The sequence below is a fragment of the Salmo salar genome, chromosome 14 (genome assembly GCF_965601325.2).
Source record: "Salmo salar chromosome 14, fSalSal1, whole genome shotgun sequence".
In the NCBI taxonomy this organism is placed as follows: domain Eukaryota; kingdom Metazoa; phylum Chordata; class Actinopteri; order Salmoniformes; family Salmonidae; genus Salmo; species Salmo salar.
In genome coordinates this window covers 37806911-37951089 of record NC_138304.1, presented here as the reverse complement: position 1 = coordinate 37951089, position 144179 = coordinate 37806911, and the positions used below count along the sequence as shown (strand labels likewise).

The 144179-nt window shown below is 43.6% G+C and overlaps 2 protein-coding genes across 2 annotated transcripts in view; both read right to left on the bottom strand.

The window, feature by feature from the left end:
• Positions 1–37938: 37938 nt before the first annotated feature.
• Positions 37939–92339, bottom strand: LOC106569477 (capping protein, Arp2/3 and myosin-I linker protein 3). The gene is made up of 40 exons (XM_014140859.3): positions 92108–92339; positions 90384–90478; positions 73047–73097; positions 72834–72893; positions 72468–72589; positions 69133–69227; positions 68725–68795; positions 68046–68119; positions 65615–65690; positions 65382–65470; positions 65085–65179; positions 62137–62223; positions 56215–56324; positions 56049–56126; positions 55298–55374; positions 52281–52385; positions 51790–51859; positions 51615–51696; positions 51415–51511; positions 51268–51322; positions 48605–48777; positions 48216–48284; positions 47684–47777; positions 47397–47495; positions 47183–47302; positions 46970–47083; positions 46575–46750; positions 46389–46476; positions 46102–46215; positions 45950–46016; positions 43627–43814; positions 42778–42857; positions 42578–42697; positions 42242–42419; positions 41255–41645; positions 41029–41138; positions 40705–40942; positions 40481–40549; positions 40022–40132; positions 37939–39300 (listed from the first exon to the last, which is right to left on the bottom strand). The coding sequence occupies exons 1-40, from the start codon at positions 92163–92165 to the stop codon at positions 39260–39262; spliced, it is 4287 nt and encodes a 1428-aa protein (XP_013996334.3). The 5' UTR covers positions 92166–92339; the 3' UTR covers positions 37939–39259.
• Positions 92340–122354: 30015 nt separating this feature from the next.
• The window catches only part of LOC106569478 (uncharacterized), a 202386-nt gene continuing 180561 nt past the window's right edge, over positions 122355–144179 (bottom strand). Inside the window, exons 7-14 of the mRNA XM_014140868.3 lie at positions 135708–135964; positions 135024–135160; positions 132207–132328; positions 131079–131196; positions 129993–130316; positions 129420–129624; positions 128588–129056; positions 122355–127614 (exon numbers count right to left, since the gene is read on the bottom strand). Coding sequence (XP_013996343.3) covers positions 126652–127614; positions 128588–129056; positions 129420–129624; positions 129993–130316; positions 131079–131196; positions 132207–132328; positions 135024–135160; positions 135708–135964 — 2595 coding nt within the window. The 3' untranslated portion in view covers positions 122355–126651. The remainder of the gene's footprint in view (positions 127615–128587; positions 129057–129419; positions 129625–129992; positions 130317–131078; positions 131197–132206; positions 132329–135023; positions 135161–135707; positions 135965–144179) is intronic.

Here is a 144179-nt window from a genome sequence, read left to right as displayed (position 1 = left end):
GAGCAGAAATGAGTGTACAAGGTATTTATTTCCACGACAGCACCAGTATACAGACAATACTCAAAGTGTGGAGAAATACCGGTCACCCAAAAATAACGGGTGTAAATACATAAGCCAGCAAACATAACCAGCCGACAAGTACCGCCATGAACAATCAATAAACACGCACACTAACATGTGGGAAACAGAGGGTTAAATAATTAACATGTAATTAGGGAATAGAAACCAGGTGTGTAGAAAACAAAGACAAAACAAATGGAAAATGAAAAGTGATCGGCGATGGCTACAAGACCGGTGACGTCGACCGCCGAACGCCACCTGAACAAGGAGAGGGCCCAACTTCTGCGGAAGTCGTGACACAGAGCTTGAGAGGATCTGCAGAGAAGAATGGGAGAAACTCCACAAATACAGGTGTGCCAAGCTTGTAGCGTCATACCCAAGAAGACTCGAGGCTGTAATCAATGACAAAGGTGCTTCAACAAAGTACTGAGTAAAGGGTCTGTATACTTATGTAAATGAGATATTTCAGTTTTTATTTAATCTTTTATAAATTTGCAGTATATATATTCTATTTTTTTTTTATTATACAAACAGCTGACTGAAGATGGGACGGCCGGGAATTTCTGTGTGTATATATACTGTATGTGTGTCCATTTATATCACCACCTTCCGGAGACACCTGAAACCCCACCTCTTTAAGGAATACCTAGGATAGGATAAAGTAATCCTTCTAACCCCCCCCCCCCCCTTAAAAATATTTAGATGCACTATTGTAAAGTGGTTGTTCCACTGGATATCATAAGGTGAATGCACCAATTTGTAAGTTGCTCTGGATAAGAGCGTCTGCTAAATGACTTAAATGTAAATGTAATGTAATGTATATTTTTACGGTTATGATGGTTATTATACTTTTATGTCAGTCTTCATCCATAACCATGGGTTACACGGTGATACAGGTGTGCCAAGAGTGTCATACCCAAGAAGACGCGAGGCTGTAATCGCTGCCAAGGGTGCTTCAACAAATTACTGAGTAAAGGGTCTGAATACTTATCTAAATGTGATTTTTCAAACATTTCTAAAAACCTGTTTTTGCTTTGTCATTATGGGGTATTGTGTGCAAATTGATAAGTAGGAAAAAAACGATTTAATCAATTTTAGAATAAGGCTGTAACGTAACAAAATGTGGAAAAAGTCAACAGGTCTGAATACTTTCTGAATGCACTGTCTGTATTGTGATATGGCTATTGGAAAGAGAAGGACAGATGTGAGAGGAAGAGTGAAGACCACATTATTACAGAAGGTTTTGAGTTAGTCTACTGTAACTGCCCCACGACTAAGCAGTATTACACAAATAGAATAAATGTTGCTGCTACATAAGTGTGACATACTGTTCCGGCGTAGGTCCAAGAGTCAATAGACTTGAAGCAAGTACTGGTATGGAAGGCATGAAACAAAAGATGTACCAATAATATAAGTTGCACTTAGTGCTCAAAATAAAATTCCAAAGGACAAAACCAGTTTGTAGTTACCGGCAGATATTTGTTAATTTTACATAGAAGCGTCGACAGTCTGTAAATCAAATGATATTTGGTATTTTATTAGGATCCCATTAGCTGTTGCAAAAGCAGCAGCTACTCTTCCTGGGGTCCACACAAAACATGAAACATGACATAATACAGAACATTAATAGACAAGAACAGCTCGAGGACAGAACTACATACATTTTTAAAAAGGCACATGTAGCCTACATATTAATGCATACACACAAATTATTGAGGTCAAATAGAGTGTGCTGCGAGGTGTTGCTTAATCTGTTTTTGAAAACAGGTTTGCTGTTTATTTGAGCAATATGAGATGCAATAATGGCTCTATATAATACTGTACGCTTTCTTGAATTTGTTCTGGATTTGGGGACTGTGAAAAGACACCTGTGGCATGTCTGGTGGGATCAGTGTGTGTGTGTCAGAGCTGTGTGTATCCACAACATTCATCAGCTTATCTCTGACCCAGTCAGGCAGGTTCCTGCAGAGTCTATCATAGAACAGGTTCTCAGTAGTATAAGTGGAATCAAACCTCTCAGTGGTTTCCCCTTGCCATTCTGTCTTCATCTTATCCATCCAGTTGACAATATCATCATCTTCAGTGAAGAGAAGTTCACCCAGTCTTGCAATGTCTCTGTTGGTGGGAAACATTTCTCTCAACTGTCAGTAGATTATTTGTCTGAAATGGGTAAACGGCAGTTCCACTTGGCCTTGAGTGAGCTGTAGTACGTTCCAAATGGTGTCACACTGTCCAGGGGTCAACACCTTAGCCATGAGAGCTTTGACGTCACCCAGGCTTAGCTGATGGTGAGAGACTATAACAGTCTCAAAGGTGTGAATCCACCTGTCTGCTCCTTTAGATAGGCGAGGCAATTGTTTCGCTGCGGTATCCAAGTCCCCAAAGCTCCATGGTTTGTAGTCCTAGTATGGTTGTCCAGTGCCTGAGGTCTTTATCACCAGGGGGTATGTTCCCAAGGGAGGGTCCTCCATACCTGGCTGTGTCCTCATCCATTCATCAATCTATTTTGTCTCCAGTCTCTGTGATGTTTGGGGCTGTATGTTTTTAAATTTGCCCTGTAAATCTCCTCTTCCATTCCTTTGATAAGTTGCTTCCACTTATCCTTTTGTCTCTGTCTTCATCATCGCAATGTCGTCTGATTTTGTCAACAGCTTTATCCATTTCTCTCTGCACCTTATTTTCTTGAGCTGCCATGAGGTCCTTTGCCGTGGTAACTCTAGGGTAGAGAGGTGTTGATTGTGTCCTGTCATCATTCCATATATCTCCTAGTTCATGATACACCTTACCCGGTGGGGGGGGACAAGTTGCCATCGTGGTCTGGCAGGGGACCAGATCCCTGTGTCTTGGTACTCAGAAGAGTCAAGTCTCCAGTAAAGACAACCTTCCTGGTAACATCCGATTCCCCTCCTTGGCTCGGGGCTCTTCCTCCCTCCGATCCTGGAGACCAAGCGCCTGGAGCTACTAGTTCGTTTGGGAGTAGTGGATAAATTCCGCAGTAGGGAGGGGCCGGTGGAGCATATGGTGGAGTGCTGCATTCTAGAAGGAACTTCTCCACGTTGAGAGAGCCAGGGTCTTTTAATCTTTGCCAATTCTATTTTCAAACAGGTAGCTTTCTGTTGAGTCCAGAATAGGTTTCCCTCAGTTTTTAACATCGACAAAGCAGTCACAGAAAACAGGGCGGATTTTTTTATTTTCCTGGGCTTATTTTCCGGTCTTCTTTTCACGATATTCTGTACATGTTGATATTTGGTTTTATTAAACAACCCATCCGTAGGCCATCTATATTCAGAGACCTCTTTGGTCCAATCATGCCATTTCTTGAAAACCCAGGTTATGTAATTTTCCATTGTGGGGTATTTTCCTACTAAAAACTGTAGAGGGGTGGCGGGTTTCATAGCGACTGGTCCCTCAGGCAACTCAGAACTCCTGTCTGCCATATCTCAAAAAAACATATATATATATATATATATATATATATATATATATATAATTTTTTTATTATTAGGCTCTACGTGTAATGTGAATACAGATAAATGAATGCAAAGTAACCCTATATGTGTATAGTCTATCCCTTAACTCGCATACGTTTATTTAAAGCAGGGTAATAAGTAAATGATAACTGAATACCATGTAATGTATGGGTGGTGTAAAATAAACATCCTCTATGGAGCAACCACGAAATTGTAAAGGGTTCAAGATGATTTATAACTGGTATAAACTTTGGTGTAACCTCCACAACAATCCTGGTATCTCTGAGATAATCTTCTCCTTCCAAGTGAGAAACTATAACTTGAAAACAATTTATTTTTAAAATAGCGTGGGTCAGTAACACACGGGCAGGTGTATTCCCTAATACAGCAATGGTGTATGTTTTAAGGTTTATCCCTCCACAGGCAACCCTTTGAGCGTCTGATCCAAAAGTCCACTCCGCTAATTCAAATACACAGGCCTTATATTGTCTATAACTAACTCCTGATTTAACATCTCACCATCCAGTCATACCACACAGAAGACATGAACAATTACAAAATACATAGAACAATTACAGAACACCTTACCAGAAAAATATTCAAACCCTTAACTCTATCACAACAATCAGCGTTTTATGCTTGGAATTTATGCCCTAAGACCTATCACCAAGTCTCATCAAACACAAAAAAGAATTGGCAGTTTATACTTGGAATATATGCCCTAAATCCAATCACCAAGTCTCATAATCATAAACATTTAACCCAGGAATTTATAACCTATTTCCACCTTTCTCTGTTCTTCCTCCCATGGGTTGTGTAACAATAATTTCACACTTTCAATTATTCCACTATTACAGAGAAATGTAGGTTCGTATAAATTTAACAGCGAGGCGCCACTTACTTGCCTCATTAACCACAACGTGCTATAGCAAATTACAGACTTTAGACATAACAGGCGTCTGCTTACCGTGTAATTTTGTAGCGCTTGCACGTGGATCGACGGTCAGTCCAGCGAAGTGGTCACTCACTCCTGGCAAGCTCGCCAAAGTGTTGGTCTATATAATTGTCAAACTTATATATTGGTAGTAGAAAGGAAACGCAGACCTTTTGTTTAAGTATTAAAAGTATCCTTTAGTAATACAGTTGTAGGCAGAAGTTAGTACAGAGTACAGTATATGATAGCTCTCCCCAGGTTCTGCAAGGTGTCTAAGACATCCTGTAACTTATATAGCCTCCCCATTGACATTTCACAACAGATAAGTCTAAGCATCTTCGGCCAGGTGGCGGTTTCCATCAGGCCTGTAGTGGCCTTGTGTTCTCAGAAAAACAGTCGTATTCTCAGAACCTCAGACAGTCACGGTGGGACCCAGACAGGAGGAGTATGAGCGTAGGTGGTTTCTGCCTTCTGATGGTGTCTGCAGGGCATATCACTCAAAACAGGTTTTAACACACACACACAACAGTTTTCAACAACAGGTTATGGTTAATAATATCAAAGGCTGCACTGAAATCTAACAGTACAGCTCCCACAATCTTCTTATTATCAATTTATTTCAACCAATCATCAGTCATTTGTGTCAGTGCAGTACATGTTGAGTGCCCTTCTCTATAAGCATGCTGAAAGTCTTTTGTTAATTTGTTTACAGAGAAATAGCATTGTATTTGGTCAAACACAATTTTTTCCAACAGTTTGCTAAGAGCTGGCAACAAGCTTATAGGTCTGCTGTTAGAACCAGTAAAGGCCGCTTTACCACTCTTTGGTAGTGGAATTACTTTGGCTTCCCTCCAGGCCTGAGGACAAAGACTTTTCTCTAGGCTCAGATTAAAGATATGACCGATAGGAGGGGCTATAGTCAGCTACCATCCTCAGTAGCTTTCCGTCTAACTTGTCAATGCCAGGAGGTTTGCCATTATTGATCGATAACAATAATTTTTAAACCTCTCCCACACTAACTTTACATAATTCAAACTTGCAAAGTTTTTCTTTCATTATTAGTTTTTTTATGCATGAATACAATGGCTCACTGTTTGTTGTTGGCATTTCCTGTCTAAGTTTGCCCACTTTGCCAATGAAGTAATCATTAACATAATTGGCAACATCAAATGGTTTTGTGATGAATATGCCATTTGATTTGAGGAAAGATGGAGTTTAATTTGTCTTTCTGCCCATAATTTCATTTAAAGAAGTCCAAAGTTTTTTTTCCATCATTCTTTATATCATTGATCTTGGCTTCATAATACAGTTTCTTCTTATTTTTGTTGAGTTTAGTTACATAATTAAAAAATTTGCAGTAAGTCAGATGTGCAGCCAGACTTATTCGCTACTCCTTTCACCCCATCTCTTTCAACCATACAGTTCTCAATTCCTCGTCAATCCATGGAGACTTAACAGTTCTAACAGTCAGTTTCTTAACAGGTGCATGTTTATCAATCATTTGAAGAAGCAATTTCATAAATTCATCAAGTGCAGCATCTGGATGCTCCTCATAAATCACATTAGACCAACAAATATTTTTTAACATCATCCACATAAGAGTCACAGCAAAATATTTTGTATGATCTCTTATACACTATTTTAGGCCCAGCTGTTGGAACTTTGGCTTTCCTGGATATAGCCACTATATTGTGTTCACTGCATCCAATGGGTGCGGATACAGCTTTAGAACAAAGTTCTACAGTATTAGTAAAAATGTGATCGATACATGTGGATGATCTTGTTCCTGTAGTGTTGTAAACACCCCGGTAGGTTGATTTAATAACCTGAACCAGATTACAGGCGCTGGTTACAGTAAGAAGCTTCCTCTTGAGAGGACAGCTTGATGAAAACCAGTCAATATTCAGGTCCCCAAGAAAGTAGATCTCTCTGTTTACATCACATACACTATCAAGCATTTCACACATATTATTTACATACTGACTGTTCACACTTGGTGGCCTATAGCAACACCCCAAAAGCAAAGGCTTTAGAAATGCCAAGGGAATCTGCAACCACAACACTTCATAACACTTGACAAGATCTTCTCTAAGTATTACATGGATATGGCTCTGATCCCAATCGTATATATATACAGCAATACCTCCCCCATAAGCATTTCTGTTATATCCTTGTATTGCTACTGCTGTATCATCAAATGAATTATCCAAGTGTACGGAAAACGTTGCCCCTATATAAGATCTCTGTTTTTTCATTATCAGTTAAGCTCTCGGCAACACAACTTAGAGTGTGCGGTCAACGGTTTCATTATTGCAATAATGAATCGATGTTGAATAATGATGATTGTTTGAATAAATGTCCAAGTCTCCCTCAGTACTGAAATGTACACTACAACACACAGAAGCTTCAGGGGAGTCATGTGAGGGTAAGCCAGTACCAGGTTGTAAAATTGGCAAAAAGTGCATAGGTGGTAAAAATTTGCCATGAATAACGTGACCAAACGGATAAAAAAATACAATTTTTTTTTGCCCTGAGTTTTTAAATCTCTCAGATATAAAACAGACACTTTAAAACCTTATTCATTATGATAATTTTTTTTACTGTTTTACCATGTACAAATGTGTTATTCAATGTGTTTCTGTGGGCTATGTTTATTCTAATAATATTTTCATATTTTTATACCTACAGGGGCCCTAAAATTCCAAATCAAATGGCAAAATGAACAAGTTCTCAACTGCGAGCTGGCCAAGATAAAGCAAAGCAGTGTGACAAAAACAACAACACAGAGTTACACATGGGATAAACAAATGTACAGTCAAGAACACAATAGAAAAATATGTATACAGTGTGTGCAAATGAAGTACGGAGGTAAGGCAATAAATAGGCCGATAGTGGCGAAGTAATTACAATTTAGCAATTTACACTGGAGTGATGTATGTGCAGATGAGGATGTACAAGTAGAAATATTGGTGTGCAAAAGAGCAGAAAAACAAAAACAAATATGGGGATGGGGTAGGTAGTTGGTTGGATGGATGGGCGATTTACAGATGGGCTGTGTACAGCTGCAGCGATCGGTGAGCTGCTCAGATAGCTGATGCTTAAAGTTAGTGAGGGAGATATGTCTCCAACTAAAGTGATTTTTGCAATTCGTTCCAGTCATTGGCAGCAGAGAACTGGAAGGAAAGGCGGCCAAAGGAGGTGTTGGCTTGGGGGTTGCCAAGTGAGATATACCTGCTGGAGGGCGTGCTACGGGTGGATGTTGTTATGGTGACCAGTGAGCTGAGATAAGGCGGAGCTTTACCTAGCAAAGACTTATAGATGACCTGGAGCCAGTGGGTCTGGCGACGAATATGTAGCGAGGGCCAAATAATGATTTAACCCATCCAACCGGATCCCAATCGTTGTCTGGTTGGTGTTCTTTTGCGATATCGCTGCTGAGCTCATTTAGATGTTCCACTACAATAGTAAAGTTACCCTCACCCTGGGGTATGAATGTACAGCAATGTTCACCTATCATTTGGCACACTCCCCCTTCCCGTGCTAGTAACATGTCAAGTACTACTCTATTCTGTATAGCCGTGTGGCGAGCAGCTTGCAATTCTGGTCTCATTATTGAAAATCCTGAAGTAGTTATATTTACCAAAGATTCTAAATGATATCCCAATCAGTCTAACTCATGGGCATTTTTCGATGCCCCATACCAAGTAATTAACCCACGCAAAACTTCTCAAGTTTCGAGGATCATTGTGACTCAATTGGAACGTCATTCAATTGTGAAATGCTCTTTCTAATCCGTCCTAATCTGCTTGGAATGGAGGAGTTTGTTTTATGCATTACAACAATGATTCAGTTCACCAAAAACACAGCACCCTGTCCAATTTGTTGGTAAATAAAGGTATACCTTATCACCACAGATCCAATAATGATCAGTAAATGTGGCTGAGCCATATTGATGTGGAGAGCGCTCGTCTGTTTCTGCCTGAATAGTGGTGTGCCCCACATTCATTTTAACGGGCCAGTCAGAATCAGATGTTCCACTTATCCAGCTACATCCTAGTGAGAAGACTCTATAATTAACACATGTTGACATTCCCAAATAGGATTCATTAGATCGTGGTATGGAGATATTATTTGGGTTGTGACAACGGCAGGTTCGGAATGGGGTTCACCGGGGTTGGATTAGAATAGGTTCTGGCACACGGTGTCTAGGTTCTAAAATAATTTTTGTACACCAATATATACAATCAAATCCGCCTCTTATGTCTTTTGTCGCTGACAAATCACCATTAATGCATTTTTCCTTTGTAGTTTAACCCTGTGTAGCCTAGTGGTTAGAGCGTTGGACTAGTAACCGAAAGGTTGCAAGATCAAATCCCTGAGCTGACAAGGTAGAAATCTATCATTCTGCCCCTGAACAAGACTGTTCCTAGGCTGTCATTGAAAATAAGAAATTGTTCTTAAATAAAGGTAAAATAAAAAAATAATGCTGGCCTCTACTGAATACTGTAAGAATGGTGAGATCGCTGAGTGTGGAAAAAGACTACATACATAACAGGAGGTATTTTCCAACATCAGTTCAGTTTTTACTGTACAATTAAGCAGTAACCACCAAGTGTTTCCCTTGTGATTCCGGCTGTGATGCTCATGCTCAGGCCCATCTCCTGGCCTGCTCAGTGGACCCTATGATCACTCGCCTAGACAGCTGATGCCTCCCGGACTCTTCACAAACACGACTAGAATCCACTACACCACCAGATTCTTGCCGTAGGCTCTGGACCTTTGCATCGGATCATCGCTGCTAGCTAGCTGCTACCGAGTGGCTATAGTGGCTAATTCCCTTGTCCCAAAGCTAGCACCAGTTAGCAAGCTAGCAAACGAAATTAATCCAGCTACAACACCTCTTTGCCAACTGGCCTGGACCCTTTGTCGACACGGAGCCCCGCCGTTCCATCACGACTGGTCTGCCGACGTAATTCATCCGTTGTGCCCTCAACAGGCCATTGCTAGACGTCAGAGAAGACGCTTCTACTAGCCCCGGCCTGCTAACTTTTTTTGAATGCCGTGTCTCCCGCTTGCTAGAGTAGTAACGACTACCTAGCAGCCTACCGGTTTCATCGATTGCTGTTCACTGGACCCTATGATCACTTGGCTACATAGCTGATGCCTGCTGGACTGTTCATTAGTCATGGTACTCCATTTTGTTTATTTTGTTCCTGTCGGCACCAGCCTCGAACTCAGGCCCTGTGTGTAGGTAACTGACGCTTTCTGCCCATTCATCGCCATTTTACCTGTTGTTGTTGTCTTAGCTGATTAGCTGTTGTCTTACCCGTTGTTGTCTTAGCTAGCTCTCCCAATCAACACCTGTGATTGCGTTATTCCTCACTTTATGTATCTCTCTGTCAATATGCCTTGTATACTGTTGTTTAGGATAGTTATCATTGTTTTAGTTCACTGCGGAGCCCGTAGTCCCACTCAAAATGCCTCAGATACCTCTTTTGTCCCACCTCCCACACATGCAGTGACCTCACCCAGCATAACTAGTGCGTCCAGAGATGCAACCTCTCTTATCGTCACTCAATGCCTAGGTTTAACTCCACTGTACCCGCACCCTACCATACCCCTGTCTGTACATTATGCTCTGAATCTATCCTACCACGCCCAGAAATCTGCTGCTTTTATTCTCTGTCCCCAACACACTAGACGACCAGTTTGAAAACCCTTAGCCATACCCTCATCCTACTCCTCCTCTGCTCCTCAGGTGATGTGGAGGTTAACCCAGGCCCTGCATGTCCCCAGGTGCTCTCATTTGTTGACTTCTGTTAGCGTAAAAGCCTTGGTTTCATGCATGTTAACATCAGAAGTCTCCTCCCATGTTTTGTTATACTCAAATGCTTTAGCACACTCCACCAACCCTGATGTCCCTGCCATGTCTGAATCCTGGCTTAGGAAGGCCACCACAAATTCTGAGATTTCCATCCCCAACTACAACATTTTCCGTCAAGATAGAACTGCCAAAGGGGGAGGAGTTGCAATCTACTGCAGAGATAGCCTGCAAAGTTCTGTTATACTTTCCAGGTCTATGCCCAAACAGTTCTAATTTTAAAAATGAATCTCTCCAGAAATAAGTCTCTCACTGTTTCCGCCTGTTATAGACCCCCCTCAGCTCCCAGCTGTGCCCTGGACACCATATGTAAATTGATTGCCCCCCAACTATCTTGAGAGTTCGTTCTGTTAGGTGACCTAAACTGGGATATACTTAACCTGTTGGGTCTAGGGGGCAGCATTTGCACGTCTGGATAAAAAAAATGTACCCGATTTAATCTGGTTACTAATCCTACCCAGTAACTAGAATATGCATATACTTATTATATATGGATAGAAAACACTCTAAAGTTTCCAAAACTGTTTGAATGGTGTCTGTGAGTATAACAGAACTCATTTGGCAGGCAAAACCCTGAGACATTTTCTGACAGGAAGTGGATACCTGATGTGTTGTATTGACTTTAAACCTATCCCATTGAAAAACACAGGGGTTTAGGAATATTTTGGCACTTCCTATTGCTTCCACTAGATGTCACCAGCCTTTACAAAGTGTTTTGAGTCTTCTGGAGGGAGATCTGACCGAACAAGAGCCATGGAACGGTGATGTCCCATTAGACACCTGGCGCGCTACTTCATGTTGGGTACCCTCGTTCCAATACGTTATAAAAGAGTATGCATTCGTCCACCTTGAATATTATTCATGTTCTGGTTAAAAAAGGCCCTAATGATTTATGCTATACAACGTTTGACATGTTTGAACGAACGGAAATATATTTTTTCCCCTCGTTCATGACGAGAAGTCCGGCTGGCTTACATCATGTGCTAACGAGACGGAGATTTTTGGACATAAATGATGAGCTTTTTTGAACAAAACTACATTCGTTATGGACCTGTGATACCTGGAAGTGACATCTGATGAAGAGAATCAAAGGTAATGGATTATTTACATAGTATTTTCGATTTTAGATCTCCCCAACATGACGTCTAGTCTGTATCGCAACGCGTATTTTTCTGGGCACAGTGCTCAGATTATTGCAAAGTGTGATTTCCCAGTAAGGTTATTTTTAAATCTGGCAAGTTGATTGCGTTCAAAAGATGTAAATCTATAATTCTTTAAATGACAATATAATATTTTACCAATGTTTTCTAATTTTAATTATTTAATTTGTGACGCTGACTTGACTGCCGGTTATTGGAGGGAAACGATTTCCTCAACATCAATGCCATAGTAAAACGCTGTTTTTGGATATAAATATCAACTTGATAGAACTAAAAATGCATGCATTGTCTAACATAATGTCCTAGGAGTGTCATCTGATGGAGATTGTAAAAGGTTAGTGTATCATTTTAGCTGGTTTTATGGTTTTGGTGACCCTGTCTTTGACTTGACAAAACATTACACACAACTCTTGTAAATGTACTGTCCTAACATACTCTAAATTTATGCTTTCGCCGTAAAACCTTTTTGAAATCGTAAAACGTGGTTAGATTAAGGAGATGTTTATCTTTCAAATGGTGTAACATAGTTGTATTTTTGAAAAATTTGAATTTTGACATTTATTTGGATTCAAATTTGCCGCTCTTGAAATGCACCTGCTGTTGATGGAGTGCACCACGGGTGGCACGCTAGCGTCCCACCTAGCCCCAAGAGGTTAACACCCAGGCAGTCCTACAATCTAAGATAGATGCCCTCAATCTCACACAAATTATCAAGGAACCCACCAGGTACAACCCTAAATCCGTAAACATGGGCACCCTCATAGATATTATCCTGACCAACTTGAAATCCAAATACACCTCTGCTGTTTTAAATCAGGATCTCAGCGATCACTGCCCCATTGCCTTCATCCGCTATGGGTCCACGGTCAAACGACCACCCCTCATCCCTGTCAAACGCTCCCTAAAACACTTCTGCGAGCAGGCCTTTCTAATCTACCTGGCCCGGGCATCCTGGAAGGATATTGACCTCATCCCGTCAGTAGAGGATGCCTATTCGTTCTTTAAAAGTAATTTCCTCACCATCTTAAATAAGCATGCCCCTTTCGAAAAATGTAGAACTAAGAATAGATATAGCCCTTGGGTCACTCCAGACCTGACCGCCCTCGATCAGCAAAAAACGTCCTGTGGCGGACTGCAATAGTCCCTGCGATATGCAACTTTTCAGGGAAGTCAGGAACCAATACATGCAGTCAGTTAGTAAAGCAAAGGCTAGCTTTTTCAAACAGAAATTTGCATCCTGTAGCTCTAACTCCAAAAAGTTTTGGGACACTGTAAAGTCAATGGAGAACAAGAGCACCTCCTCCCTGCTGCCCACTGCACTGAGACTAGGAAACACTGTCACCACCGATAAATCCACGATAATCAAGAATTTCAATAAACATTTCTATACGGATGGCCATGCTTTCCTCCTGGCTATCCCAACCCTGGCCAACAGCTCCGCACCCCTCGCAGTTACTTGCCCAAGCCTCCCCAGCTTCGCCTTCACCCAAATCCAGATAGCAGATGTTCAGAAAGAGCTGCAAAACCTGGACCCGTACAAATCAGCTGGACTAGAGAATCTGGACCCTCTCTTTCTAAAATGATCCACCGCCATTTTTGCCATCCCTATTACCAGTCTGTTCAACCTCTCTTTCGTATCGTACGAGATCCCTAAAGATTGGAAAGCTGCCGCGGTCATCCCCCACTTCAAAGGGGGTGACACTCTAGACCCAAACTGTTACAGACCTATATCCATCCTGCCCTGCCTTTCTAAAGTCTTCGAAAGCCAAGTTAACAAACAGATCACTGACCGTTTCGAATCCCACCGTACCTTCTCCGCTGTGCAATCCCGTTTCCGAGCTGGTCACGGGTGAACCTCAGCCACGCTCAAGGTACTAAAAGATATCATAACCGCCATCGATAAAAGACAGTACTGTGCAGCCGTCTTCATCGACCTGGCCAAGGCTTTCGACTCTGTCAATCACCATATTCTTATCGGCAGACTAAAAAGCCTTGGTTTCTCAAATGACTGCCTCGCCTGGTTCACCAACTACTTCTCAGATAGAGTTCAGTGTGTCAAATCAGAGGGGGTACCACAGAGTTCAATTCTCGGGACGACTCTCTTCTCTGCATATATCAATGATTTCGCTCTTGCTGCGGGTAATTCCCTGATCCACCTCTACGCAGACGACACCATTCTGTGTACATCTGGCCCTTCCTTGCACACTGTGTTAACAAACCTCCAAACGAGCTTCAATGCCATAGAACACTCCTTCCGTGGCCTCCAACTGCTCTTAAATGCTAGTAAAACCAAATGCATGCTTTTCAACCGATCGCTGCTCGCACCCGCCCACCATCACTATTCTGGACGGTTCTGACTTAGAATATGTGGACAACTACAACTACCTAGGTGTCTGGCTAGACTCTAAACTCTCCTTCCAGACTCATATTAAACATCTCCAATCCAAAATTAAATCTGGAATCGGCTTCCAATTTCACAACAAAGCCTCCTTCACTCACGCTGCCAAACGTACCCTTGTAAAACTGACTATCTCAGCTCACAGGTCACCATAACAACACCCACCTGTAGCACGCGCTCCAGCAGGTATATCTCAGTGGTCATCCCCAATGCCAATACCTCTTTGGCCGCCTTTCCTTCAAGTTCTCTGCTGCCAATGACTAGAACGAACTGCAATATCACTGAAGTTGGAGACTTATATCTCCCTCACTAACTTTAAGCATCAGCTATCTGAGCAACTTACCGATCGCTGCAGCTGTACACAGCCCATCTGTAAATAGCCTGTCCAATCTACCTACCTCATCCCCATATTGTTTTTATTTACTTTTTTTGCTCTTTTGCACACAAGTATTTCTACTCGCACATCACCATCTGCACATCAATCACTCCAGTGTTAATTTTCTAAATTGTAATTACTTCGCTACTATGGCCTATTTATTGCCTTATGTCCTCATGCCATTTGCACACACTGTACAGTCGTGGCCAACAGTTTGAGAATGACACAAATATACATTTTCACAAAGTCTGCAGCCTCAGTTTGTATGATGGCAATTTACATATACTCCAGAATGTTATGAAGTGTGATCAGATGAATTGAAATTCATTGCAAGTGCCTCTGCCATGCAAATGAATTGAATCGCCAAAAAAACATTTCCTCTGCATTTCAGCCCTGCCACAAAAGGACCAGCTGACATCATGTCAGTGATTCTCTTGATAACACAGGTGTGAGTGTTGACGAGGACAAGGTTGGAGATCACTCTGTCATGCTGATTGAGTTCGAATAACAGACTGGAAGCTTCAAAAGGAGGGTGGTGCTTGGAATCATTGTTCTTCCTCTGTCAACCATGGTTGCAAGGAAACATGTGCCGTCATCATTGCTTTGCACAAAAAGGGCTTCACAGGCAAGAATATTGCTGCCGGTAAGATTGCATCTAAATCAACGATTTATCGGGTCATCAAGAACTTCAAGGAGAGCGGTTCAATTGTTGTGAAGAAGGCTTCAGGGCGCCCAAGAAAGTCCAGCAAGCGTCAGGACCGTCTCCTAAAGTTGATTCAGCTGCGGGATCGGGGCACCACCAGTACAGAGTGCATCTGCACGCATAGGGAGGCGAAGACTTTTGGAAGATGGCTTGGTGTCAAGAAGGGCAGTAAAGAAGCCACTTCTCTCCAGGAAAAACATCAGGGACAGACTGATATTCTGTAAAAGGGACAGGGATTCGACTGCTGATCACGGAGATAAAGTCATTTTCTCTGATGAATCCCCTTTCCGATTGTTTGGGGCATCCGGAAAAACGCTTGTCCGGAGAAGACAAGGTGAGCGCTACCATCAGTCCTGTGTCATGCCAACAGTAAAGCATCCGGAGACCATTCATGTGTGTGGTTGCTTCTCAGCCAAGGGAGTGGGCTCACTCACAATTTTGCCTAAGAACACACCATGAATAAAGAATGGTACCAACACATCCTCCAAGAGCAACTTCTCCCAACCATCCAGGAACAGTTTGATGATGAACAATGCCTTTTCCAGCATGATGGAACACCTTGCCCTAAGGCAAAAGTGATAACTAAGTGGCTCGGGGAACAAAACATCGATATTTTGGGTCTATGGCCAGGAAACTCCCCAGACCTTAATCCCATTGAGAACTTGTGGTCAATCCTCAAGAGGCGGGTGGACAAACAAAAACCCACAAATTCTGACAAACTTATTGATTATGCAAGAATGGGCTGCCATCAGTCAGGATGTGGCAAGTTAATTGACAGCATGCCAGGGCGGATTGCAGAGGTCTTGAAAAAGAAGGGTCACCACTGCAAATATTGACTCTTTGCATCAACTTCATGTAATTGTCAATAAAAGCTTTTGACACTAACGAAATGCTTGTAATTATACTTCAGTATTCCATAGTAACATCTGACAAAAATATCTAAAGACACTGAAGCAGCAAACTTTGTGGAAATTAATATTTGTGTCATTCTCAAAACTTTTGGCCACGACTGTACTTTGAGATGAGGAAGGGGGTTTTGGTTGTGCAGGGTTGTGCTTAGACAGTAAATGTATTGTTGTGTATGATAGTGATTGAGGTGCCATTTCTCTTCAATCTCCCATACACAACAATTTGTATTGTGTAAGAACTGCATTCCTAAGACTCTCCACACCTTATTTAGCCTGACCAGCCTGTTCACTTTGTTCACCGATCTTTCCTCTCAAAAGCAGCTCCCAATGCCCTCTCATTGTCCCTAAACAATACGCTATAGCCAGTCCCATTCAGTTGATACCTTTACCAACAAAGGTGTGTTGCCCTATGTCCCTTACAAAAAAAGTGTATAATGCTACCACCACAACCATGTAATTCCAGGAGACGTGCACTACCAGCAAATCTTCTGCAAGATGATCAAATAGTTGGTGGTTAAGGATAGGGGGCAGTATTTTCACGTTCTGATGAAAAACGTGCCCAAATTAAACTGCCTGCTTCTCAGACTCAGAAGGTAGGATATGCATATTATTATATATTATTAGATTTGGATAAAACTGTTTGAATGGTGTCTGAGTATAACATAACTCATATGGCAGGCAAAAACCTGAGAAGATTCCAAGCAGGTAGTGGCCTGTCTGACAATTTGTAGTCCTTTTGTTGCATCTCTATCAAAATTACAGTATCTGAGCTGTTACGTGACACTTTCTAAGGCTTCCATTGGCTCTCTAAAGCCTTCAGAAACCGGATTGAGGCGTCTCCTGTCTCTGGGCAGATAACAGCAGCACAGTTTGTCAGTGGACTGCCTGGTGACAGAGAGACTGGAGATGCGCGTTCACGAGACCTCACAATTTTTTCTTTTCATCTTTGAATGAATACAACATTGTCCGGTTGGAATATTATCGCTATTTTCCGAGAAAAAATAGCATAAAAATTGATTTTAAACAGCGTTTGACATGCTTCTAAGTACGGTAATGGAACATTTAGAATTTTTTTGTCACGAAATGCGCTCGCGCATTACCCTTTGGATAGTGACCTGAACGCACGAACAAAACGGAGGTATTTGGATATAACTATGGATTATTTGGAACCAAAACAACATTTGTTGTTGAAGTAGAAGTCCTGGGAGTGCATTCTGATGAAGAACAGCAAAGGTAATCCAATTTTTCTAATAGTAATTCTGAGTTTAGTGAGCCCCGAAGTTGGTGGGTGTCTGAATAGCTAGCCGTGATGGCTGAGCTATGTACTCAGAATATTGCAAAATGTGCTTTCGCCTAAAAGCTATTTTAAAATCTGACATAACGATTGCATAAAGGAGTTCTGTATCTATAATTCTTAAAATAATTGTTATGTTTTTTGTGAACGTTTATCGTGAGTAATTTAGTAAATTCACCGGAAGTTTTCGGTGGGTATGCTAGTTCTGAACATCACATGCTAATACAAAAAGCTGGTTTTTGATATAAATATGAATTTGATTGAACAAAACATGCATGTATTGTATAACATAATGTCCTAGGAGTGTCATCTGATGAAGATCATCAAAGGTTAGTGCTGCATTTAGCTGTGGTTTGGGTTTTTGTGACATATATGCTTGCTTTGAAAATGGCTATGTGATTTTTTTTGGCTGGGTACTCTCCTGACATAATCTAATGTTTTTCTTTCGCTGTAAAGCCTTTTTGAAATCGGACAATGTGGTTGGATTAACGAGAGTCTTATCTTTCAAATGGTGTAAAATAGTCATATGTTAGAGAAATTGAAGTTATAGCATTTTTAAGGTTTTTGTATTTCGCGCCATGCTCTACCATTGGATATTTGGCGATGCGTTCCGCTAGCGGAACGTCTGTCCTCAACAGGTTTTAAGCCCCGCACTGTGTCACTCCATCCTAGCTGTGTTTGTGTGTGTGAGTTTTTTCTTGGACATCTGTTGGGAGAAATGACTGATTTGCAGTTCATGAGGGTTGCCTAATCACACATAGGAAGTTTTGGAAAGATGTGACCTTTTTAACCCTTCAAAACAGCCCTATGACCCCAATTTAAGGCACTTCCAGTTGACACAGGAAGCTGAAAGTTAAGACAAATCCACCTTTGGGTAGGTTCTAACAGAATTTTGAGTTTTAAGTCTTTACTTTAAGAACTGACTCATTTACAGAGGGTTGAATGAGTGTGTGTGATTTAACCTCTATGGGACCGGCGGGACGAATTCGTCCCACCTACGTAACAGCCACTGCCATCCTGTGGCGCGATTTTCAAAATCTTCAAAATCATATTACTTCAATTTCTCAAACATATGACTATTTTACAGCCATTTAAAGATAAGACTCTCGTTAATCTAACCACACTGTCCGATTTCAAAAAGGCTTTACAACGAAAGCAAAACATTAGATTATGTCAGCAGAGTACCAAGCCAGAAATAATCAGACACCCATTTTTCAAGCCAGCATATAATGTCACCAAAACCCAGAAGACAGCTAAATGCAGCACTCACCTTTGATGATCTTCATCAGATGACAACCCTAGGACATTATGTTATACAATACATGCATGTTTTGTTCAATCAAGTTCATATTTATATCAAAAACCAGCTTTTTACATTAGCATGTGACGTTCAGAACTAGCATACCCCCCGCAAACTTACGGGGAATTCGCTAACATTTTACTAAATTACTCACGATAAACGTTCACAAAAAGCATAACAATTATTTTAAGAATTATAGATACAGACCTCCTCTATGCACTCGATATGTCCGATTTTAAAATAGCTTTTTGGTGAAAGCACATTTTGCAATATTCTCAGTAGATAGCCCAGGCATCACAGGCTCGCTATTTAGACACCCGGCAAGTTTAGCACTCACCATAATCATATTTACTATTATAAAAATGTCATTACCTTTTGTTGTCTTCGTCAGAATGCACACCCAGGACGTCTACTTCAATAACAAATGTTGGTTTGGTCCAAAATAATCCATCGTTATATCCGAATAGCGGCGTTTTGTTCGTGCGTTCCAGACACTATCCGAAATAGTAAAGAAGTGTCGCGCGCTTGGCGCAATTCCTGACAATAAAATTCAAAGTATTCCATTGCCGTACGTGGAAGCATGTCAACCGCTGTTTAAAATCAATTTTTACGTCATTTTTCTCGTAGAAAAGCGATAAAATTCCGACAGGGAATCTCCTTTTCGGCAAACAGAGGAAAAAATCCCAAAGGCGGGGGCGGTCGGGGTCACGCGCATAAGCTAGTGTCTCTTGATGGGCCACTTGAGAAAGGCGATAATGTGTTTCAGCCTGAGGCTGGAATGACGACATTCTCTTTTTTCCCGGGCTATGAGAGCCTATGGACGACGTGGGAAGTGTCACGTTAGAGCAGAGATCCTTAGTAAATGATAGAGATGGCAAAGAAGTTCCAGAAATGGTCAGACAGGCCACTTCCTGTAAAGGAATCTCTCAGGTTTTGACCTGCCATTTGAGTTCTGTTATACTCACAGACACCATTCAAACAGTTTTAGAAAATTTAGGGTGTTTTCTATCCATATGTAATAAGTATATGCATATTCTAGTTACTGAGTAGGAGTGGTAACCAGATTAAATCGGGTATGTTTTTTATCCAGCCGTGTCAATGCTGCCCCCTAGCCCTAACAGGTTAAGAAAATCACAGAAATCTCTAATAGCTCCGAAACCCTCCTTAACGGATTAATCTGAACATGCCGCAACTGGATCTGTAACTTTTTTGGAGAAAAAAAAACAGTTCTTTAACCATCACCAATTGTACATAGTACGATTTCTTGTAAATTACGATAGATAAATGGCTGGTTCTTTTTTTCTGACACCGTAGGATCATGTACTTTGACTTGAAGCAGTCAAATTAGCGCTCTATTTTCATTTGACCTTTAATCCCAGAAAAATGGCCTGAACTCAAAAAGCATTGAGGCCTCGACGCCATCTTATTTCTGGGCTAACCGCCCACTAGGCCAAACCCGTGCCCACCGAGTTTCGTCTTCGAAGTCTTTTCCGTTTAGGAGAAATGGCCAAGTCATTTTGGTGATGTTTTGTACATTTGCGATAAGCAGCCATTCGCCATCTGGTGGATTTTTATAAAACGGAAACCAAATGTCCGAGAGACTTTATTTGATGACTTCCCAGAAGATCTGGCCCTGGGGCACGGCTTGAGGCCGTCGGCGTATTTTAAAAACATTTGCGGACGTCTAGTAAGGGACCGTACATTTGCAATATGGACTTTCTCATCAACCATACAGCAAATGCCGAAATGTTCCCTTCATGTATGTAAACAATAAGGTACATTTTCATGTAAATAGTTAATGGGTAGTTAATTGTTAATTGATCCTCGACTCCTAAGATTCAGTATTTTTGATATGGAGGAAAGTATTTTCTGTAGTCTACTTCAAGAACACAAACTCTTGCATATTTCACAGCAAAGAAAGAGCGAGCTAGCAAAGGAGAAAGAGAGATGGGAAGGGCACAGCCAAGCATAGGTAGGCATGTCGGCCACCAGGCAGACAGTCAGAACTGTGCATCGGTAATCAAAAGATGTAGGCTATAGGCTATCGCAATACTGTATTTCGCAATTTCATGGCTTGCAATGTCTTGCACAAGTTCACTAAAGTAGGGGCTATCATTGATTAGGCTGAGCTATTCTACACGCAACAGACCAAAGACCAAACACACACTAGCGTTTTTCATAGGGAAGAGAAAGAGAAGCAGACGAGGGAGAGAGAGGATCGGGGCAGGCAGAGAGACAGTCTTTCAGGTGATGGGTGTAGCTGGTGCATGAAGTCAGGTGCAGGAGAGCAGAGATGAGTGAACAACACACTCTACTTATTAAGAAAATAGCACAAAGTAACAATACCAATGTGCGAACAATAACGGTTGGCACGAAGCACGGGTGAAAACAGCACCCGGAAAAAACCAGCCGGAAACGTACCGACCTTAACAATAAACAATCACACACAAAGACATGGGGGAAACAGAGGGTTAAATACATTACCAGTAATTGGGAAATGAAAACCAGGTGTGTGGGAAACAAAGACAAAACCAATGGAAAATGAAAAGTGGATCGGCGATGGCTAGAAGACCGGCGATGTCGATTGCCGAGCGCCGCCCGAACAAGGAGAGGAACCGACTTCGGCGGAAGTCGTGACACAGTCAGAACCGTGCACATATCTTGGTAATCTGTATCTAGCAATGCCTAAATTTGAACATTGCCAAATGCATTAGTTTTATTAGGCCTAAATGTGCAATTAAAGGATTGCCTATAGCATATTTAATGAAACCCTGGCTGGCTGTTGATGTCCTAGGTCAGTGGTTCCCAACATTTTTCAGTTACTGTACCACCAACTGAATTTTGCTCTGCCCGGAGTACCCCTGAAGTACCCCCTCATGTGCATTTTACTAATAGGCATATGGTCTCATGAGTCTTCTCAAGTACCCCCTATGGATAGGCCAAGTACCCCCAGGGGTCCTAGTAGTCCTGGTTGGGAAACACTGTCCTAGGTCAGGGCTCTTCAACCCTGCTCCTGGAGAGCTACCTTCCTGTAGGTTCTCTCTCCAACCCCAGTTGTAACAAACCTGATTCAGTTTATCAACCAGCTAATTATCGAATCAGATGCGCTAGATTAAGGTTGGAGTGAAAACCTACCCACGAGTGAAAACCAACCCACAAACAGGGTTGGAGAGCCCCGTCCTAGGCAAAAGATTGCAAAGCAGCATCCCCACTAAGCTTTTTGGAAATGGCAAGGTCACTTTCTCATCCATAAACACAGTCAAGTGCAAATACGATTCAGCAGCTCAAATCAGCAGGATGTGGTACATTGTTATTAGGAAGGATGTCTACCATGGATGGATTGCTAAAATAATGATTATGATCACACTTCCTCAATTTAAATATTATGGGGAGACCTAAAGCATGTGTTATCAGTGAAGCCTATTATTGTCTAGACATGACATTGAAATATCTTCACACCTCCAATAAAAACCTCCAGGGTCCTGTCATCAATTTGAAAAAATTAAGAATTACGGGGGGCAGTTTGGAAAAACAAATCCTGTTGTGAGTCATCCTCTGGAATAACGCTCATGCTTGGATAATAATTACAAAACCATCATCTCTAGTAATACCTGTCCGAATAGGGCTATAACATGGCAAAGAATAGGCTTATCTGCATCATCCCATGGGATCTGTCAAGGCTGCACACAGCAGAAATATCACTGAAATTGTATAGTTCCTTCACTTTCTATTTAAGTGATAATGCCAGAGAAGCTGGTATTTGGAGGATATATTGGCATGGGTGTTGGCCGACAAACCATGTCAATATCCTTCGGCTTCGAGAGCATCATCACTTTTATAGAACGGGTTACCAACATATTCAAATAATGATTGACATATTTTCATTAACGTTATTTAGATTTTTATTCATACTAGTTCATCCTTCCACAATATATAGTCCCAACACAAACCTAGGGTTGCTGCCCAAGCCAGCTGGCCGTTCTATCGGTTCTGTTGCCAGAGACGCGACCCAGATGTTCAGTCTTTTTGTTCTGTATCTATGGACGCGAACCCAGTCTATGTTCTAAATGTCCATTGCCATACTGGCTGGCAATGTTCTTATCCCTTGCTTGCTAGCTAGCCAACTACGGCTAACTTATAGTCACGTCAAACAGTGCAGCCCGAATAACAACATTAGCTGCATTTGCGTTTGTTTTAGCTGTTTTCTAATGACATTTATTTGGCTACATCCATAACAATGAGCTAATGAGGTGCAATTTTGCCTGGCATAGAAAATGTGCTCTCTTGTCAGGACTGTTGTTCAGAAGAGCTAGCCATCAACACAGCTAACACAATCACTTCAAACTGAAGCTGGAAAGACTGCAAACGAGCTGCACTTCGTTTCATTTGAGCTTTTTTCAATTTACATTTTTTTGTATATATATCCATAAAAATTATGCCAGCTGATTCACGATTTCGACTGGCTGAGAAACGCTGCCTGCCTGCCTGGCTGTCTCGTCGTGACACTCCGACACCTTTATTACTATGGGACAGCTGGAGATCAAATTTGATTATTGAAACAATGTTTCAAATGTTGGATAGACAAATTTCTGCTGTTGAAAACTAAATGTTAGTTTAAAAGAAATGTGAGATAATGTGAAGATGCTTTTTATAGTGGAGATAAAATGTATAAATTGCCTGGCTGGGCTAATGAGACAGTGGATTGCGCAGTCAGATGGAACAGAGTAAATAGGCATTTCAATGTCATAGATTTAGCCGGTGGTAACTTGTGGAATAGACACTGGCTGGAATGCGGTTTTAACCAATCATTCAGGATTAGACTCACCCGTTGTATAAATTCAAACAAAATAGGCCCTTTATAGGAAAATGGGCAGCATCATGCTCATCTCAGTCCTCTACGATGCAAATGTAGTCTTCCTAGTAGGATTCTGCAATAATGAGGTATGTGTGCGCGCATTTGTAAATCGGGAGGTGCCGGAACAAAAAGTGAGCACTAGAGGGGGGTGACCTGGGGAGTTCTGAGGTACTGGAATGACTTGCCTAGTTCAATAAAGGTTAAATAAAAAAATTACAAAAACAAAAATGTTTGATTTTAAACTCTTCAGCATTACTCTGTAGCATGCATTCAGCTCCATTCAGTGCATAGTAAGTAATGCCTAACTTGGCTCACTAGTACTATATAGATTCACACTGTTAAAGTTGCGTCAGTTCGTTTCTGGTATCAGAACAAAATAGTCAGCACATAGTAACTTCTGATTTATTTGTACTTTAATTAATGCAAACACGTGTATGGTAAATATGTCGTTCGTATACGGTCTCTCTGTGACACCTCGCAGGGCAGACAGAGAAGAGAGCGACACATCCTATTGTTCTCTCTTATATACTCTGACAGTGATAGTTCCCGCTCAATGCTGGCCTGTCAGAGGGAGGAGGAGCGTGGTTTAAACTTGCTCCTCCTATCGTCGGCGTGCAGGCTGGTCCCAGCCTCGTGACGCACTTCCTGTCGCCGGTTGTAGTTCTTGTCTTCAGCAGTTGACTTATCCGTAGTTTATATACTTAATAATGTAGCATAGCTTCTCCGGTATATTATATAAGTTATGCAAACAAATATCCAGTTTAACCCTAACAACACTCAGATACACATAACAGTGGCACCATCTATTGGCTTGGCGACATCTTGTAACATCTTCCTTTACCCAACAAATTAAGATAACTCCTCCTCGACTCATAAACAGGTGTCACGACACCTACGGAAGGTGGCGCCCCTCCTCGCCCGGGCGGCGCTCGGCGGTCGTCGTCGCCGGCCTACTAGCTGCCATCGATTTATGTTTCACGTTCTGTTAGTTAGGCCTAGGTTAGTTGCGCACCTGTTTTGTGTTAGTTGTTAGTGGGGAGGTGTATTTAGGCTAGTTAGTTAGGTTTGTTGTTTGTGCGGGATTGTTCGTTGGTCAGGGTGTGTTTTTCATGTGGTTCTGTATGTTTGGAGTTACGCTATTCCTTTTGGGCTGCGTCCCTGGTTACGTTCTTTTAAGGGTGGTGCGTTTCTTTTTGCACACCTTGCACTCCATACCTTGCATATTTTCCGTGTGGATATTCTATTAAATTCATTAACGGAATCTTTCTGTCTCCTCCGCCTGACTCTTCGAAATCCACAAGCCACCCATTGTGACAACAGGAGAACTGGGGTTAGACCCTTACCAGTGAAAACATTACACTGGTAACAAAAACATATAACTGTGTTCTTATTCAAGTACCTTCAATAAGCATCAACTTTAAAATCAATAAGCAGACTTCCCTCTTCCCTCTTACAAAAAAATATAACCTTGTAGATTAAACAACATGGTCTCTGGAGTATGTCTCAGGCGGCCTGATATGTGCCCTGGTTCTGGTGTCTCTCAGAGTTATATTTTCAGGCAGTGGGGCTGCTTCCATATCAGCAAACTGTTGTTCATCACCTGCTTGGATAGCAGGTTCGTTGCATGGTTCCCAGTCATTCTCATCCATGTTTGTTTGGTGGTCGTTCGGGGGGGATCCTGAGTTTTTCAGTCACTGGACAAATGCCTTTTCTGTTTCTACTGTATTTTTTACCATTCACTAGTGCTTCATACGACCGGTCACTGAGTTGATCAGTGCATATGCCCAGCGTCCAAGTCCTGGCTGAGTTGTTGGGGTGGAGAAGAACCCTTACTGTTTGTCCTTGAATGATTTTGGGCATGTCACAGGCATGTGTGTCATAGTGGTGTTTTGCTGTCAGGTCTTTGGCTTGTTTTCTTGGAATTACATTTTGCACTACTTGGGGTTTGAGCAGTTTTTCATGGTTGGTAGGATTGTGCGTCTGGACACTGTACCGGTACAGTGACACTGAGTCACTGTACCGGAGAACTTAATTTTGCAAGGTAGTTCACAATCCCCACCAGCCCCTGTAGTGACTTGATGTCGGTCTGTGTACCCATGTTCCGAATGGCTGTTATTTTCTCTGGGTCAGGGCGAAGGCCCTCTGTGGTGAGAAGATGACCCATGTATGTCAAGATAGGTAGCTTTAACCATTGTTTGTTTTTGTTCAGCTTCAGGTTGACATCTCTTGCTCTCAGCAGGAGAGTTGTAAGGTTTCTGTCATGATCTGCCATTGCCTCTTTGTGTGTGTCACCACATCCATAGAGTAGAATGCAATCTGCGATCACACTCACTCCTTTTAGTCCCTGCAGTGCTTCACACTGTTTGCTTTGATATTCTTCAGCTGCTGGCTTGATTACAAATGGCATTCTCAGCCATCTATACCTGCCTACAGGTGTCCAGAAAGTTGTTAGATAGCTGCTCACTTCATCAAGTTTGACTTGCCAGTATCCATCTTTGGCATCGAGTACTGAGAATACCTTTGTGTTGGATATCTCTGGTAGAATCTCTTCTATTCTGGGCATCTGGAAGTGCGATCTCAGTAAGGCTTTGTTGAGTGCACTGGTGCTATGCATATTCGTAGTTTATCAGGTTTTTCAATGACAACCATGTTGATCCACAGTGTTGGCTCTGTAACTTTCGTGATGATGTCTGCATTGTCCATTGAATGTATGGCCTTTGATCCTTTCCTTCAGTGGAATAGGTATCCGTCTTGGTAGCTGCTGCACAGGCCCGGGCTGCATTGTCTACTTCTAGGTGTAGATCTCCAGGAAGGCAGGCAAGCCCATCGAACACATCCTTGTACTTGGAGATGATCTTCTCAGTTCTCATGATGACCTCAGTGGATGTGGTGCTCGGGGTGTCGACGTAATGTAACAGATGGCCGTGATGCACATGTAGTAGGCTGAGTCTTTCACACGTGTCAGCTGACAGCAGAGGAAGCTGGGTTGTCTCCATGACCTGAAATTTGATATGAAACATTTTTCCATCATAACCTGCTTTGAGATTGCATTCTCCTGTTGGCTTTATCAGTGTGTCGTCATATAGCTTGAGTGTAACTTTGCTGGGTAGGAGAACTGGATTGCTGTCTTGCATGTCTCGCTGTAAGTCCCCATAGCTTATGACATTCACTGTGGATCCTGGGTCTAGTTCACATTTAATTGTATGGCTGGGGTCATATGTCAATGGCTCATCACTGAGTGACGCTAGCTTAAGGTTAATGAACCATTTTTTTTTTGCCTTGTTTTCAACAGAAGTAACCTGTGAGATGTACCACATTGTAACTGTTGTTTGGTCATCTGACTCATTAACTTCCTCTAATAGATTGAGGTTTGTGTTGTGCTTGTTTACAAACTCTGGCAAAGTGGTTTTGTTTGCCACATGCTTTACAGGTGACACAGTATGCTGGGCATTTGACTTTGGCATGTACTGAACCACAGTAGTGATAGGGTCGTTTGGCATTTTATGTTTGTTATTATCTCCTGTAAACTCTGTCTGTTTACAACCATGTTTGGCATTTTGATTCTGAACATCACTCACGGGAGGTAGAATGTACAGTCTCTGGTTCACTTCCACCAATTTTCCTGATTGGCATTTGTGCTTGTTCATTTGAATGACACGTCAATGGCTTTGTTCAGTGTGAGGTTCGGTTCTCTGACCATGCGCACTCGCGCAGCTATATTTTTAGTGCCTATGACAAGCCTGTCACGGACTACTTCCTCTCGTAAATGTGCCAAATTCACGTGTCTGCTAGCTTCCTCAGATTTGCAATGTACTGCGCTGATGTTTCACATTGACTTTGTTGACAAGCATTAAACATGTAACTCTCGTAGATCACGTTCCTGGATTGCTCAAAGTGTTTCTGTAACGCTTCTATAATTTTTACCAGGTCACTTCTCTCTGCTTCAGGCATATGAATATGCCGCTGTAAGAGATGACATTCCTTTCCCATCATGGTTAGCAGAGTTGCTATGCAGACTTTTGCTTCCTTTTTGTCCAGACTGGTAGCTATCTCATAGTTTTCCCATTGTGCTCCAAAAAAATATCCAGTTGTTGTATGTATCGTCCTTCATGTCCATAGGCTCTGGTTCTGGAATTACCGGGTAAGCCATTGTTGTCGTTGTCGTTATTATAATTTTTTGTAGCTGGTTAGCTTGTTGGCATGTCCCTTCCTACTGTGCATTTATCCGTGTGCCGTTTTGATATTTTGATTTGTCAAGGATATACCTGTTTGGTTCTGACATCTGACACCATGTTTTGTATATTGTTAATTCTATACAAGAGCAAGGTAATGTTGATTATAAAGTCTTTACTTCAGCATCACTCTGTATCATGCATACAGCTGCATTCAGTGCTTAGTAAGTCATGCCTAACTTGGCTCACGAGTACTACATAGTATCACACTCAGATACACATAACAGCAGCACCATCTATTGGCTTGGCGACATCTCGTAACATTGTTGGCTACAATATGAGGAGGAAATTGTAGTCCTAAAAATGCTTTCCAGTTTCACTAACTCACCTAATGATTTGCAGCTCACTTGTTGGTGATGGCTGATGCACTTGTGCCAAAAGCCTATCTCTCTCTTGTTTTACTTTGTAAAGTTGATCAAATATTTTGGTAGCCTACAACATAGTCTTCTCTTTTCAGCAGGAGCCATTTGCTTTCCAACCTGTGTTTTTCCTTGATTGTATTTGAAATATTGCGGAAGGCCTGTTTTGTCTGTATGCTGTTTTTCCACTGACAGACTTGCTGTGCATTCCGAACTGTAGGCTATTTCTTGTTATTGGGCTACAATCCACAGCTAAGCTGTTTTAAAAAAAACTAGCTATTGATCCTTTGTGGCTAAATTATAGGCCTTCTCATGGTGTAGTAGGCTATTCTGAATTATTTAATTTATTTCTGAACAGACAGCAGTAATTATATAACTTTGCAAATGTGTTTACATTTATCAGGGGTGCTGCATTTCCTTCAGAACCCTTCGCGCAATTCTATAAGGAAATAAATGATGAAGTGCAATGCTGGAGAGTTGCAGGCTTATGTCTATCAGAGCAGAGAGGGTGAGAGATCATATGAAGTGAATCTCATTCTAGTTATGTGAGAGATACTGGCACACTTCTCACACAGCCACGGCCAAGCATTGGTCTCAAACATAGGTTCAAATGTTGCATAGACCATAAACCCGGGCCGGCCCAACCCGAATCAACTCTTAGATTATTGGGCCCCGGCTGAAATTCTACTTTTACACATTATGTTTTTTTGTGGGGGCAGGATAATTAAAGAAGAGACAACTCAAATTAACTTTGATCCCTCTTGTTAGAATTTCTACATTGACAAAATTGAAAATTGTTTTTCATGCCATGAGTGGTACCAGATCGGGCACAATAGGTTACGGAAAAAAAGAGGTAGAATCCTGCTCAAATTATCCACTAGCGCATCCGTTTCAACGTGTTTTGGGAGTCGAGCAAGGGGTCGACTCCAATTACAGGAGAGTGTTATGCTGTATTATAATGTTGCATAATCACCTTCCGGTGTAAAAACCATGGAAATTAAAAACGAAAAACCATGTTTTAAATGAGAATAGGCATTGGTCTGAAGCCAAGAAAATAAGGAAATTCACGAGCACCACAATGCCTATTCCACCCATGCTCTACCAAGGTTTTCCAGCACACAGCTTTGACCAACTACAGTAGTTATGTTGGTATTGTACTTCAAACTATGTGTAGGCAGGTTGCTTAGGATTCAAACTTTCTCAAACAGCCTAATTCATACTCTTCAGTATGTGTCCTGCTATTAAAATCCGTGCTTAGGATCTGTGCTTAGGTATTATGTTTTGGTTAGTGCACTCTTGTGCTGTTGACTTGTTTCTATCAAGACTTTAAGTAAAGATCTGGATTTACCTTTACCTCTGCTTGCTGTGTTTCTCTGCGACTGGGTTCGAGTTCGTATAAGCATCAGTGTAACAGTAGACCTAAGCCAACAATGGACCCAGCAGAGATTTCTCAGTCATCCGAGGAACATGCCGAACTCCATTTGCGGTCGGCTCTCACCCACCATGGAGCTGTAATTGGCCACCATGAGTCACGGCTGCAGGCATTGTCGGATGATTTAAGAACTCTTGTGTCCGCTCTGCAGACAGGACAGACGGGAGCAACGGCTGCGGCATCTGTGGCTATTCCTAATCCTCCACTCCCTACCAGCTCAGTGTCTTCCTCCCTTTGGGAGCCTCATCTCCCGGCACCGGAGCGATATGAGGGGCATCCTGGGAGGTGTCGTGGGTTCCTGCTCCAATGCTCTCTGGTCTTCGAGCTGCAGGCATCAACATTTCCCACCGAGTGTTCCAGAGTGGCATACGTTATATCCTTGCTCTCAGGACGTGCTCTGGCCTGGGCCAGGGCCATATGGGAGCAGCAATCAGACATTTGTTTTAATTGCAAAGCTTACCCAGGAGATGAGGAGGGTTTTTGATCACCCCATCAGTGGCAGGATCGCTGCTCAAAGACTCATTGCGCTCCGGGCAGGGCAGCCGGAGTGTAGCGGATTACGCCATTGACTTTCGGACGCTTGCCGCTGAGAGCGGTCGGAATACGGAGGCACTTCACTCAGCCTTTCTGAACGGACTCAGCGAGGTTCTCAAGGATGAACTGGCTTCCCGGGACAATCCGGACACTCTGGATGAGCTCATTGTTCTGCCCATCCGGATAGACAAGCGGCTTCGGGAACGTCGTCGTGAGAGGATGGAGGGGTTCCGAGTGGTCTCCAGTGTTTCGGGTCCCTCTGAGGGAGTCGATTCTTCGGGTGTTCCACTGCCTTATGCTGCTCCTGTTTGTTTTGTACCCTGTCAGAGTTCTCAATTTGGCTTTGGTTCCCCTTCATATCCTTCAGAGGAGACGGTGCAGTTGGGACACACCAGACTTTCCGCTCTGGAGAGAAGGCACAGGATTAACAATGAACGTTGTGTTTACTGTGGACAGTCTGGACACTTCCGTGCCTCCTGTCCCGAGCTGACGGGAAACGGGATGACTCGTCAGTAAACGGGAGAATACTGGTGAGTCAGATACAGTCTCTAGCTTCCGACATGGTACGTACCTTGCTTCTGGCCAACCTGTAGTGGGACAATGGGCAGTTGGAAATTCCTGCTTTCATAGACTCTGGGGCTACCGGCTGCTTTCTGGATCGTACATTAGCTCGCCAACAGGGGCTGACTCTCACTAAGCTGGACATTCCTATTCAGCTACGAGTTCTGGATTACCATGTGGAGCTTGTCCAGTTACATTTGGTGGACTCTCCTGAGCTACACCTGGTTCTTGGACATCCCTGGCTTTCTATCCATAATCCTCAAATTGACTGCCCCTCGGGAAGGATTCTGGGATGGAGTCCTTCATGCAAGCTCACCTGCCAGCAACTCTCTCCTCATCTTTCCGGTCCTGCTCATCTGGAGGCTTCCGATGCTCCTGTTCCCCTGGCTGGGGATGACAAGCCTGATCTTTCCCGTATACTTTGGGATTACTGGGATCTGGGTCAGGTCTTCAGCAAACGAAGGGCCAGCGAACTGCCTCCTCACAGGTCCTACAACTGTGCCATCGACCTCCTGCCTGGCACTACTCCTCCGAGAGGAGGGCTGTATTCTCTCTCAGGTCCAGAGACTGCAGCCATGAACAGTTATATTAAGGAGGCGCTGGTGGCTGATTTTATTCGGCCATCTACGTCAACTGCAGGAGCGTTTGTTTTTCTTTGTTGGGAATAAGGATGGGGGATTACGTCCCTGTATTGATTACCGGGGTTTGAATAACATTACCGTCAAGAACCTCTTACCCTCTGCGTCTCATGTCATCAGCTTTTGAGAGACTCCAGGGAGCTACGGTTTTCTCAAAATTGGATTTACGGAACGCGTACAATCTGGTGCGCATCAGACAGGGAGACGAGTGGAAGACAGCGTTCAACACCCCAAATGGACATTATGAGAACCGTGTCATGCCGTTTGGACTTACTAATGCTCCAGCCATTTTCCAGGCCCTGGTTAATAACGTGCTGTGCAACTTCCTTCACCAGTTTGTGTTTGTATACCTGGATGACATTCTCATCTTCTCCAGGTCCATGATTGAACACGTCCAACATGTTCACCAGGTCCTTCAAAGACTCTTCTCTCACCACTTGTTCGTGAAGGCCGAAAAGTGTGAGTTTCACGTTCCTCAGATCTCCTTCCTGGGGTACATCGTGTCTCAAGGCTGTGTACAGATGTAATCCCAAAAGGTAGAAGTGGTGGTCAACAGGCCGCAGCTAAGCACTGTCAAGCAAGTCCAGCGTTTTTGTCTACCTGAGATTTGTGAGAGACTTTAACTTGGTAGCTGCGCCAATGACAGCGCTCAACAAGGGCTCAGCTGGGCATGTACACTGGACATCTGCTTCTGAGAGGGTGTTCCAGGACCTGAAACGTTGGTTTTCTTCTGCACCCATTCTAGTTCATGTGGATCCTTCTCTTCCCTTCGTGGTAAAGGTGGATGCCTCTGACGTTGGCGTGGTTGCGGTTCTGTCTCAGCGCTCGGCTAAAGACCAAAAGATTCATCCCTGTGCCTTCTTCTCCAGACGTCTCACTCCAGCGGAGAGGAACTATGACGTCGGCAATCGGGAGCTGCTTGCGGTCAAACTGGCTTTGGAGGAGTGGCGGCACTGGTTGGAGGGTTCGGAACATCCTTTTACTGTTTGGACGGACCACAAGAACCTGGCCTACATCCAGGAGTCTAATCACGTCAGTCCCCGACAGGCTCATTGGGCTCTTTTCTTCACTCGGTTCAGATTCACGTTGTCTTACTGTCCGGGTTCTAAGAACGTGAAGCCGGATGCTCTGCCTCGGCAGTTACCAGCTCTAGTGAGGACAGGCCTCTTGGATTCATCATCCCCAGTTCCATCATCCTCGCGCCGGTGTCCTGGGGTATAGAGACTGTAGTGAGGAAGGCGCAAGGTAGGGAGGCAGTTCCTGACGGCTGTCCTTCCAACATACTTTTGGTTCTTCTTGGGGCACGGTCCAAGGTACAGTTGAAGTCGGAAGTTTACATACACCTTAGTCAAATATATTTAAACTCAGTTTTTCACAATTCCTGACATTTAATCCTAGTAAAAATTCTCTGCCTTAGGTCAGTTAGGATCACCACTTTATTTTAAGAATGTGAAATGTCAGAATAATAGTTGAGAGAATTATTTATTTAAGCTTTTATTTCTTTCATCACATTCCCAGTGGGTCAGAAGTTTACATACACTCAATAAGCATTTGGTAGCATTACCTTTAAATTGTTTAACTTGGGTCAAAGGTTTCGGCTAGCCTTCCACAAGTTTCCCACAATAAGTTGGGTGAATTTGGGCCCATTCCTCCTGACAGAGCTGGTGTAACTGAGTCAGGTTTGTAGGCCTCCTTGCTCGCACACGCTTTTCAGTTCTGCCCATACATTTTCTATAGGATTGAGGTCAGGGCTTTGTGATGGCCACTCCAATACCTTGACTTTGTTGTCCTTAAGCCATTTTGCCACAACTTTGGAAGTATGCTTGGGGTCATTGCCCATTTGGAAGACCCATTTGCGACCAAGCTTTAACATCCTGACTGATGTCTTGAGATGTTGCTTCAATATATCCACATAATTTTCCTTACGCATGATGCCATCTATTTTGTGAAGTGCACCAGTCCCTCCTGCAGCAAAGCACCCCCACAACATGAGGCTGCCACCCCCGTTCTTCACGGTTGGGGTGGTGTTCTTCGGCTTGCAAGCATCCCCCTTTTTCCTCCAAACATAATGATGGTCATTATGGCCAAACAGTTCGATTTTTGTTTCATCAGACCACAGGATATTTCTCCAAAAAGTATGATCTTTGTCCCCATCTGCAGTTGCAAACCGTAGTCTGGCTTTTTATGGAGGTTTTGGAGCAGTGGCTTCTTCCTTGCTGAGCGGACTTTCAGGTTGTGCCGATATAGGACTCGTTTTACTGGGGATATAGATACTTTTGTACCTGTTTCCTCCAGCATCTTCACAAGGACCTTTGCTGTTGTTCTGGGATTGATTTGCACTTTTCAAACCGAATTACGTTAATCTCTAGGAGACAGAACGCGTCTCCTTCCTGAGCGGTTTGACGGCTGCCTAATCCCATGGTGTTTATACTTGCATACTATTGTTTGTACAGATGAACATGGTACCTTCAGGCATTTGGAAATTGCTCCCAAAATGAACCAGACTTGTGGAGGTCTACAATTTCTTTTCTGGGGTCTTGACTGATTTATTTTGATTTTCCCATGATGTCAAGCAAAGAGGCACTGAGTTTGAAGGTAGGCCTCGAAATACATCCACAGATACACCTCCAATTGACTCAAATGATGTCAATTAGCCTTTCAGAAGCTTCTCAAGCCATGAAATTATTTTCTGGAATTTTCCAAGCTGTTTAAAGACACAGTCAACTTAGTGTATGTAAACTTCTGACCCACTGGAATTGTAATACAGTGAGTTATACGTGAAATAATCTGTCTGTAAACAATTGTTGGAAAGATGACTTGTGTTATGTACAAAGTAGATGTCCTAACCGACTTGCAAAAACTATAGTTTGTTAACAAGAAATTTGTGGAGTGGTTGAAAAACGAGTTTTAATTACTGCAACCTAAGTGTATGTCAACTTCCGACTTCAACTGTATATGTTTTTTTTCAGGGGGTTGATCAGTTTTGTTGTTGCAGATAGAGTAGATTGTGGCTTTTATTATTGTAATTGTCTGCATCATTTCCAATCACCATATATTTTTTTGTAAATATTAAATATATATACTGCTCAAAAAAATAAAGGGAACACTTAAACAACACAATGTAACTCCAAGTCAATCACACTTCTGTGAAATCAAACTTAGGAAGCAACACTGATTGACAATACATTTCACATGCTGTTGTGCAAATGGAATAGACAACAGGTGGAAATTATAGGCAATTAGCAAGACACCCCCAATAAAGGAGTGGTTCTGCAGGTGGTAACCACAGACCACTTCTCAGTTCCTATGCTTCCTGGCTGATGTTTTGGTCACTTTTGAATGCTGGCGGTGCTTTCACTCTAGTGGTAGCATGAGACGGAGTCTACAACCCACACAAGTGGCTCAGGTAGTGCAGCTCATCCAGGATGGCACATGAATGCGAGCTGTGGCAAGAAGGTTTGCTGTGTCTGTCAGCGTAGTGTCCAGAGCATGGAGGCGCTACCAGGAGGCAGGCCAGTACATCAGGAGACGTGGAGGAGGCCGTAGGAGGGCAACAACCCAGCAGCAGGACCGCTACCTCCGCCTTTGTGCAAGGAGGAGCAGGAGGAGCACTGCCAGAGCCCTGCAAAATGACCTCCAGCAGGCCACAAATGTGCATGTGTCTGCTCAAACGGTCAGAAACAGACTCCATGAGGGTGGTATGAGGGCCCGACGTCCACAGGTGGGGGTTGTGCTTACAGCCCAACACCGTGCAGGACGTTTGGCATTTGCCAGAGAACACCAAGATTGGCAAATTCACCACTGGCACCCAGTGCTCTTCACAGATGAAAGCAGGTTCACACTGAGCACATGTGACAGACGTGACAGTCTGGAGACGCCGTGGAGAACGTTCTGCTGCCTGCAACATCTTCCAGCATGACCGGTTTGGCGGTGGGTCAGTCATGATGTGGGGTGGCATTTCTTTGGGGGGCCGCACAGCCCTCCATGTGCTCGCCAGAGGTAGCCTGACTGCCACTAGGTACCGAGATGAGATCCTCAGACCCCTTGTGAGACCATATGCTGGTGCGGTTGGCCCTGGGTTCCTCCTAATGCAAGACAATGCTAGACCTCATGTGGCTGGAGTGTGTCAGCAGTTCTTGCAAGAGGAAGGCATTGATGCTATGGACTGGCCCGCCCGTTCCCCAGACCTGAATCCAATTGAGCACATCTGGGACATCATGTCTCGCTCCATCCACCAACGCCACGTTGCACCACAGACTGTCCAGGAGTTGGCGGATGCTTTAGTCCAGGTCTGGGAGTAGATCCCTCAGGAGACCATCCGCCACCTCATCAGGAGCATGCCCAGGCGTTGTAGGGAGGTCATACAGGCACGTGGAGGCCACACACACTACTGAGCCTCATTTTGACTTGTTTTAAGGACATTACATCAAAGTTGGATCAGCCTGTAGTTTGGTTTTCCACTTTAATTTTGAGTGTGACTCCAAATCCAGACCTCCATGGGTTGATAAATTGGATTTCCATTGATTATTTTTGTGTGATTTTGTTGTCAGCACATTCAACTATGTAATGAAAAAAGTATTTAATAAGATTATTTCATTCATTCAGATCTAGGATGTGTTATTTTAGTGTTCCCTTTATTTTTTTTAGCAGTGTATATTCATTGGGTTTGGCTCGTCGAACCTGTACTACTCCTGCTGCAGTCAGCCAACAATGATTTGCAATTTGCTTAAATTGCTGCTGGCCTGTTGCTGCCGTGCACGAGCTGAGCGCCTGCTGCTGATGTCACTCACAATGCACTTTTGCAGCCAGGTACGTGTGTTGTGACTGAGTGTGTAACAGAGAAAATTGTGTTTGTGTCATTTACAGGGAAAATGTGTGCATTTTTGCGTTTAAGTCACTTTCAAAAGTTGCTAAAAGTTCCAAATACATTTTTAAAAGTAGCTACATTTGTTGCTAGGTGCTGTTTAAAAAAAAAGTTGCCAGGGTAGTCTGAAAAGTTGCTAAATCTAGCAACAAAATTGCTAAATTGGCATCACTGAATTTACCCATGCAAACGGTTAGGCACCACATCTCCCAGCGTCCTTTGCGCCTGAGAAAGACCACTGAGTGCTCAAAATCAACAATAGTAGGCTTAAAATATGCAGCTAAACTTAACACTAAATACACACTTTAACTATACATGTCACAATTACAGACGTAATTGTGCGCAATTCATATGAAGCGCATAATGTGTTGACTGTGTTGAAGCTCACGGCCCGTCGTGTTTTCTCATTCACTACCGTCCATTCTAATTGCAATGTGTTCGCGCACGTCTGACACTTTTTGCTTGTTTTTAGCTAACTGAGAGGCGTGCTAAATCATCCAGTATAACTTCTGTATCCAAAGTTAAAGAAATTGCATAGAGAATGTACCCTCTCTCCTCTATCAACATTTTTATCTTGTGAACGTTTCTTTCGCGCAATCTCTTCTGTCTGGCCTTTCTAATGTAATAATTTGTAAATGCATTATAAAACATCAAATGGGTTATAACAAATTGGTCAAAATAGTGTGATAGCCTGTCAGTGCTTGTCAAATGGTGAGCCACTCTTTACCTCCAGCTATTAACAATTTGTAAATGCACTTACAAATATGCATAATATTGAACCCTTATGTTGTTACAAACCCTTTATAAACCCTTCACAAATTAAACCTTATTGTAAAGTGTTAATGAATGTTGACTTCTTACACAGCAAATTTAATCCTTGCCTAATTCATTGATTCATTTCTTCTTGGCCTCTCTTTCAGTAGAAGGCTACCTCAAGCAATTCGACGCTACCAATTCTATGAAAAATACTTTTCACAGACACTGCTCACGTATAGTTTGTGTGGCTAACACAGAACCCAAACCGTGTGCCATCATGCATACATTTATTTTGTCCCCCTACACCAAACGCGATCACGACATGCAGGTTAAAATATCAAAAACAAACTCTGAACCAATTACATTAATTTGGGAACAAGTCGAAAAGCATTAAACATTTATGGCAATTTAGCTAGCTAGCTTGTTGTTGCTAGCTAATTTGTCCTGGGATATAAACATTGAGTTGTTATTTTACCTGAAATCCACAAGGTCCTCTACTCCGACAATTAATCCACATATAAAACGGTCAACCGAATTGTTTCTAGTCATCTCTCCTCCTTCCAGGCTTTTTCATCTTTGAATTTATATGGTGATTAGTATCTAAACTTTCATAGTATTACTACACCGACCAGCAACACAGTTCGTCTTTCAATCACCCACGTGGGTATAACCAATGAGATGGCACGTGGGTACCTGCTTCTATAAACCAATGAGGAGATGGGAGAGGCAGGACTTGCAGTGCGATCTGCGTCAGAAATATAACTGATTTCTATTTTAGCCCTTGGTAACGCAGACGCTCGTGAGCAGTGTGGGTGCAATAACTGAATAACATAGATTTCTAAATTTATTTTGCGATGCTCGTGCACACGACACCAGCGGTGTGGTCAGCCTATTACACTTCAGCTCCACTATTAGCGTCCTGTGCATCATTGCAATGTGACCTTCTACCTGCAACACGGAGAGTTTAGAGGACCAGAGGGGCAGAGCATCTTTATTCTATTTTCCCCTACTGTACTTTAACATATTCATTGATTATGGGTAAGTACAATAGCTTTGGTTCAGTTTTTCCCAAGTACTCTCAAATTGTTGCTAGTGATCCTCTAATTACACATGTTGCTTTTGTTTACATTGTGAACATAGTCAATGTAGATACCGTTTCTGCTAGCTAGTAGCTTATTGACTTCATAAATCTTAGTAAAATAACCAGTGGTGTCTAATCGAGGCCATTTGCAACCAAAATCAACTTTATTTGTCATTATTTACAATTCACAAGATAGAATTAACATAAGTATCAGCTGTCAAATTGAACCTCTGTGATTCTTGAGCTTGGACAAGAGTGCAACATGGGCAGCATAGCAGCTTTCATTGATTTCAAAGGAAGCATTCCCTCAACGGCTTATGTCTGACTGCAACGCTGGATGCCCAGTGGCTGTAGTATAGCAGGGCAGTTAGGCTGCGTTAACACAGGCAGCCCAATTCTGTTATTTTTTACACTAATTGGTCTTTCGAAAAATATCTGATGTGATTGGTCAAAAAACCAATTAGTGTAAAAAAATTATTATAAAAAAATCAGAATTGGGCTACTTGTCTAAACTCAGCCTGACTGACTTATCCCATCCAAGTAAAGGTTTCATCACTCAGCTCAAAGTATTTGGCCACCTCTGCTGGCACTACATAGCACTGCTCCAAAGCCCATGGATGCAATTTTCCTAGTGGGCCAAATCTCACACACCAAAAAAATATATAAGAGTTCCTGATGCAGAAGTCAGGTTAGGGTGTTTTTTGTCCCCAAGAGAGTGCATCATCAGTTTGGTTCCTTTGGTAAAATCCTTTTTAATTGATTGTTTAATCATATATGGATTTTTTGAAAATATACTAATTTCAGTCCTGTAAAATGTATTTAAAACTGATTAAAACAAACTGCAATTATGTTCCATTGATCAACTAATAGATTACTGTAATAATGATAAACAATACACGTCATCGTCTCAATCTTCCGTTATCATACACCATAGGAAAAACATCCATAAAACATCCAATCATATTCATTATAACCTTATTTTAAATAAAAACATGAAGTTACCTCTTACCATGTAATGACTTAGTAATAACAATGGTTAGTGCAGTTTGTTTACTTATATTCAATATTGACATAATACTGGTTTAGAATAAATACCAACTCATTCTTACAGTAGCAGTGTCACAAATTGTCAATGAAAGAAAGACGAGGGAGAATGAGAAAGATTTTTGTACAACAAGAAGTGCAAGAAATAACAGCATGAGAATACTAGAGGGCCCTCAGACACATGTGTGTGTGTGTCCTCTGTAAAGGAATGAAAGCAAGTGCAACTGAGTATGAGAAAGGGAAAAAATCATGCATGTTTAGCCAATATGAGAGAAATTACTACTGTATACGAGGATAACCACAGTTGGGTCTATGGTGACCAAGTTCATAACTTCCCTTTTCTATCTGTCTGTCTCATGCTCTCTTCACATCTCCCGACAGTTGTCCTGAACATTGTCTTTGCCTCCTGACGGTTGTTGTCATGACGTCTCACCGGTGCCGGGCTCTGGACATTCAGGACCTAGACAGCACACAGACAGAGTTGAATGTCAGGGTCCTGGTTTGGTCTAATCTAATCTGCCATTAAAGGGGTAATTCGATGTTTTGGCAAATAAGCCCTTTTTTCTACTTAGATGCTCCTGTAGACTTCCAATCATTGCGCTAATGCTAGTTAGAAATGGCTCCAGAAATGACATTTAACTTTCTTAATCTGACTCTGGTTAAGTAGAAAAAGGGGCTAAATTGACAAAATGTCAACATTTGAGTCATTTAGCAGACGTTCTTATCCAGAGCGATTTTGAGGAGCAATTAGGGTTAAGTGCCTCGTTTAAGGGGCACAGACAGATTTTTCTCCTAGTCAGCTCGAGGATTTGAACCAGCAACCTTTCGGTTACTTGCCGAACGCTCTTAACCGCTAGATTACCTGCCGCTAAGAATCTCCCCAAACACTCATCCTGTCTGGGATTGTTTTATTAGATTTTAATGCCCATCATGGCCCAGTGTCTGGGACACAGTCAACTAGATGTTAATGGCCCAGTGTTTCCTGACCATGTGACACATTGGGATAGGGTTAGACTGTCATGACATGTCAATGTCAGGTCAATTCTCTTTCACCACTGAGCCATGAAAAGAAGGCTTTGAACAGGCTCGCCACACACACACACACACACACTACAGTATGACCATTCAGACATGCACATACGGTACGGCACAGAGCATGGTCCAGAGACACAGATACATACACCCAGTGTCCAGAGATCGGTTTCTGTTGTGGGGGAGTCTGGGTTTTTTCACAGGGGATTCGCGATCTGAGAACCCCCTCTCCAGATCGTTGGGACTGTCCCGTTCCATGCCTGAAGGAAAATGATATGAGACACACACACAGGGCCACACAGATGGTGACTGGGTCACACAGGGGCATGTTGCAGGAATGTAGCAGTCATGGTAAACATCCTAAGAGATCTACTGGATTGTCCATGGCAGAGCGATGGACCAAGTATATAACAGAGACAATGAGACATATTTAATGACTGAAATAACAAGAAAATAAATGCATCAAATCAGAAATCTGACATGAAAATATATCGTAAAACAAGCACATTCCTGCAAACATCTGTAGACAAACATGCATGTACAGCACACATTCCCGCATGCAGTGAACCCGCTCACACACACACACCTGCTCATGGTCACACACATACCTGCGTCATCTGAGTTTGCTTTCCTGTTGCGATGTGCCTTCAGTGGAAAACCATTTGTTCCTCCCTCATCTGATTGAATTGTCAAAATGTCAACCTTAGCCATCGCCATCATCAACATTTTCATAGCCATTAATGATTTGTTGGTCAGGAAAGGAACCAATTATCATTACAATTAATAATAATTTCTTAAAACCATCTTCAATGGTATTTCATCACAGTGGTACCTTGACAACCAGCAGGTGGTAGACCTGCGTCTACCACCGGCTTGGTAGACGCAGGTGGCACAGGAGGCAGGCTTTTCATCTCATTAGTTCCTTCATCTTGAGTGACAGAAGGACCAGACAAATCAAAAGTGGGCTTGGCAGAGGCAGTTGGAACAGGAGGCGGGGTTCTCTCATTGGCTGTTTCCTCAGGTGGAGTGACAGCAGACGGTGTCTTTGGAGAAGTCTTATCTTTACCAGGCTGTGGAGAGAGAATGCACACGTAGTTAGATACAGACTACCGCACACAAACAACGATACAAGCAATTAGGGAAGACACACAGCCACCTTTTCAGGAATGGGAGGACGCTGTCCTTCTGCTCCTCTGTCTTTCTTTTCATTCTTCTCCTCTTCTACTCCATCTCCATCTATCCATCCTACACCATCTGTTGATTTCTCTTAAAAGGAAGAAAGTGTGAAACATAAGTTAAATTGTAATTCTGTTACAACTCTACATCATAGCACATGCAGCACCCGGAGCCATTAAAGCATCTAGATATTTATGTTGCAGTACCGGAGCTCCCCTGCAGGTGTCTCTGTCTCATGCTGGCCAGACTGGGCTTGCTGCTCTGAGAAGGGGGTTCTGATTTCTGTCCACAGGGGGCTCGCTCCTGCCTGTCCAACGACTCTGTCCCCTTAGTCCCTCTGTCCACCTCCTTCTGTGTGTCTGTCTGAGCGCTGGGTATTGGCAGGTCCTGACTGACTGGATCTGTCTGTCTGTCAGGCTGACTGTCTGTCAGAGAAGCGGAGGACATTGCATGTCCATTGGCATGGGTCTCTGTCTGGATGTCTGATGTAGTCGATCTGTCAGTGTCTCTGTCCACTGGTCTGGTCTCAAAGCTACTGTCTGAGTCCTCGTCTTCTGCTCCGATACAACTGTACACCATGCTGACCAGGTCGGAAGGCTGGAAGGTGGGAGAGAGCGAGGGAAAGAGAGAAAATTGTAAGGCTTAGACTGTGTCGTATGCAATAGATTACATAGAAAGTAAAAGCATACATGCTGTACTATGATAATGAGTGGGATAAACCAGGAGATGACTAGTCAGGTCAAGTAAAACTCTTGGCCCTATTCATGAGCTAGGGACAGACTGTCACGTCCTGACCAGTAAAAGGGGTCATTTGTCATTGTAGTATGGTCAGGGCATGGCAGGGGGTGTTGTTTTGGTGTGTTTTGGGGTTGGTTTATTTCATGGGGATTTGTTCTAGTTTTCATTTTCTATGTTCATTTTCTATGTGTGGCCGAGTATGGTTTCCAATCAGAGGCAGGTGTCTTTCGTTGTCTCTGATTGGAAGCCCTACTTAGGCAGCCTGTTTTTTCCTTTGGGTTTGTGGGTGGTTGTTTTTCGTATAGTCGTAGTACCTTACGCAACTGTCGTTTGTCGTTTGTTTATTTTGTTTAAGTGTTCTCTCATTAAATAAAGAAGATGAGCACTCAACACGCTGCGCCTTGGTCGGTCCCTTTCGACGCATGTGACACAGACCTACAGTGGTACGTTCCTACCTGTCTCTGTGTGAGACAGTATGGGCTGGGGCTGGCCCCCCTCATCCCAGGCAGTGGTACGCCCTGGATGGGCCTGGGGGACGGCATCATCCTCACATTGGCCCCCACCTCAATCATGGCCTCCACCTTCCCAGGATCCTTAGGGTGCTGAATCATAGAGTACACATTCTCTGAGCCACTACAGAGACAGAGAGAGAGAGAGAGAGAGACAGAGGGAGAGCGAGAGAGGGAGAGAAAGTCGATCCGTTTATAATATAGTTGTTGGTAACAATTAATGAACCATTTATAACAAGGACATGTAATCATGTGCATGACTTTTCATGACTCCCTCCATACTCCGTTTCCTGATTGGAGATGGTGGAATTGCGATTCTTGCGGAACCCAGAGAAGATTGACAGCACACTGCGTCTCTTCTTCCTCCTCAGGGACTGAGCTTGATGAAGTGATGACAGCTGACTGGTGGGGAGAGATACAGATATGGGTAGCGGGTCAGTGAGAGCACTAGTGTGTGTGTGTGTGTATCGTGTAAATCCCACCTGTCAGTCAGGACTCTCTTGGTGTAGAAATCAGGCAGTCCATCCTCCAGCAGGTTGACTCCTCCGTTCTCTGAACAATGCTGAGAGGACAGAGATAACAGGCTTACAATACAGCCAAACACACACACACACACACACACACACACACACACACACACACACACACACACACACACACACACACACACACACACACACACACCACACACACACACACTACCAGCACAATGTTTCCGTCTCATTGAAACTACTGCAGTGCTGACACAGCTAATTATAATTTACAATGACTGGCTGTAGGACTATTCCCTATATAGATCACTACTTTTGACTAGGTCCCATAAGGCTCTGGTCAAAAGAAGTGCAATATATAGAAAAAAGGGGTGCCATTTGGGATTCAGCCGAGGAATCTGATAGGCTGCCAATAGAGAGCTCTATTCAGAGCTCAACATGATTCCTCATGACCAGATCACTAACCTGGTATAACCGATTTAGAAACGCTTCTAACAACGACTAAAAAAAACAAATAGACAAACGTTGCCTCTCAGATTGGAGAATGTCATAAACAATGTGACAGATTCACAGTCATAAAGGAACTTATTTTTGGAATGCCTCTGGCATGAAAAAAAAAACAGGATGACAAATTTGAGCATAAAAGGAAAGTGGATTTTAACTGTGAGGTAAATAGAAAATAAAGTAAACTCTGTTTGACTCAGATGCTAGGTCCAGCACCCACCCCTCGTCCATACCCCCTACGCACTTGTGAAGATATGAGAAGGTTGGACAGGTACAGTATTGTAGAAGCAATATGGTGGAAAGTCCTAGAGGTTGCTATGAGCCCAAAAGACTCACTGTGTCCAGAGGGACTTGTCCTCGGCTGTGCCTTCGAGGGGGCCGCGGCCTGGCGTGCGTCACGTGGTGCAGTGGTGCACCATGGGTAGGCAATGTGGATAGACACTCCCATGATGCTGAGCGGGACAGGGGGGCAGAATGAGACAGGGCCGAGGGAGGAGGAGAGGAGGTGGGGTCATCTCCCAGACCTGAGAGAGGGAAAGAGGGGTGGGTCAAATCAAATCACTTTTTTTTGTCTCATGCGCCCTGAATACAACAAGTGTAGACTTTACCGTGAAATGCTTACGTACGGGCCCTTTCCCAACAATGCAAAGTTAAAAAGTAAAAGAAATGTGCGAAATAAAAAAGGAAATAGTAACACAATAAAATAACAATAGCGAGGCTATATACAAGGAGTACCAGTACTGAGTCAATGTGCAGGGATACGAGGTAGTTGAGGTAATATGTACATATAGGTAGGGGTAAAAGTGACTAGGCAATCAAGATAGATAATAAACAGAGAAGCAGCAGTGTATGTGAAGGGCGTGAAAGTGTGTGTGTGTGTCAATATACATGTGTGTGTGTTTTGTGTGTGTGAGAGTATATAGTGTGAGTAAATAGTCTGGGTAGCAACTTGATTAACTGTTCAGCAGTATTATGGCTTGGGGGTAGAAGCTGTTCAGGAGCCTTTTTGTCCCAGACTTGGTGCTCCCGTACCGCTTGCAGTGCGCTAGCAGAGAGAACAGTCTATGACTGGGGTGGCTGCAGTCTGACAATTTTTAGGTCTTCCTCTGACACCGCCTGGTATCGAGGTCCTGGATGGCACGCACTATCCTCTGTAGCGCCTTGCAGTCAGATACCAAGCAGTTGCTATACTAAGCGGTGATGCAGCTAGTCAAGAAGCTTTCAATTGTAGACCTGTACAATCTTTTCAGCCTCCTGAGGGGGATGAAGCGTTTTCATGCCCTCTTCACAACTGTGTTGGTTCGCTTGGACCATGATAGGTCCTTAGTGATGTGCACACTGAGGAACTTGAAGTTCTCAACCCACTCCATAACAGCCCTGTTGATGTGAATGGGGGGCATGCTTGGCCCTTCCGTTTTCTGTAGTCCACAATCAGTTCCTTTCTCTTGCTGACGTTGAGGCTGACAGGTCTCTGACCTCTTCCCTATAGGCTGTTTCATCATTGTCGGTGATCAAGCTTACCACTGTTTCGTCGTCGGCAAACTTAATGATGGTGTTGGAGTTGTGTGCGGCTACGCAGTTGTGGGTGAACAGGGAGTACTGGAGGGGACTAAGCACGCACTCCTGAGGGGCCCCCGTGGTGAGGGTCAGCGTGTGTTGTTGTCTACCCTGTTTGAGTTTTTGCTTGTAAGCAGGAATCAGGAGGATAGAGTTATGGTCATATTTGCCAAATGGAGGGCGAGGGAGAGCTTTGTATGGATCTCTGTGTGTGGAGTAAAGGTGATCTAGAGTTTTTCGCCTCTAGTTGCACAGGTGACATGCTGGTAGAAACGAGGTGCAACGGATTTCAGTTTTCCTGCATTAAAATCACCAACAACTAGGAGCGCCACCTCTGGGTGAGCATTTTCTTGTTTTCTTATGGCCCTGCACAGCTCATTCAGTGCAGTCTTGTGGCAGCATCGGTTGTGGTGGTAAATATACCACTACAAAAAATATAGATGAAACTCTCTTGATAAATAGTATGGTATACAGCTTATCATGAGGTATTCTAACTCCGGTGAGCAGAACCTCAAGATTTCCTTAATATTATAGATTAGACACACTACCCTTGAGTTTGCCCGATGCTGCCGTTCTGTCCTGCCGATATATTGAAAAAACAGCTAGATTTATATTTTTCATGTCCTTGTTCAGACACGTCTCGGAGAAACATAGTATATTACAGTCCTTCAGATCATGTTGATAGGATAGTCTCGAACGGAGCTCGTCCAGTTAATTCTCCAGTGATTGCACGTTCACCAATAAAACGGAGGGTAGAAGCGGTTTATCCATTCACCAACAGTCTCGTCAGGTCACGCTGGCCTCTAGAACACCACCTCTTCCTTTTTCGAGTGTCAGGGATTTGGGCCTGGTCCGGAATGAGCTGTATGTCCTTTGCTGCCGACTCATTGAAGTAGAAATCCTCATCCAAATCGAGGTCAGTGATCACTGTTCTGATGTCCAGAAGCTATTTTCAGTCATAGGAAACAATATGTACAAAATAACGCAACTAATAAAACAGCTGCTGTTCTCTCCAGCGCCATTCTCGTCAAACGTATGTTAATGCACAAATAATGCCCTGTAAAAAAGACTAATATTGATTTAGTTAATCAGGTGAGCTTACTCAGTCTGGTGGACACGGGCCGAATCCTTCGGGTTCTGGCGCTGCGCTTCTTGATGGCAATGGTGTCCTAGTTAGACACAGAGAAAGGAAAGGAAACGTGATAGAGCAATGGAAAAATGCAATCATACACATACAACCACCCACACACGTACGATGTTCATGCCCAGGCCTTCCTCATCAGGGAAGTCCAGAGAGTCTGTGATTCTGATGGTGTGTCTGCCTGTTCCTCCATCATCCCAACGCTTCACCTGGGACACCTGACGAAGCTGAGACAACAAAGCCATCTACTTGTTAAGACTACATGAACTGGTGTGAGAAAAAGAGTAGACAAAACTGAGACTGCACTAAGTCACTGTTGTAGATACATTTGCATAATTTTCAGCCAGATCAAGACTCTGAGACACAGATAGAGAGAGATAGTGTGTGTGTGTGTTAGTACCAGGGCTTTGTGAGTGGTGTAGAGCTCCTGAAGGATCTGATCCACTATGGAGTTGGTCAGATAGGAGACCACAGACAGCTTCACCTCCCTGAGAGAGAGAGAAAATACTTCCTTCAAATTCCTTCTTCTTTCTCTTTAGTCTAGACCCTTTTCATCTCCTCTCGCATTTGTTCTTCCCACACTTACTCCAGGGCTCTGTTGATATCCTGTGCTGCTCTCTCCATCAGGGCGGTGCGGATGGTGGAGCGAGGGATAGAGACGCGTTCTGAGATGGAGGAGAGCGGAGGGTTGAGTCTCTCTGCTGCAGAGGAGGACATGGGACACAGCTCCCGACACAGAGACACCATGGAGTCCACTATCACCTGGGAATAAACGGAAGTCAGTCATTATAGCAATCAATGTGTTAGTCCCTCATTCAATAAGTCCTGTCTCTGATAAGAATCACAGTACCTGTATTTCCTTATCAGCAACCTTGACCAGGTTTCCTGTAAGGGAATACATCTATCCATCTACAGTATCTATTTCTGAATGAATCCATCATAGTCCAACCATGCAGGGGAGAGGAGTGTTAAGTAGTCTACCTGTAGTTCCTTATCAGCAGCCTTGGTCAGCTCTCCTGCCAGAAAGTCCAGTTTCTGTCTGACAGGCCCATCCACTGAGAGGACATGAACCAGCTCACACAGAGACGGGTATAGCTGAGAGGGAGAGAGAGGAGCTTAGAATATATAAACACACACAGTATAGGTGAGAGAGACAGAAAGAGGGGTTTAGAATATACACTAACACACACTTACCGCACGAGAGTTTCTGGCCTCCTTCAGGACCTGTCTGGCAGTCTGCAGCTCCTTTCCTTCTTCTGAGCCTCGGAGAACACACACCTGCTGGTGTACGCGTACACACAGCCGCTCCATCACCTGACACACACACATTCACACTGCCGTCAGTCTGTGGAGTTTTGACTTAAAGACTGTCTTCTCGTAAAAATCACAGTGCACACAGTATTCGTACCTGTTCAGCAGTGCTGGTGACCAGGCCCTGGTGTAGACGCAGAGCCTGTTTCTGAGAGAACCTCTGGGTCTGGTTGTTCCTCAGCAGAGCATGCTGGATCTGACAGATGGAGGGGGAGGGTATGTGATGGAAGAAGAGTGAAAGAGAGATGGTTTTACAAAGTAAACTGAACAGAGGAGAAATAAGTACATATGAGAGATGGATATGAGACATAAGCTGTTGAAAACAGTCATGATGTCAAGGTGTGATTAAGTCATGGTGGGATATCACACCCCCAGGTAACCCACCTTGGTCAGTGCTTGGTCAATCTTCTCAGGTGCGCTTCGGTATGCCTGTGTGACATCACTGAGGGGGATAGGCATGTACTGCAGGGTGAAGTTACTGTAAAGAGAGAGTGAGAAAGGGATAAAGAAGAATCATTAAAAATCCATAACTTTGATATGAATAATTACAGCTACCTTGCCTTTAACTAGTACAGAATGGAAAGGCTTGAGGCAGGTAGCGGATAGCGTTCTAATATATTAGCCTCTTTATGTGAATCCTTGTCACTAGAACTCACACAGGGAGCTCTATCGCACAAACAGGTCAGAGTGCTGATGAAATGCTGTGCAATGAGAAACACTTGACTGCAAAGCAAGCTCAAAGATACGTCTGTCTATGGACTTTAATGAGAGTCTCTCGTGTTCAAGTTTGTTTGAGTGAGTGGGAGAGAGAGGGTCTGTGTGTGTGTGTGTGTGTGTGTGTGTGTGTGTGTGTGTGTGTGTGTGTGTGTGTGTGTGTGTGTGTGTGCGTGTGCGTGTGTGTGTGTGCGTGTCTCACTGTTCCAGGCACCGAGCCACATCTTGGAATCCTGTAGCCGTGGTGTTATTACGATCCCACGTCACACTCCTTAGAACGATCAAATGGGAGGAAGAAAAAATAATGAAAGAAAGATATAAATGGAGACAGAAATAGGTCAATAATTGACTTCATAACTACGTCTACAGCTCACATACATGACACCTGTCAAATTACAAATTCAGAATTGCAAAACATGAATAACCTTACAAGTGCTAATTAGTTGTAATGTGTTCACTACAGAGTGTACTGCACAGCCGTAACACAAACCGCCTCAATACATTGTCACTGCATTACCTACAGCATAGCAACTGTATAATGACTCCCCCCCCAGAACCTCTTCTCCCATCCCCTCCCTCATTCTCTCTTACCTGAGTGTAGTGTTGATTTGCAGGGCTTTGCTGAGCATCTTAGCCCCCGCATCCTCCAGGCTGTTCCCACTCAGATCCACCTTGCGTAGGCAAGCATTGCTTCCCAGAGCATTCACCATCACTGTGCCCCGAGAGCGCAGGCGCGAGTCAGCCAGAGAAAGGGACTGCAGGGCCTGAGGAAAGAAGGATAGATAGAGGGATGGAGAAAAGGAGAGGGAGAGCAAGAGAGAAATGGTGCAAGAGAGGTTAAGGGCTTAGGCTCTTAAAGTGAAGTTGTGAAGTGTGTGTGTGTGTGTGTGTGTGGTGTGTGTGTGTGTGTGTGTGTGTGTGTGTGTGTGTGTGATGCGCGGGTTGACTCAAAACCCGCAGTCCCCATGGTTATATCTGCAGGGTGGTCGGGTTTAGGGTCATGAAATAGTGTGTATGAAGGGCGGTGGCGAGTTGAATAAAGAGAAAATAATACATAAAAAAACATGAATACATAATTATTGTGCAATACAGTGCATTCAGAAAGTATTCAGACCCCTTGACTTTTCCCACATTTTGTTACGTTACAGCCTATTCTAAAATGGATTAAATTGATTTCCTCATCAATCTACACACAATACCCCATAATGACAAAGCGAAAACAGGTTTTATGACATTTCTGCAAATATATACAAAAATAAAAACCTTATTTAAATAATTATTCAGACCCTATTGAGCTCAGGTGCATCCTGTTTCCATTGATCAACCTTGAGATGTTTCTACAACTTCATTGAAGTCCACCTGCGGTAAATTCAATTGATTGGACATGATTTGGAAAGGAACACACCTGTCTAAATAAGGTCCCACAGTTGACAGTGCATGTCAGAGCAAAAACCAAGCCATGAGGTCAAAGGAATTCCCTGTAGAGCTCCGAGACAGGACTGTGTTGAGGCACAGATCTGGGGAAGGGTACCAAAACATTTCTGCAGCATTGAATGTCCCCAAGAACACAGTGGCCTCCATCATTCTTAAATGGAAGAAGTTTACCACCAAGACTCTTCCTAGTGCTGGCCGCCTGGCCAAACTGAGCAATTGTGGGAGAAGGGCCTTGGTCAGGGAGGTGACTAAGAACCCGATGGTCACTCTGACAGAGCTCCAGAGTTCCTCCGTGGAGATGAGAGAACCTTCCAGAAGGACAACCATCTGTGCAGCACTCCACCAATCTGGCCTTTATGGTAGAGTGGCCAGACGGAAGCCACTCCTCAGTAAAAGGCACAACAGCCAAAAGGCTGAGATTAAAACCATGAAAAACAAGATTCTCTGGTCTGATGAAACCAGATTGAACTCTTTGGCCTGAATGCCAAGTGTCACATCTGGAGGAAACATGTTCTGTGTGCTTAAGGTCGTTGCCCTGTTGGAAGGTGAACCTTGGCCCCAGTCTGATGTCCTGAGCGCTCTGGAACAGGTTTTCATCAAGGATCTCTGCACTTTGCACTTTTCATCTTTCCCTCGATCCTGACTAGTCTTTCAGTCCCTGCCACTGAAAAACATCCCCACAGCATGCTGCTTCTTTAATCAGCACAACAGTTTTCAGCTGTGCTAACATAATTTCAAAAGGGTTTTCTAATGATCAATTAGCCCTTTAAAATGATAAACTTGGATTAGCTAACACAATGTGCCATTGGATCACAGGAGTGATGGTTGCTGATAATGGGCCTCTGTACGCCTATGTAGATATTCCATAAAAAATCTGCCGTTGCCAGCTACAATAGTCATTTACAACATTAACAATGTCTACACTGTATTTCTGATCAAAAATGTGAATGCAACATGTAAAGTGTTGGTCCCATGTTGGTCCTACCTCTTTCAAGGTATCTGTGACCAACAGATGCATATCTGTATTGCCAGTCATGTGAAATCCATAGATTAGGGCCTAATGAATTTATTTCAATTGACTGATTTCCTTATACGAACTGTAACTCAGTTATATATTTGAAATTGTTGCATGTTGCGTTTATTTTTGTTCGGTGTATTTAAATTCCGGACTCTGACATTGCTCGTCCTGATATTTCTTCATTCCTTTATTTTTATTTTGGGGATTTGTGTGTATTGTTTTGTATTCTTACAGTAGGTATTACTGCACTGTTGGAGCTAGAAACACAAGCATTTCACTGCACCTGCGATAACATCTGCTAAATATGTGTATGCGACCAATAAAATTTGATTTGATCTAAAAAGGCCTATAAAAAAAAGAAAATCACTCCATCTCGGACTGTAGGGCGTATGTTTTATATTTACAGGCTAAGGTTGGATGCAGGCCTTAGATTCTCACTTTATCACATATAGTCGGGTTGTTGCGGAAGGGTTATTGGCAATTGCAGGCGGATAAACAAACAGCTGACTGGCGCATCACTAGTGTGTGTGCATATGTGTGTGTGTGTGTGTGTGTGTGTGTGTGTGTGTGTGTGTGTGTGTGTGTGTCTTTGAGTGCTGTATGTTCATGTTATTTTTGTGAGTTATCAGCATCAACAGCAGTAAATAATGGTGTCAGTTCATCATCATACAAGGGTATGGCAGTGTGTGGGTGAGAAGGTTAAACATGTGAGTACATAAATATACCTGTATCGTACATGTATGAGTGCGTAGGAGAGTTTGTGTGTCTCAGTGTGTGTGTTCAAATGCATTATACAACTCACACACTCTTCATCTTGCACTAGCTGAACTAGTTTCTGCAGAATTTCATGTAGTACCCTGCAGACAAAGAATTGGCAGTGTAAGACACAACATCCATCTTCCCAGTGCGTGTTTCTGAGTGCCTGTGGCGAATGGATTACTGTCCCTACCTGCCCTTGATGTTGAAGTTCTTGCCCAGCAGCAGGTGTTTGAGGGAGGGGTGTCTGGAGAAGGCTGGGATGACACCCAGCAGGTCGCCATCCAACCCTGAGACCAAAGACAGAAACACAGAATAATCCATTTTAACTGCCATATGTTAGCCCTGAAAAGGCTCATAAGACTGTTGCATGCATAAGGGTCACTCTCTCACCGTTGTCTGATATGTCCAGAGTTCCGATGCAGGCCACTCTAGGAAACAGCTCCTGGAGCACCCCGGCACCTGCAGACCTCAGCTGAGAGAGGAAAGGAGAGAGAGAGAGAAGACTAAATCAAATGGAGAGACAGGAAGGCAAGGTAATTCAGACTGTAGCAGATGGGCACTTCACCTCACAGCCGCTGATGTCCAAGTGTAAATCAGTGATGTGAGGATTGGAAGACAGGCCCAGGAAGAGAGCTCTGAAAAATGGAAGGAGGGAGAGAGAAGCGGTCAAGAAACATCAGTGCATAGCAAACTAATTATTATTTTTTTCTTTTAATTGCTGTGACTGATTTTTCATAAATGTTCCTAAAATGAAACCACGTGGCTTTTCTATTCACACACTGAGTGGTTCTGCAGCAGTCTTAAAGGATTTTGGAGAAAAGGAGCTTAGAGATTACTAAAACTACTTTGCCAAGGACCAGTAAGTGCTTAAAGTGAAAAATGCAAGAGGTGTGGTAAAAAAAAAATACACACCTTCACTTGATAGGAAGTTTAGATTTACCAACAAACATGATAAAGAATTCATGTAGGGTAGGTAAATAAATAATAGACTGAGTTAGCTGGTCTTGAGTGAGTCCGTCATTTTGGCAGTTGGCCAGAGCGGAGTCCCTATCTCACCTCAGGGTGTCCAGAGGAAGCTTCATAGAAGACAGGTTGACGTGTGCGAGACTGAAGGCTGAGCTGAAGAACTGCCTGAAGACAGGAAGAGTCTCCCTCACTTTCCTGAAAGATAAAGAGACAGGGAGAGAGGTAGAGAGGGGGAGAGAGAACAAATGAAAAAGAGAGAGAATGAGAGAGAGAAAGAAGTGAGAAGAATAGACATTAAGGCTAGGTCACCATTATTGCACAGTCAACTGCAGGAAATGGCAGGCCTTCAAATAACTACTAAACTCAGCAAAAAATAAATGTCCTCTCACTGTCAACTGTATTTATTTTCAGCAAACTTAACATGTGTAAATATTTGTATGAACATAAGATTCAACAATTGAGGCAAATCAAACAAGTTCCACAGACATGTGACTAACATAAATGGAATAATGTTTGCCTGAACAAGGGTGGAGGGGTCAAAATCAAAAGTAACAGTCAGTATTTGGTGTGGCCACCAGCTGCATTAAGTACTGCAGTGCATCTCCTCCTCATGGACTCCACCAAATTTGCCGGTTCTTGCTGTGAGATGTTACCCCACTCTTCCACCAAGGCACCTGCAAGTTCCCGGACATTTCTGGGGGAAATGGCCCTAGCCCTCACCCTCCAATCCAACAGGTCCCAGACGTTCTCAATGGGATTGAGATCCGGGCTCTTTGCTGGCCAAGGCAGAACACTGACATTCCTGTCTTGCAGGAAATCACGCACAGAACGAGCAGTATGGCTGGTGGCATTGTCATACTGGAGGGTCATGTCAGGATGAGCCTGCAGGAAGGGTACCACATGAGGGAGGAGGATGTCTTCCCTGTAACGCACAGCGTTGAGATTGCCTGCAATGACAACAAGCTCAGTCCGATGATGCTGTGACACACCGCCCCATACTAGAGCACTTTTTGCTAGTCCTGTCTGGTCCAGCGACGGTGGGTTTGTGCCCATAGGCGACGTTGTTGCCGGTGATGTCTGGTGAGGACCTGCCTTACAACAGGCCTACAAGCCCTCAGTCCAACCTCTCTCAGCCTACTGCGGACAGTCTGAGCACTGATGGAGGGATTGTGCGTTCCTGGTGTAACTCGGGCAGTTGTTGTTGCCATCCTGTACCTGTCCCGCAGGTGTGATGTTCGGATGTACCGATCCTGTGCAGGTGTTGTTACACGTGGTCTGCCACTGTGAGGACGATCAGCTGTCCATCCTGTCTCCCTGTAGCGCTGTCTTAGGCGTCTCACAGTACGGACATTGCAATTTATTGCCCTGGCCACATCTGCAGTCCTCAGGCCTCCTTGCAGCATGCCTAAGGCACGTTCACGCAGACGATCAGGGACCCTGGGCATCTTTCTTTTGGTGTTTTTCAGAGTCAGTAGAAAGGCCTCTTTAGTGTTCTAAGTTTTCAAAACCATGACTTTAATTGCCTACTGTGTGTAAGCGGTTAGTGTCTTAACGACCGTTCCACAGGTGCATGTTCATTAATTGTTTATGGTTCATTGAACAACCCTTTACAATGAAGATCTGTGAAGTTATTTGGATTTTTACGAATTATCTTTGAAAGACAGGGTCCTTTCTCTTTTTGCTGAGTTTATGATATCAGAGAATGTGAACAACACGAAACAGTTTAACAAAAATAGTTTTGTATCAAACCATCTGCTAACACAACTAGGCGTGAAATCTTTTCCTTGTGGACCCAGACACACACTTCAGCGGCACATATGTGGTTGTACACCAGATGAAGAATGAACAAATTGTAATCATGTTAGCAGATAACAGAAGCATCCAGGCATTTCATTGTAATACAGGGGACGGAATGTTCCTAAATTGTAGAACGTATAATTTACACCCATTTTAGCCTGACCATTCAAATAATTAAACAGAGAGGAAGTGGAGAGAGGCAGAAAGATAAAGAAAGAGATAGCAGACAAGGGGTTTATGGGGGCTCATGCCAGAGCATGACATTATGATAACAGGTCTGTGTTCCCAACATGTGCTATCCGACCTATGGGCTCATCAGCATAAATCCTGTCAGACGGGGCTGCAGGCAAGAGACTTAGGCTGGCTTTAGTCACATAGAGATGAGCAACAGATACACACAGCACAGAACGGCCAGGGTAAACACTGCACAATGTTACAGTCAATGCTCTGGGAGGAAAGAGAGACACAGAGAAAGAGAGAGAGAGGATAGCGCTGGCTGTTAATATTCATGAGTCTTTCCCTCTTATCAGCTCAAACAGATTTATGTCCCGTTTCATGTGGCGCGATCAGAGCTCAGGCAGAACCACCACGGCTCCAGTGGCTGCTACCACACATACAGCTGATTACCATGACCTAGTGAAGGACAGACACACAGAAAGGGAGGGAGGGAGCAAGCGAGTGAGAAAACAATCAAGAGAGAGATGCAATAGAGAAAGAGAGGCATGGAGAAAGAGAGGAATGGTGATATTAATAGTAGAAAGAGAGAGAGAGAGAGAGATAAATAGTAGAGAGAAAAGAGCTGGAGCGAGGGAGGTGAGTGGGTGAGTGAGAAAATGGTGGCGCGAGAGCCTGGGGATTTGAACAATAATTCCCTTCTAAAATTAGTCTCATTTTTCAGAAACTTTTCCATAATGGAGTAATATGCAGAGCAGCGATGGGGTTGCTGCTCTGCCAGTCCTGAGGGAGGCCAGGTGAGAGATGGATCTGCTCCTCCAGATTGTTCTGATCCAAACTAGTTAAACACCGGCTCAGAGACAGAATAGATAGATGAGGGGGCAACTTGTACAGTTGCACACATTGCTATCTAATTCGGTCTAGGTGGTAGGTACAGGGGTAAATGCCCATCTGTGATAGAATGTCTTGTGCTGACTCCTTGGAGTCCATGTAGACTGGAATGTCTACATGGACACTTTCCTCGGGGATGATAAGCTGTCATGTAGGCTTACTGGTGGTTGCCCCTCAGGGACAAATTAAGATAAGTAAATAGAAATGGATTAAGGTCCATTCAAGGGGATAGACAGACACCTCACCTGTGAGAGAAGCAGTTCTTGGAGAGATTCAGGTAAGAGAGATCAGCACAACATCCCCTCAGCAGAGCACCAAATAACTGTTATGGAGAGAAACCAATACATTAGTAATCATTATGTTTACACAACAACAAATACATACAAATATCAATCATGAAAATAAGCTTTGCAGTTTCATGGTCATTTTCCTAAGAGTCAAGATTACAATCTGTTAGCAAAAATGCTAATGTTCTGACAAATCTATTAACAGTAAAAGAAAATTACAATTTGAAAAAGGTCCACCAGACTCTCGACAGGGGAGATTACATTGGAGAAAACAAGATATGAAACCAATAACATCGTCACGATAACTCATCCATAAAGAGAGTTCTCTCCTTTCATCCCAAAAAGACACCAGAGGAAGAAGAGTGAGTTGGGAACAAGTAATGACAGAACAGAAGCTTTCCATCTCAGAATACACTAATATTCTATTCAAAATTCATGCTCAACATTAGAGGTAAATTCTTCCTGTTTTTAGGGACGAATGTTCCTCCCAAAATTATACAGATGAAATGTCATGCTCATACATTTGTAGAACTACAGAACTGTTATATAGCCCAATTAGCGCATCCACACCTCCACTTCAATTACTACAAAGTCCACGTCATTATGCGTGTTAGTTAGATTATCCTGATCATAGATCAGACAGTGTATGTTAAGCATCTTTAACTGTATAATCAAAGCATGAAGCACTCAGAGTGGAGACACTACTAACCAAGTCCACAGTGCAGTCGGTCCCAGAGAGGTCCAGATGAACCAGGCAATTAGTCTGGGCTAGAAACAGGTACATGTTCTGGAGAGTGATAAACAGAGAGACAGTCAGTGTGTTTGTGTATGTTGCATGCGTGTACTGTATATGTGGAGTTTATGTGTGATCTCACCGTAGCATCCTCCCCAGACAGAATCCCAGGGTTCTTACTCAGGTCCAGGTGAAGCAGAGAGTTGGTGTAGTCATCACTTGAGCAGAGGGCCTGGGAGAGAGACACCACACCTGACAGAGAGAAAAATTAACCAATTAACAAATAGTCTGTTAACATAGAGAAAATACAGTAACTGCAGCAGGGGAGGGAAAGAGTCCCAGGTCAGCACTATTAACCAGAGCCAACCAGTAATCACATAAAACCCTCCATCTGAAACCAAAATCAGCACTATTAACCAGAGCCAACCAGTAATCACATAAAACCCTCCATCTGAAACCAAAATCAGCACTATTAAGCAGACAACTATCAGAGCCATCCACTAATCACATAAAACCCTCATCTGAAACCAAAACACATATGTGTATATAATCGGCCATTACATTAGAGCAGCAAATTAAAATCTATTTTTAAATCTCTTCATTGCAGAAAATACCGTTTCTTCTTAAGCAAAACAAAATAGTAAGAACAGGTTTAGTAAGCAAGTGTTCTACCAAACTGTTAGTAACTTGCCCTGTGTTCTACCAAACTGTTAGTAACTTAGCCCTGTGTTCTACCAACCTGTTAGTAACTTAGCCCTGTGTTCTACCAAACTGTTAGTAACTTAGCCCTGTGTTCTACCAAACTGTTAGTAACTTAGCCCTGTGTTCTACCAACCTGTTAGTAACTTAGCCCTGTGTTCTACCAAACTGTTAGTAACTTAGCCCTGTGTTCTACCAAACTGTTAGTAACTTAGCCCTGTGTTCTACCAAACTGTTAGTAACTTGCCCTGTGTTCTACCAAACTGTTAGTAACTTAGCCCTGTGTTCTACCAAACTGTTAGTAACTTAGCCCTGTGTTCTACCAAACTGTTAGTAATTTGCCCTGTGTTCTACCAAACTGTTAGTAACTTGCCCTGTGTTCTACCAAAATGTTAGTAACTTAGCCCTGTGTTCTACCAAACTGTTAGTAACTTGCCCTGTGTTCTACCAAACTGTTAGTAACTTAGCCCTGTGTTCTACCAAACTGTTAATAACTTGCCCTGTGTTCTACCAAACTGTTAGTAACTTAGCCGTGTTCTACCAAACTGTTAGTAACTTAGCCCTGTGTTCTACCAAACTGTTAGTAACTTGCCCTGTGTTCTACCAAACTGTTAGTAACTTAGCCCTGTGTTCTACCAAACTGTTAGTAACTTGCCCTGTGTTCTACCAAACTGTTAGTAACTTAGCCCTGTGTTCTACCAAACTGTTAGTAACTTAGCCCTGTGTTCTACCAAACTGTTAGTAACTTAGCCCTGTGTTCTACCAACCTGTTAGTAACTTAGCCCTGTGTTCTACCAAACTGTTAGTAACTTAGCCCTGTGTTCTACCAAACTGTTAGTAACTTAGCCCTGTGTTCTACCAAACTGTTAGTAACTTAGCCCTGTGTTCTACCAAACTGTTAGTAACTTGCCCTGTGTTCTACCAAACTGTTAGTAACTTAGCCCTGTGTTCTACCAAACTGTTAGTAACTTAGCCCTGTGTTCTACCAAACTGTTAGTAATTTGCCCTGTGTTCTACCAAACTGTTAGTAACTTGCCCTGTGTTCTACCAAAATGTTAGTAACTTAGCCCTGTGTTCTACCAAACTGTTAGTAACTTGCCCTGTGTTCTACCAAACTGTTAGTAACTTAGCCCTGTGTTCTACCAAACTGTTAATAACTTGCCCTGTGTTCTACCAAACTGTTAGTAACTTAGCCGTGTTCTACCAAACTGTTAGTAACTTAGCCCTGTGTTCTACCAAACTGTTAGTAACTTGCCCTGTGTTCTACCAAACTGTTAGTAACTTAGCCCTGTGTTCTACCAAACTGTTAGTAACTTGCCCTGTGTTCTACCAAACTGTTAGTAACTTAGCCCTGTGTTCTACCAAACTGTTAGTAACTTAGCCCTGTGTTCTACCAAACTGTTAGTAATTTGCCCTGTGTTCTACCAAACTGTTAGTAACTTGCCCTGTGTTCTACCAAAATGTTAGTAACTTAGCCCTGTGTTCTACCAAACTGTTAGTAACTTGCCCTGTGTTCTACCAAACTGTTAGTAACTTAGCCCTGTGTTCTACCAAACTGTTAATAACTTGCCCTGTGTTCTACCAAACTGTTAGTAACTTAGCCGTGTTCTACCAAACTGTTAGTAACTTAGCCCTGTGTTCTACCAAACTGTTAGTAACTTGCCCTGTGTTCTACCAAACTGTTAGTAACTTAGCCCTGTGTTCTACCAAACTGTTAATAACTTGCCCTGTGTTCTACCAAACTGTTAGTAATTTAGCCCTGTGTTCTACCAAACTGTTAGTAACTTAGCCCTGTGTTCTACCAAACTGTTAGTAACTTGCCCTGTGTTCTACCAAACTGTTAGTAACTTAGCCCTGTGTTCTACCAAACTGTTAGTAACTTAGCCCTGTGTTCTACCAAACTGTTAGTAATTTGCCCTGTGTTCTACCAAACTGTTAGTAACTTGCCCTGTGTTCTACCAAAATGTTAGTAACTTAGCCCTGTGTTCTACCAAACTGTTAGTAACTTGCCCTGTGTTCTACCAAACTGTTAGTAACTTAGCCCTGTGTTCTACCAAACTGTTAATAACTTGCCCTGTGTTCTACCAAACTGTTAGTAACTTAGCCGTGTTCTACCAAACTGTTAGTAACTTAGCCCTGTGTTCTACCAAACTGTTAGTAACTTGCCCTGTGTTCTACCAAACTGTTAGTAACTTAGCCCTGTGTTCTACCAAACTGTTAGTAACTTGCCCTGTGTTCTACCAAACTGTTAGTAACTTAGCCCTGTGTTCTACCAAACTGTTAGTAACTTAGCCCTGTGTTCTACCAAACTGTTAGTAACTTAGCCCTGTGTTCTACCAACCTGTTAGTAACTTAGCCCTGTGTTCTACCAAACTGTTAGTAACTTAGCCCTGTGTTCTACCAAACTGTTAGTAACTTAGCCCTGTGTTCTACCAAACTGTTAGTAACTTGCCCTGTGTTCTACCAAACTGTTAGTAACTTAGCCCTGTGTTCTACCAAACTGTTAGTAACTTAGCCCTGTGTTCTACCAAACTGTTAGTAATTTGCCCTGTGTTCTACCAAACTGTTAGTAACTTGCCCTGTGTTCTACCAAAATGTTAGTAACTTAGCCCTGTGTTCTACCAAACTGTTAGTAACTTGCCCTGTGTTCTACCAAACTGTTAGTAACTTAGCCCTGTGTTCTACCAAACTGTTAATAACTTGCCCTGTGTTCTACCAAACTGTTAGTAACTTAGCCGTGTTCTACCAAACTGTTAGTAACTTAGCCCTGTGTTCTACCAAACTGTTAGTAACTTGCCCTGTGTTCTACCAAACTGTTAGTAACTTAGCCCTGTGTTCTACCAAACTGTTAATAACTTGCCCTGTGTTCTACCAAACTGTTAGTAATTTAGCCCTGTGTTCTACCAAACTGTTAGTAACTTAGCCCTGTGTTCTACCAAACTGTTAGTAACTTGCCCTGTGTTCTACCAAACTGTTAGTAACTTGCCCTGTGTTCTACCAAACTGTTAGTAACTTGCCCTGTGTTCTACCAAACTGTTAGTAACTTGCTCTGTGTTCTACCAAACTGTTAGTAACTTGCCCTGTGCTCCACAAAACTGTTATTAACTTGCCCTGTGTTCTACCAAACTGTTAGAAATGTAGCCCTGTGTTCTATCAAACTGTTAGTAACTTGCCCTGTGTTCTACCAAACTGTTAGTAACTTGCCCTGTGTTCTACCAAACTGTTAGTAACTTGCCCTGTGCTCCACAAAACTGTTAGTAATTTAGCCCTGTGTTCTACCAAACTGTTAATAATTTAGCCCTGTGTTCTACCAAACTGTTAGTAACTTAGCCCTGTGTTCTACCAAACTGTTAGTAACGAACCACATACAGTGGCAGAACTAACTCTGCTCTACCAAACTACTGCCACCATATAGTAGATTATGTTCATCCCTAATTCGCCTAGATTAAAGAGGAAATTAGCAGACAGCAGACAGGCATGTTGCATTGTGCTGTACTCAGAGGAGGCAATCCTTCTTCTGTAAATCTATCTAGTTTCAACGTTTATTTGTCACGTGCACAGTGTAAAACAGTACAGTGAAATGTTTTCTTGCAAACTCTTTCCTAACAATACAGTATTCACTATCAAGGTGAGTAAATATATAAACTCAACAAAAAAAGAAACATCCCTTTTTCAGGACCCTGTCTTTCATAGATAATTCGTAAAAATCCAAATAACTTCACAGATCTTCATTGTAAAAGGGTTTAAACACTGTTTCCCATGCTTGTTCAATGAACCATAAACAATTAATGAACATGCACCTGTGAAACGGTTGTTAAGACACTAACCGCTTACAGACAGCAGGCAATTAAAGTCATGGTTATGAAAACTTAGAACACTAAAGAGGCCTTTCTACTGACTCTGAAAAACACAAAAAGAAAGATGCCCAGGGTCCCTGCTCATCTGCGTGAACGTGCCTTAGGCATGCTGCAAGGAGGCATGAGGACTGCAGATGTGGCCAGGGCAATACATTACAATGTCCGTACTGTGAGACGCCTAAGACAGCGCTACAGGGAGACAGGACGGACAGCTGATCGTCCTCGCAGTGGCAGACCACGTGTAACAACACCTGCACAGGATCAGTACATCCGGGCATCACACCTGCGGGACAGGTACAGGATGGCAACAACAACTTCCCGAGTTACACCAGGAACGCACAATCCCTCCATCAGTGCTCAGACTGTCCACAATAGGCTGAGAGAGGTTGGGCTGAGGGCTTCTAGGCCTGTTGTAAGGCAGGTCCTCACCAGACATCACTGGCAACAACGTCACCTATGGGCACAAATCCACCATCGCTGGAACAGACAGGACAGGCAAAAAGTGCTCTTCACTGACGAGTCGCAGTTTTATCTCACCTGGGGTGATGGTCGGATTCGCGTTTATTGTCAAAGGAATGAGCATGACACCGAGGCCTGTACTCTGGAGCGGGATCGATTTGGAGGTGGAGGGTCCATCATGGTCTGGGGCGGTGTGTCGCAGCATCATCGGACTGAGCTTGTTGTCATTGCAGGCAATCTCAACGCTGTGCGTTACAGGGAAGACATCCTCCTCCCTCATGTGGTACCCTTCCTGCAGGCTCATTCTGACATGACCCTCCAGTATGACAATGCCACCAGCCATACTGCTCGTTCTGTGCGTGATTTCCTGCAAGACAGGAATGTCAGTGTTCTGCCATGGCCAGCAAAGAGCCCGGATCTCAATCCCATTGAGCACGTCTGGGACCTGTTGGATCGGAGGGTGAGGGCTAGGGCCATTCCCCCCAGAAATGTCCGGGAACTTGCAGGTGCCTTGGTGGAAGAGTGGGGTAACATCTTACAGCAAGAACTGGCACATTTGGTGCAGTCCTTGAGGAGGAGATGCACTGCAGTACTTAATGCAGCTGGTGGCCACACCAGATACTGACTGTTACTTTTGATTTTGGCCCCCCCTTTGTTCAGGGACACATTATTCAATTTATGTTAGTCACATGTCTGTGGAACTTGTTCAGTTTATGTCTCAGTTGTTGAATTTTATGTTCATACAAATATTTACACATGTTAAGTTTAATGAAAATAAATGCAGTTGACAGTGAGAGGACATTTCTTTTCTTGCTGAGTTTATATATAAATAGATTTGAATCATAAATGTGACAAACATAAGAGAACATAAACCATAGGACCCTGTATGGCTCAAGAGTCCCATGAGTAGGGCCCAGTGTCTTTTTTTCTCTCCTGAAAACCCCAGGCCCAATATGAGGTCATGAGGTTCCGAGAGCAGTGGAGTGGTGACCATCACATGGGGGCACTGTGGCCCAGGGGACAGAGGGAGGAGAGAGGGATTAACACACCCTTAGAGGAGAGGGACGTCTTGGAGAGGTTGAGCAGACGAAGGCCTTTGTTGAGGCGACACACCAGTTGGATGAGGTTTGACACTCCTGGAGAGAAACGCATATGGGAGTAAGTTTGTCAGAGTGAAAGCACACACACACACACACACACACACACACACACACACACACACACACACACACACACACACACACACACACACACACACACACCACACACACACACACACACACACACACACACACACCCCCCCCCGAGAGAGAGAGATCAGAGAAAATACACACAAACACACACCCTTGACAACACCATACACTAGCGGTCAATAGTTTTAGAACACCTACTCATTCAAGGTTTTTTCTTTATTTTTACTATTTTCTACATTGTAGAATAATAGTGAAGACATCAAAACTATGAAATAACAAATATGGAATCATGTAGTAACCAAACAAGTGTAAAACAAATCGAAATATATTTTATATTTGAGATTCTTCAAATAGCCACCCTTTGCCTTGATGACAGCTTTGAACACTCTTGGCGTTACCTCAAACAGCTTCATGAGGTAGTCACCTGGAATGCATATCAATTAACAGGTGTGCCTTCTTAAAAGTTAATTTGTGGAATTTCTGTCCTTCTTAATGCGTTTGAGCCAATCAGTTGTGTTGTGACAAGGTAGGGGTGGTATACAGAAGATAGCCCTATTTGGTAAAAGACCAAGTCCATATTATGACAAGAACAGCTCAAATAAGCAAAGAGAAATGACAGTTCATCATTACTTTAAGACATGAAGGTCAGTCAGTCCGGAAAATGTCAAGAACTTTGAAAGTTTCTTCAAGTGCAGCCTCAAAAACCATCAAGCGCTATGATGAAACTGGCTCTCATGAGGACCGCCACAGAAATGGAAGACCCAGAGTTACCTCTGCTGCAGAGGATAAGTTCATTAGAGTTACCAGCCTCAGATTGCAGCCCAAATAAATACTTCAGAGTTCAAGTAACAGACACATCTCAACATCAACTGTTCAGAGGAGACTGTGGAATCAGGCCTTCATGGTCAAGTTGCTGCAAAGAAACCACTACTAAAGGACACCAATAATAAGAAGAGACTTGTTAGGGCCAAGAAACACGAGCAATGGAGATTAGACCTGTGGAAATGTGTCCTTTGGTCTGGAGTCCAAATTGGAGATTTTTGGTTGTGAGACGCGGTGTGGGTGAACGGATAATCTCTGCATGTGTAGTTCCCACCGTAAAGCATGGAGGAGGAGGTGTTATGGTGTGTGGGTGCTTTGCTGGTGACACTGTCTGTGATTTATTTAGAATTCAAGGCACACTTAACTAGCATGGCTACCACAGCACTCTGCAGTGATACACCATCACATCTGGTTTGGGCTTAGTGGGACTATCATTTGTTTTTGAACCAGACAATGAACCACACACCTCCAGACTGTGTAAGGGCTATTTTACCAAGAAGGAGAGTGATGGATTGCTGCATCAGATGACCTGGCCGCCACAATCCCCCAACCTCAACCAAATTGAGATGGTTTGGGATGAGTCGGACTCTCGCTACATATTCGTCGCCAAATCCACTGTCTCCAGGTCCGCTATAAGTCTTCGCTAGGTAAAGCACCTTCTATAAGCCTTTACTAGGTCCACCTTATCTCAGCTCACTGGTCACCATAGCAACACCACCAGTAGCACGTGCTCCAGCAGGTATATTTCACTGGTCATCCCCAAAGCCAACACCTCTTTTGGCAGCCTTTCCTTCCAGTTCTCTGCTGCCAATGATTGGAACGAATTGCAAAAATCACTTAAGTTGGAGACTTATATCTCCCTCACTAACTTTAAGCGTCAGCGGTCAGAGCAGCTTACCGATCGCTGCAGCTGTACACAGCCCATCTGTAAATAGCCCATCCAACCAACTACCTACCTCATCCCCATATTTGTTTTTGTTTTTCTGCTCTTTTGCACACCAGTATTTCTACTTGCACATCCTCATCTGCACATATATCACTCCAGTGTAAATTGCTAAATTGTAATTACTTTGCCACTATTGGCCTATTTATTGCCTATCCTTACTTAATTTGCACACACTGTATACAAATGTTTCTACTGTGTTATTGACTGTACGTTTGTTTATCCCATGTGTAACTCTGTGTTGTTGTTTTTGTCGCACTGCTTTGCTTTATCTTGGCCAGGTCGCAGTTGGTAATGAGAATTTCTTCTCAACTGGCCAAGCTGGTTAAATAAAGGTGAAAAGAAAAATTAAATAAATAAAAGAGTGAAGGAAAAGCAACCAACAAGTGCTCAGCATATGTGGGAACTCCTTCAAGACTGTTGGAAAAGCATTCCAGGTGAAGCTGGTTGAGAGAATGCCTAGAGTGTGCAAAGCTGTCATCAAGGCAAAGGGTGGCTATTTGAAGAATCTTGTATAACAATTTTGGTTACTACATGATTCCTTTATGTGTTATTTCATAGTTTAAAGTCTTCACTACTATTTGACAATGTAGAAATTAGTAAAACCCTTGAATGAGTAGGTAGGTGTTCTAAAACTTTTGATTGGTAGTGTGTACATGGTCAGCAAAATCAACACATACACATTTGTGCATAATTTAAGCAGACAAACAGCTAATCTAGTACATGGCGTCTACAGGCACACAGTGATGTGAGTGGGAGTGACAGGTGTCAGAAAGGCACATTCTGATGTACTAATGAGTTCTTGGCACGCAGACAACCCTGACTCACATTGGAGGACACACACACACACACACACACACACACACACACACACACACACACACACACACACCACACACACACACACACACACACACACACACAATCTGCAGAGTAAACAGCAAACACTGAGAAAGATGCACCCAGACTGGCATTCACACACATTACTGATGCTGAAAAAGAGTGAATGAGTAACAGAGTGCCTCTGAGGCTCCTGTACCTTGGGTGTCCAGGGGGTTGTGGGCCAGGTTGAGCGAGTGGATCACAGAGGCAGGGTTTTCAGACAGAGCTGTCGCCATTTTCTGAGGAAAATCTCTAAAATAGTCAATATAGAGAGAAGATGGATTAAATATTGTTTTGATGCTTGCTGTGATACATTATACATCAGAGTATGTCTGAGTCATGGTAGAGAAAAATCTAAAGTCAAGAGTGAAGTCAGAATGGCAAGACAAGAATAAGACAGATAAAAGAGATGAAAGAGATAAATGACATATCAGGAGGATGGGAGGAGTCTCACGATTTGAGGCCAGCATTCTCCAGAGTGAGTTCTTCCAGACTGCTGGACTTACTGACGGTGTGAAGGACCTGCTCCAGCACCTCTGATCCCTGGGGCGACACAGAGAGAGACTGTTACATGAACAGGCTCCTGTTCTAACCAACTAGGAAAGAATGAAAACCTGGTAGCCTTGTCTAAACACAGACAGAAAACTAGATATCACATGCAATCAGTAATGTAGAGTGGATAGTTACAATGCGCATGTCTTTGCAGTAGAGTTTGGTGAACCAAGTGTTGTACGCCATGGAAGCAACCATCACCGCCAGGTCCCTGAAATAGACACACACACACACACACACAATTTCAGCCTTAGATTTTAAAAAATGAAATAATACATTCCTACAGCCAAACAAAAAAACTATCTCCAGCAAAACAACTTCATCAGAGAGAGCCGTAGGGATGGATTGAGAAATGATGTATGATTCTGCAGCACACTCTCCCTGTTGGGGCGGTGGGAAAGAGCGAGATAGAGCAAAACTGATAGCGAGAGAGCCCGAGGAAGGAGAGAGAGCAGAGAGGAGGATCGATGGGCTGACTGAGGGAGGTCAGGTCAGGTCAGTGGATTACTCAGTGTGAGGTTCCACAGAGCCATGTTTTGATCCTAGCCAACGGCCTAAAACCATTTATCCTGCCCAACACACCATGTGTCCAGTAGGAGGGAGAGACAGAGGGATGCAGGAAGATAGACAGACAGGGTGACGGAAGGAGAGAGACAGGGGGGCGGAGGGAGAGAGAGAGACAGAGGGAGAGAGAGAATCAGAGTGAGAGAGAGAGACAGAGGGACAGAGGGAGAGAGACAGGGACGAAGGGAGAGAGACAGGGAGGGAAACGGGGACAGAGGGAGAGAGACGGGGAGAGAGACGGGGCGAGAGACATGGGGATGGAGGGCGAGAGACAGGGGGACGGAGGGCGAGAGACAGGGGGACGGAGGGCGAGAGACAGGGGGATGGAAGGAAAGAGGCAGAGAGCGAGAGAGAAAGTGGCAGAGAGAGGGAGCAGCAAACAGAGACCAACAGAGAGAAACTGCAACAGATTAAGAGAGATAGAGCTCTTAAAGGGGAATGCCCTCAATTACATTAGGGCCCAGTCCAGTGTATGGCTGAGGGCTGCGTTCTCATTTCACATGCCATCATGGAGAGGACTTCCCTCTGGCTGGCCAAATGATGTGTGTGGTATGCGTGTGTGTACACTCCACAACCTCTCCCAGTGTTCCCCACCAGCCAACAGCAGCACCCTCTTACCCTGGATTACTGGCACGATTTCCCTGAATCAACAATTCCAATAAAAGGGTGAGCTTCTCTTCTAGTCCATGTCTACGAGTGCTATCCATCTCCTTGGGGCCTGTAGGGCACTAGAGCATGACAGACTGCCAGCTATACTCTAGAGACACACATTCACAGGAACTAGGTTTAGCTCGCTGTGGGGGTGAAGTTTGAACCCCCTGGGTTATTCCTGCAGGGCCAGACAGGCAGCGGAGAGAGAAAGGTGTCCACAGGAAGTACAGTAGAAGAGTACAGCAGTCAGCAGACAAAGCATGGTGTCGGAGGCTGTAACTGTAGAAGGCAGAAATCAGAAGAGATTGGGGGAATGTGAAATGACGGCCCAGAGTGATGCACCACAAATGCCTCCTGGTAGGGAGACAGGGAAGTCGGACAGTCAGAGGGTCAGCCTACAGGACGTGCTGGAACTAGAGCACCTGACAGTCACTTCATAGGACTACAGTCAAGTCTCAGATCACCTGCACGTTATTCTCATGTCATATTCACATCTCAGAACAAGCAGCAGCAGCTGAGGGCACGTTATTCTCATGTCATATCCACATCTCAGAAAAAGCAGCAGCTGCTCTTTGTGGGGTCCAGCAAAATGAAGGCAGTTTATACAATTTCAAAAACATTACAATACATTCACAGATTTCACAACACACTGTGTGCCCTCAGGCCCCTACTCCACCACTACCACATACCTACAGTACTAAATCCATGTGTATGTATAGTGCGTATATGTGTGTGTGTGCGTGTGTGTGTGTGCGTGTGTGTGTGTGTGTGTGTGTGTGTGTGTGTGTGTGTGTGTGTGTGTGTGTGTGTGTGTGTGTGTGTGTGTGTGTGTGTGTGTGTGTGTGTGTGTGTGTGTGTGTCTGTATGCATGCATGTGTCTGTGCCAATGTTTGTGTTGCTTCACAGTCCCCGCTGTTCAATAAGGTTTTTTTTATCTGTTTTTTTAAATCAAATTTTACTGCTTGCGTCAGTTATTTGATGTTAGAACAGAACAGGTGGTGTACCTGCTGTCCAGGGTTACAGAACAGGTGGTGTACCTGCTGTCCAGGGTTACAGAACAGGTGGTGTACCTGCTGTCAAGGGTTACAGAACAGGTGGTGTACCTGCTGTCCAAGGTTAGGGTTACAGAACAGGTTGTGTACCTGCTGTCCAGGGTTACAGAACAGGTGGTGTACCTGCTGTCCAGGGTTACAGAACAGGTGGTGTACCTGCTGTCCAGGGTTACAGAACAGGTGGTGTACCTGCTGTCCAAGGTTAGGGTTACAGAACAGGTTGTGTACCTGCTGTCCAAGGTTACAGAACAGGTGATGTACCTGATGTCCAGGGTTACAGAACAGAACAAATGGTGTACCTGCTGTCCAGGTGGCTGAAGTCCAACAGGTTGAACTCCCTGTTGTCTTGAGAGTGATAGATAGTGTCCACATCCTGAGAGAGAGAGAGAGAGAGAGAGAGAGAGAGAGTGAGAGTCAGGTTACAATCCTGAGAGAGAGAGAGTTAGGTTACAAATGCTGTATGATGATACCAGCGACACTATAATACAACTTCATTAATTGAATACTACATCCAGAGGATGTATTGTGGATGTGGTACAGAGTGGTATTCTATTTTTCTTTTTTTTCTTCAAAACGTTGCCCCTTTTTTTGCCCCAATTTCATGATTACAATCTTGTCTCATTGCTGCATGACTTCGAAACATGACCCACCAAGCCGCTCTTCTTAACACCTGCTCGCTTAACCCGGAAGCCAGCTGCACCAATGTGTCAGATGAATCACTGTTCAACTGACGACCGGGGTCAGCCTGCAGGCGTCTGGCCCGCCACAAGGAGTCGCTAGAGCGCAATGAGCCAAGTAAAGCCTCCCCTAACCCGGACGATGCTGGGCCAATTGTGCGCCGCCATATGAGACTCCCAGTCACTTCCGGTTGTGACACAGCCTGGGATCGAACCCAAGGCTATAGTGACGCCGAAACACTTCGATGCAGTGCCTTAGAACGCTGCACCACTTGGGAGGCCCACAGAGTGGTATTCTTACCCACTGCACTTCCTCCTTACAGCCGATGCCATTATAGTCACACAAAGCTGCGTAGGTCTCAGAGAAACCACCTGAGAGAGGGAAAGTGAGGAGAGGAAAAGGAGAGGGGCAAGAGAAGAAAGAGAAACAGAGCAAGAGGGGGGAAGTAAATATTGAGGTGAGATTAAAGACAACAGCATGAAAGAACTTCAGTTAAAAGAGATTAAAATCATAACTGATCAGATACAGTCATAGATTCATTAATTCATGAATTAATACAATTATGCTCCAGGTGAATTTAAAATGTGTCACTGACTGAACAGATTGAGTGAGTGAGTGAGTGAGTGAGTGAGTGAGTGAGTGAGTGAGGCGTGAGTGAGGCTGAGTAGCAGAGTGATGACTGACTGATTGACTGAGTAGGCGGCTCACCACAGGTTTTCTGCGTCTCTACAGATGATTCAGAGTTTGGTGAAAACTTTTGTACTCCATCAGAGACGTCCCCCTCTGCTCGACAGATGGCCGGACTGAAAGACAGAGAGAGATGAGGGGGAGAAGAAAAAGAAAGATATTAACTCAGTCAGTGAAAATATGGATATAGTACTTATTACGCATGTTTGTGACGTGACTGTACTACTACATTAAATGCACAGTATCCTTGATCAAGTTGTACAGTAGATCCAACCCTATTGTCTGGTGTTATGTCTGACCCTAATCATCCTTAGTTCAATAACCCTAACTAACCTTTAATCCATTACTTTAACTTACTCTAGGTCCTTTAACTACAGTTTCTCTGGATCCTGTTAAATGATCTGCTGGAAAACAGTCCTTTTGGAAGACGATATACATCACTGTGGATGAGCCTCTCAGAGGTCAATACCCAGAACACAGTCAATCCTTTTTTTGTGACCAACTTTTTATTATTATAAAAAACAAATTTTTGAGGGGTTCAGAACACAGACAGGCAATTGTATTCAAAAAGTACATACATAAAGAAACTAAAAACAGTAGAAAAATAAAATAACCTTTATTTGTCCTAACTGTCCCTACTCCCCTCTCCCTTTCTCAGCAGGTGCAACCCATCCTATTCCTCCCTCTCTCCACACCTCGGGCTCATGTTGTGGAAATATCTATGTATAAAACAAAACATCATGGGTAACTCATCTTATGTTTATATAATTGTTTGTGGGACCACGGCACACATGAATAAAATCAGCCTGCATACAGTACATCGATATTCTATACTGATATTCAAAATACAATTTACAAATTCAATCACACAAGCTATAGAGAGCTCTATTGAAAGAATGTCAAGGAAGTTTTGTAGCCATTGAGTTACGCTGAACTTATGTGGAGTCTTCCATCTGGTCACTAACACTATTTTTGTCGCAGTCAGTCCAGACAACCATACTCGTTTCTGGGGTACTGTGAGAGTCAGTGAAGAGTCATCATTCAACAATAATATAATGTAGAGATGGGGAATGGCAGCGCCAACTATGCTCGACACAGACCTGGCAACCTGTGACCAGAAGGTCTTCACACTGGGGCAATCAGTCCCACATCATGTGACCAGGAGGTCTTCACACTGGGGCAGTCAGTCCCACATCATGTGACCAGGAGGTCTTCACACTGGGGCAGTCAGTCCCACATCATGTGACCAGGAGGTCTTCACACTGGGGCAGTCAGTCCCACATCATGTGACCAGGAGGTCTTCACACTGGGGCAGTCAGTCCCACATCATGTGACCAGGAGGTCTTCACACTGGGGCAGTCAGTCTCACATCATGTGACCAGGAGGTCTTCACACTGGGGCAGTCAGTCCCACATCATGTGACCAGGAGGTCTTCACACTGGGGCAGTCAGTCCCACATCATGTGACCAGGAGGTCTTCACACTGGGGCAGTCAGTCTCACATCATGTGACCAGGAGGTCTTCACACTGGGGCAGTCAGTCCCACATCATGTGACCAGGAGGTCTTCACACTGGGGCAGTCAGTCCCACATCATGTGACCAGGAGGTATTCACACTGGGGCAGTCAGTCCCACATCATGTGACCAGAAGGTCTTCACACTGGGGCAGTCAGTCCCACATCATGTGACCAGGAGGTCTTCACACTGGGGTAGTCAGTCCCACATCATGTGACCAGGAGGTCTTCACACTGGGGCAGTCCCACATCATGTGACCAGGACGTTCACACACTGGGGCAGTCCCACATCATGTGACCAGGACGTTCACACACTGGGGCAGTCCCACATCATGTGACCAGGACGTTCACACACTGGGGCAGTCCCACATCATGTGACCAGGAGGTTCACACACTGGGGCAGTCCCACATCATGTGACCAGGAGGTTCACACACTGGGGCAGTCCCACATCATGTGACCAGGAAGGTTCACACACTGGGGCAGTCCCACATCATGTGACCAGGAGGTCTTCACACAGGAGTCCCACATCATGTGACCAGCAGATCTTCACACTGGGGCAGTCTCACATCATGTGACCAGCAGATCTTCACACTGGGGCAGTCTCACATCATGTGACCAGAAGGTCTTCACACTGGGGCAGTCCCACATCATGTGACCAGGAGGTCTTCACACTGGGGCAGTCTCACATCATGTGACCAGCAGATCTTCACACTGGGGCAGTCTCACATCATGTGACCAGCAGATCTTCACACTGGGGCAGTCTCACATCATGTGACCAGAAGGTCTTCACACTGGGGCAGTCCTACATCATGTGACCAGGAGGTCTTCACACTGGGGCAGTCTCACATCATGTGACCAGGAGGTCTTCACACTGGGGCAGTCTCACATCATGTGACCAGGAGGTCTTCACACTGGGGCAGTCTCACATCATGTGACCAGGAGGTCTTCACACTGGGGCAGTCTCACATCATGTGACCAGGAGGTCTTCACACTGGGGCAGTCTCACATCATGTGACCAGGAGGTCTTCACACTGGGGCAGTCTCACATCATGTGCATGTAGCTTCCAATGTTAATTTGAGACACAACAGACATTTTGGAAAAGGAGTAAGTTTAAATTGGCAGCGTTTCCGCAGAGTCAAATAAAATCGTCGAATTCAATTGTAGTGTATTAGTTGATTATTAACATTTCCATATGGTAACTATTCACATTGGTTTACGGAGGTCACTCTTCTTACAGACAACATAGCAAGGTCGGTAGTAGTAGGGTATAGTAAGTTATAAGTAGGACCGTGTTGGGTACTAACTTCTAAACTTGAAATATGAAATATCCTTATTCATGTTACAATATTAGAACTGAGGGTATGGAAATCTACCGAGTGCAGAAAGTACATTCTATCAGAACATGTTATTGTTAAATCTCAGGTATCCTATGGAGAGGAGAAAAGCCCAGTCTGGTTTCAGTCAACAGGTAAGGTAGGACAGCCGTGAGTTGGGGAGGGGTGAAGAATTTGGGTCGAGGTCAGGTCAGATGAAGTGAGAAAGAACAGGCATCACTAAAGTCCTGTCTAGCAACAGATATGTATTGGCTGTCCAGATGTGCAGGGAGACTCAGCATAGGAGGAAGGTATAAATATATGTGTTTGTGTAAATATGTCTTTGTCTTATGCAGCTGTGTGACCCAGTTGGTGAATAAACTTAGTTTTAGCTTTACTAGTCGTCTGTGAGTTTAACTCTGTTCATTTAGAATCTAACAACCCAGAGTTTCTTCTTTTCAGGTCACATGGTCCAGAAAAACTCTTGGCCCTTGCTATGAGTAATATTAATTAAACAAGGTAGACTTACGCATACATAGAGTTGTTGAATATTCTTGAGAGGGCATAGTTGACATGGTTCATCATATGATCAAGGTGGTCTTGTGATTGCAGTCTCAATGAGTGGGTTGACTTGTCTGTGTCTATTACAACCTGAAAGGGGGAGTTGACATCACTGAGATGAGACTTCAGTGACCAGACACTTAAGCAGAGTAAAGGAAATTATCATTTCAGAAGACAAAAATCAGCATAGCTGAAACTAATTTATCCTGATTAACAAAACACCCTTGGGAATATAATTGTGACTGAAACCTTTGAAGAGTTTTGATAAACAAATATTTATGGAAAAAGTGAAATGAGACAGATGGTTGGTTTAGGGAATACAATCGTTTCTCACCTGATGATCTGGATAAGTGTTCATTGCCCGAATCTCCAGGAAGTTGAAAGTAACCTCCACCTGAAATCCGATTGATAGTTATTATAGTGATCAATATGACCAATTTCTCTTTACTGACAAATTATTTTGATAATCTTCCACACAAACATCATCATACTCATTATAAATCAAAAACAACACTATTAGTCTATTAAAAGTCAAATGGTGAAATACCTTGGAGGGGACTTTGACAGCAAATAGAAAGAGTCGCCATGTTGCCAGAACCTGAAAGGAAAATAAGATGTATTTAGCTGTCAGCCGGAAAGAAATACAAATAATACATCGCAACAAATAAAGCACTAACACCAATAAAGAGGACCAATCATTGTCTGATCATTCGAACATCACATTACTCTGTCATGTTTAGACATTACTTCCTAGCGTTTATTTTAAATAAATATTGTGATGGTGACATTTCATTACTTAACACAGCTATTTTCAAATAGATTTTACTGTCAATGTGTCATAACTTGAATTGATTTAGGAGTAGGGAGTTGAGGAGACATAGGGGGAAACAGGAGAAAAAGGTGAAAGAGTCCATAATTTGATTATCAAATCAAATCATCACTTAGTGGTTGGCGGGAGTGAAAGTGTGCATATATTCAAAGTTCTGTCTGCAGAAGTAATTTATCTCATTCATAATTCAAACTACAAATTAGCATACTCCATCCACGCCTTTACCACACACACCCTGCACCACTCCCTACATCCCTAAATCTATACTTCTTTGCCCTCTCCTTCCCAAGTCTTAACCCAATTCCAGTCGGTTCTCCTTTTCTTTAACACCTCTCCTCTCTTGCCCCCTGCCATCCCTCCATTTACTTCTCCATCACCATGGAAATATGTTCAGTATTCCATCGGACTATCTTCTTAATCTTCCCATCTCACCAGTCACCTTTCTGTGTATTGTGCCCTCCCTCCCTCCCTGGCCCCGCCGACCCCCGCTCACTCCTCTTTCTATTCTTTTTCTGCTCTGTCGCTTTCAATTCCTCAAGGCCTCTCTGTGCTGAATCGTTAATGGAACCCCACCGTGCGACGTAAAGAGAGAGGAGGAGAGAAAGGGAGAGGGAGGGCGAAAGAGAGAGAGAGATGGCGGCACCAGATTTCCCATTAATAAAGTCCTCAGATTGAGCATTTCTTCACCCTATTCTTAGCTAAGTTAGCACGTTGGCAGTGGATCAAGCTGTATCTGATGAGACGGCCAAGCAGCCAGGAAGCAGACCCTGAGGTCTGTCAGAGGAGAGACAGGCATCCTCACCAAATCCCCTTTGAAACAAGGCCTTCTGAGAGCCTCTATTACAGAGACTGTTACTCATGTCAGAATGCTCTGACAAGTCTGGAAAACTCGGTTATATAAACCTGATCAGAGAACAGCGGAGGAGGAGAGAACACTGTGATCATGGCTGAACCGCTCAGCGGGAGAGGGACCGGGGGAGAAAAAGAGACAGGGATGCAGATCTCTCATCAAAGCCTTTGTCAGACACAAAAGATCAGCGCGTAAACACGGGCATCAATAATGTAGGCCTTATGGTGGGCTTTGATTTGATTGACTGGGAGGTTGAATATAGCCCACCATGGATTTCGCCTGCTCACATATCATTCAACATCTATTGAGATATCATTATTAAAACAAATCAATGGATTGGTTTTGGTGTTTGTTAGAAAATATATGTCAATCAACATCAGGGTAAACATTTTGGGTATTAAATTCAATGTTCCCTCTAAGCTGCGGACATGTAAGGATGCGCACTTCCTCCAATACTGCGGCGCAGAAGAAATGCCATTCCACGCAGAGACTCAAGAGAACTTCACTGAGCTCGACCCATTAGTTTGCACTATATAGATTGCTTTTTCAAGTGAATGCGCTTTTCAAATCAGTTCAGATCAGAGCGCAGAGTCGTGCGTGTGCACATTTGTTGATATTCTTTGTGAGTTATTAGCCCAGTTATATTTAAGTATAGGGCAGCAATGGGGAGTTCCTGCTTCCTACAAGAGCACAAAACCTGTAGGCTACATTTCAAGCTCTCTTTGAAAAGCCAGTCAGGTAAAAAGCTTGTCTTAATTAACGGGGCAATGTTGTACTTTGAGACAGGCTTGAATATGCAAATAAGCCAATAGGCAGAGGGGTTGCCTACAATGTCTAATTCTCTGTATGGTAATAATGAATTTTATTTTGTAAAGTGGTTTCTGCATCATACAACACAACACAATACAATTTACATTAACTTATTTGGCCCATGGTGTTACAGACCAAGTAAAACAATGATTAATGTCAAGCCCTTCATAACGTAAAAACGTTTTTAAAAGTCTCATTCAATGTGGGCCTGCATTGAACACTACATATAGGCTACTGTAGGCTATATCATAGAAGTCAAAAGCTATTTCATGTGAACATGTTATGTGATGTTGGTAGGCCTACATTATGCTCCAATAGCCACAATAACCTATTGGCTACCGTCTAAAACTGTGTTCACAGTAAATTCTCACAATGTTCAAGTTTCTGCTCACAATACTTAAAATTTGCTCAGTGTCCCCAAAATGAGGGAACATTGATTAGAATGGAATATGAGCATTGGAGAAATAAAAAAACAATTGTAAAAAACATGTTCCAACAAGACTTTATGAATGACTGCCAATAGGCCATCTGTTGTGACCTATTCACTAAGGCTTGGGATGGAATAGTCACTTCTGATTCTGTGTACATTATTCAAAAAGCACGATTTGTCATTTTCTGACCCAGGTGTGTGGAATTTGCACTTGATTTAGGATCCCCCACACCACACGCCGAATGAACAACTCATTTATTTCGTACTTTCAAGGTATCCCGAAGTGAAAATCTAGTTTAGTAGACCTAATCAGAGACAGCGGTCAGAGCAGGCTTTAGGAAACAACTGTCCAATCACAACCTTGGAGAGAGGGAAAAGATAACTTTGCCCTACTGCCTGTGAAATCTCATCAGACCTCTCAGACATATAGAGGACTTTCCTAGCTGTTCTGATATGACCAATCAGAATCCTAATAGCCCAGAGGAGAGGACTTTAACTGAGCGGGATAAGTGCTGTTGGCACCCCTTACCAGGTCCAGCAGTCACTCATAACCCACCTCACCATTGCAGGGCAGAACATCCCTTTATCATCTACAATCTCTAATCTGGGCGTTAAGCTGAACTCCTCTCTGACCTTCGTTGATCACATCAAACATCTGTGCAAAGCATCATTTTTTTCTCCGTAAAAGGAAAATTCTTCCCAAAAACTATTTTTGTTTTTGTTTCATTCGTCCATTGTTGATATAGTCACAAAATATGTTTTGTATGCCTTGGTCTCCTCAAGGCTGGACTACTGCAACGCAATCTTCATCGGGATCCCTGGCAGGAGTCTCCAGAAGATCCAGTACATTCAGAACGGCTCTGCCAGGATCCTGATTACACTTGTTCATTACTGTCATTTAGCAAACACTTATCTAGAGTGACTTAGAGGAACAATCTGGGTTAAGTGCCTTGCTCAAGGACACAGCGACAGATTTTTCACCATGTCAGCTCAGGGATTTGAACAAACAACCTTTCGGTTACAAGGTAGGCTACCTGCCGCCTCCTGATAAGAGTGTGTAAACATCAAGAAATCACCCCCGTCCTGGCATTTCTGCACTGGTTCCCCATCTCAGAATCGAGTTCAAAACCATCCTGTTGACATTCCAGTGCATCCATTTCAGAGCACCCATTCCCCACCCACAACCTCAGATTGAGCGATAGCCTGCTCCTCCACGCCCCCAGGACCAAGCTTTGCTCCATGGGGGATCAGGCTTTCTGCTCGACCTGAATGCACCACAGACCCTAGGCTCCTTTAAAAATGGCCTAAAAAGCCTGTTATAGCTGTGTTCCTTGTTGTCCTTGTCCCTTGTAGCGTCAGCTGTGTTATGTGTCAGTAGCCCTGTCTAGTTGTGTCCTTTGTCTACATCTTGTTTTAATTTATTTTAATGTACTCACTGTAGCATTGAGATAGTTTTTCAGTGAAAAATGCATTATAAATTCACTTTATTATTAATATAACGTGTCACTTTTTGAGCGACCCGACCAAATTCACACAGAAAGATCTGTCATTCTAATTGAAAGCAAGACTAAGAAGTGGTAGATATGTTCTATGTGCGCTATTTCTATGCTTCCCATTCTTAAGTTTCGTTTTAACGTCTTTTAGTTTCGGTTTTGTATACCAGCTTCAATCAGCTGAAAATACAATATTTTTGGTTATTGAAAAGATATTGCACAGTGGTTTAGATGGTACAATGATTCTCTTCACTGCTTGTTTTGTCACCTACTGTATACTGAAATTAGGTGAACTGTTAGAATTTTTGCAACCAGGAAATGGCAGAGCGATTTCTGAATATTACACCTTAAACTACATGTAGTTGAACTAGTAATTTAACTACATTTTGCAGTAGCTTGGTAGTAGTTTAAATTACATTAATGGTAGTGTTTTTAGCCTATTACAGAAACTACTTCAGTTTATTTTAGTAAATACTTTAACACTTATTTTTCTTAACTGCATTGTTGGTTAAGGGCTTGTAAGTAAGCATTTCACTGTAAGGTCTACACCTGTTGTATTCAGCGTATGTGACAAATACTATTTTATTTTATTTGAAAATATGGGTGAAGTAGGCAAGAATTTTCTTTCTATTTTTGGCATCAGACCAGCCTAGTTTTCACTTGAAACAAACTTACACACAGTTAACATCCGACTCCAGTGAACGGTTATTTCAAATGTATTTATAAAGCCCTTTATACATCAGCAGATGTCACAAAGTGCTTACAGAAACCCAGCCAAAAACCCCAAACAGCAAGCAATGCAGATGTAGAAGCACAGTGGCTGGTAAAAACTCCCCAAAAAAGGTAGGAACCAGGAAGAAGTCTAGAGAGGAACCAGGCTCTGATGGGTGGCCAGTCATCATATGGCTGTGCCAGGTGGAGATTATAAAGAGTGCAAGGCCAGATCGTTCTTCAAGATGTTCAAACGTTCATAGATTACCAGCAGGGTCAAAGAATAATCAGTGTTTGTAGAGGGTGCAACAGGTCAGCACCTCAGGAGTAAATGTCAGTTGGATTTCATAGTCAAGCATTCAGAGGTTGAGACAGCAGGTGTGTGTGTGTGTATTTGTATGTAAATAAATGAGAGAGAGGGAGAGTCGAAACAGCAGGTCCAGGACAATGTAGCACATCCGGTGAACAGGTCAGGGTTCCATAGCCGTAGGCAGAACAGTTGAAACTGGAGCAGCAGCACGACAAGGTGGACTGGGGATGGGGACAGCCAGGAGTCATCAGTCATCCATTTGTTTGTATGGGTTACCTTTAAACTTGTGGCGGTTGTAGAGCAAAACAGAAAACACAATCGTGTCCGTGAGTGTCTCCTTTCCATAGAGTGCTCATAACAGCTTGTAGGTCAAACCGTTGGGACACTACATTTTTCGGGATGTCTCATGGCCTGACAAACACAGCTGTAGCTTGGCCACGTTCCATCGGAAGGAAAAAAACAGTCTATTTGGCATCAGTATGAGTCAGAATCATTTATTCTAGTGTCAAAATACTGCAAAGTGTAAATAAGATACTTTTGGTCATAAAGTCAGTCTCGTCTAAAGCAGAGTTTGGAACCTCAGTGTGTCACAACGAGTAAATTAAGGATGGGTATGGATTACAATTATGTCAACAAATCATACCCCATTTTGCAAAACTCCACGTGCAAATCGCCCCTTCCCTTCATTGAATGGGGTTCTGTTGTTTCATTGTCCCAACGTGGTCAAAGGTGCATGGCCGTTTTAGACTGAAAAGCCCTATATGGATTGACCATGCAATGATTGCTTCCAGCAGGATGCACAGCCAACTGGTTTGCATGCCCTGCCGAAGGACCATATGTGAAATAGGTGGATGGAGTGCATTGGTCCCCAGTGGTGGTGAGTATACCGGTAGCGAGACCATGTATATTTTGATCAACATTACCATCGCTAGCATAGCTGACGTTAGCTAGCAAGCTACTCTAACTAGCCTACCTCAATACAAATCAAATCACATTTTATTTGTCACATGTGCCAAATACAAAACAGGTGTAGACCTTACAGTGAAATGCTTACTTACAAGCCCTTAACCAACAATGCAGTTAAGAAAAAAAAACAAGTGTTAAGTATTTACTAAATAAATTGAAGTAAAACAATAAATAAAAACTATAAAAATAAAGAGCAACAATAAAATAACAGTAACGAGGCTATATACAGGGGGTACTTTTCACTATGTCAATTATGTTAGCATTGTGGCGTAACTACAATGTTGTTGATCCATCAGTTTATCACAGCTATTAAACTCTAACTGTTTTAAAGTCACCATTAGCCTCATGGTGAATTCCCTGAGCGGTTTCCTTCCTCTCTGGTAACGGAGTTAGGAAGGACGCCTGTATCTTTGTAGTGACTGGGTGTATTGATACACCATCCAAAGTGCAATTAACAACTTCACCATGCTCAAAGGGACATTCAATGTCTGCTTTTTATTTTTATTTTTACCCATCTACCAATAGTTGCCCTTCTTTGCAAGGCATTGGAAAACCTCCCTGGTCTTTGTGGTTGAAATATACTGCTCGACTGAGGGACCTTACAGATAAGGAATTATATGTGGGGTACAGAAATGAGGAAGTCATTCACACATCATGTTAAACACAGAGGAAGTCCATGCAACTCAAGCACATTTTTACTCCTGAATTGATTTAGGCTTGCCATAAAAAAGCATCGAATACTTATTGACTGAAGACATTTCAGCTTTTGATTTATTAATTTGTAAAAAAAAATGTAAAAAAACCTTTCACTTTGACATAATGGGTTAGTGTATAGGCCAGTGACAATTTTTTTTTTTTTAATCTCCATTTAAATCACAACAACATTTGGAAAAAGTCAAGGGATGTGAACACTTTCTGAAGGCACTGTATATGTGTGTAAGATACCACCTATCCCTAACTGACATGCTAATATTACAGTGACTATATGTGTGCGTTCCCAGATGCAGAGAGACCAGGCACTCAGCACAGCCACAATGAGGGGATTACTACTAATATAGTACAGCTGTCTAGTAATAGCAACACCCTTTTTCACTGATGAACTCTACCTCAACTGCTTATTTCTACAGCTGGACGGGAGATGCTTTTGCCAGATGGCAGCCTCAGTCGTTTGATGGGGAGACCATCATTTGGGTAGGTTTGATCTGACCTGTTCAAATTCTTCAAGAGATATACACACACACACACACACACACACACACACACACACACACACACACACACACACACACACACACACACACACACACACACACACACACACACACACACACACACACACACACACACACACATATATGTTTGAGTGTCAGGTAACAGAACAGTGACTGTAGATGTGTTCACAGAAACATGTTTGGAGCCAGCACATGAAGACTTGCAAGATGATGTGATGAAGTCCAGACTGACTTGATACAGATGTTTCTGAATGGAAAGATACCTGGCACTCGACATTCAAATGTTAGACAACTTTTCCATGTGTTTTTTTAAATGATTGAATGTAATGGTGTCAGTATATGGGGAGGGAGAAATCCTGTGTATTCTGCACCAGGATCAGGGGTCTCGTGTAGCATACGGGACACCACACAGGAAGGTATAACCACTGACATGTCTGTCAAGGTAGCCCTACTACCACCAGACAAAACGCCAATAGGCGCAGTATCTGAATCTGGGAACGACAATGAAAGGTGCACATTGTTATATTAGCAGAAGACTGTTTCTATGGTATTACGTAAATGGTTGTTTATTCTACATGGACCTGTTATTACATTTGAAAGTTATCAAAACACTTAGTTTAGAATGTCTACATAAATTCAGCAATTGCATTCGCAAATCAAATCAAATTTTATTTGTCACATACACATGGTTAGCAGATGTTAATGCGAGTGTAGCGAAATGCTTGTGCTTCTAGTTCCGACCATGCAGTAATATCTAACAAGTAATCTAACAATTTCACAACAACTACCTTATACACACACAAGTGTAAAGGAATGAATAAGAATATGTACATATAAATATACTGCTCAAAAAAATAAAGGGAACACTTAAACAACACATCCTAGATCTGAATGAAAGAAATAATCTTATTAAATACTTTTTTCTTTACATAGTTGAATGTGCTGACAACAAAATCACACAAAAATAATCAATGGAAATCCAATTTATCAACCCATGGAGGTCTGGATTTGGAGTCACACTCAAAATTAAAGTGGAAAACCACGCTACAGGCTGATCCAACTTTGATGTAATGTCCTTAAAACAAGTCAAAATGAGGCTCAGTAGTGTGTGTGGCCTCCACGTGCCTGTATGACCTCCCTACAACGCCTGGGCATGCTCCTGATGAGGTGGCGGATGGTCTCCTGAGGGATCTCCTCCCAGACCTGGACTAAAGCATCTGCCAACTCCTGGACAGTCTGTGGTGCAACGTGGCGTTGGTGGATGGAGCGAGACATGATGTCCCAGATGTGCTCAATTGGATTCAGGTCTGGGGAACGGGCAGGCCAGTCCATAGCATCAATGCCTTCCTCTTGCAGGAACTGCTGACACACTCCAGCCACATGAGGTCTAGCATTGTCTTGCATTAGGAGGAACCCAGGGCCAACCGCACCAGCATATGGTCTCACAAGGGGTCTGAGGAGCTCATCTCGGTACCTAATGGCAGTCAGGCTACCTCTGGCGAGCACATGGAGGGCTGTGCGGCCCCCCAAAGAAATGCCACCTCACACCATGACTGACCCACCGCCAAACCGGTCATGCTGGAGGATGTTGCAGGCAGCAGAACGTTCTCCACGGCGTCTCCAGACTCTGTCACGTCTGTCACGTGCTCAGTGTGAACCTGCTTTCATCTGTGAAGAGCACAGGGCGCCAGTGGAGAATTTGCCAATCTTGGTGTTCTCTGGCAAATGCCAAACGTCCTGCACGGTGTTGGGCTGTAAGCACAACCCCCACCTGTGGACGTCGGGCCCTCATACCACCCTCATGGAGTCTGTTTCTGACCGTTTGAGCAGACACATGCACATTTGTGGCCTGCTGGAGGTCATTTTACAGGGCTCTGGCAGTGCTCCTCCTGCTCCTCCTTGCACAAAGGCGGAGGTAGCGGTCCTGCTGCTGGGTTGTTGCCCTCCTACGGCCTCCTCCACGTCTCCTGATGTACTGGCCTGTCTCCTGGTAGCGCCTCCATGCTCTGGACACTACGTTGACAGACACAGCAAACCTTCTTGCCACAGCTCGCATTGATGTGCCATCCTGGATGAGCTGCACTACCTGAGCCACTTGTGTGGGTTGTAGACTCCGTCTCATGCTACCACTAGAGTGAAAGCACCGCCAGCATTCAAAAGTGACTAAAACATCAGCCAGGTGTGACGACCCTCCCACTCTGTCTGCCGTATTCTCTCTCTTTGTTCTTGTTTCCTTATTAGGATGCTGGTGGGCGGAGTTGGAAGGGTCGTCAGCTAAATGGGAAGCACCTGGGCCCGGGTGTGTCCCAGGATAAATAGACCTCTTCCACAGTCATTGGGGAGACTCTCTCCATGCAGACACCTTGTTGTTTTTGGTTGTGCTAGTTGTGGAATCTAATAAATATATATTTTTGATACTCGTCTCCACGTTGTCTCCCTTTTGTTGTGAACTCTGAGCCGGTTCGTAACACAGGAAGCATAGGAACTGAGAAGTGGTCTGTGGTCCCCACCTGCAGAACCACTCCTTTATTGGGGGTGTCTTGCTAATTGCCTATAATTTCCACCTGTTGTCTATTCCATTTGCACAACAACATGTGAAATGTATTGTCAATCAGTGTTGCTTCCTAAGTGGACAGTTTGATTTCACAAAAGTGTGATTGACTTGGAGTTACATTGTGTTGTTTAAGTGTTCCCTTTATTTTTTTGAGCAGTGTATATGGATGAGCGATAGCCGAACGGCATAAGCAAGATGCAGTAGTTGTTATAGAGTACAGTATATACATATGAGATGATTAGTGTATGTAAACATTCTACAAAGTGCCATTGTTTAAAGTGACTAGTGATACATTTATTACATCCAATGTTTTATTATTAAAGTGGCTAGAGATTTGAGTCAGTATGTTGGCAGCAGCCACTCAATGTTAGTGATGGCTGTTTAACAGTCTGATGGCCTTGAGATAGAAGCTGTTTTTCAGTCTCTCGGTCCCCACTTTGATGCACCTGTACTGACCTCGCCTTCTGGATGATAGCAGGGTGAACAGGCAGTGGCTCGGGTGGTTGTTGTCATTGATGATCTTTTTGGCCTTCCTGTGACATCGGGTGGTGTAGGTGTCCTGGAGAGCAGGTATTGTGCCCCCGGTGATGTGTTGTGCAGACCTCACTACCCTCTGGAGAGCCTTACGGTTGTGGGTGGAGCAGGTGCCGTATCAGGCGGTGATACAGCCCGACAGCATACTCTCGATTGTGCATCTGTAAACGTTTTTGAGTGTTTTTGGTAACAAACCAAATTTCTTCAGCCTCCTGAGGTTGAAGAGGCGCTGCTGCGCCTTCTTCACCACACTGTCTGTGTGGGTGGACCATTTCAGTTTGTCTGTGACGTGTACGCCGAGGAACTTAAAACTTTCCACCTTCTCCACTACTGTTCCGTCGATGTAGATAGGGGGGGTGCTCCCTTTGCTGTTTCCTGAAGTCCACGATCATCTCCTTTGTTTTGTTGACGTTGAGTGTGAGGTTATTTTCCTGACACCACACTCTGAGGGCCCTCACCTCCTCCCTGTAGGCCGTCTCGTCGTTGTTGGTAATCAAGCCTACCACTGTAGTGTTGTCTTCTCATCTACAGTCGTGGCCAAAAGTTGTGAGAATGACAAATATTAATTTCCACAAAATTTGCTGCTTCAGTGTCTTTAGATATTTTTGTCAGATGTTACTATGGAATACTGAAGTATAATTACAAGCATTTCATAAGTGTCAAAGGCTTTTATTGACAATTACATGAAGTTGATGCAAAGAGTCAATATTTGCAGTGATGACCCTTCTTTTTCAAGACCTCTGCAATCCGCCCTGGCATGCTGTCAATTAACTTCTGGGCCACATCCTGACTGATGGAAGCCCATTCTTGCATAATCAATGCTTGGAGTTTGTCAGAATATGTGGGTTTTTCTTTGTCCACCCGCCTATTGAGTATTGACCACAAGTTCTCAATGGGATTAAGGTCTGGGGGAGTTTCCTGGCCATGGACCCAAAATATCAATGTTTTGTTCCCCGAGCCACTATTTTTATCACTTTTTCCGTATGGCAAGGTGCTCCATCATGCTGGAAAAGGCATTGTTCGTCACCAAACTGTTCCTGGATGGTTGGGAGAAGTTGCTCTTGGAGGATGTGTCGGTACCACTCTTTATTCATGGCTGTGTTCTTAGGCCAAATTGTGAGTGCCCCACTCCCTTGGCTGAGAAGCAACCACATTCATGAATGGTCTCAGGATGCTTTACTGTTGGCATGACACAGGACTGATGGTAGCGCTCACCTTGTCTTCTCCGGACAAGCTTTTTTCCGGATGCCCCAAACAATCGGAAAGGGGATTCATCAGAGAAAATGACTTTAGCCCAGTCCTCAGCAGTCCAATCCCTGTCCCTTTTGCAGAAGATCAGTCTGTCCCTGATGTTTTTCCTGGAGAGAAGTGGCTTCTTTGCTGCCCTTCTTGACACCAGACCATCCTCCAAAAGTCTTCGCCTCACTGTGCGTGCAGATGCACTCACACCTGCCATTCCTGAGCAAGCTCTGTACTGGTGGTGCCCCGATCCCGTAGCTGAATCAACTTTAGGAGACGTTCCTGGCGCTTGCTGGACTTCCTTGGGCGCCCTGAAGTCTTCTTCACAACAATTGAACCGCTCTCCTTGAAGTTCTTGATGATCCGATAAATGGTTGATTTAGGTGCAATATTACTGCCAGCAATATCCTTGCCTGTGAAGCCCTTTTTGTGCAAAGCAATGATGACGGCACATGTTTCCTTGCAGGTAACCATGGTTGACAGAGTAAGAACAATGATTCCAAGCACCACCCTCCTTTTGAAGCTTCCAGTCTGTTATTCAAACTCAATCAGCATGACAGAGTGATCTCCAGCCTTGTCCTCGTCAACACTCACACCTGTGTTAAGGAGAGAATCACTGACATTATGTCAGCTGGTCCATTTGTGGCAGGGCTGAAATGCAGTGGAAATGTTTTGGGGGGATTCAGCCATTTGCATGGCAAAGAGGGACTTTGCAATTAATTGCAATTCATCTGATCACTCTTCATAACATTCTGGAGTATATGCAAATTGCCATCATACAAACTGAGGCAGCAGACTGAAAATTAATATTTGTGTCATTCTCAACTTTTGGCCACGACTGTAGGCTACCGACCTATTCAAAGCTTCCTACGGCATCTCACCATATATATCTGCCTGTAGTTACTGAACTCAACCTGCTGGAGGTTTGTTTGTTGTGATTGAGTTGGGGAAACAGCGATGGTCAAGGTTGTCTTGGGGATGGCAGGGACACACCCAAATCAAACCACACTCAAGTAAACTTACGTTTGGCATTTGTCATGGCCGCCAGCATTTCTTGAGGAGCAAGCCAAAAAACTAGGCCAAATCAGCAGGTGCAGATCCCCTTCGAAAAAGGTTGCTTCAAATCAAATTGGTCACACACATGTTTAGCAGATGCTATTGCAGGTGTAGAGAAATGCTTGTGTGCAGTAATATCTAACAATTTCACAACACACAAATCACATTTCAGTCTGTCAGTGATGTGTATGCCGAGGAATGTGAAGCTTTCCACCTTCTCCACTGCGGTCCTGTCGATGTGGATAGGGGGGTGCTCCCTCTGCGGTTTCCTGAAGTCCACAATCATCTCCTTTGTTTTGTTGATGTTGAGTGAGAGGTTATTTTCTGGCACCACACTCCCAGGGCCCTCACCTCCTCCCTGTAGGCTGTCTTGTCATTGTTGGTAATCAGGCCTACCACTGTTATGTCATTTGCAAACTTGATTGAGTTGGAGGTGTACGTGGTCATGCAGTCATGGGTGAACAGGGAGTACAGGAGAGGGCTGAGCATGCACCCTTGTGGGGCCCCTATGTTAAGGATCAGCGAAGTGAAGGTGTTGTTTCCTACCTTCACCACCTGGGGTCGGCCCGTCAGGAAGTCCAAAACCCAGTTGCACAGGGCGGGGTTCAGACGCAGAGCCCCGAGCTTAATGATGAGCTTGGAAGGTACTATGGTGTTGAATGCTGAGCTATAGTCAATGAACAGCATCCTTACATAGGTATTCCTCTTGTCCAGATGGGATAAGGCAGTGCGATGGCATCACTGTGGATCTTTTGGGGTGGTAAGCAAATTGAAGTGGGTCTAGGGTGTCAGGTAAGGTAGAGGTGATATGATCCTTGACTAGTTTCTCAAAGCACTTCATGATGACAGAAGTGAGTGCTACATGGCGATAGTCATTTAGTTCAGTTACCTTTGCTTTCTTGGGTGCAGGAACAATGGTGGACATCTTCAAGCATTTTTTTTTTTACCTTTACTTAACTAGCCAAGTCAGTTAAGAACAAATTCTTATTTTCAATGACGGCCTAGGAACAGTGGGTTAACTGCCTTGTTCAGGGGCAGAACGACAGATTTGTACCTTGTCAGCTCAGGGATTCAATCTTGCAACCTTTCGGTTACTAGTCCAACGCTCTAACCACTAGGCTACGCTGTGCATGTAGGGTCAGCAGACTGGGATAGGGATTGATTGAATATGTCCGTAAACACTCCTGCTAGCTGGTCTGCACATGCTGAGGACGTGGCTAGGGATGCCGTCTGGGCCGAGTGTAGCTTAACGTCTTCCATTGAGAAGTAATTGATTGCTTGGTAAACTTTTCAGAGTAGCTTCCCTAACACTGCTTATAAAATGTCTCATATTTCAACTGACATACCCCATCAGAACACAAAATATAAGCTTGTAAATGTTTGTAAACAATGTAAACAAACTGTATAGCCTCACAAACTGAATTGTCGGAACTAGAAGCACAAGCATTTCGCTACACTCGCATTAACATCTGCATGTGACAAATAACATTTGATTTGAGGTGGGTAAAACTATATTTTTTTGAGGATTGAGTTACTCTTCTCCGTGCCCATCCCTCAGCTTTTTACCAAAACTGAGGCAGGGTAACAACTTTGTTCTTGTTTAAATTAAGGATCTAGCTATAACCTGGCTGTCTGAGACATTCAGGGAGAATTTTAAAGTGATGGGGGCTACAGAGGTGCCCTTCCAGCAATGATTGCACAAAGTCAAGAGCTCTCAGTTCAAAGAGCCAGGCAGAGCCAGAGTGGGTATGTGTGGAGGGAGCAGGGCTGGGAGGGAAGGAGGGGGCTGGCTTATGTTAATCATAAGCCATTAAGCTTTGGGCCTGCACTTCAAAACGGGACCTGCCATTCAAAAGCTGTCTCTGAGCAGCAACGCATCACAACTCTGCCTCCAGGAGACTGAGAAGGCGAGTTCTGGACATAGTGATCTGGGATCCCATCTATCTGGCTCTGCCGAAGACAACTTTTAAGGACGTGTACACACACACACACACACACACACACACACACACACACACACACACACACACACACACACACACACACAATCCTCAAGAGACATTCTGCTTTCACCCAGGTGAACCCAGCATCAAAAAGGACAAAAGCTTCCATCTTCCATGGCAGAGAGCCTGACAGAGTGAGGCTGCAGCTGCCCCAGGTCCTGCTCTATAAGCAGCCTTTAAAAAAGACAGAGAAAGAGAGACAGAGAAATAAATAGAGGAGGCAAATGAGGGAGACAATGCACAGCTTAAAAAAATAAAAACACATCTTGGTGCAGATTTTGATCACACAAAAGGCTGCACAACTCTAAATCAAAGAAACGTGCAACTGAGCCCTGTGGAACCTCGAAGGGCTATGGGAGAGTGGAGGGGGAGGGGGGGGGGGGGGCAAATAGGATGAGGCCGCTGTCAGAACAGAAGCCCTCCAGATAAGAGCACTCAAATCTTAGCAAGTTGTACGCTATGGGAGAACAGAGAGAAGGTTAACAGTCACAATACATATGCCTTCCCAACAGGTACAGAGACCAATACATCTCTCTCTATAGACAAAGTCATATCCCTGTAATAAGACATCTATCATCAGATCCATCATACCACCATTAGATGCCTGCCGTCTAGAGACATTGAGCCATTACGGCATACCTCAACAGGTACTCGAACAATGATGTGCATCTGCCAATTCATTAGGATGTGCTAATACATATCGAAGCATGGTATTCTGCTATGTTTAAGAGAAACAGTCATCTTTCTCTCCTGCAGTTGAATTTCTCTACAAGTTGCCTAAGCTGTCATGGAAGTGGACAGATCCCTCCTTGTAGCTACAGGAGAAAAGACACCTAATCTTATGATGAAGACTGAAAAGGAATGTGGAAATCTAGGTGGAGCCAAAACATCTCAATGTGTTTTGAGTGTCACACTAGCAATCACAGCCCAGAATTAGGGCCATTAGTGTGGATAGAGGGAGCGGGGACCAATGGAGGGTGAAATGGAGCGACAGATAAAGATAACTAATGGACGGCAACGGGGCGACAAAAAGGCAGCAATTGGGGCATCAAAACATCCGACATCTTCCTTCCGTTCCATCGTCTCCTTTCTCCCTCTCCTCCGCTGCGCTGAGCTCTCGTCACCCCTTTTCTCCTGGCGCCCCCCTCGACTCCCATCACCCCCCCTCGGTCTTTGAAGATGTTTTGTTCCCTCTGTGTGTATGTTCCAGTTTGTATGTGCATGACAGGGTGTGTTGTGTGTCTGGGAGCATGTTGGTAGTCTTTGTAACATTGCCTTCGGCACAGTAAGGATGTCTTGCTGAGCATACCATGTGTCTGTCTGAATGAAACACACTAGGAGGGTGAAAATGGTTGTGTGTGTGTGTGTGTGTGCGGCACTGCATGACGGCTGGTACAGTAGACACACAGACAGCTGGATGCCAGCACGGCCCCAGAGAGAGAGAAAGGGCAGAAATAGAAAGAAACAGTGAGAAAGACTAGGAAGGAGGGACAAACAGGGTAGATTCTCTGTAGTACATATTCAACAACCAGCTTACTACATGCCTGTGTGTGTGTGGGTGTTTAATATACAGTACACTTTGTTCATTAACAAACTTTTACATATGCACAATACACATGTAGGTCAATGCCAGGTTCTACTGTATTTACTTGCCATCATGTCGCGTATTGTGCATATATTTTGAGAAGTTGTATCAGTAAAACCCATTTAGACTAACATTCTCATAAGGTCTAATTGAGTTCTGCTAGATAAAGGAGGGAATGAGAAAAGCAAGAGAGCAGAGGGGGAGGGGTGACGGGAACGTAATAGAGATGGACAGATAGCGGGGAAGAAAGGGAAACAAAGACTAGTCAGACAAAAACAGAGGGGGCGTGGTAATGACAGCTAGTGAGATAGAGGTAGAAAGGAAAGAACTGCACAAATGAGAAGCGGTGGGTGAAGGGTTGAGAAAGAGGGGGAGAACAAGAATAACAGAGAGAAAGACATAAAATAGTGGAGGTCCCGTCCGTTCTCAAATCTCGTGTGCCTTCTCTCCAGCAATAGTTAAAACTCAGCAGGTAAAGGAAATGAGCTCATGTTCTCTTCACTCATTTACCACCCTTGTGCCCAGTGTGTGTCATTAGTAACTGATACGGGTGACTAATTGAAGAAGAGGTCTCAATTGCAGCGGTGTGTATTGGTTTGCACAAGCTGCTGGGACACCTCTCAGTACACAACCAGTGGCACACACACACACACACACACACACACACACACACACACACACACACACACACACACACACACACACACACACACACACACACACACACACACACACACACACACACACACACACCCCCCCCCCCCCCCCCCCCCCCCCCCCCCCCGCCACTTTTAATAAAGGTTGAAAAGATGGACTCAATTACCCATGGTGTCCAGTTGGCTCCTTACGCCTTGATCACACCGACATTGCGCAAAGTAGTATGCAGCATCATTTGAATGTGTGCAACAAAAGTTCAACATTAACCTTCTGCCACTATTTCTGTCAAGCCTTCTATGCACACAGTTTGACGCATACCTTCGATAAATCCAAAGTATTCACCACACAGAACACACTGCAACTGCCTCTGCAACGCAATGCAAACGCAGCGTTCAATTGGAAATGAATTTTTCTTCTGGTGAACCAAAATGCAATGACGCTGTCTGTGTGATCGAGGTGTTAGGGAGTGTGTGGACCCAAACATTTTTAGATTATTATATATATTTTTTTACATTTGCTTTAAAAATGGATTGAAATGTAATTGAAAGTTTGAAATGCACTGCATTGACTTGAAGTATAAAGTACAGAATTCTGCCAGTAGAGTTTGATTGTGAAGGGGCCTCACCAGTATCCGGTCCTCTGATTTGCCGTTCTTGGTGTCCTGCTTCACAGCTCGCACAAACTTGATGGATTGTTTATCAATGAGCCTCCTGATGCTCTCTGTGGATAGAAGGCATCAAAGAAAAGTCCATCCTGCAGGTAAATTCTCACAATCTCTTATACACAACATTACAAACACACCACCACGTCACACAACAAGAGGAAACAAAACCACAAAACTGATTTTATATTTAGCCCCAGGGAGGGAACTGATATGATTCTGAATAGTGGAGGTACGGTAGCCTCCGGGAGGGAACTGATATGATTCTGAATAGTGGAGGTACGGTATGACACAAGACAGAGCGACATGTCAGACATTAACTGAATGTAATATGAAAGAAGTCTTATCAAAGACTGATCAAATAGTTGATATATCATCATATTTCTAAAACTGTCATATCCAAAAGAAACCCTAAGCATTCAAACACACACATCCTTCTCAAACCCAGTCAGAATCTACCCAGTCTCCCACTGGACGGATCCAGTCTCCCACTGGACGGATCCAGTCTCCCACTGGATAGCAATATTCTTCATTTTCACTTGTCACATTCAATCACATTCATGAACCCGGGTCTTCCCAATACTCACATAGCCCGAGAGCTTTACAAGCAGAGAAGTGGGGGATGGGGATAGAGGGAGAGACGAGGAAGGATCAGAGAAAGACCAGCAGAGAGTTAATGCAGCTGTAATCAACGTTAATCTAGGTAGAATCCAATCACTTAAAGCCCTTAACACTGGGCATTCCCACAGATGGCATATGCTGCACCACCATTAGAGAGAGAAGAAGGTAATGGGAGAGAGAGATGGGAGAGGATGAGTTAAAACTCTGCCTTGATTGTCTAATGGACCTGCTCAACACACAACCCTTCCTTCCTCACTCCCTGTACTTCTAGCTGTGACTGGTCATTACAACAAACAGATGCAGGTGGAGGGGGACAGAAACAAACAAGGGATTCATTTGCCATCACGATAATTAACAGTGAGAGACCAATGGTGTCAGTCGATGTGTGTGTGTCTGTGTGTGTGTGTGTGTGTGTGTGTCAGACAATTCCATTGTGATGGCATGTGTGACCAATGTGAATGTGATTGTGCTCGTCACAAGTGTGTATAAATATAACTCTCCATGTCGCTCTGTGTTTTATGAGCAGTGTTGTGCTGAGTGCTGCACACCATCAGGGCACTATAGACTAGCTCTTCAGTGGAGAGGACCAGCCTCTCAATGCAGAAACTTACGCTTCACACTTACTACCCCCCCCCCCCCCCCCCACACACACTTCAAAGCACCCAGAGACTCACGCACAAGGGCCTTACCCACAAAGCGCAGGCACGCATTTGCAGAAATGCACACAAACCAACTCGCTGCTGAACGAAATAGGGATCAGAGAACCGTTTACAGTATGATTGTTTATCGTATCAGGTTATCGTTCCGGACGTAGGCTTACACAGCCATTAGCCTGCCATATGAGTGCATGTCATTTGCCTGCTGCAGCAGCACTAACACTTATGATCACACAAGCGCAAATAGATGCCAAAGAGTGACATTTTCAATAAAATAACCATTCGAATTCATCAGAGCGATAAGCTGCGTAACATGCGTACTAATTACATTCTGCCAAATAAACGCGGTCTATCAGCTACAGCATGTACCGAGCTTGACAGTGATCTTTAAAATAACAGTTTTGAGTTTACCTGTAATTTCCCTGCTGACGTTGATGAAACCTGCAGCGGTGGCCTCTTTAGAGGCCATAGTGCGCTCCGGCTCCGACTCCCCTACCCTCTTCTCTTCTCTTCCCTTCTCTTCGCTTCGCTTCACTTCACTTCACTTACTCACTCCCTCTCGCTCCGCTTCTTATAATCAAGGGAGAGAGCCACTAATGCGTTTCCACTGGCAATCCGAGAGTAGCGCGGGCTACTCCAGAGAGAGAGATGCGTCAGTTATTTTTTAAAGGTCCATGCAGCCATTTTTATCTCAATATCAAATCATTTCTGGGTAACAATTATTACCTTACTGTGATTGTTTTAATTTCTCAAGCAAGAATTGTGCTCGTACTGTCTGGGAGTGGTCTAAGTGGGGAGGGGAAAACTGAAAACTTATTTGCAAAGAGGTTTGGATTCCCTTCCTTATTGGTCAATTAACTAATTTATCGCCTGGTGATGGCAGGACAAAACTCCATCCCACCAAAACAGGCTGAAATTTCAGACAGTCTTTTCAAACTAGCTCTTACACTAAAAGGGCATTATCATCTTTTCCACAATTTCACAGTATTATTCCAACCTCATAGTGTGGAAATATATATAAAACACAGGAAATCACGTTTTTGACTGCACTGGGCCTTTATTAAAGAAAAAGATAATGATGGCGATCTCGAGTCTCCACAATCTCAATACTAATACTAATGACATTGATACAATGATAATTATAATATTTATTACCTTAATTAATAATAATGACTATTTTGCTTCATTAGACCAAAAACTATTGGCTTATTTTATTAATATAAAGAACTAGCTTACAGTAGACCTAGGCCTAGCTCCCATGGTCACCCTTGGCCATGAAGCCTATTTCTTCTACATGAGCTGGATGATTGCCAACAAGTAAGCTATTGTACCATATGGTAATACATTTAGAGGTGAAAACTGGAGAGGCATTGAGGCAAATATGTTGAGACTGTTTCAAGGGCAAGCCAGGTTCTGGCCATTTAGTTATCTATATTGGAATCAATATTTTTGAAGATGTGGATGCCTTCACGTAACATAACAACATATTACAATGCATCAATCTTCACAGTATGGTACAGACATGAGTTTTGTTAAGTACAAATCCATTCAGTTTGCAGACACCACCCCCTCCCACCACCCCCTCCCTCCCTCTTGATAGGATTGGTAAAGAGGAGTACAAAGGGCTCGAGAGGCCAGGTTGGATCAAGCAGTAAATACATCCCAAAGCAGCAAGAGAATAATTCCACCCATCGCTAGTCGAAGCCATTTCAAATGCAATTTCTACGATTGTTTCACTGCATAGTGTGTCCTTCCCTCTCGTGTCTTTCACTCATTTTAGCAGACACTCTTATCCAGAGGGACTTACAGTAGTGAGTGCATACATTTTCATTCATACTGGTCCCCCTTGGGAATCAAACCCACAACGTCACACAGCACTCCGCAGACTTAAGTGGACGATGAACCTGTGTGTGAGCATGCACCTTGTACAGTGCCTCCAGAAAGTATTCACACCCCTTGACTTTTTTCACATTTTGCATGTTATATTGGCATTAATACGTGTCACATATCATTTTGCAAACAATGTAAAAAATAATAATAATAATAGAGTTAATAAAGCCGCATACAAACATGGTCTCTTTTTTGCTTTCTTGAGTAAGGCAGGTCCAAAATGCAGGTGTTTCAGCCTAGCTCAGTGCTTTCTGTGGTGGTGGGGCAGCCAGCGGAAAATATGGAGTGTAGGTGTTGGTAATGTTCTCTAGTTGCGGCATGATTAGCTCAGTGTTCTGTCACTCGTGGGGACAGTACATCACCGCCAAGTCTAAGGGTAGACCTCGAAAATTCAAGCCCCTTGGGTGCTGCCATAGTTACATTAGAAGTGTTCATCCAAGAAGGCTCAAGGTCATTGGCCACAAATAAAATGACGTCAAATCAATTTATATCTACAGTAGCTTTGATTGGACTGATCATGTCAACATCATACTTTCAAAGCTATTAGTCATCATCATGAATCAAGTCGACAATCTACTGGCAAATCCTTTTTAATCCTTGTCAAATGAAGAAAAATAATTAAGAGAAGTGATAGATAAAATGTATCGGTGCTCATCGGCCATTGGACATAAACATTACACAACAAGTGGGAAATCGTAAATTCAACAATGAGTGGTTTGGAAGGAATCAGTAACAGTGGCTAACTGCAAGCATTGCAAAGCAATCACTAGCCTGCTATTCAGTTGAGTGGCTGTGTGATCCCAAATCTGGGATCAAGTGTCTCTTTTCCAAATTTAAAATGATAAACATTCAACATTGGCCATGCTTTCAATGAAGCATGATTTGTGCCACGTTCAAAACAACTGTTAACTCGGAACTGCGAAAAATTGACTTCAGTGAGTTTAAGACAACTGGGAATTCCAGAAAAAACAAGCCGGGAACTCGGGCCTCTTTATAGAGCTATGACCGGAAGATCAATGACGCCATCATGATTCAACATAGTTTTTTTCCGAGTTCTCAGTTGTCTTGAAAGCACCATAAATCCAGAGAATGCCAGACTTTGATGACAAAATTTGCTTACAAAGGACCGCGGTTCCACCTTCCTGTTCAAGTGAGCACAGCACAACAAGGTCCAAAAATGTATTGTATGCTGCTGCATAAATGATGTAATATGCCAGGGAAATATGTATACTGTAGTTAAGAAAGTAATACTAAGTGTATGTTGTGTAGTAAGCTGTTAGTAGCCATGTGCCTCACCCTAAAAATGTGGTTTATTTACCCTTCTTAATTCGGCCTACTGTTCTGACTTGGTGCTGCACATGTAGCCCATAACCTGTTTTAGAGAAATGTAATCATCAAATTTTGTAAGAGCTTTCATTGTCTGCTTATACAGAATGTCCCCTTTATTTATCCTATGGTTCTGACTTGGTGTACAGGGAGAACACTGTAAGAACGGCCCATGTTCTGAATTCTGTTGCTGTACATTTCAAAAGTGTTAAATAAATAGCTATATTGACTACGTCTGTCCTAGCTCGCTCATTAATATCTTAATCGAAATTACGGATTGCCTCTTATCCGCTTGTCGTCCCCTTATGCCATAGTTTGTACATCTCAATTGTCATTATAAACCACATTTGTCAGCCATATCTGCTATGTTTTTTTTTAAAGGCAATAAATGAGGCTGAATGAACTGTTTTGCTGCCAGACAAGGCTCTGCTGATAGCCAGGTGTAGCAGTGGTAAGATGTTGGGACTGCTGTTGGGAAAGCTTTATGTAGGCCCTAACAGTTTGTGGGAACTGTTTGTCACCGTTATAGTGCAATTAATGTATTGTTTAGTTTTGTGTAGTGGCTTTGCTGGCATGCATCCCACTTTCTTAATTTTTTTTTGCCCCACCAAAATGTACATGCTAAAATCGCCACTGGTTACAAAGTGGGATTAAAATGGATATACATTTCATTTATTTGTCGACGATCTAAAATACTCTGTAATGTCAAAATTCTAACATTTATATAAAAAAAATGAAAAAACACTGCTATATCATGATTAGATAAGTACCCAACCCCCTGAGTCAATACATGTTAGAATTACATTTGCCAGTGACTACAGCTGTGACTCTTTCTGGGTAAATCTCTAAGGGCTTCCACACCTGGATTGTGCAACATTTGCCCATTATTCTTTTCAAAATTCTTCAAGCTCTATCAAATTGGTTGTTGATCATTACTAGACAACCATTTACAGGTCTTCCCATAGATTTTCAAGCAGATGTAAGTCAAAACTGTAACTCGGACACTCAGAAACATTCACTGTGTTTTTGGTGAGCAACTCCAGTGTAGATTTGGCCTTGTGTTTTAAGTTATTGTCCTGCTGAAAGGTGAATTCATCTCCCAGTGTCTGGTGGAACACAGACTGAACCAGGTTTTCCTCTAGGATTTTGCCTGTGCTTAGCTCCATTCCATTTCTTATTTGTCCTATCACAGCCATTAAACGCTGTAACTGGTTTAAAGTCACCATTGGCCTCATGGTAAAATCCCTGAGCGGTTTCCTTTCTCTCTGGCAACTGAGTGAGGAAGGACGCCTGTATCTTTGTAGGGACTGGGTGTATTGATACACCATCCAAAGTGTAATTAATAACGTCACCATGCTCAAAGGGATATGCAACGTGTGCTTTTTTAATACCCATCTAACAATAGGTGCACTTCTTTGAGAGACATTGGAAAACCTCCCTGGTCTTTGTGGTTGAATGTGTGTTTGACATTCCATACATGCAACTCATTATGTGACTTGTAAAGCACATTTTTACTTTGAACTTATTTAGGCTTGCCATAGCAAAGGGGTTGACTCAAGACATTTCAGCTTTTTATTTTTAACAAATTTGTAAAAAACTTGAAAAACATAATTCCACTTTGATAATATGGGGTATTTTGTGTAGACCAGTGACAAACATCTCTATTTAATCCATTTTAAATTCAGGTTGTAACACAACAAAATGTGGAAAAAGTTAAGGGGTGTGAATACCTTCTGTAAGCACTGTACGTACACAGTTCGGGTTTAGCTTGCGTGTGTGAGGGGTTGAGTGTGTGTTTGTGGAGGGCACAGACGCAGCTGGCTCTGGTGTCATCCCGAACACTGGCCCTGAAGGGGCCCCATGGCCACATAAACATGTGTGTGTGTCTGTGTGTGCATGTGTGAGAGGAGACCTTTGTGTCTGTGTCTCTCAAATATGTCACTGGAGTAAAAGACCCCAGTGGGGAGCATAACAGCAGAGAGAGAAGGGGGAGGGGAAGAGTGAGGGGAGGAGGATGAGGAGGAGGAGAGAGGGACAGTGAAAACTGGAGGTCTATTAAAAGGTTTAGGGTCTCTTAATAGTCTAAGTGTCTCCATCCCCTTGTCTCGTCTCCTTCTGGAATGTTCTTTCCCTGTCCAGTTGTTCAAAACTAGTGCAGATGGCCACTGTCAACTGTCACACCCTGGTCGGTTTCACCGGTCTTTGTGCTTGTCTCCATCCCCCTCCAGGTGTTGGCCATCTTCCCCATTACTCCCAGGATATTTATACCTGTGCTCTCTGTTTGTCTGTTGCCAGTTCATTTTGTTTCGTCAAGCCTACCAGCTTTATTCCCGTGCTCCTGTCTTCCCAGTTTGACCATTCTGCCTGCCCTGAGCCTGCCTGCCGTTCGGTACCTTGTTACACCACCCAGGATTATTGACCTCTGCCTGCCCTGACCCTGAGCCTGCCTACCGTTCTGTACCTTTCGGACTCTGCTCTGGATTACTGACCTCTGCCTGCCCTTGACCTGTCGTTTGCCTGCCCCCCAGTTTTTGTAATAAACTTTTGTTACTTCAAAACTGTCTGGGTCTTCTCCTGAGCCTTGACAGTAGACTATTGAGATGGGCCCTTGAGAGGTTAACTGAGGTGACATACAGGCCGGCATGGAGTCCAGGTTTCACTGGGTTAAAGACTTCAGCTGTTCACACAGACTTGAAAGTAAGATCTCAACCTTTATTCATGAATATAGCCTCTCAAAGATAAGAGCAGATAGGTCATTAGTGTACTCTCAACAACTTCTCTGTACGGGTCTATGCATTTATGAACTTTCCCAATAAAATGGCTCAGACATGGCATTTCCACTGAAATGTATAGTTGACTGTTCTTTTGACTGCCATGCATGGTCCTATAGATTGTATAATTACAGTCAGAATGCGAGAGGCACAAAATGTCAAAACACATTTTCAATCAGCGCATTTTCAATTACACAGTGGTGCTTAGCTAAAGAAGGTTTACGAACTGTATCCATTTCATCGTTTTGTGCCTTGATATTTTCCTTACAGTCTATAGTACACCAGGATGTGTGAAAGTAGGATAAAATAAGTAATGCTTCATATGCTAATAGGCCTTCCAGTGCTTATGGTGTGCTGCCCTCCTCTGGTGACAGGGTAAAATCACATCCATTTCCTCTATTCCTTATCACATAGATGAAAGTTGGCTGATACTGACATGAGTGTTGCATATAGTAAATTCTATAATTATGTTCACTGTGCTGTACACATTCTTCACCATGGAAAGCCCGGTTTGTCACTGTGTTTGAGTGCACATGTCAAAGCAAATCCAATCAAAGTTTATTTGTCACACACTGATTAGCAGATGTTAAAGCAGGTGCAGCAAAATGGTTATTAGCAAATTATTGCAAAGTTGGCTAGGAACTAGAAACACGGGGCGTGTCTTTCGGCGCCATCTTGTTATATAAAATCAGTGATGAGGGGGCCTCTGGGAGCTTACACCATTATACAACCTCCACCCCAGGCAACATGGGCTAGGGCCCAAATACTCTTCAACTGGCTGAGGGGTCTACATGGGTGACCTTCACATCAAGGTTCATGTTGTGACCCGACAGATGCACAGCAGAATATGCAGCTTGTCAGTCATACAAGCCCACAGAGAATGAAATGTGTGTCTATCCCAGCCTACACACTCCGAATGTCAGACAGTGGGAGAGAAGGACAATACGGAAGGAAACCAGGATGTAGGCCTATTAGTGCCATCCTGTTACCATATAGTGTGTTTATTTGTCCAGCATGCTATTGAGACTGCATAAGTCTTGATGATAAATGTTGATCTGTAAGAAAAAAAGTGTCAAGTGGGATTGTAAAAATGCATTTGTAGAGCAACTACAGTAGGTTTATTGCTTATAATATATTTATGGTGATACAACCTATTAATTAGCCTGGTGGAACCAGCCTGACCTCTTTGTTCACCATTGTTTGAAGTGAAATAGAATGGTGAATGCAGTGATCAGGATGGATCGACCAGGCTAATCCACGGCGCTTGCAATGCCAGGGTTGTTGGTTAGATTCCCACGGGGGACCAGTACAAACAATGTATACACTCACTACTGTAAGTCACTCTGGATAAGAGCATCTGCTAAATTATTAAAATATAAAAGGCTCAGAAGAAACTAAGGTTTGTACATTAATCAATTAATAACAGAAAAGTTACAGAAAGCTTTTATTCACCCAGTCAAGTTCCAATTCTACCGACAGTTGTTGCTTTCGCAATAAGAAAGAAACAGCCTAATAAAACACTCAATGTTAAGGTAGTGCATCTTGAACAACAAGAGAACATACCGGTAGGTCACAGGACATCTAAATATTCAGCAACAAAAAGAACAAGAGGCCACTTAGCAGAACACACACTCTAAAACTAGCACAGGAATAACACATACTGGACTTGATAAGCAAAAGAAAAAGGCAAAAGACAGCTCTCCACTGAGCTCTCAGAGAATATTGATATATCACACTAGGATAAACACACTTGTAAAGCCATTTGCTGTTACGTCTTTGGATACACAAGCCTTTCATCGTCTTTTGTGGCACACAAGGAAAGGGCAAGATGTCATCAATGTTTCACCTGGAAGGCTCTGTGGGGATGAGGCTACTCAGTTTCAGAGAGCTCACTCCAAACCCTGCGTAGAGGGGTTGTGTGAAGGTGGTCTCGAACGTGTAGAGGTGGACCATGGTGCTGTCTGGAACCTGGACCTTGTAGGAGATCAGACCAGCTGGGTAGTCCACAAACACACCAACCTTCGTATCACCATGTTTCTTGTCCATGGGCAGTTTAGTCTCCATGGGACATTTCTATGACGAAGAAGACTACGTTATTATCAGTCCAATGTACACTGAAGTCCAATGGAAACTTGTCTTCTGCTTTATTCCAGACAGCCATACTATAGTGCTTGTTGAGCAGCTTAATGGGTAAATGCCTTCGTCAAGGGCACAACAGGTGATGGCATCTAGGACAGTGATGCCCTCCGGTTGCAGGCCCAATCCCAACCAGATGTGTTTTCCCTCAGTTGCTGGTCTGCTTCTCTAACCTCTAGGACACATTGCGTATGATTCTCTGCTGGGCCATGGTGGACCTAGCCGTAGATCAAAGTCGGTCATAAGCACCAGACCTTGCTGTTACGTTCAAAGCGGTCGTTGAAAGGGTCTTCTTTCTGATGATGCTGGGGCAGCAAACAACAATAAGGGCCAGGACATAGAGGTTTTCTACCTGCCAGTGATAGTGTCCGTCCTTCCGAACCTCTTTACACAGCACCTGGGGGAGCTCGTCAAAGCGATCACGGTGGGCTGGGGCTCCTTGCAGTGTTGGACTGAACTGTCGTCTGTCAGAACGAGGTTGTAGTTGGCCGTGTTGGGGGTCAAGGGTCAGGGTGGTGGCATCTGGAGGTTAAAAGAGAGACAAAATAATGGCTTTATTATGCACATGGGGATAACAACAAACTTGATTAGGTGAAAGTTTCACAGTCGCAGCTGCCGGGTTTGACGTGTGGTCAAGTAATAACAAATCAGATTTATCAGCTTCTGTGTGAAAGACATGAATTCATTTGGAAATCCAAGTAAAACGCAAGAAATTCGCTCTGGTCGTTGGCAGAACACCAGCTCTTCTATTTCCTTTGCTGTAGGCGGTAAGTTGTTGAAAATAGTGAAATAAATGATAAACTAACAAAGGGTTAAAAAGCAAGTAGGCTATTCCATCACAATCCCCAAAGAAAATTCCAGAATACATGAAAATACATTTGACTTAATTCCAATAGTCCTGTGAATACAGTTCGGTTGGCAAAAGAGTGCACCTATCCTTACACCCACCTCTTTCAGAGAAGCAATCCTTTTTCTTGCAGTCATCATCCAATGTCTCATGAAGAGACTGGATGGATTTCATTCATCTTCGTTTGCCGGCCTCTCATCGCAGCCATTCAAGAGTTGGTGGTTTTCTTGCTGTTTGCCACTGCTTCCTTTTATGATACACACAGAAAATGGAGGAACACTCATCACCAGTGGTGGAAAAGTACCTAATTGTCATACTTGAGTAAAAGCAAAGATAACTTAACCTGTCTGGGCTAGGGGGCAGTATTTTCACAGCCGGATGAAAAACGTACCCAATTTAAACAGGTTACTACTCTGGCCCAGAAACTAGAATATGCATATTATTAGTAGATTTGGATAGAAAACACTCTGAAGTTTCTAAAACCTGAGAAAATTCCAAGCAGGAAGTGGAAAGTCTGAGAATTGTAGTTCTTCTTTTGATTCTCTATCAAAACTACAGTGTCTGTGGGGGACGTTGCACTTCCTAAGGCTTCCATTGGCTGTCTAAAGCCTTCAGAAAGTGGTTTGAGCATTTTCCTGTCACTGGGAAGATAGGAGCTCAGTTACTGAGTGGTCTGCCTGACAACAAAGGGATTGGATATGCTCGGTCCCGCGAGCGCGCCCCTCCTTCTTTTTCTTCTTGAATGAATATGCTATTGTCCGGTTGGAATATTATCGCAATTTTACGTTAAAAATACCATAAAGATTGATTTTAAACAGCGTTTGACATGCTTCTAAGTACGTTAATGGAACATTTTGACTTTTCGTCTCTCGTTCCGCGCGTTATGCCTTTGGATAAGTGATCTGTACGCACGAACAAAACGGTATTTGAGGTATTTGTACATAAATATGGATTATTTCGAACAAAAACAACATTTCTTGTGGAAGTAGCAGTCCTGGGAGTGCATTCTGACGAAGATCAGCAAAGGTAAGAGAATATATCTAATACTAATTCTGAGTTTAGGTTGCCCCGAACTTGGCGGGTGTCTGAATAGCTCACCGTGATGGCTGAGCTATGTACTCAGAATATTGAAAAATGTGCTTTCTCCGTAAAGCTATTTTAAAATCTGACACAGCGGTTGCATCCAGGGGTAGTCTATCTATAATTCTTAAAATAATAGTTATATATTTTGTCAACGTTTATGATGAGTATTTTGTAAATTGATGTGCACATTCACCGGACATTTTGGTGGGAATACATTTTCTGAACATCACGCGCCAATGTAAAATGCTGTTTTTGGATATAAATATGACCTTTATCGAACAAAACATACATGTATTGTGTAACATAATGTCCTAGGAGTGTCATCTGATGAAGATCGTCAAAGGTTAGTGTTCATTTAGCTGTGTTTTGGGTTTTATTGACACATGTCCTTGCTTGGAAAATGGCTGTGTGATTATTTTTGTCTATGTACTCTCCTAACATAATCTAATGTTTTGCTTTCGCTGTAAAGCCTTTTTGAAATTGGACAATGTGGTTAGATTAACGAGAAGTTTATCTTTAAAATGGTGTAAAATAGTTGTATGTTTGAGAAAGTTGAATTATGACATTTTGTTGTTTTTGAATTTTCCGCCCTGATATTTCACTGGCTGTGTCCCGCAGGTGGGACGCTAGCGTCCCAGCTAGCCCATAGAAGTTAATAGAAAATGACTCGTAAAAGTAACCAAGATTAAATACTACTTGAGTAAAAGTATTTGCTCTTCAATATGCTTAAGTATCAAAAGTAAATGTAATTGCTAAAATATTTTACTTTACTTGGCAAGCCATTTAAGAACAAATTCTTATTTACAATGACGGCCTACTAAAAGGCAAAAGGCCTCCTGCGGGGATGGGGGATTCAAAAAAATTATATAGGACAAAAACATCACGACACTACATAAAGAGAGACCTAAGACAACATAGCATCGCAGCAACACATGACAACACCGCATGATAGCAACACCACATGACAACAAGTTAGCAACAACATGGTAGCAGCACAAAACATGGCACAAACACTATTGGGCACAGACAGCAGCACAAAGGCAAGAAGGTAGAGACAACAATACATCACACAAAGCAGCCACAACCGTCAGTAAGTGTCCATGATCGAGTCTTTGAATGAAGAGATGGAGATAAGTGTCCAGTTAGTGTTTTTTTCAGCTTTGATATGTGCTGAGAGAAGGACAGTGTGCTGTCTAGCCATACTCCCAAGAACTTGTATGAGGTGACTACCTCAAGCTCTAAACCCTCAGGAGGTAGTAATCACACCTGTGGGGAGAGAGGCAGTCCTCTTACCAAACCACATGACCTTTGTTTTGGAGGTGTTCCAAACAAGGTTAATAGCAGAGAAAGCTTGTTGGACACTAAGAAAGCTTTGTTGTAGAGCATTTATGTCACAATCCAGTATAAGACTATCATCTGCATATAAATGGATGAGAGCTTCCAAATTGCCCAAAAATTCTTAAGTATCAAAAATAAAAGTATAAATCATTTCAAATTCATTATATTAAGCGAACCAGACAGCACCATTTTATTTTTTAATTTACAGATAGCCAGGAGCACAGACAGACATAATTTACAAACAACGCATGTGTGTTTAGTGAGTCCACCAGATACGGATAGATACTGACGGTTACTTTTTATTTTGACCCCCCTTTTGTTCAGGGACACATTATTCAATTTCTGTTAGTCACAAAACGTGAGTGTAAAACACCCTAAATATGTTTAGAACTACAAATGAACTTTCTTCTGTCGAATCTTGTTTTTTTTATGTCACAATTCCAACTCTCCTCCTTTATCTGGGCTTGGGACCAACAAAAGTGACCCAAAAGAGACACTCTGGCGGAGTTACTTCGCTTTTTATTTTATTTTTTATTTTTTTGTTTTTTAGTTTAGTTTTCTCAATTTGGTTTGGTTTTTAACCTTATGGTCCACTTAGGAGCCTACAACAAGTCACAGTAAAACATGAACATTTTTAATCATACATTTTTTTGTTTACAATCTACATTAACAATCTAAATGGACCAAAAAGAGACATTAGAAAAAACTGTCAATGGCAACGTGAGAAAATTATGGTAACTAGTCTGGCCTGTTTTTTTTTCCAGACCCCCCTCCATACACACACAGGTTGTGCTGGCTCACAGAAAGAGTGGGTCATCGTTATTTTGGTCAAGGCTCTCTATGGCAGATTCAGCAACTGAGGGAGCTGACTTAAATGAGTAAGCAGCTGATGTGCCAAAAAGCTGCAAAACATTATCAGGCAGTTGGTGCTCATAGCAAGCCTCACCAGACAGCTTCAGTCCATATCGAATGCACAGGATGGAGTTAAGGGTCTGCAAGGACATCCGATTTCTAAGTTTGCTTTTTACCACACTCATCTGGCTGAATAATCTCTCGACTTCAGCATTCGAGTGTGGCAAGGACAACACAGACACAGCAGCCAGGGCAAGTTCTTGAAACGGGTTGATGTCAGCTGCATCCCTGAACTTCCAAATCTCACTCCAGAAGCCCAGTGTGTTTTTTGTCTCGTTCCATTTACTAAGATGGATGGCACGCCATTGCTGGACAATCTTGTCTATCTCTGCAGGGGAGTAGCCAAGTAGCTTGGCTATTTTTTCTATTTCTCCAGGGCTCTTATTGTGCTTTAGATTTTCCTCCACATTGAAAACTGACATGTACTGCAATGCTTCGATGTTGTCCGGCAGTCTCACCCTCAACTCATTAGTGAGGGAGATGGTGAAGGCTACACACCGCTTTCGGACATTGTTTTCATCCTCAGGTGCAAGTTGGAGCTCCGCTGCCTTTGACTCAAAAAGGTAACCAAGGTACAGTTTGGGACTGATGTATCCATCTATTGGCCCTTTGAGTACATCAACATTTGCAAGTGGATTCAACACCCTGCTGCTCACAGACTTGATCAGGCTAATCAAGCTGTCAAGTAGTTAAGAGGATCTACCTGCTCTCCCTCAAAAGCCTTGATGGTCACCCACCACTGACTTAAAAAAAGTCAGATACAATATGTTTTGAGGATCACTGGAGTGTAAAACCTCAGCCATGTAGCAGTGTTCACTGGACTTGGTGACTGCAAAATGCAGCCTAAGCTCCCCCCACTAGTCCAAAATGCGTGAAACCGTGGGTTCAATGGAGAGCCAACATGTGGCACACACCTTGTTTATCTGTAAAGGTTTCTCCCCACAGTTGATGGTCTCATATATGGCCTTGTAGGCCTCCCTGCGCTTTGGAGACACTGAAAACCAGTTATAAGTCTCTCGTACCAAGTACTCCACACTATGGGGGATGGTGTCATTGGAAGCATGACTTACAGCAAGCTGCAGAGAGTGGCATACACAGCAAATAAGAGGCAGAAATTTGTGGCCATACTCCTCCTTCAGCACTTTATGGACCCCATTGTTAATCCCCGTCATAACAGAGGCATTGTCAGTCCCTATCCCCAGGAGTTTCTCTTTTTTAAGACAACACTTCTCAAGGAAAGCCACAACAGCACAGGCTATAGATTTGGCATTTCCTCCCTCCAACTCAACAATCCCCAGAAATGTTGATACAATTGTCTGCTTGGTGTCACTAAAGTACCTTATCACAACCCACATGTACTTAGAAACACTTACATCCGTGGACTCATTGAGGAGGAGGCTGAAACGCTGGTCACCCACATCTGCGACCAACTTTTTCAGAAAGTATGGTGCTAGAACACCATTAATCATTTCTGTGTACTTTGTCCTGTGCATTTTGAAGTGGGTAGCAGCAGTGGAGTCTGAGAAAGCAGCTCTACATGCTTTTCCAATGTGATCACATGCCAGCATGGAACAGTGTTCAGCGATAGCTAATGCCATGGTGGCCTCAGCCTTTTTTGCAGAGTCCCTTTTTTTAAACCATAAATGGCAGTTTGTTTTGGGTGGAACTGTTATAAGGCTTTGCCTTTTGAGAATGTTTTTGAGTTGTCATGTGTTTTTTTACATCACTAAGTTTGGCGTAGAAATCAGCCTTACAATACAGGCAGTATGCCCGTGTATCATCTCCAATAAACGGCTTCAACCAGCCTTTGAATTCAGGTTTGATTCCCACTCCTTTCTGTATTTTTGAGTGTACAGTTTAGACTGAGACATGATGAGCTAGCCAGCTAGATGTTTAGCTTATGTCACAGAGAGGCACACACACAGTGGACAAGGTGAGTAAGTGACTGAGGCTGTGTGAGTTAAATGCAGTGATTTATTTTGTGCAGTGATTTATTTTAGACAAAGAATATTTTACATTTACATCCCACCCTGAATGTAAGCCAGGGCGGGATCACCCAGCGGCGGCTTCCCGCATGCGCAATTCATTTGCAGTCTGGACGCGGAGGGGTGAACATCTCCTGCTCTGACTGTAGCTGGGAGGGACTGCTGCGTGAGAACTGGGCCGCCTGTGAGTGCTTTGGGACGGGGGTGGGGCCCACGGCAGCACCCACTGCTCGTTGAGAAGAGTAAGAACGATACGTGCTTTCACGTCAAAGTCTCCAAAAGTCTCCAATAACACAAGAAAAAGTCGTTAGATTTGTCGCTAGTCGATTTTTTTGAAAATGTGTCACTAGTGGGGTCTGAATACTCGCTAAATATAGCGACGAAGTCACTAAGTTGGCAACACTGGGTCTGGGACACGTTTTAATACGATAACAAGCCCCTCATTTTACAGTGGTTCTGTGTTGCATAGTTAACCTGTTATGGCTAGGGGGCAGTATTTTCACGGCTGGATAAAAAACGTACCCGATTTAATCTGGTTACCACTCCTACCCAGTAACTAGAATATGCATATACTTATTACATATGGATAGAAAACACCCTAAAGTTTCTAAAACTGTTTGAATGGTGTCTGTGAGTATAACAGAACTCATTTGGCAGGCAAAAACCTGACAAGGTTTCAGGCAGGAAGTGGCCTGTCTGACAAGGTGTCGTTCTTCTTGTCTCTGTTTATTGAAGAGTGAGGATCTTAGCTGTCCCGTGACACTTCCTACGGCTGCCATAGGGTCTCAGAAGGCGGTAAAAAGCTGAATCGTGGCTTTGCAGGCTCTGGCTGAAAAAAAGTAGCACGTTTGGGTAGTGGCTGGTTACAGTACTGTGAGACTCAGGCTCGTGCCCGCGTCGACCGAAAGCTTTGTTTACTTTCCTCTGTTTAGCTAAAAGGAGATTCCCGGTCGGAATATTATCGCTTTTTTACGAGAAAAATGGCATAAAAAAGGATTTAAACAGCGGTTGACATGCTTCGAAGTACGGTAATGGAATATTTAGATTTTTTTTGTCACGAATTGCGCCATGCGCACGACCCTGATTTACCATTTCAGATAGTGTCTGGGACGCACGAACAAAACGCCGCTATTCGGATATAACGATGGATTATTTTGAACCAAACCAACATTTGTTATTGAAGTAGCAGTCCTGGGAGTGCATTCTGACGAAGACAACAAAAGGTAATCAAACTTTTATAATAGTAAACCTGATATTGGTGAGTGCTAAACTTGCCGGGTGTCTAAATAGCTAGCCCGTGATGCCTGGGCTATGTACTTAGAATATTGCAAAATGTGCTTTCACCAAAAAGCTATTTTAAAATTGGACATATCGAGTGCATAGAGGAGTTCTGTATCTATAATTCTTAAAATAATTGTTATGCTTTTTGTGAACGTTTATCGTGAGTAATTTAGTAAATTCTTAGTGAATTCGCCGGAAGTTTGCGGGGGGTATGCTAGTTCTGAACGTCACATGCTAATGTAAAAAGCTGGTTTTTGATATAAATATGAACTTGATTGAACAAAACATGCATGTATTGTATAACATAATGTCCTAGGGTTGTCATCTGATGAAGATCATCAAAGGTTAGTGCTGAATTTAGCTGTCTTCTGGGTTTTTGTGACATTATATGCTAGCTTGAAAAATGGGTGTCTGATTATTTCTGGCTTGGTACTCTGCTGACATAATCTAATGTTTTGCTTTCGTTGTAAAGCCTTTTTGAAATCGGACAGTGTGGTTAGATAAAGGAGAGTCTTATCTTTAAAATGCTGTGAAATAGTCATATGTTTGAAAAATTGAAGTTTTTGTATTTTTGAGGAATTTGTAATTCGCGCCATGCCTATCATTGGATATTGGAGCAGGTGAACCGCTAGCGGAACGTCTAGATGTAAGAGGTTAAGTTTATATATTTGCGATTCATTTCGTCTAACTTAACCTGTTGGGGGTAGGGGGCAGTATTTACACGGCCGGATAAAAAACGTACCCGATTTAATCTGGTTATTACTACTGCCCAGAAACTAGAATATGCATATAATTATTGGCTTTGGATAGAAAACACCCTAAAGTTTCTAAAACTGTTTGAATGGTGTCTGTGAGTATAACAGAACTCATTTGGCAGGCAAAAACCTGAGAAGATTCCTTACAGGAAGTGCCCTCTCTGACTATTCCTTGAGAATCTTGTCTCTGTTTATTGAAGACTGGGGGTCTTTGCTGTAACGTGACACTTCCTACGGCTCCCATAGGCTCTCAGAGCCCGGGAAAAAGCTGAATGATATCGAGGCAGCCCCAGGCTGAAACACATTTGCGCTTTTGGCAAGTGGCCGATCAGAGGACAATGGGGTTAGGCGCGTGCACGAGTCGACCCCATGCTTTATATTCTTTCGTCTTTTTACCTAAACGCAGATTCCCGGTCTGAATATTATCGCATTTTTATGAGAAAAATGGCATAAAAATTGCTTTTAAACAGCGGTTGACATGCTTCGAAGTACGGTAATGGAATATTTAGAATTTTTTTGTCACGAAATGCGTCGTGCTCGTGATCCTTCTTTACCATTCGGATAGTGTCTTGAACGCACGAACAAAACACCGCTATTTGGATATAACTATGGATTATTTTGAACCAAACCAACATTTGTTATTGAAGTAGAAGTCCTGGGAGTGCATTCTGACGAAGAACACCAAAGGTAATAACATTTTTCTTATAGTAAATCGGACTTTGGTGAGTGCTAAACTTGCTGGGTCTCTAAATAGCTAGCCCTGTGATGCCGGGCTATCTACTGAGAATATTGCAAAATGTGATTTCACCGAAAAGCTATTTTAAAATCGGACATATCGAGTGCATAGAGGAGTTCTGTATCTATAATTCTTAAAATAATTGTTATGCTTTTTGTGAACGTTTATCGTGAGTAATTTAGTAAATTTTTTGTAAATTCACCGGAAGTTTGCTGTATGCTAGTATGCTAGTATGCTAGTATGCTAGTATGCTAGTTCTGAACGTCACATGCTAATGTAAAAAGCTGGTTTTTGATATAAATATGAACTTGATTGAACAAAACATGCATGTATTGTATAACATAATGTCCTAGGGTTGTCATCTGATGAAGATCATCATAGGTTAGTGCTGCATTTAGCTGTCTTCTGGGTTTATGTGACATTATATGCTAGCTTGAAAAATGGGTGTCTGATTATTTCTGGCTGGGTACTCTGCTGACATAATCTAATGTTTTGCTTTCGTTGTAAAGTCTTTTTGAAATCGGACAGTGTGGTTAGACTAACAAGAGTCTTGTCTTTAAAATGTTGTAAAATAGTCATATGTTTGAGAAATTGAAGTAATAGCATTTCTAAGGTATTTGAATAACGCACCACAGGATTCCACTGACGCAAGCGTCCCACCTAGCCCATAGAGGTTAACACAATCCTGTCTTGGAGCTCTACGGACAATTCCTTCAACCTCATGGCTTGGTTTTTGCTCTGACATGCACTGTCAACTGTGGGACCTTATATAGAGAGGTGTGTGCCTTTCCAAATCATGTCCAATCAATTGAATTTACCACAGGTGGACCCCAATCAAGTTGTAGAAATATCTCAAGGATGATCAATGGAAATACGGATGCACCTGAGCTCAATTTCGAGTCCCATAGCAAAGCGTCTGAATACTTATGTAAATAAGGTATTTACAAAAATAATATACACTGCTCAAAAAAATAAAGGGAACACTTAACACAATGTAACTCCAAGTCAATCACACTTCTGTGAAATCAAACTGTCCACTTAGGAAGCAACACTGATTGACAATACATTTCACATGCTGTTGTGCAAATGGAATAGACAACAGGTGGAAATTATAGGCAATTAGCAAGACACCCCCAATAAAGGAGTGGTTCTGCAGGTGGTGACCACAGACCACTTCTCAGTTCCTATGCTTCCTGGCTGATGTTTTGGTCACTTTTGAATGCTGGCGGTGCTTTCACTCTAGTGGTAGCATGAGACAGAGTCTACAACCCACACAAGTGGCTCAGGTAGTGCAGCTCATCCAGGATGGCACATCAATGCGAGCTGTGGCAAGAAGGTTTGCTGTGTCTGTCAGTGTAGTGTCCAGAGCATGGAAGCGCTACCAGGGGACAGGCCAGTACATCAGGAGACGTGGAGGAGGCCGTAAGAGGGCAACAACCCAGCAGCAGGACCGCTACCTCCGCCTTTGTGCAAGGAGGAGCAGAAGAAGCACTGCCAGAGCCCTGCAAAATGACCTCCAGCAGGCCACAAATGTGCATGTATCAGAAACAGACTTCATGAGGGTGGTATGAGGGCCCGACGTCCACAGGTGGGGGTTGTGCTTACAGCCCAACACCGTGCAGGACGTTTGGCATTTGCCAGAGAACACCAAGATTTGCAAATTCGCCACTGGCGCCCTGTGCTCTTCACAGATGAAAGCAGGTTCACACTGAGCACGTGACAGACGTGACAGAGTCTGGAGATGCCGTGGAGAACGTTCTGCTGCCTGCAACATCCTCCAGCATGACCGGTTTGGCGGTGGGTCAGTCATGGTGTGGGGTGGCATTTCTTTGGGGGGCCGCACAGCCCTCCATGTGCTCGCCAGAGGTAGCCTGACTGCCATTAGGTACCGAGATGAGATCCTCAGACCCCTTGTGACACCATATGCTGGTGCGGTTGGCCCTGGGTTCCTCCTAATGCAAGACGATGCTATACCTCATGTGGCTGGAGTGTGTCAGCAGTTCCTGCAAGAGGAAGGCATTGATGCTATGGACTGGCCCGCCCGTTCCCCAGACCTGAATCCAATTGAGCACATCTGGGACATCATGTCTCTCTCCATCCACCAACGCCACGTTGCACCACAGACTGTCCAGGAGTTGGCGGATGCTTTAGTCCAGGTCTGGGAGGAGATCCCTCAGGAGACCATCCGCCACCTCATCAGGAACATGCCCAGGCGTTGTAGGGAGGTCATACAGGCACGTGGAGGCCACACACACTACTGAGCCTAATTTTGACTTGTTTTAAGGACATTACATCAAAGTTGGATCAGCCTGTAGTGTGGTTTTCCACTTTAATTTTGAGTGTGACTCCAAATCCAGACCTCCATGGGTTTATAAATTGGATTTCCATTGATTATTTTTGTGTGATTTTGTTGTCAGCACATTCAACTATGTAAAGAAAAAAGTATTTAATAAGATTATTTCTTTCATTCAGATCTAGGATGTGTTGTTTAAGATATACATTTGCAAAGAATTCTAAAAACCTGTTTTCTCTTTGTCACGATGGGGGTATTGCGTGTAGATTGATGAGGAAAAACATTTATTTAATACATTTTAGAATAAGGCTGTAACGTAACAAATATGGGAAAAGGGAAGGGTTTTGAATACTTTCTGAATGCACTGTATCTGGTGTATTATGGTCTTAGACATGCTCTCACTAACCCTCATCTTTTCTCTTTCTCTGTCTCTCCTTCCGGAGGGCCTGAAGCTCTTGGACCGCAACTGAGGACACCCTGGCCTGACACCTGGCTGGCTCAGAACACAGGCTCAGAAGCCTCCTGTGAGGCCGGGACATTTCCTAGCGACAATAGTCCTTGTAGTGCTTCGGCCGTGAAGTCTTGAGCGCCAAAATCTTGATTTCCAGCTTCTTGGACCACTTAGACCCCTTGTACAGTTAATCACTGTGGCTATAAATGCCACAAAATCCACCTTCACAATGAGTGTATCCAGATTATCCAATTGACTTAAAATACTAGCAACTGGTTATCTTCATCACTGTTCCATCTTGTCAGTTTGACTCTCTTCACCGGCTCAACATAGGAGATTCACTACGCAGCCCTCTAATCCTTGACACGTCGACCTCCTTCAGTCTAACAGGGCACTCAAGGAAGTCTAGGGTATGATCCACACCACAGTTGCTACATTTTCCATTCACAGATTCTTCAATATCATACTTCTCCCATCTGCAAACATTTGACCATATCCTTTACAATTTCCACACTGTAATGGTTTGGACACAAATGCTCTCACCGCATACCTCACATATCCAAACTTCACATATTCAGGTGGTATCAATAAACAACAAAAATATTGATAGGCTTTTTCCTTCCTTCCATTTACCATACGAGTCAGGCGACTTGCACTGACCACTCCTGGTACTCATCATCTATATCCAACGAGACTCCAGTCATAACTCCTTTGGCAGGCTCCCTGCTCCATGTTACTTCTGAGGTGGACAATTTGACAGATCCAGTGCCCGGTTCTTCTGTTCTTCATCAACACAATTAACCAAAACAAGGCAGCTTCTAGTCACCTTGATTAAATCCACCTTTCCCACTGCTTTCTTCACAGTCCTCAATATTACAAATGGAATTCCCAAATGAATCTCCTTGTCCAAAAAACACAGTTCAATAAGCAATGCATTATTGGACCAGTCCTTGTCTTCTACTACGACGTTTGATGGGAAAACCTAAATTGCACCACCATCCACCTATACACTATCCGCAAAAATCCACCACCCATCCCACTACTTTGGCCCTAAACAATCCTACACCAGGCTGTTGGCCTGGGAGGATGGAACCACTTCTCTCAAAACTTCCTGTAGATCTTCTACACTAAAATCTCTTACACCCAAATATTTATCTGCTGCTGCAACTACCACATCTATCTTCTGTGATTTACACTCCATCAGTGCAGTGCAGTTGATCACCATGGCTATAAATGCAAGAAATCCAACCCTACTAAAATGAATCCTCTCTGGATCTCTCTTCAGGCCTACTCACATGGGGGCTCCCAGTTAACTCACCTCTGCTCTCTTCACTGCCTCAGCATAGGAAACTTTCTGCCCCACTCAAACTCTGGCAATCTCAACCTGTCTTTCTCACAGGGTACTTCAGATCCCACAATTGACACACAATGTTATCTCTATCCTAACTGTACACTCCCTCTGACGATGCCCTCCTGCACATTTCTCACATCATGGGATCTCCCTTCTGCACATCAGAATCCTTGGCACCTAAAAGCACTGTACCAGGTTCGGAACAAAGTCCCTCACAAAATAACAAATACTACCTAACATTACCTTATCAGGTAGAAGCTCCGTGTCAAAGCTCAACAAGACAGACAGGGTATTCTCAGTTGTGCCATTGCCACCGGGTCTATGTGTCACCAAACGGTGGGCGTCACAAACACCAGGAATATTCTTTTTCATTTGATCCACCTCTACACTCAACGTTACCCCACTGATCACACCTTTGAACAGCGGCATGCTCCAGGGAGCAAAGCACGACACAGGTTGAGACACATGACTCGAAGCGCCCGCTTCCTGTGGGCGGCGGATACACAAAAAATTGAATCAATTCCACTTCTCTACACTTTCATAGATGTAACCATTCCCAATGTGTCCTTTACCCAGCTTGACACAATGTACACTACCAGTCAAAAGTTTTAGAACACCTACTCATTTAACCTGTTATGGATAGGGGGCAGTATTTTCACGGCCCAATAAAAACATACCCGATTTAATCTGATTATTACTCCTGCCCAGAAACTAGAATATGCATATAATTATTAGCTTTGGATAGAAAACACTCCAAAGTTTCTAAAACTGTTTGAATGGTGTCTGTGAGTATAACAGAACTCATTTGGCAGGCCAAAACCTGAGAAGATTCCAAACAGGAAGCGCCCTCTCTGACCATTTCTTGGCCTTCTTGATCATCTCTAACCAAAACAGGGGATCTCTGCTGTAACGTGACACTTCCTACGGCTCCCATAGGCTCTCAGAAGGCGGCAAAAAGCTGAATGGTGGCTTTGCAGGCCCTGGCTGAAAAACATTAGCGCATTTTGATAGTGGTCGATCAGAGAACAGAGACTGGAGGCGCGTGCACGAGGTGACCCCATGTTTTTATTATTTCGTCTTTGAACAAAAACAACGACTCCCGGTCGGAATATTATCTATTTTTTACGAGAAAAATAGCATAAAAATTGATTTTAAACAGCGGTTGACATGCTTCGAAGTACGGTAATGGAATATTTCAAATTTTTTAGTCACGAAACGCGTCGGGCGCGTAACCCTTCGTCACCCTTGGATAGTGTCTTGAACGCACGAACAAAACGCCGCTATTTGGATATAACTATGGATTATTTTGAACCAAACCAACATTTGTTATTGAAGTAGAAGTCCTGGGAGTGCATTCTGACGAAGAACAGCAAAGGTAATACAATTTTTCTTATAGTAAATCTGACTTTGGTGAGGGTCAAACTTGGTGGGTGTCAAAATAGCTAGCCTGTGATGCCGGGCTATCTACTCAGAATATTGCAAAATGTGCTTTCACCGAAAAGCTATTTTAAAATCGGACACCTCGATTGCATAAAGGATTTCTGTATCTATAATTCTTAAAATAATTGTTATGTTTTTTGTGAACGTTTATCGTGAGTAATTTAGTAAATTCACCGGAAGTGTTCGGTGGGAATGCTAGTTCTGAACATCACATGCTAATGTAAAAAGCTGGTTTTTGATATAAATATGAACTTGATTGAACAAAACATGCATGTATTGTATAACATAATGTCCTAGGCGTGTCATCTGATGAAGATCATCAAAGGTTAGTGCTGCATTTAGCTGTGGTTTTGTTTTTTGTGACATTATATGCTAGCTTGAAAAATGGGTGTCTGATTATTTCTGGCTGGGTACTCTGCTGACATAATCGAATGTTTTGCTTTCGCTGTAAAGCCTTTTTGAAATTGGACAGTGTGGTTAGATAAAGGAGAGTCTTGTATTTAAAATGGTGTAAAATAGTAATATGTTTGAAAAATGGAAGTTTTGGGATTTTTGAGGAATTTGTAATTCGCGCCACGCCTATCATTGGATATTGGAGCAGGTGTTCCACTAGCGGAACGTCTAGATGTAAGAGTTAACTTCTTTGGGATAGGGGGCAGTATTTTCATGGCCGGATAAAAAACGTACCCGATTTAATCTGGTTACTACTCCTGCCCAGAAACTATAATATCCATATAATTAGTAGATTTGGATAGAAAACACTCTAAAGTTTCTAAAACTGTTTGAATGGTGTCTGTGAGTATAACAGAACTCAATATGGCAGGCCAAAACCTGAGAAGATTCCATGCAGGAGTGTCCTATCTGACAATTTGTTGTCCTTCTGTTGCATCTCTATCGACGTTACAGCATCTGTGCTGTAACGTGACACTTTCTAAGGCTTCCATTGGCTCTTTAAAGCCGCCAGAAAGGGGAATGGGGTGTCTGCTGTCTCTGGGCAAAGTATAGGAGCAGAGTTTGTAAATGGTCAGCCTGGGGACAGTGAGACTGGAGATGCGCGTTCACGAGACTTTTCCATTTTTTTCTTTCAGTCTTTGAATGAATACAACGTTGCCCGGTTGGAATATTATTGCTATTTTACGAGAAAAATAGCATAAAAATTGATTTTAAACAGCGTTTGACATGCTTCTAAGTACGGTAATGGAATATTTTGACATTTTTGTGACGAAATGTGCTCGCGCATTACCCTTCGGATAGTGACCTGAACGCAGGAATATTTGGACATAACTATGGATTATTTTGAACCAAAACAACATTTGTTGTTGAAGTAGAAGTCCTGGGAGTGCATTCTGACGAAGAACAGCAAAGGTAATCCAATTTTTCTAATAGTAATTCTGAGTTTAGGTGACCCCGAAGTTGGCGGATGTCAAAATAGCTAGCCGTGATGGCCGAGCTATGAACTCAGAATATTGCAAAATGTGCTTTCGCCGAAAATATATTTTAAAATCGGACATAACGATTGCATAAAGGAGTTCTGTATCTATAATTCTTAAAATAATTGTTATGTATTTTGTCAAGGTTTATCATGAGTAATTTAGTAAATTCACCGGAAGTTTTCGGTGGGTATGCTAGTTCTGAACATCACATGCTAATGTAAAAAGCTGTTTTTTGATATAAATATGAACTTGATTGAACAAAACATGCATGTATTGTATAACATAATGTCCTAGGAGTGTCATCTGATGAAGATCATCAAAAGTTAGTGCTGCATTTAGCTGTGGTTTGGGTTTTGTGTGACATATATGCTTGCTTGGAAAATGGCTGTGTGATTATTTGTGTCTATGTACTCTCCTAACATAATCTAATGTTTTGCTTTCGCTATAAAGCCTTTTGGAAATTGAACAACGTGGTTCGATTCAGGAGAAGTGTATCTATAAAATGGTGTAAAATAGTCCTATGTTTGAGAACTTTGAATTATGACATTTTGTGGTTTTAAATTTGGCGCTCTGATTTTTCACTGGCTGTTGAATAGTGTGGGACGATTTCGTCCCACCTCCCCTAGAGAGGTTAAGGGTTTTTCTTCATTTTTACTATTTTCTACATTGTAGAATAATAGTGAAGACATCAAAACTATGGAATTACACATATGGAATCATGTAGTAACCGAAAAAGTGTAAATAAATCAACAACAAAAAATGTATTATAACTAAATCGCAGACAGTGTCACCAGCAAATCACCCACACACCATAACACCTTCTCCTCCATGCTTTACAGTGGGAAATACACATGCAGAGATCATCCATTCACCCACACCGCGTCTCACAAAGACACGGCGGTTGGAACCAAAAAACTCCAATTTGGACTCAAGACCAAAGGACACATTTTCACTCGTCTAATGTCCATTGCTTGTGTTTCTTGGCCCAAACAAGTCTCTTCTTCTTATTGCTGTCCTTTAGTAGTGGTTTCTTTGCAGGAATTCGACCATGAAGGCCTTATTCACAAAGTCTCCTTTGAAAAGTTGATTTTGAGATTACTGTTAATTGAACTCTGTGAAACATTTATTTGGGCTGCAATTTCTGAGGCTAGTAAGTCTAATGCACTTATCCTCTGCAGCAGAGGTAACTCTGGGTTTTCCATTCCTGTGGCGGTCCTCATGAGAGCCAGCTTCATCATAGCGCTTGATGGTTTTTGCGACTGCACTTGAAGAAACTTTCAAAGTTCTTGAAATTATTATTTGAGCTGTTCTTGCCATAATATGGACTTGGTCTTTTACCAAATAGGGCTATCTTCTGTATACCCCCCTACATTGTCACAACACAACTGAATGGCTCAAATGCATTAAGAAGGACAGAAATTCCACAAATTAACTTTTAAGAAGGCACACCTGTTAATTGAAATGCATTCCAGGTGACTACCTCATGAAGCTGGTTAAGAAAATGCCAAGAGTGTGTAAAGCTGTCATCCAGGCAAAGGGTGGCTATTTGAAGAATCTCAAATATAAAATATATTTTGATTTGTGTAACACGTTTTTGGTTACTACATGATTCCATATGTGTAATTGTATAGTGGTGATGTCTTCAATATTTTTTGACAATGCAGAAAATAGTAAAAATAAAGAAAACCCCTTGAATGAGTAGGTGTTCTAAAACTTTTGATCGGCAGTTTATGAGTCTGTCAAAAAGCATGAATCTACCCTTTCCAAAAATTGCACTCCTACCGGTCCTGGTAGGATTCTCAGCGCAAATGTTAGAAGTCTCCACTTCACCAGTCGCCACAGGTAGGCCCACTCTATCCTGGTCTGACTCAACCTCAGAGTGCTCACCACTGCCGACCAACTCCATTGTGAGATCCTCGAGATTCTCAAGAGAACAAGAAGACATAAAGGTAAGATTACTTGGTTTGTATTCAGAAGACAAAGTTAGGTACTCAATAGTCGAAGGTGTGTACTCAAATCTCTGATCTTAGCAGCGCCATTCTTAAGCTTTTGTGTAAGGGTATGTTTAGAAACCATAGCGAGCTTTTCACTGGATTAATTTGAAAGATATTGCTACTGTAATAACTGGGAAGCGCTAGCTACATTCAAACATAAAACGCAGGAGAGTATGAAAAAATTTGAAGCATCATAAAATTGTGCTTTTTAGTTTCTCACATCATGGGAACTCCCTTTTTGAGTCTGTTTGTAAGATTTTGATTTAAAAAAAAAAACAGGTTCAGATCTGATTTGAAAAAATAAACGGTCAAAAGATGTCAAAATGATGTTTAGATCATGTTTCCAAAGCAAAGTTCCACCAGGTGACAGCAGTCAGTCAGCATACACACATATTATTGTAACAGAAGATAACGTGATCATTGACAGCCCAGTCACATAAAACATATTGATGAAAATGCATTATGAACAGTACACACACAATAATACTTTAGCAAGGCCTTCATGAAGTCTTCATCTCATCCCCACCAGGTGGCAGTAGCAACACATGTAATGGATGTGGTATTTGAAATCTGTTTGAATTAAGTTACTGATGCTGCGAATGCTCCTTACAATGGGTAAGCGCATACGTGATTTACTTTGGTGGTGGTGTCATTGGTGTGTCAGGTTCAAAAGCGTTATCCTCCTCTGAGCACATTAAAATCATTCTTTTTGACAAATAGTGACGGAGAACATGAATGCTTACACAACAGTTCCATTCCATTATTGTATGAAATATTCACCGTCACTTGATCTACCTTATTGTATTCAATCTATTATTTATGTGTTCAAACAATGGACAGTCACATTAAACGAGACATGAATTACAATGCATGTATTTCTGTGTCTTCCTACCATTATCATTATTTCATGCTCCGTGTCATATGAAACACTACAGAGGAGAACAAATCTCAGACACCCTTGAATAGAGAGGATACAATATCCTTTTATTAGTTATTATTCCAGTCATTTATTTTGTTAACGAACCAATTTTACAGTAGGCCCTGTGCGTGTATATTGGTGGCAGTTTACAGTTTCCCTGTCAATGTGTTTTCTCTCTAATCAGCGGTGCAAATAGAGGCAGAATCACAAGCACACACACGCACACAGAGAAACACACGCACACAGAGAAACACACACGCACACAGAGAAACACACACGCACACAAACAGATACACACACACACTTTCGAAGGTAATACAAATAAGATTAGTGAGATAGTTTCATTGGAGAGAACATGAAGAAAAGACCACCTGCCAGGCAGGACTCATCGCTTTGAAACACATCCTTTTTTATTAAAATTTACAAAAAAGAAAAGGAAAAATACAATAGAGTAATAAATACACTTTATTCAGCACGCCATCGTGGAGTTTTATCAACATTGTGCAGGAGCGATGAAGACCCAAAGGCAGACAAACCTGGGGTTGTCTGGTGGGGTTCAAAGTTCACCTTCCACCCTCCAGAACACACACAGAGTAGAACCACACACCCCTGAAACACTACATGTAGCTATGTCAGGACCTGCAGTTACAATGCACTATATTTTTACTATGATTTAATGGTCTTGGTAAACAGCTTGATAAATCTCCTGACAATCTGACTTTCCTCTCTGACTCTGAATATTTATTTTACACACACACACACACACACACACACACACACACACACACACACACACACACACACACACACACTTCCCTCAGAGTCCACACAAACAGCACAACTTAACCACAGATAGGATCACACAGCATAGTGCAGCACCACTCCCAGGCAGCTACTCTGATAAATACCCCCGACATTATCTACTGCTCTTACAGTTTAGAAACATTCTGGGGTCATATATCAGGACTCCGGTAAACTCATAAATATAGATTTCTGCCATAAGCTATCTCCCATAGGAATTCCATGTAGACGTTGTCTGTAGTTATACCAGTCATATTTAGAGGACAGAGGATGTCTTTGTTTCATTTTACCTCACAGGGTTTCCCCTAGGCAAAGCCCCGTCAGCTCCACTCAGTCTGCTTGTAACCTATGAGCTTCTACTCAGAATGTAGATGACATTTAGGAAGTGGACACACAGTAAGGTGAGTATGTTGTGGGTAGTTTTTATATTAGAATCATATGTTTAGCCGTTAGTTTTTTGTCTGAGGACATGAAAAGTTTCTTCAAACTAGTATTGGAGAATTGCTTTATGCTTATGTACTGTAAGCATGATAAAATATAATGTCCCCTCAGCTAACATCAGGTCACTGAAAAGCAATACAAGCAGTCATTTGAACAAAACATTTGCAAAATAATGCTTTCTTTTATTTTGAATACTGAATAAACACAATGTAGGAAACAATCCAATAATTGAGTTCAGAATATATCACACATTAACAATACATTTTGCCTCATCCCAGTCTGAATGCTTGTATTCATCTCATTACCATGACTCTGGTGCTCCCCATCCTTTCTCATCTCATTGCCTTTGGAGAGTAGGCCTAGTTCTTCCTGTGTAACTAACTAGCTAGCCCCAAAGCTCTCATTCTCTGATTGCCTCCTTAGCCCCCCACCCCTACCCTCCCGTTACACTATAGATTATCTGTCGACTTACTGTTGGGAGATCAAAGTCTAATTAAGATTGTTAATGAAGATTTAATTTTCTACTTCAAACGAGCCACTGAACACAGAGCAGCAGAATGAGAATGAGAGAGAGAGAGAGAGAGAGAGAGAGAGGAAAAGATAGGGTTAAATGCTGTACTTCTCTTAAGGACAGGAAGTTTGTGTGACTTACTGTGTTTCCACCCCAAGTTAAAATAACAATATTTTGTAAATATTTATTTGTTTACACAGATACCATCAGAGGCTGTTATCACGCACGCACACATGCACGCACGCACACACACACACACTGCACATAGGCAGTACTGTAGCTATGGGGGATTCAGTGTGTCAGTTAGGATCAAACAGAATGAGGAATCTCCATGTAGTGGCTTCCCGCTGAACACACACCAGCCCTGCGCTCTGTGATGTAATCCTGCAGCACTGTGTGTAGTGTAGTGTACAGTATATCAGAGTGCTTGCCTAGCCTTCCTTGCCCCTGCAGCACTGCACTGCTTCCCAGGCCCATTCCAGCCCAGCTCTGTTACTAGTTCACTATTATCTATTATTCAGGTTAATAATTGCTGTTATTGTTCTGACAGGGAACCTTTCCACCTTTAGTACAGTAATTCTGCAGGCAGCGTTTCATCTGAGTGAATAGCCCTGCAGTCAGAGTGCCACACTCAGATGGTAAAATCCACTTGAAACTTGATCCATAGACTATTTATTGGTTTGATTTAGAGTTTTGTCATAAGTGTGTCCATTCATATGAATTGAACACAGATCATTTAATTACTGATGTACAGCATAATAGTGTTTTGTTTAGTTCCTCGTTTTTTCAAGAATCTCCTTCAGGCATTACAGTACATTCTTGCGAATCCCCTTTAGGCCTTCCAGTAGATTCCTGAGAATCTCCTTTAGGCATTACAGTACATTCCTGAGAATCCCCTTTAGGCATTACAGTACATTCTTGCGAATCTCCATTAGGCCTTCCAGTACATTACTGAGAATCTCCTTTAGGCATTACAGTACATTCCTGAGAATCTCCTTTAGGCATTACAGTACATTCCTGAGAATCTCCTTTAGGCATTACAGTACATTCCTGATAATCCCCTTTAGGCATTACAGTACATTCCTGAGAATCTCCTTTAGGCATTACAGTACATTCCTGAGAATCCCCTTCAGGCATTATAGTACATTCTTGAGAATCAAATACAGTTAAAACCTGTACTGAGCTGCGTTTATATGGTATTATTACAATATAATATGAATTCACATTTCAGTGAACTGTATACTGTCAGTTGTTATTATTACAATCCTTTTTGTAGAATTTATATAATACAATTAGAATAATATTATTTAATAATAGAGTATTTCTCTTAGTTCCTGTCTCCTGACTTGGGCATGCATACTTGAATCCAATCAAATCTAAACAAAGTCCCTTCGAAAAAAGAATAATTTAAGTAAACAAAAATAATCCATTGTATTAGTGTTACTTTTGAAAATAAATCATTCTCCACATTGTGTTTGTCAACACAGAGGAATCACTGTCATTCTGCTAGCCTAGGAGTGCTGTGGGTTTTGTAAATGTACATTATCACGTTCAGTGCACCCTGTCAGGTTTGTTTTATTTCCTGGCCTTCTTTTGGCAGCCCTCCTGAACTCACAATGTCCATTTGTCACCGGGCGAACAAGCAGAAAAGTATCTTGTATCTTCTGAAATTGTGTGCTAGCTCCAGAACTATCTGTCCTCCTTTATTGACCTTCGATCCCCTGTCTAGAGTGGAGCCGATCAGAACAGACAAGGTGTTTCTATCTCTGGTTCTGAAGAGATTTCAAATACTTTTTACATTGCTGACTCAACCCACAGTCACACACACCTACACACATGCACACACTCTCTCTCACACACCCACACACCCACACACACACTTTCGAAGGTAATACAAATAAGATTAGTGAGATAGTTTCATTGGAGAGAACATGAAGAAAAGACCACCTGCCAGGCAGGACTCATCGCTTTGAAACACATCCTTTTTTATTAAAATTTACAAAAAAGAAAAGGAAAAATACAACAGAGTAATAAATACACTTTATTCAGCACGCCATCGTGGAGTTTTATCAACATCGTGCAGGAGCGATGAAGACCCAAAGGGAGACAAACCTGGGGTTGTCTGGTGGGGTTCAAAGTTCACCTTCCACCCTCCAGAACACACACAGAGTAAAACCACACACCCCTGAAACACTACATGTAGCTATGTCAGGACCTGCAGTTACAATGCACTATATTTTTACTATGATTTAATGGTCTTGGTAAACAGCTTGATAAATCTCCTGACAATCTGACTTTCCTCTCTGACTCTGAATATAAAAAAATTTAAAAAGTTAACCAGGAATAGTAAGCCCTGGTCCTGGAGTGCCGCTGCGTCTGGAGGCGACTGATTCAACTAATCATGCCTTGATTGGACCAATTTGGTGTTTCCTTCCCTTTTCTCCGGAGGTGACAATCAGTTCAATCAAGTAGTTTAGTGACAGCAGCACTCCAAGCCAAGGCCTCTCCAGATTTAGATCAATCAGCGGAAGCATCACTCTGACTTACATGCTGACTACTCCGGCCACGCGCCAGATTCTGCGTGTGCCATCGTACACATGTTGATTTTGTATATCCCCACCAGATGCGACCATAACACGCATGTTAAAATAACAAAAACCAACTGTTCACCAACTATATTAACTTGGGGACAGGTCAAAACAAACATGAGACGGTCATGGACATTAAGCTAGATAGCTGTTGCTAGCAGTTTTATCCTGGGAGATGAACATTGGGTTGTTATTTTTACCTGATCATGCATATGGTTCCCTTTTTAGCTGGTTCTTTGTAAAATTTTGACCCAGATCATATACAAATCATGTGTTTCTCTACACCGACGATTAATCCACAGATAAAAAGGGAAACCTAGTTAGGTTTTAGTTATATTTGATTAATATCTTTCAATAAACCACGTGAGTTTGTGTCATCCTGATATTCAATGAAGATGGTAGTTGCAGCACGTGGAGCAGGTTCTATTTTAGCGCTTGGCTACGCAGAAGCCCATTCACATGCTCGAGCGGTGTGGGGAAAAGATTGAATAACATGTATGTGTACACTTATTTTGCAACTTCGCCGGCAAGGCGTGAACTACATAGCATACTGCACAGCGAATGACGGTGTTTTACAGGTGTGTGGTTATTCCCTGAGTGGGTTTTGACTCAGGTGGAGGCTGCTGAGAGGACAGCTCATAATAATGGCTGGAATGGAGTGAATAGAATGGTATCAAACACATGAAAACCCCCAAAATATGTGTTTGATTCCATTCGCTCCATTCAGGACAATATTATGAGCTGTCCTCTCAGCAGCCTCCACTGGTTTGACTAGCCCTGATATGGCTAACTTTTATAGCCTCTACTATGGTGTCTGGACTATACAATACTATGGAGGCTAGCTATATCAGGACTGGGGTTTGACCAGCTAAACCATGGTCACTCTGGTCAAACCCTGTGTTCCCCCAGGGTCCTGCTCCCCTCTCCCCTCCAGTGATTGTGCACTACTACAGTGTTCCTGGCAGGGTCTGGTCAAGTCCTTGACCCTGTTTGAATACATTCAAAATGCATCCTTTCTTCGTCCCATCCTTGAATTAATTATCACTGATCTGATACAATTTCAAAAGGTGAAAGTAAGGGTTCCCTTTCAAAGCCTTGACTAATCAGAGATCACGCTTAGGAATGGACGACAATACGAAAAGGTATGAAAAATGTATGCACTAATTACTGTAGGTCGCTCTGGATAAGAGCCTCTGCTAAATGTCTAAAATGTCAACGTAAATGAAGGTAGGGTGTATTTTTTAGAGTATTCCAACAGGACCTCACACAGTGTGAATGGGGTCAGGGCTGTAGAGATTGTGGCTCAGGTATGGGGAAGTGAGTGTGGTCTCTATGGTGATTGTGTAGACTTTCTCTTTTCACCAGGGGGTTTGTCACAACCTGAGCCAATGTTAAGTTAACAGTGCAAAACTTTTGGAGATGGTACATAAAGTACAAGCTGACAGCAGTCTCTGTGGGCTGCTTTGTGTCCCCGTAAAATGTTCCACATTCATTTCTGGGGTGAGCAATAGCTATATATATATTCTTCGTGAGCAATAGCTATAAATATATTCTTTGGGGTCATTTCCATTACAACTCCAGTCAATTCAGGGATTGTGACAATTGTATTGGAGAATATAACACTGCATAGGAGAGTTTTCATGGTCCAGTTCAATGGTGTTCCATTGAAATGCAATTCATCTAAATGCTGGTCTACCGCTGAAATGCTGGCTTGGAAATCTACCTCACATAACCTTGCATGCAAGGCTTTAGGTTGCAGTCAGATGCATGGCTGAAGAGGACAACTAGTGAGCATGTTCTGTAGGCTACAACACTTTTTGCCAGGTTAAAGACAGAGCATTAATGTATTTTATTTAATACTTGGATTTTCTATGAGAACCTGGGTTTAGCACACGACTCTATAGAGTGGTCTGCCCTAATGTAAAATACATGGTGCTGTCCAGTTAAGGTCAAGTCAAGTCCGTTCTAAAATTAATCCAGGTCAGGTCTAGTCCCAAAAGTGCTCCGTTTGAACGTGACAGTTTTTTACACTTATTTTTTTTACACAAGTATCTTCTCTTAACAATTGTATTCGGTGATATTTACAAATGCATATACATAGAGTAGAACATGAGTTATTTCCCATAGACACCAACTTTATTATTTGACATTATTCATAGTCTAGTATTGAACGTCACACAGTATAAAAGTGCATTCCAGCTGAAAAACCAGCTCATCTTCATCCAGATCTCAAATCTTTGACCCCAGTCACGACCCCAGTCACGACCACAGTCACGACCCCAGTCACGACCCCAGTCACTACCCCAGTCACTACCCCAGTCACTCCCGTCTCTGTTCACTGGGTCTGCTGGTTTCCATTCTGACACAACTCTTCACTGATAAATGGAAGTTATGGATTGGACAGTTAAACATGTTCAGAGTGTGAATTGGTTGGCGTTTGGTTAAGATTGTGCTAAAATCATGCAGACTTGGTCCTCAAGAAATGTTGATTTAATAGGGCGAGGTTTTGCATAAAACATTTACAAATGTCTCTCCTCCCTACATACAGACTTAGAAGAGATGTATTTTCATCACTTTATACGTAGAATCAATACATCTTGTAATACTTTTGCTTTAGTTTTATTTCACCTTTATTTAACTAGGTAAGTCAGTTAAGAACAAATTCTTATTTTCAATGACGGCCTACCAGGGAACAGTGGGTTAACTGCCTTGTTCAGGGGCAGAATGACAGATTTTTACCATGTCAGCTCGGGGATTCGATCTAGCAACCTTTCAGTTACTGGCCCAACGCTCTAACCACTAGGCTCCAATAGTGATTTACTATACAATTAATGCCTGATAACACGAATGTGTGTGTGTGTGTGTGTGTGTGTGTGTGTGTGTGTGTGGCTGTGTGTGTGTGTGTGTGTCTGTGTGTGTGTGTGTGTGTCTGTGTGTGTGTGTGTGTGTGTGTGTGTGTGTGTGTGTGTGTGTGTGTGTGTGTGTGTGTGTGTGTGGAAACAACATAACTGTCAGCTAAGCCAGGGAAGATCATATCCCTAAATCATTTACATTTTTCACAATGTCTATTTTCCGGTGATGCTTTTGAGAGAAAATCATATTTTTAAAGGTTTTAAATTATTCATAGTTTTCAGTAGTGAGTTGAATTATTAACTTTTCTGCCTCTGCAGTTCAAATAAATTCAACAGTTTCTGTACACTTAGTTTCACTCTCTCTCTCTCGATCTCTTTCCTCTCTCTCTTTCCTCTCCATCTCTGTCTTGTTCATATTGTATCACTTCTGTGTGGCACCCTAGTTGAATGTATTGTCTTGCTTGAAATCCTTTCTTGGATGTTTAGGTTGTTTTTCTTTGTCCAGACCAATTAACAAATTGTTGCTGCTCAGTGGAGAAACACCATGCACATTGTCTCCGTACATTTCAACACTTATTGCTTTAAATTACATCAATCACTCCCTACCCTCCCATGCCCTCCCCTTCCCTCCCATGCCCTCCCCTTCCCTCCCATGCCCTCCCCTTCCCTCCCATGCCCTCACCTTCCCTGGGCTCATTTTTCTCTGTCTCTTTTTATTACTCTCCCTCTTCATCTCTCAATCCTTTAACTTCTCCTCCTACTACTCTAGCTCTGCTTGCCTTTTACCCCTCCTTCATTCTCTCTCCTTTTCCTTCTTCCTCTCAATCTCCAGAGTGTTCCTCTTTCTCCCCCTCCTCTTTTACATCCTCTTTTTTGTTGTTCTCTACCTCCTTCTCCTCCACTTTATCTTTCTCCCTATCTCGGAACAGCTTGGCTAGTTCCTGAAACTGCGGACCCCACTCCTCCAGCCCTCCTCCCCACGTCTCCTTCTCTGCATCCTTCTCTCCCTCACTCTCCAGTGAGCTGAGGGAACCTGCACGTGACCCTGTACCCTCCAGCCCATACACCTGCACTGAATCATAGGGCGGCTGTGAGGGGTCAAAGGTGACCTGAGCCAGACGCAGTCGGAGGAACTCACCCACCCTGAGGGCCAAGGAGTGACCACCTGGTACTGGACCCCCTCTCCCCGCCTCCATCCCTTGGACCCACCCTGCCCCGTACCCCATGATGCCCCCGTATGCGCCCCTGGCCTGCCCTGGGAAGGGCAGCATCTGGGGGGACATATCCCTCCTTCCTAAAACGTATGCCCCCATACCCACCCTGTCCTGCCAGTCAGTCATGAACCCTTCTGGGTACATCCCCCCGCAAGAAGTCCCGGTCAGAGATATCCCTCCACCCTCCCTGTCCGGCCTGGCCACCACAAAGTTGCTGCCCATCTCTAGCCCTCCCCTCCCCAGGCTCCCGGGGTAATCCTGCCTCTGTCCTTCTGCCTCCCCCTGCAGGATGCTGGCGTAGTTGCGGGCGGCTGACTGCTGAGACTGGCCGTCTGGGCAGTTGGTTCCAGGCCCTCCACCACCACATCCACCACCAGAGGATTCTGGTTCAGCTGAACCAGAGCCAGTGCGTTTGGGGGACAGGCTGGCGTGGAAGGCCCTGCGACCCGCCATGGGCAGGGTGGCTGAATCACACACCCAGGCGCCACCGTGACTCTGGCCAGCCATGGAGCCGGAGCGGGTCAGGACCAGGGTGGTCTCTCTCTCTCGGGGGAGGGTCTCAGACTGGACCTGCAGGGGACGGGGAGAAGGAGGAGGGTCAGTCCGGGACAGGGACAGGGCAGGGGAATCGAGGAGGAGGAGGGAGGGTCAGTCTCGGGACAGGGACAGGGCAGGGGAACGAGGAGGAGGAGGAGGGTCAGTCTCGGCGGGACAGGGCAGTGGAACGAGGAGGAAGAGGGTCAGTCCAGGACAGGGACAGGGCAGTGGAACGAGGAGGAAGAGGGTCAGTCCGGGACAGGGGACAGGGTCAGTGGAACGAGGAGGAGGAAGAGGGTCAGTCCGGGACAGGGACAGGGTAGTGGAACGAGGAGGAAGAGGGTCAGTCCGGGACAGGGACAGGGTAGTGGAACGAGGAGGAAGAGGGTCAGTCCGGGACAGGGACAGGGCAGTGGAACGAGGAGGAAGAGGGTCAGTCCGGGACAGGGACAGGGCAGTGGAACGAGGAGGAAAAGGGTCAGTCCGGGACAGGGACAGGGAACGGTGCTGTTAAGTGGATGTAGAAGATAAAGGATAACAAGAGGTGATGTTGAGGTTGAGAGCATTGTAAAAGAAGCGAATGGACAGATGAATCGGGGAAACAATTAAAGTAAAAGGGCAAATGTAAGAAACGGGGAGAGAAATGAGACGACGAGAAGGTAGAAAGCAAAAGACAGAGAGACAGGATGAGAATAGACACACAATGAACAAGCAAGATACAGAGTGAAAGAGAAGCAGAGTTTAGAAGGTAAGAGAAGCAGGTTAATAACTAAAAAGAGCTAACACTGTGACAGAGAGGGGGATGAAGAGGGAGGAGAAAATCAACAGACAAAACGTTAAAAAGTAAAGAAAGAGACAGAAATCTTCTAAAAGCAAAACATAAAAAATAATACATATTCACTATCGTCTGCTCTCAGTAATCAGCAGTGTTAAAACCACTTCAAATGATAACACATAGGTTCGTTCATTCATTCACTTATTGTCATATACAGTGTCGGTCTCTTACCCAGTCCACCGAGTCCTGACTGTGGCTCTGCTGCTCACTACTGTTCTCTGTACAGTTGCTCATAGCTCCTCCCCCTCCACCCCTCTCCTGGCTGTTATTGGTCCGTGGCGTCCCTCCATCTGAGGTGCTAACCCCGCTCTGTGGGCCTGTTCCGTCTCTACTCTCTCTGCTGCTCATTTCAGCTGGTCCTACGTACACGGCCCCTGGCTCCAGGGCCCCTACCATAGCCCCCTGATTCTGGATGACAAGAGAGTGGTCTGGGTGGCCCCCAGGGAAGCGGTAGGCCAGCTCAGCCAAGCCCGGCTCAAACTGGCCCCCTGGAGTACGTCGGAGAACTGGCAGGGTGTGGCTGCTGTAGCAGAGGCGGCCGTACAGGGGCCCACCAGGGCCGGAGCAGGCCGGGTCCAGGGCTGGGTTCTGGGCCCAGTTGTATGCACGGGCCTTGTCCTGGACGTGCTGGGAGTAGCGTCTGGGGGACAGAAGATAGGGTGTGACAAGGCTAGATGACATGTTATAGCAGCTTTACATAGGAGCACACACCAATGTGGGATTGCACAGTATAGACAGATAATCTCACTCAGCACAGTGGATCATGTTGTAGGGGAAGTAGGTGATGCCCAACAAAGTGTCTAATAAAGTATAATAGTTTTCCTCTTTATTTTTTTTTAGCTAAGAGGGTGATTAGAGCAAGGAGTTTTGAGGCAATCAATGACCTAAGTGGATCAATACAGTCTTAGAAAACTCTTGAGGACTGGAGTTTTGTTTGGGTGTGTTTTTGCACAGCATAGCTTTCAATTAAACACACACACAAACACACTGCACACACACTCACATGTTTCTGCTGTCCAGAGTGCGGTATCCCCTGCGTGAGCTGTGGGGGGCGCTCTGGAGCGCAGCGATGTCAAAGGCGGCCGTGTCGGCCTCGCCTCCTCCCTCGTCATCGTAGGTGATGATGTTCTCCCTAACATCGTCCTCCTCCAGGGGAGACAGAGAGTCCCGCTTCTGACGACGCAGGGACAGGGACAGGGCACTGACTGCTGGAGGGAGGAGAGACGGAGGGATGGAGTCCGAGAAAGAGCGAGAAAGAGGGAGAGTGTTGGTATATCATATGTCTGTCCTGCATGCTAAAATCTGTAATTGACTTTGAGCCATAGCCAGACAGTCATATAGACATGCATTGTGTACTGGACTAGACCAGTCACATTGGGTATAAAGTGGGCCATTCCCAGTCAAATGCCAATGTAATGTTAGTTGGGTTTGTGTTTCCCAGTAAAATTACTAATCAACTAATCATCAAGTCTTGAATCACGTGTGATAGTGTTGGGTTGTAATGAAAGCTTGCACACCCTGTGGATCTGGGTCTCTGAGACCAGGATTGAGTAACACTGCTGTACAGTATATTTACCCAGCAGAGTGGCGACACAGGCCAAGATGGCCAGCAGGGCGGCAGTGCTGAGCCCAGGGGAGGGGGAGGTAGACTGCTGTGGGACACACACCGTCTCTCTCTCCCACTCCCAGTCTCCCTCCGTCTGCCTCTCTTGTCTCTCTTTCTCCCCAGCCCGGGCCCCTCCTCTCAGGCAGGGGCAGATGGACACAGTGACTGTCCCGGTGGAGGTCAGGCCAGACGTCCCATCCCTTAACACCAGGGGAACGTGTAGCGTGAGGGAGGAGGAGGAGGAGCGGGAGAGGGGCTGCAGGGGCGACAGGAGCAACAGGGTGGCACTGGGGCCTGGAGGAAGAGCGAGAGAGGGAAAAACACAACATGAGAAAAAAAACAGCAAGAAACTGAATTGAATTGAATGAAATCTCTACCATTTAATGTTATTCTCATAGCTTCTCCCAGCTTCCCTCAGAGGATGTGTCGGAGTCCATTGGGAAAAGATGGGTTTCCAGTAGAGGAAAAGGTAAACAACAGGGAAAACACAAAGTGATGAGGATAACAGAGGTAGGGGAAGAGAGGTAAAGAGAGAGAGAGAAATGTAGGGGAGAGAGTGAGACAGACGGAGAAGGGGAGGAGAGAGAAGTAGGGGGAAAGAATGAGAAAGACAGAGAATGGGAGGAGAGAGAGGTAGGGGAGAGAGTGAGACAGACAGAGAAGGGGAGGAGAGAGAGGTAGGGGGAAAGAGGTAGAGACAGAGAGCGGGGAGGGGAGAGAGGTAGAGGGAGAGAGTGAGACAGACAGAGAAGGGGAGGAAAGAGAGGTAGGGGTAGAGAGTGAGACAGACAGAGAAGGGGAGGAGTGAGAGGTAGGGGGGGAGAGGTAGAGACAGAGAGAGAGGAGGGGAGAGAGAGAGAAGGGGAGAAGAGAGAGGTATGGGGAGAGAGGTAGAGGGACAGAGAGCGAAGGGGAGGAGAGAGAGGTAGGGGAGAGAGGTAGAGACAAAGAGAGAGGGAGAAGGTAGAGGGAGAGAGCGAGACAGAGAGAGGGGGAGCGTGACAGGAAGTGTGTGGGAGAGAGTGAAACATAAAGAAAGAAAGAGAGAGACTATACCTCCACTGTCCCTAATGCTGAAGTTGAGGGCGAAGCTGGACTCTGGAGGGATGTTGAAATATACAGCACTGTCATTCCCTCCCTCATCTCGATCAATGGCCCGCAACACCTGCACCACCTGAACGGAAGAGACAGAGTGAGAGACCAGACACAGAAAAGGAGGTGTGAAGGGAGGATTGGGGAGGAAGAAGGAGGAGAGGAGTGAGAGAGGAGGAGGGGGAATGATTGGGAGGGTGAAGGAAGGTTGGGGGGAGAGAGAGACAAGGAGAGAGAAAATAGTAAGATAGCATTGGAGAGGTAAACAAGATAGGCGGGGGAGGGAATAGAGAAAATAATAGCGATATAGAAAGAGTATTCTGTAACAACGCATGACTTTAACTACCGTCCATATCCCTGTGTGCCCTCAGCATTTACCTCAAAACAAACAAACAGGCTCTGCTAGATAAAACCTCTCAAATCAAGAAGGAAGTAATTATATCTAACCTTAACTGTGAAGGGAATGCCTGGGTTGGCTTCAGTATATAATCTATGAAGATTGGGTTCCGACTGTAGAGAAGAATTTAGGAAATAAATCCTAATATTCTATCTAGTGAATATTATCTCAGCTTAAACCCCTGGGACTCTTTTAAACACTGCCTGTGGCGAAGAGGCAATACAACACCTCTTTAATGGCCTTTAGAGTACAGTGATTCAGACCTAGAATAAGATGTTAGGGCATTTCTGAGTTATGCAGTAGCTAGGGCTTTCACTTTGAAAGGGTTTTTAAATTATAACACTTTATTATTTTGTGTGCTTTAATGTCCTTATTAAAAAATGTATTCTTTTCAGATGCATTATATATCAATTGGCTGATGGGTTTCTTCCCTGCAAGACGGTTGCTAAGACAGAAAAACAAAGACACGTGAACACAAAAGAGGGCATGAACCCGGACACAGATAGAACAAACTGATAAACAAAGACAACACGTTAATGGAAAGAGACAACATGGAAACATGGTCAAAGCAAAGGAGGAACAGAAGCGTTGATAAAATGATAGACCGAATCAACAAGAATATTCAAAGAGTTTTCACATACTGTAAGCACACACCACACCACACCACACACACATACATACACACCCACTCTGACCTGTCCAGTGGCTGATGAGTCACACATGGCTGCTGTGTACTGTCTGTCCAGCTCGGGCGCATTGTCATTCAGGTCCAGCGTCTCTATGGCAACCACCACTCTGGACACCTGGCTGGGGTTGTCTGGGGGAGAGGGACCAGGAACAGCTGTGTCTCAACAGAGAGCATTCCAAGACCTGCAGAGTGGCCAACACATCTCAACTCTGCTGCTCAATCCACTAGTGTGTCCTTGTGATCTAGCCTACAGGGTTGCCTGTAGTAGGTTCAGATCTGAAGTAAACATAGCATGTGTTATGTGATGTTTTAGAAATCTGGCTAAATCTGCGGGTGATTGGTATGTTTAAGTATAGAGCGTTGGAATTAGTGCCTCCATCCCTCTCTTTCTACAACAAACAGTATTTTCAAAGCTCCAGCAAAGGCGATATGTAAGGTGAGCTGACATGCATGCAAAGCAGTCACACCAGGGCACAGTTTAAATGGATTGGGACAGAGTCCAAGCTGCATTCACGCACCCATACGCACACACCCTTTGGAATACACCAACTCACAATTTGGACTGCACACACGAGTCGACACACACATTTCGGGCCGCACACACACATAAATGCACACACACACACACATTTTGGCAGCACACAATACATTCTCTTTGGACTGTGTTCACACTCAGTAACACCATGTTATGGACTGGAGCCATGGGTCCACATTGCAATGAGCTCCCAGTGTATTGGCAGGAGGAGAGTGGAGAGGATAGGAGAGGGGAGAGGAGAGAGAAAAGAAGAGGAGAGGGGGGAGGGGGAGAGGAGAGAAGAGGGAGAGGAGGATAGGGAAGGGGAAAGGAGAGGAGAGGAGAGGAGAGGGGAGGGGAGAGGAGAGGAGAGGAGAGGAGAGGAGAGGAGAGGAGAGGAGAGGAGAGGAGAGGAGAGGAGAGGAGAGGAGAGGAGAGGAGAGGAGAGGAGAGGAGAGGAGAGGGGAGAGGAGAGGAGAGGAGAGGAGAGGAGAGGAGAGGAGAGGAGAGGAGAGGAGGGTAGGGTAGGGTAGGGGAGAGGAAAGTGGCTTCCCCTGGCCACTGAGTTGAGAACGGCTCTCCCGGAGTCAGATAGCAATACTGATCCTGCCGCCAATGGTCTGTTTAACTGATAGAGCTCATTATTCAACTCTGGCAGCAGCATTCACACTACTGAAGACCCACTGCAACGCTGGCCCGTAGCACTGCTTAAATAAAGACCAGCACCGTCACCACACTGACCACTACTGTTGCTACCACCAGTGGTGTGTATTCATGGATGCCAAGGGAAGCTTCCCCAAGAAAAAAAGATTCTGATCAAACCATAAATTCATACATTATGGTGCGCCTGGCATGAGAGGATGGAAGTTTAATATGTAGCTAGATGTAGAAGGCTAATTAGTTTACTAGCTAACGTTGCCCATGAATGGAAGTTAGGCTAGCGAGCAAGCATTTTAGCCAGGTAGCCTGGGACAACAAGTGTGTACTGTTTGACAGAGTAATAGATCATTTCAGCAACATAAAAGAGAGGAGGATGCCTGGGGAGCAGCTAATGGGGATCCATAATAAATACCAATACAAATATATTCTTATTGTCTCTGCCTTATGCCTATATAGCATGGTGTCAAGGCATATGAACTATCAGGTTATAGAGCAAACAACGCAATTATCACAACACAGGTTGTAATATGGCATTTTCTTCTGGCTTGGCTTCCCCAGCAATTTCTGGCTTGGCTTTCCCAGTGATTTCTGGCTTGGCTTCCCCAGTGATTTTACCCACGCACCGCTACTGGCTACCACTGTGTTACGCTAATAGGTATGACGTTAAGGGGTTCATTTAGGATTCTTTAGCTGGTGGAAATGTATGTAAAATGTTTCCTTTTCTGTGACCACTCAATATAAAAGTAATGTGTTTAATTAGGATCTGCTGTTTACCATCCTAAGGTGGTGGCACTTAATTTGATTGCTCCCAATTTCACAGATGGTACTAATACTGCATTAAGCACTGCTACTGTCAGCATGGTTAAAGCAGTGCTACTACTGTCAGCATGGTTAAAGCAGTGCTACTACTGTCAGCATGGTTAAAGCAGTGCTACTACTGTCAGCATGGTTAAAGCAGTACTACTACTGTCAGCATGGTTAAAGCAGTGCTACTACTGTCAGCATGGTTAAAGCAGTGCTACTACTGTCAGCATGGTTAAAGCAGTGCTACTACTGTCAGCATGGTTAAAGCAGCGCTACTACTGTCAGCATGGTTAAAGCAGCGCTACTACTGTCAGCATGGTTAAAGCAGCGCTACTGCTGTCAGCATGGTTAAAGCAGCGCTACTACTGTCAGCATGGTTAAAGCAGTGCTACTGCTGCTGGTCCTGTAGAACATATAGAAGCCATCAAGACATAAAGTAAAGCTGCTTTGTGGAGTGTATTGTACTTCAACTCTCTACAGCTTTTCATGCTTTGGCAGAGAGTGAATGTGTAATGACTGGGGTCAGGAGATTGTCCTGATCATGTGACCTGAATAGAAAAATGAAGGGCCTGAGTGGGGTTGCAAAATTCCTGAAACTTTCAATAAATGTCCCGGTTTTCCAGAAATCCTGGTTGAAGGATTATGGATTTTCTGCTTATTCCCTCCTGATTCCGTCTTTCTGGGAATCTTTTAACCGGGATTTCGGGAAAAAAAATTGCAATTTATTGAAAGTTCCAGGAATTTTGCAATCCTAGGCCCGAGTCATATGCTATAACTAGTGCAGAGTTATTCCTGGTAAGGTCAAAACGCCTAGCTCTAAATTATGACATAGTTGTGCCCTCTGACCTCTCTGCATGGCGATGACGGTGATGTTGTGCCACTGCTCGCGCTCACGGTCCAGCTCCATTACCGTGGTGATGAGGCCGCTGTCTGCGGTGATACGAAACAGAGCTTCCTGATCTGACTGGGGATCAATAGAGAATCTGGGAGAGATGGAGAACGGGAGGAGGGAGAGAAAGAGGAGGGTGGGGGAGGGATAGGGGAAGAAGAGGCGGCGGGGGAGAGGGAGTGAGAGAGAAGGGGTGGAGGAAAGGGAGAGAGGGACAGAGGGGACAGAGTGAGACCAAGATAGAGAGCGAAAGCAGGAGAGGGGGAGAGGGAGAGAGAAAGATAAGGATGAGAGGATACAAATGGCCAGGGAATTAATATCACAGATTATCGTAGTCGATACGAGCTCACTTGAAGTAGAGCTGATTTATCTAAATATCTCAATGAACGTTGTAACTACCGTTCCACCACACATTGCCCTTTCCCTGCTACATATCGCTGTGTGAAAACAGGGCCAGCACTCACTAGATCATTTTTTCTTAAGAGAACATATAATGATCATTTTGCCTTGAACCTTCCTTAGTGTGTGTGTGTGTGTGTGTGTGTGTGTGTGTGTGTGTGTGTGTGTGTGCGTGCGTGCGTGTGTGTGTGCGTGCGTATGTGTGAGAGAGAGAGTGTTTATGATCCAGTCCAGTCCAGCACCTGATGTTGTTGGTGAGTCCAGTATCAGGGTCCACAGCACTAACCCGTCCCACAGTGCAGGCGGGAGGGCAGTTCTCGGACACGTCCATCCGGTAGTGCGCCCGGGAGAAACGAGGCGGCTCGTCAGCGTCCAGCACAGCCACCCTGATGGAGGCGCGGTCCTTGAAGGGCCCACGGCGCAGGAACCGAGAGTCCACCATGGGGTTCAACACCTCCACGGAGAAGGAGTAGGAGCTACGACTCTCATAGTCTACAGCCTACAGGGAGAGAGAGAGAGAGAGAGAGAGAGAGAGAGAGAGAGAGGTGTTACAGTAGGTGTCTATATGCTGGTTCTATAGGGGAACATTACCAAGTGGTATTGTATCACGCTTTCTCTTTACAACACCGGTAGTTAATGTATTCACGTTCTCGTGTGTGGTTGTGGGTATGGCGTAGAAACATATGCATTTCCATACAAATGCAATAAGCTCACCTTAACAGTGAACATTTCGCGAGGTTCTATTTAATTCAGTGGTAGAAACATAAACATTGATCTATTGATCTGGTTAACTATTACATTCACAGATACGTAGTCAGTAGGAAGCTGTGAGGGTTTCATGCTATAGCTCCAGTCTGGTCTGAGTCTGGCGTCTACTGAGAAGTTATGAACACTAGAAGTGCTAGCTGAGGTGTGTGTCTGCCTGTCGGTCTATCTGTCTGCCTGTCTGTCGGTCTATCTGTCTTCCTGTCTGTCGGTCTATCTGTCTGCCTGTCTGTCGGTCTATTTGTCTGCCTGTCTTTCGGTCTATCTGTCTGCCTGGCTCTCTACAGTGAGGGAATAAAGTATTTGATCCCCTGCTGATTTTGTACGTTTGCCCACTGACAAAGAAATTATCAGTCTATAATTTTAATGGTAGGTTTATTTGAACAGTGAGAGACAGAATAACAACAAAAAAATCCAGAAAAACGCATGTCAAAAATGTTATAAATGGATTTGCATTTTAATGAGGGAAATAAGTATTTGACCCCCTCTCAATCAGAAAGATTTCTGCCTCCCAGGTATCTTTTATAGAGGTAACGAGCTGAGATTAGGAGCACACTCTTAAAGGGAGTGCTCCTAATCTCAGTTTGTTACCTGTATAAAAGACACCTGTCTACAGAAGCAATCAATCAATCAGATTCCAAACTCTCCACCATGGCCAAGACCAAAGAGCTCTCCAAGGATGTCAGGGACAAGATTGTAGACCTACACAAGGCTGGGATGGGCTACAAGACCATCGCCAAGCAGCTTGGTGAGAAGGTGACAACAGTTGGTGCGATTATTCGCAAATGGAAGAAACACAAAAGAACTGTCAATCTCCCTCAGCCTGGGGCTCCATGCAAGATCTCACCTCGTGGAGTTGCAAAGATCATGAGAACGGTGAGGAATCAGCCCAGAACTACACGGGAGTATCTTGTCAATGATCTCAAGGCAGCTGGGACCATAGTCACCAAGAAAACAATTGGTAACACACTACGCCGTGAAGGACTGAAATCCTGCAGCGCCCGCAAGGTCCCCCTGCTCAAGAAAGCACGTATACATGCCCGTCTGAAGTTTGCCAATGAACATCTGAATGATTCAGAGGACAACTGGTGAAAGTGTTGTGGTCAGATGAGACCAAAATGGAGCTCTTTGGCATCAACTCAACTTGCCGTGTTTGGAGGATGAGGAATGCTGCCTATGACCCCAAGAACACCATACCCACCGTCAAACATGGAGGTGGAAACATTATGCTTTGGGGGTGTTTTTCTGCTAAGGGGACAGGACAACTTCATCGCATCAAAGGGACGATGGACGGGGCCATGTACCGTCAAATCTTGGGTGAGTACCTCCTTCCCTCAGCCAGGGCATTGAAAATGGGTTGTAGATGGGTATTCCATGGGTATTCCAATGACCCAAAACACACGGCCAAGGCAACAAAAGGAGTGGCTCAAGAAGAAGCACATTAAGGTCCTGGAGTGGCCTAGCCAGTCTACAGACCTTAATCCCATAGAAAATCTGTGGAGGGAGCTGAAGGTTCGAGTTGCCAAACGTCAGCCTCGAAACCTTAATGACTTGGAGAAGATCTGCAAAGAGGAGTGGGACAAAATCCCTCCTGAGATGTGTGGCCAACTACAAGAAACGTCTGACCTCTGTGATTGCCAACAAGGGTTTTGCCACCAAGTACTAAGTCATGTTTTGCAGAGGGGTCAAATTCTTATTTCCCTCATTAAAATGCAAATCAATTTATAACATTTTTCACGTGTTTTTCTGGATTTCTTTGTTGTTATTCTGTCTCTCACTGTTCAAATAAACCTACCATTAAAATTATAGACTGATCATTTCTTTGTCAGTGGGCAAACGTACAAAATCAGCAGGGGATCAAATACTTTTTTCCCTCACTGTATCTGTCAGCCTGTCTGTCGGTCTATCTGTCTGTCTGCCTCGCTCTCTATCTGTCTGTCGGTCTCTCTGTCTGCCTGGCTCTCTATCTGTCTGCCTGGCTCTCTATCTGTCTGCCTGCCTGTCGATCTGTCTGCCTGGCTCTCTATCTGTCTGCCTGTCTGTCGGTCTATCTGTCTGTTTGCCTGTCTCTATATCTGTCTGCCTGTCTATCTGTCTGCCTGTCGGTCTATCTGTCTGCCTGTCTGTCGGTCTATCTCTGTCTGTCTGCCTGGCTCTCTATCTGTCTGCCTGTCTGTCGGTCTATCTGTCTGCCTGGCTCTCTATCTGTCTGCCTGGCTCTCTATCTGTTTGCCTGTCTGTCGGTCTGCCTGTCTGTCGGTCTATCTGTCTGCCTGGCTCTCTAGCTGTCTGCCTGGCTCTCTATCTGTCTGCCTGGCTATCTGTCTGCCTGTCTCTCTGTCTGTCTGCCTGGCTCTCTTTCTTTCTCTCTCTCTCTCTCTCTCTCTCTCTCTCTCTCTCTCTCTCTCTCTGTGTCTGGTGTCTGCCTGCCTGTCTGCCTGTCTGTCTGCCTGTCTCCTGGTTGTGGTTTCTCTCCACAGCAGGGTTCCTCTAGTCTGAAGGAATGAGTCTGTCTCTGATCAAATCAGGACAGATGATTGCTAGCGAGGGCAAAGCCCTGCCTTGATTACATACTGGAGAGCAACCCGGCTGGGTCTGGTTCCAAACAGCTTTCTGAGGTTTTCCTACATGACATGGGCTTCCTGAGCCGAATATTGGATGAAGGCAGTATGATTGGCAGAAAGATGCAGGCTGGACTGGGGATAAATAGACTGGTTAGGTATGAGCAATATTGAAAGCAAAAACTAACTTTGAAGGTCCCTCATGGAGGAAAATATTGATATTTTTCTTCTATTTCTGATCCCCCCACTTTTTCATTTTCTCACAGTTGTAAAGAACTGCATTCTCTTAGAATAAATCTGTAATCGTAACAGGGGATAGACTGAAAAAAAATATGTAGTGAGAAAAGGGCAATTGAAGGGCACAGATATTGAAATATAGGCAATACCGGAACATTTCTACGTAGGGAAAAAAGGAAATGTCAGAGAGAGAGAAAGAGGGAGGCAGGAAGGGAGAGGGAGCGAGGGAGGGAGGAGGTCTATAAGAGGATCCCATTAGGGGGAAAGAGAGACAATCTGTCTGAGGAGGAGAGATGTCACTTATACTGTGAGCACACACTCATCACCCCCTCCCTTCCTCTAGCCAGTACTCCATCACCCACTACCACTACCTCTCTCTCTCTCTCTCTCTCCCTCTCTCCCAGGCACTCGATCACCCTCTCCACTCCCCACCTAGTGTTCAGAGATCTCTGACACCCAGAATACACACTCATCTCTCTCCCTCGCTCACGCTTACAGAAAGCATTTATCACCACCTCCCTTTTTCTTTCTCACTTCCTCTGCTGCTCTCTCTCTCTCTGCTGCTCTCTCCATCTGTCTCTCTCTGCTGCTCTCTCTCTCTCTGTCTCTCTTTCTCTCTCTCTGTCTCTCTCTGCTGCTCTCTCTGTCTCTCTCTGCTGCTCTCTCTCTCTCTGTCTCTCTCTGCTGCTCTCTCTCTGCTGCTCTCTCTCTCTCTGTCTCTCTCTGCTGCTCTCTCTCTCTGTGTCTCTCTCTGCTGCTCTCTCTGTCTCTCTCTGCTGCTCTCTCTCCCTCAGTCTCTCTCTGCTGCTCTCTCTCCCTCAGTCTCTCTCTGCTGCTCTCTCTCCCTCAGTCTCTCTCTGCTGCTCTCTCTCCCTCAGTCTCTCTCTGCTGCTCTCTCTCTCTCAGTCTCTCTGCTGCTCTCTCTCTCCCTCTGTTGCTCTCTCTCTCCCTCTGTCTCTCTCTGCTGCTCTTTCTCAGTCTCTCTCTGCTGCTCTCTCTCTCTGTCTCTCTCTGCTGCTCTCTCTCTCTGTCTCTCTCTGCTGCTCTCTCTCTCTGTCTCCCTCTGCTGCTTTCTCTCTCTCTCTCTCTGCTGCTCTCTCTGTCTCTCTCTGCTGCTCTCTCTCTCTGCTGCTCTCTCTCTCTCTGTCTCTCTCTGCCTCTCTCTGCTGCTCTCTCTCTCTGTCCCTCTCTGCTGCTCTCTCTCTGTCTCTGTCTGCTGCTCCTTCTCTCTCTTTCTCTCTCTCTGTCTCTCTCTGCTGCTCCTTCTCTCTCTGTCTCTCTCTGCTGCTCTCTCTCTCTCTGTCTCTCTCTGCTGCTCTCTCTCTCTCTGTCTCTCTCTGCTGCTCCTTCTCTCTCTCTTTCTCTCTCTCTGTCTCTCTATGCTGCTCCTTCTCTCTCTCTCTCTCTCTCTCTCTCTCTCTCTCTCTCTCTCTCTCTCTCTCTCTCTCTCTCTCTCTCTCTCTCTCTCTCTCTGTCTCTCTCTGCTGCTCTCTCTCTCTCTCTTTGTCTCTCTCTGCTGCTCCTTCTCTCTCTCTCTCTGTCTCTCTCTGCTGCTCCTTCTCTCTCTCTCTCTCTGTCTCTCTCTCTCTCCATCTCTCAGTACAACCCTCTCTTGTCTTGCCCGAAACTCACACTCTTTTTTTGAAATTCAAATTATTTATCTGTAACAATTGCCTTTTGCTTCGGTCTAAGTATGAAATTAATTAACTAAACAGTATGGTACAATAGTCAAATGGTCATAATTAATTCATCATGCATCAAATATGGTTCATGAGCATGTGTATGGGTGTCTGTGTTCATGTCCACTGTGATCAGTGAAGCTTTAAATGATCTAAATCAGACTCCTTTGCAGCCATTTTATATGTTCAGACTGCAAATGAAAAATGATCTCTTCAACTGCATGATGTTGTTTAAGAGCCTTCTCTATCCTGCTGACCTAGCCTTTGTGAGGTCCTACTCGATTATCTACATTTTATATCAACATAATGTCTTCGTCTGACTACTTATTTAAGATGACAGACTTAGCTCTGAGCAATTTTGCAGACAGACATGCAGCTGCAGTACTGCTGGAACAGAGTATCTCCTAAATCTCTCCACCACTTTGTTCTCTCTCTCCGTCGATTCTGTCACTCGTGCTGTTTGTGTCTTTCCTCCATCTCTCTTTCTCTTCTCTCTCCCCTCTATGTTTACACATCCCATTGTTTTTTATATACAGTTGAAGTCTGAAGTTTACGTTCACCTTAGCCAAATACATTTAAACTCCGTTTTTCACAATTCCTGACATTTAATCGTAGTAAAAATCCCCTGTTTTAGGTCAGTTAGGATCACCACATTATTTTAAGAATGTGAAATGTCAGAATAATAGTAGAGAGAATTATTTATTTCAGCTTTTATTTTTTTCATCACATTCCCAGTGGGTCAGAAGTTTACATACACTCAATTAGTACTCGGTAGCACTGCCTTTAAATTGTTTGACTTGGGTCAAACGTTTCCGGTAGCCTTCCACAAGTTTCCTACAATAAGTTGGGTGAATTTTGGCCCATTCCTCCTGACAGAGCTGGTGTAACAGTCAGGTTTGTAGGCATCCTTGCTCGCACAAGCTTTTTCAGTTCTGCCCACACATTTTCTATGGGATTGAGGTCAGTGCTTTGTGATGGCCACTCCAATACCTTCACTTTCTTGTCCTTAAGCCATTTTGCCACAACTTTGGAAGTATGCTTGGGGTCATTGTCCATTTGGAAGACCCATTTGCGTTCAAGTTTTAACTTCCTGACTGATGTCTTGAGATGTTGCTTCAATATATCCACATCATTTTCCTTCGTCATGATGTCATCTATTTTGTGAAGTGCCCCAGTCCCTCCTGCAGCAAAGCACCCCCACAACATGATGCTGCCACCCCCGTGCTTCACGGTTGGGATGGTGTTCTTTGGCTTGCAAGCCTCCCCTTTTTTCCTCCAAACATAACAATGGTCATTATGGCCAAACAGTTCTATTTTTGTTTCATCAGACCAGAGGACATTTCTCCAAAAAGTATGATCTTTGTCCCCATGTGCAGTTGCAAACCGTAGTCTGGCTTTTTTTATGGTGGTTTTGGAGCAGTGGCTTCTACCTTGCTGAGCAGCCTTTCAGGTTATGTCGATATTGGACTCGTTTTACTGTGGATATAGATACTTTTGTACGTGTTTCCTCCAGCATCTTCACAAGGTCCTTTGCTGTTGTTCTGGAATTGATTTGCACTTTTCACACCAAAGTACGTTCATCTCTAGGCGCCAGAATGTGTCTCCTTCCTGAGCGGTATGACGGCTGCGTGGTCCCATGGTGTTTATACTTGCGTACTATTGTTTGTACAGATGAACATGGTACCTTCAGGCGTTTGGAAATTGCTCCCAAGGATGAATCAGACTTGTGGAGGTCTACAATTTTTTTCTGAGGTCTTGGCTGATTTCTTTGGATTTTCCCATGATGTCAAGCAAAGAGGCAGTGAGTTTGAAGGTAGGCCTTGAAATACATCCACAGTTACACCTCCAATTGACTCAAATGATGTCAATTAGCCTGTCAGAAGCTTCTAAAGCCATGAGATCATTTTCTGGAATTTTCCAAGCTGTTTAAAGGCACAGTCAACTTAGTGTATGTAAACTTCTGACCCGCTGGAATTGTGATACAGTGAATTATAAGTGAAATAATCTGTCTGTAAACAATTGTTGGAAAAATTACTTGTGTCATGCACAAAGTAGATGTCCTAACCGACTTGCCAAAGCTATAGTTTGTTAACAAGAAATTTGTGGAGTGGTTGAAAAATGAGTTTTAATGGCTCCAACCTAAGTGTATGTAAACTTCCGACTTCAACTGTATTTCTTTAACTCTCTCTCCCTCCTCTACTCATACTCTCTTCCTTCCTCCCTCCCTCTTCTATTCCCCTTTTCCCTCTTTTCCTTTCTATCCTATGTCCCATTATCTCTCTTCCTCGCTCTCCCTCTCTCTGAGGAGATTAGCACAATCTCTCTTCTCTGTGAGAAAACAACACAGATAATCCTCAGAGTGCTGCTAGCGGTGACCGTGGATTAGCCAGCCATTTAAAGTGAAAGCATATGGAAATAACGTCTAACCAATGGAATCAAAGTGTCTCCAGGTGGAATCACAGACACACTAGTAGCAGGTTTACACAACTCATACCCCCAAATGGGAGAATGGGGATATTGGGAGAAGACGTGTTAATGATCGTTCTATACGATGTAGTACACTGTATATTTCCCATTCAACTCCAAATGTTGCTCAGGATCAGTGTGGGTAATAGGCTTGTGTAGCATGCAGCTGTGTAGTCAGCACACTCTGGGATAGAGCCAGCTAGCCACTTCCATTAGGCACATGTTAAAGGCTTGGATAGGTATACACAATATGGTAATAGCTCCACCCTGCCCGGTAACAGACTAGGTTACACATTCCTAAAACTGCCTAGGGGGATAAGGGCTCTAAAGGTCAGTTTGTGATTTATGCTGAGGCTTCCTTCAGTCTTTTTCTTCCTGACCACATACTATCACGTGTAAGTACAGGGTATCATGTAAATTAACTCTTTTTGATTACAGCTGTTATAGTTACCACTGGGAGGCAGCAATGCAGAGTAGTAACAAGAAACTACTTGTTGTTTACGGTGAAGAAACCCATACTGTAAACCTTAGATCAGTGTTCCCCAAATGGTGGCCGGCAGGTGGTTTTATCTGCACCCCCAAGCTTTCTGAGCAAATAAACAAAGATTTTGGGGATTTGGACATAAGACTGTAAAAACACCAAGAAATCAGCCCCAAGTGATTTGAATTTAAGAAATCTGGTTCCCAAGTATTTTCACACATAATAGAGAAACACATGATCGTATACAAATGTAAGCAAGGTTTAAAATTATTATGCTTTAGTCAAACATTATATCTGTTTGGGTTTATTGGGGTCAATTTGCAGTCTATAAACTATTTGTAATTATGTTGCGGCCCCCAGACCATCCGCTCAAGAAAAAAAATTGGCCAGCGGTTGAATCTAGTTGATGATTCCTGGCTTAGAATAACCAGAAAGGGAAGAGGCAGGAATAAAGTGATAAGCAGACAGCTAAGCGGGTAAGTCTCTCAGGGCTTTCCACACCTGGATTGTGCAACATTTGCCAAT

Bases quoted from the DNA above. Each gene is read 5' to 3' on its own strand.
- LOC106569477 (XM_014140859.3), bottom strand. From the start codon at position 92,165: ATGGCCTCTAAAGAGGCCACCGCTGCAGGTTTCATCAACGTCAGCAGG. The intron at 40,133-40,480 runs GTATGTGTGTGA...ATTTTCCTTCAG, and splicing joins AGCAAACTCAGATGACGCAG to GCATGGAACGGGACAGTCCC. The intron at 39,301-40,021 runs GTATGTATCTGT...TGTGCTGTCTAG, and splicing joins CCGATCTCTGGACACTGGGT to GTCCTGAATGTCCAGAGCCC.